At 42.0% G+C, this 144179-nt stretch overlaps 3 protein-coding genes across 4 annotated transcripts; all 3 read right to left on the bottom strand.

Annotated features, from left to right (window-relative positions):
• Positions 1-6659: 6659 nt before the first annotated feature.
• On the bottom strand, positions 6660-36993 carry pcmtd1 (protein-L-isoaspartate (D-aspartate) O-methyltransferase domain containing 1). Its single transcript, XM_083653853.1, has 6 exons — positions 36839-36993; positions 17597-18043; positions 17346-17448; positions 16886-17057; positions 15737-15860; positions 6660-9439 (listed from the first exon to the last, which is right to left on the bottom strand). Exons 2-6 carry the CDS (start codon positions 17901-17903, stop codon positions 9066-9068), a joined length of 1080 nt encoding a protein of 359 aa, XP_083509979.1. The 5' UTR covers positions 17904-18043; positions 36839-36993; the 3' UTR covers positions 6660-9065.
• Positions 36994-41761: 4768 nt separating this feature from the next.
• On the bottom strand, positions 41762-91354 carry st18 (ST18 C2H2C-type zinc finger transcription factor; the record flags this gene model as incomplete). Its single annotated transcript, XM_083653552.1, has 23 exons — positions 91202-91354; positions 90014-90188; positions 68564-68679; positions 65406-65457; positions 64428-64458; positions 62999-63204; positions 56206-56952; positions 54769-54903; positions 53870-53960; positions 53677-53769; positions 52848-53062; positions 51997-52196; positions 48824-49066; positions 47000-47112; positions 46251-46313; positions 45841-45909; positions 45653-45715; positions 45084-45164; positions 43056-43277; positions 42829-42917; positions 42265-42368; positions 42034-42180; positions 41762-41902 (listed from the first exon to the last, which is right to left on the bottom strand). Exons 1-23 carry the CDS (start codon positions 91253-91255, stop codon positions 41762-41764), a joined length of 3450 nt encoding a protein of 1149 aa, XP_083509678.1. The 5' UTR covers positions 91256-91354.
• Positions 91355-97363: 6009 nt separating this feature from the next.
• Positions 97364-118884, bottom strand: rb1cc1 (RB1-inducible coiled-coil 1). Of its 2 annotated transcripts, XM_083653858.1 has the most exons (23): positions 118635-118884; positions 117708-117837; positions 117482-117608; positions 117176-117346; positions 116433-116635; positions 115735-116149; positions 115448-115618; positions 115155-115339; positions 114770-114956; positions 114003-114084; positions 113800-113864; positions 112453-112556; positions 111915-112041; positions 108123-110053; positions 105962-106136; positions 103661-103769; positions 102099-102375; positions 100395-100446; positions 99753-99800; positions 99219-99277; positions 98890-99017; positions 98504-98574; positions 97364-98294 (listed from the first exon to the last, which is right to left on the bottom strand). In XM_083653858.1, exons 2-23 carry the CDS (start codon positions 117776-117778, stop codon positions 98217-98219), a joined length of 4836 nt encoding a protein of 1611 aa, XP_083509984.1. In that variant the 5' UTR covers positions 117779-117837; positions 118635-118884; the 3' UTR covers positions 97364-98216. The 2 variants fall into 2 exon arrangements, with proteins under 2 accessions (XP_083509984.1, XP_083509985.1); XM_083653859.1 differs by lacking the exon at positions 99753-99800.
• Positions 118885-144179: the final 25295 nt, after the last annotated feature.

Here is a 144179-nt window from a genome sequence, read left to right on the forward strand (position 1 = left end):
TTGCCGTCACACTGCGCTAAAACTGTTGCAGAAATGTTGCAGAGTTGTTTTGTCAACCGTTTCACTTTCTTTGAGAGCATTCTTTGGGATTTATGCTCTAAAAGACTCCAGGTCAATTATTGCAATTACTGTAGTCAGGCTCTTACCTTGCATTTCCAAAGTAGAGTGAAAGGGCCGTGATGGGTAGCTAAGTGAACTCAAGAGGATAGAAAATGAAATGGGGTGACTAGTGTCACAGCGAAAGTAACGGTGGTGCGGTCTATGCAAAGAAAGTCTGAGTGGTGCATCTGTGCTTTAAATTATCTTAGTCGCATACCCTTATAACAAGATCTAGAGAGCGAGTTTTATTTTATTTTTTTGCAGAGGATTTATTAACAAATACGCTGTGTAATAATAAATTAATAAATAAGACCTTTTATAACATGGCTTACTTGTGATTAACTTTATTTTGTTTTTATATCTCTCGTTAAAAAAAAACTCTCGTAACGGGACAAGCCCCGTCTTTTATTGTCACACGAACACCACAACACACTCATGCTGACGGTGGCCGGTGAAAAGTGTCCTCTGCATTTAACCCATCCAGGCATGTCCTTTCCTCCGGGTCCAGGCCAGGAGCAGTGGTCACTTTCTCATACAGCGCCCGGGGACCAACTTCGGATGTTGTCGTCATTGGTCGGATGATGATGACGATCTGATCTTCTGCATGTTTTTAGTGGGGGGGTTATATACGGAGGAACCCCCTGGGGGAGCACGGGGAGAACATGCAAACTCCACGCAGAGAGAAAGGCCCTTACGACGAGATACCCCGAGATACGACGAGATGGGGGGGAACACACAACCACAGCGCCCACAGTGTCCCAGGCGAGAATCGAACCCAGGACCTTCTGACTGTGAGGTGACAGCTCTACCACTGAGCCTTTATGAATGTATGGTCTCAAATAGTAGCTTGTAGACTGGCAGGTTTTCATATTTTGCACATTAACGCCTGTTTAAAAAAGAAAGCATGGTCAACAGTTCTTCATTTTTACCTTTTGTAACCATCAAAACATGCACCATACAGACATGATATTCTCATTGCACCTGTAGTCAAAGCCTGAGGTCTTTAGATAGGAGACTAGACACTGGTTTTGATGTGCAGATGAAATAAGAGCCCTTTCTGTATTTCTGTATGGCCTGTTTCTAACTGCCTTGTCATTTTGATCATCATTATGAATAAACACCTGGATTACAGGGGGAAGTGGGAACTTTTGGTAACTGGCAACCAGTAAGTAGATAATATGCAAGTGTAATTTATTGGTTCATTCCTTGCAAACAGCCTGTTACTAATTCTAGTAAATCTTCAACTGGATCAACAGACCACACACTGTCTGGTCCAGGTGACATATCAAAGACTGCAGGATACTCCTGCAGTCTACTAGGCTCACCTGGTAGCACATACGACGGAGGCTCGGGTCCGAATCTGACCCGAGGTTGTTTGCCGCATGTCATCCCCTCTCTCTCTATCCTCACCTTTCCTGTCTGCCTATTGTCCTATCTAAAATCACATACTCATATTCCTCTCTTATCTCCTTCTTGTCAGACCTACTTCAACAGTCACAGATAAAGGTTTAAAGCTACAATATGAAAGCATTGCAAGAGGAAGTGGGCTGTAGCTCACTCAGATAAACGTGGATGTTGTGTGATGTTCAAAGGTTGTTGGTTCAATTCCTGCCTCAGGCAGCACCTGTGATGCCCTCTTTTTTATCATCAGTAGTTTGAACACTGATAGAAATAAGCTGATGTAGGGGTCTAGTCAGTCTCTCACTCTAGCTCAGTCAGATAAACAGCTGCTCACTCGTTCAATTCCAACCTATCTCACTCTTTATGCTCTGTGTTGTTGTCAGTGTAAACACAGTGTGTAGAATTCAGTAGGTGAACTCTTAACAGTTCATAGCTCGCCCGGATCAGTCACTGTGTCTGTGTCGCTACCTGACAGGTGGATTATTGGTTCTGTTCCCGATGGAGGAGACATATTACAGCAGAGATGGGAAAAGTAGACACTTTCTTTACTTAAGTAGTTAATTGTGTAAAAAAGATTCTGGTAAAAGTACTGATTCAACTAAATTACTCAAGTAAAAGTAAAAAAGTACAGGCTCTGAAATGTAAAAAGTAAAAAGTATTTTCTGTGCAAGGTGAATAGAAACTCATATAATTCAAATACTATTAAACTTAAAAGATCCCTTCAAAACATATTTTAAGATGCATAAAGACTATACTTTGATTCATAATTTGTGTATGTTTTCCCCCCACAAAAAAGGTGCACATAATGCGTGAAAGCTGAGTCAATTTTGAAGTCGTGGGTTCAAGCCTCAGTCAGTTTTGAATGTCGACAGCCAGAGCAGATGAAAGAGTGATTTAAATCCCTGAGAAAACCTGCGGGAAACTGGAACCCTAGTCTAAAACAATCTCAATAAGACTGCATGATTCTCAGTTTCTAAATTCAAAGCTACTGCAATCATTTGGACCTTGATTTATCTTACATTGTTTCATGTAGGCTAATGGTAACAGAATCCATGGGCATTTTTCCACGTGTTTGCATACCATCAAGTTCCAATTTGTAAGATTCCTCCACAATAATAACAACAAAGCCACAGACCTTTGGTACAACTGTTGCTAAAAAATTGTTTAAATAATCTGACTGCATCCATCTTTAAGTCAGTGGGCAAGACTTTATAGAATAACACTGTGTTTATCTCTATGGGATTTAGATTGCATAGAGATAAGGGTAACACTTCATAATACTGTAACACAAAAAATGGGTAGTTACTGAGGAACGAGTAAGGAACGAACCATTAGTTCATGAATAGTTAATGATTAGTTAATGAGTAGTTGATAGGTAGTTCCTTAATGGTAGTTACTTAAGAACTGACCATTAGTTACCATGTTAACGAACCAGTAAGTAATGATTACTTCCCTAAAAAAAACTTTTTTTCATTTGTTTTCATTCACTAGTTCATTAATAGTTAATCGGTAGTTCCTTAAAGATCCTTAATGGTAGTTACTTAAGAACTGACCATTAGTTCCCATGGTAGTTACTTAAGAACTGACCATTAGTTACCATGTTAAGGAACCAGTAAGTAATGATTACTTCCTTTTTTTTAAATATATATTTCACTAGTTGTTAAGTAATGGTAAAGTAAGCAGGAAGTAATGGTGTATTCCTTAGTAACTACTCAGTAAGATGTACTGCTTTATTTGAGGGGGCACAAACATGTTAAGTAATGGTAAAGTAAGCAGGAAGTAATGGTGCATTCCTTACTAACAACTCGGTAAGATGTACTGCTTTACTTGAGGGGGCACAAACATGGGAACTAATGGTAAAGTAAGCAGGAAGTAATGATGTATCCCTTAGTAACAACTCAGGAAGACTGCTTTACTTGAGGGGTCACACACATGTTAAGTAATGGTAAAGTAAGCAAGAAGTAATGGTGCATTCCTTACTAACAGCTCGGTATATACTATAGGAATACACCATTACTTCCTGCTTACTTTACCATTACTTAACATGTGTGTGACCCCTCAAGTAAAGCAGTACATCTTCCTGAGTTGTTACTAAGGGATACACCATTACTTCCTGCTTACTTTACCATTAGTTCCCATGTTTGTGCCCCCTCAAGTAAAGCAGTACATCTTACCGAGTTGTTAGTAAGGAATGCACCATTACTTCCTGCTTACTTTACCATTACTTAACAACTAGTGAAATATAAAAAAAAAATTAAGGAAGTAATCATTACTTACTGGTTCGTTAACATGGTAACTACTCGGTCAGTTCTTAAGTAACTACCATGGGAACTAATGGTCAGTTCTTAAGTAACTACCATTAAGGATCTTTAAGGAACTACCGATTAACTATTAATGAACTAGTGAATGAAAACAAATGAAAAAAAGTTTTTTTTAGGGAAGTAACTAATCATTACTTACTGGTTCGTTAACATGGTAACTAATGGTCAGTTCTTAAGTAACTACCATTAAGGAACTACCTATCAACTACTCATTAACTAATCATTAACTATTCATGAACTAATGGTTCGTTCCTTACTCGTTCCTCAGTAACTACCCATTTTTTGTGTTACAGTATTATGAAGTGTTACCGAGATAAGCACTGTGCCTAGCTCTATAGGATTTAGATTGCATAGAGATGAACGGATGGTTATGATGTAACCTAGGTTTCCTGAGGAAGACTTCTCTCCCTCATGAATTCCATTCATGATGAGATTACCTCATCCAGCGCTGCAGCGCAGCTGTTGTGGATTGCCACTTTAAGACACTTAATTAGCACCACCTGGGTGTGATTGTTCAGGTGTGGCTGGTTTGACTGAGGCTAAGGGCTCTTAGACACTTAACAAAAACCTTTTTCTAGTGGCAAATAAATAAGAAGTTACCCTGTTCCGGTAGTCAAACCACCTGGCCTAATGGACAAGGTGTCTGATTTTGGATCAGAAGACTGAGGCTTTGAGTCCCTTTGTGGTAAACCTTCTAGTTCAGCAATTCCAGAAGTTTATTTTAGAGCAGCAGGCATGATAACTGTGATTGCTAGTGGTTGTAAGTTCTAACCAGTTGTAATCTGTCAACATGCATTTGAACAAATTTTACACGGTATCGATAAACAGATGGGAAAAGTACACACATTCTTTTTACTTAAGTAGAAGTACAGTTAGTTACTAGGCTCGAACCCACGACCTCAAAAGGGACCGAGGCCTCGATACTGCAGGGCAGGATGCCACCTGTCTGCGCCACCAGGTCAGACTTCTTAAGGAAGGTTTTCTGAGGGCTTTTCACTCTTTCCTCTGGCTGTCGCCATTCAAAACTGACTGAGGCTCGAAGGACGTCCTGATATCACCGTGATGGTACAGTTCCAGGACCATCATTTTTTACTAGTATAACCCAAACCAAATTGTTGTACTTGCCTAAACCTAATGTCTAACCCTAATGTTTTATAAAAATGTGTTTGGTTTGACCGGGATCGACAGATTGGAAGGCAAGCACCTTAGCTATTAAGCCACAAGACCATTGATACCTTGAAGTGCACTATTTTCACACCTTAACCCTAATCCTAACCAATTTTTTTTACTTGCTGCTCATTTTCAGGAAGAAGCAGTTGCAGCGACCAATCAGGAGTGAGTTCAGGGTGTGGTTTTCCCGGCACATATTAGGAAAAAATTATGGTCCGGGAAGAATAACAACACAGCGATATTAGGACGTGCGAGGCTCAAAAGACTGAGGCCTCAATACTACCAGGCAGCAAGCCACCTCTCTGTGCTACCAGGCCAGACTTTTTAAGACAGGTTTTCTCAGGGCTTTTTCCACCGCTGGCTGTCACTTAAAATAAATGTTCTTCAATAAACTATACTGCAAAGGAGAGCTCCCATGCACAACAGGTTTTGACCCCTGGTCTACCAGAACACAGACGACTGCACTGACCATACAGACAAACTCACAGACCTACCTGTCTGTTGTTGGAGAATTGTTTCTGATTGGCTGTTGAATGAAGTAATCTTACATAAAATTGACAAAGTAGCATCTGTCTGTCTGTCTGTCTGCGATTTTGGTCACGTTTTTGGTCCCACATTGTGAGATTTGTGATGATTTTGGTCAGTAATGATGTCACTGATGATGTCACAATGTCTATGACATCATCAGTGATGTCACTCGAGCAATTGTGATGTCATCAGTGACTGATGTCATCAGTGTTGTGAAGTTGGGCAAATTGTGTGCTGCACATGCCAATAGAGCAGGCGAGGCCACGCAGCAGCTGAGCTGCGGGTGAGGCCGTGCTCGGGGCTGGAACCCTAGTCTAAAACAATCTCAATAAGACTGCATGATTCTCAGTTTCTAAATTCAAAGCTACTGCAATCATTTGGACCTTGATTTATCTTACATTGTTTCATATAGGCGAATGGTAACAGAATCCATGGGCATTTTTCCATGTGTTTGCATACCATCAAGTTCCAATTTGTAAGATTCCTCCACAACACAACACAAACACAACTTCACAAAGTTTTGGTACAACTGTTGCTCAAAGATTGTTTAAATAATCAGACTGCATCCATCTTTAAGTCAGTGGGCCACACCTCCAGGTGAGATTTGAACCCTCTGCCCCAAGATTTTAAGTCTAGTTCCCTACTACCTGAGCTAACCAGCCTGCTAATGGTACAGCTGTTAAAAATCTGCCAAAACACACATCTCACGGCGCCAAAATACATGTTGTGCTTCGGGTACTCACCACACAATGAAATATTAATCCAAAATGCACATAATTAGTCTTTTTGGAAGGAAAAGAGGTAGCCGGCACTACTTTCCAAACATGGCCGCCGACCTCTTTTCCTTCCAAAAAGACCATTAACATTTCATCGTGTGGTGAGTACCCAAAGCACAACATGTATTTTGGCACTGTGAGATGTGTGTTTTGACAGATTTCTACCATTATACCATTTGTACCATTATAGCCTCCATTCTATGGAGATGATTACTAACTTCACGACTGTAGCTCACTGTAAACTGAGCGGACAGTGCCGGTAAGGCATGGTGTATCTTGGTTACGTGGGGGGGATGTGGCAAATGAGCTAAACTTCCAAAAAGGTGGTGTATCCCTTCAAGTTACAATGATTAAAAAGGCAGAATGTGACTGTGACCTTTATTTTTGTGCCAAACATTTACGGAGGAACGACACATTTTCAAAATGAACTGCACACACTGAGAAATCAACATAGGCCTGATAAATAGCAACAGAATAGTTTTGGCTCTTTACAAATTAACTGAATAGAAGACCATAAAATTGGTCGTGAATTGGTCTTTACTGGGTGCCATTTTTGTAATCAATGCTATCCACATTACTGTAGTCATAACAGTCCCGCTAACTTTGGTGCAACTTGGCATGACCTGAGCGTCTAGGTTGAAGGCCCCCTGCTTTCAATTCCTAATGTGCTCTCTAGTTAGCAATTATATTTGCGACAATGGTTACGTGCCAATAATTTGTCTTCTGAATTTTTTATGGATACTGTACATATCAAATGGGACCAAGTTGTTAACTGGTAATTATTAGCAGGGAAATTACTGCCATTATTGCCGACTTGAAAAGCTTTCCACTGAGTGTAAAAACCTACAGAAAATAAATGTTACCTCTTCACACACAAAAACAACCAATAGAATAATCAACCCCATTTTAAAACATATTTTACATTACACCTGAACAAAATGAAGACCTAGAGCGCTAACATGTATATCTATTTAACAGACAGCAGTGGAGATTTGATCTACAGAGTTCCCAGTGTCAAGATACAGTACAGCAAGAGGGCGCTACAAAAGACCAACTGTAAATTAAACCTTTATGCATAACCAACATGATAATCATACATATATATCACTTTTATATTGAATATAATTAATATCAACGACATTCAACTCCGCTTTTGGAATTCTAAATTATGCATTCAAAGTAAGATGAAGAAAATTCCAACTCTGTGACAGTTGTAATAAACAAAAAAGTGACATCTATCAATGGCGTGCTTTTCTTTTTTTACTTGCGGAATGTACTTTAGAAACATACCATTGTTTTGGGAAAATTTACTGTGCCAGAGAAAAGCTCACAGAATTCCTTATGTGATGGGGTATGTTGGCACTTAAAAGCCATCACCAGTATGGAAGTTCTGTAAGCAATTTGTACTTTGATATCATCGCATATCCAGTCCACAATACAAATTAAGCCAACAAATAAAATAAAAAAATGCACTTCTTTTTTCCAATCAAGGACTGCAGACTAAGGTGCTTTGTGGGGACACTTCTACAGTCCAGAATACAAAAGGCTTCAAAATCCTGACTGATTTTGCATTGCTGTGAATAAAAAAATGTACTATAGAATTTGAGAGGGGGTTTACTTTTCTTTTTTTGTCTCAAGGCCCTCAAATTCATTAAAGTCCTTCAAAACATTTGTTCACTTAAGTTTTCCCCCGATCACCTGGGACATCACCTCCAGCGATCAATGATGGGATGTGACCCAAAGTGAGCAACACCTAAGACTTCTATAGTCACAAGTGCAGAATCGTTATTATTGACGTGAAGTCCCTCCCTGAAACAACTCCCGGTTCCCTCTAAAAAAAAAAAGCTGTGAAAGTGTTAAGTCACCATTAAACATCCTAATAACGCAGCCTCATCATGACTCGAACCCTCCGATAGGATTAAACCATTATTACGTGTGTCAGCAAAGGGAAATAAAGGAAACGCAGAGGGAAGGGGTATTTCTTAAGGATGGGCATTCAAGGGCTGAAAAACTACTAATCAAATTAAAACGCCTTATCATATAAAGCCTAATGTCAGCTACTTAACTTATGTTCCCATCCTACAGAAACGCTGCAGTTACACTTAAAGATGCCCTGCAGAGGAAATTATAAAACAATCTCTTCTCTCACTGATCTCTAGTAGGTATAAAAAAAAATACTCTGACTTCAAACAGAACATCAAGAAGACGAAGGACAGAAGTGCTCCATTCATGATTATGCTAAGACGTCTTAGCTTAAGTCTTGAACTCAAATGGCTCCATCTGTCTTTCAGTGGCCATTCAGCATCAGGAAATTGCCAGATATTGATGTTAGTTTAAAGCTTCTAGAAAAGGTGCAGTAAAAGTTTTGATCTTTGCATGATCATATTTTTTTGAACAAATATAGTAAGAACTTTTTTTTTTACGTGTTTTTTTTATACAATTCTTTATCTGCAACACTTGTGCAGAGGTATCGACACCGTCATAAAATCGGACTCTCAAAACGGGCTTCAGAAAGGATTTCCATTTAGTAGACTTCTTACATACAAGGTTTTTGATATACAAATCAAAAATGTCAACACAAACTAATAAAGAAACTTTGCCATGACAATCATAACATTATCCAATATTTTCTATGAAGTCTCTCTCCAGTACAGTTTTGCCATCAAGATTAAATGGAAATAATGCTACATTTGTACTGAAAAGGGTGAAGATACAGAAAAGCATTTCAGCAGGTGCTGCACCCATGGAGAATGGATACCCAGTGGATCAGTCATTTCTCTCTGTAATACAGCAAGTACGCCTTCAGCGACTCAGGCAGAGGCAACGCCATGATTTGGTCTCTCAACACGTTCACTTGCTTAAGGATTTCAACGTCGACAATGTCCCTCTCCTCTTCCTCCTGCACCTCCTTGTGCTCTTCTTCGGGCGGCTCTTCCTCCTCGCTCTCCACAGTTTGGGGTATCAGCTGGTTACCTACAAAAACGTAGGTATTGATGCGTCGCCGGCGGCAGCGCCTGCGTTTGCGCTTCTGGGGGACTCTTTGCACCGGCCCCGTGTCCGGACTGTCCTCGCTGGTCAGGTTTCGGAGCGTGCGGCGGATGTAGACCCGCGACAGATCCTGAAGGCTCCGCACAGCCACAGGAGCTGAGGACAAACAAAGATCACGCAGACCTTCAGGGCATCACATTAAAAAGGAGAGAGATAAGAATAATCCAAACAACTGTATCAGTCCTTCAACTGGGTCAGAATAAACATGTGAGGTTAAAGAATAGTGTGGGGAAACTGGCCCTTGAGCCTATTTCCTGCATTCTGGGAATACATACAGCAGCAACCTTAACTTAGCCCCTCTTCACTGAAGCTGCTTAAGGTGCTTCTTTTTACTGCAAGGAGATGGATTATGGATTGGAACCTATCCCTTTAGAAGATATGTGTGGTGGTCTGGGAGAACCTTTCACATGTCGCTGGCACACATTGTTGACAAATGGGTTTTGCAGTTATTTTTGAGGTTTTGAGTGATTTGGTTACATTTCATCTTCATAGTACATCATGGTGAATAATTATTTTCAGGGGGGGGCAGGAATTATTTAATTTGTATGGTTTTGGTGGAATGCCACAGTAGAAAATAGGATGCTGTGGAATGTCTGTTTAAAGCCATTTTTCTCACATTTTACTTTTAGACACATTTAGACACAACAGATTAAAACAATCATAACTTTTAATCTGAGAGAGCCATCTGAGTAATTCAAAAAGTTAATATGATATTCTAATTTATGGGGGGGGGGGGGGGTCACCATTTGAAGGGTTTTTGCAGGCCATCACACATAAGCTTCAAGGATAAAGCATTTAAGTTTTTCAGGTTTTGGACCCCTTTCTGGACTATATTGGAGAGGACAGGGCCCAGCCCCTTCTGATGGTCTCTAAGGAGTATGGACTAGCCCCTTCTGATGGTCTCTAAGGAGTATGGACTAGCATGGACTTAGCATGGACTGACATCTCTGTAGGTCCTAATATGTGATATGCCATTATCCCCTCATTATGTCTGATGATTACCCTGTTATACTTAATTGTATTAACCTTCTCTCTTGGTGCTTTGTCTCTGTTTTCTGTTATTTTAACAGAAAACAGTGTGTGTGTGTGTGTGTGTGTGTGTGTGTGTGTGTGTGTGTGTGTGTGTGTGTGTGTGTGTGTGTGTGTGTGTGTGTGTGTGTGTTCTATTATGTGTGGAGAATGTGTTTGGAGTAGTGGATAAGTGGGTACGGGTAGTACTACATATTTTTTTATCTTGCTCGCTAGAGTAATTGTCTGTCCCTCTGAAAACAAATAAACATCTACTGTATATATATATATATATATATATATATATATATATATATATATATATATATATATATATATATAAAAGGGGCAAGTGGGCAATCGTCTGTTTTGTTTCAATTTTATCTCCCCCGGAGTCAACCCGCGGTCCACCCACAGGCACAACCCATTTTGAGTCTGGGAATCGAGCGCGCGTAGCGTGAGAGATTGCGATTATATAAAAAGGGAGCAAGTGGGCACTGTTTGTTTCAATTTTTGTCCCACTGGACATCATCAGTGATGACATCATTATTGACCAAAATCATCTTATGACATCACTGATGATGTCATATGCACTGATGATGTCATAGGTTTTCTTTTGGGGGGTCCTCCCTTCAACAACTGGGCCGCTGGTCTTCATCAGCGTATGCGTCCTACATCCATCCAGGGCAAGCTGCTATATTATCAGCCCAAAGATCCCTCCTTCCATGATTGGTAGGAAGCATTAATGCATTTCGTTGGTGGTGGTCTTCTCTCCCAATCCCCGTTCGGCGCCCATGCCTGGGCAATTTGCATATAACCCCATAAGCGTCCTTGTCATTGCTTAACCTCAGTCAGCCCGCGTCCTGACAATTTGCACAACCCATTATCCCTGCATTCTGCAACTATTCCTGGATCTATCGAGAGTGATGACATCATCACCGATGACATCACAATGGGACCTATGACATCATGTGATGTTTCCCGACCGATGTCATATCCATCGACAGCACTATGACATCAGATGTGACATCATCATCAGACGAAACACCAAACAGCAAAATGACATCATCAGAGTTGAGATGTTATGCTACATCAACAACGCATGCATGAGTAATGATTCTATGGACGACGACGAGCTACATACTGTAGCTCTCCTCTGGGCGTCACCCCAAGCCGGTGTCCAGGCCCTCCAACGTGCCATAATTGGCATGCCTCTATGACAATGCAAGCTATAGACAACGCGCCAAGCTCATACCTACAAGAGGAGATGATTGGTTCTTCAACCCCCCCCCCCCCCCTTCCCCGCGAGGTCAGATTATGCTCCGGGCCCAAGGCGCCCGGACGGATCTCCTCAACAAATCTATTATAATTTTGATAATAATTAATTGTTTTATTCATTTCACCAAGTTAAAATACAAAATATTTACTGGTTACAGCTTCACATTTGCTGTGAAAAAAGATGGTGCTCCTGCTGGTCATACTAAATGAATCACTTTATAGTCTTTGGGCTCTGGTAACACGAAGGCCATTTGTCATTATTTTTGACATTTTATAGACAATCAGAATCAGAATCAGAAAGACTTTAATAATCCCCGGGGGGGAATTGGGAGACAATATGATTAATCGATTATTGTTTAAAAAAACAAGATTAATTGTTGGCCCTAGACAGCATGAACATGTGTCTTTCACCTGTTACACAAGCTGACTTCACCTGACAGTGAACAAAGGCACTGCCTGAACTCCCATCTGTACACTGTAGCTATCAGGTGCATGTTTGCAAGAAAGATCAAAACAAGCATAAAACCAGCACACAAATCAAAACTCTCATTTCTTTTGCCCTGATTAATAAGAAGACGTTTGATTTGTGAGTTTGTCCATTTTTTGGGACCTATTGCACACTTTTAATTGACCCAAGGTTTTCTTCATTTTTATTTATTTACTTTTCCCCTCAGTACAAGGTTTATGGGGTGGAGTTTTCCTTGAATTCACTGAGGCTCTAAGGTTGGTGCTGCCAAGTAGGCTAGGCTAGATGCTAATAATAGCAACAGCAACAACACTGTATTGCCTCATTTTGATGATTGTTGCTATAAAGTCCTTTTGAAAGATGCTTTTGTTGATGGGCTGTATACAGTAAATAAATAAGCTTCACTTGATTGGAAACTTGACTTGACATGCAGAGCAGCTCAAGGTTATTTAACTGACATGCAGAGCAGCTCGAGGTTATTTAACTGACATGCAGAGCAGCTCGAGGTTATTTAACTGACATGCAGAGCAGCTCGAGGTTATTTAACTGACATGCAGAGCAGCTCAAGGTTATTTAACTGACATGCAGAGCAGCTCGAGGTTATTTAACTGACATGCAGAGCAGCTCGAGGTTATTTAACTGGGTTATTTTGCTGTGTCTCTGCATGTTGGAAGATGCTAACTTTAAAATCGGTGTGCCACTCTCCGATCAGTTTGCCTGGCTTCATACTGCTTTGTTTTTTCCTTCCTTCTTTTGGGACTCTTACATAAAACTACAAGTTGGCACTGAAACGCAAATCAGTTCAGTTTCACGTGTGGGTTTTGCAGCTGTATAACCATTAACAGTTAACTGCCAGCGGTACGACCCTTTTCAGAGGCCTCAAAGGCACTGAAACCTATTCACTACAATACAGTTAATTGCCTTAACCCAATTAAGAGAGTTGACTGGTAATGTGTTCTAATTAACTGGTTTGCCTGGTAGCCTACAAAATAACCCTGCAGCCGGAGGCAGAATCGCCATCTTCGGCTGCTCGGAGTCCTCTCTGAACTTCCCTACAGCCGTGCAAGCAATCTCTGACGCTGGGGACAACTGTCCAAGAGATTTTGAAGGAATGGAATTCCTCCTCTTCACCTTCTTTTCAGGTGTGGCTGATGGACATGATCTCTATTTTACACATCGAAAGACTGAGGTTCCTGAGAGCCAACTCGCTTAGAAGGTTCTCAACTATCTGGGACCTGTTTTTGGCCACTTTGACGAGGTTAAGAGTGACTAGTGACTGAGGCTAGGGGTGATGGACGGCCTGCCTGGCTGGTTTCCCATGGAGCCCTTGCGTAGGATCCCATGCACAATATCTCGTACAAGCAGCTTATGTGGCTGGCAGCACCACGTTACAATGCTAAATGTCAAAGATTTATGTATTTTTTTTCTCTCTTCTTTTCCTGTGTCTGAGCCTGTTTGTTTCTCTTGTTTGTGTATTGTTCTATGAATATATATAAATATTGGGGGGGAAATGGTTTGCCTGGTCATTTACATGGGTCATAGACAACTGAACTGAATTGTTTTGCAACCTGTTCTACTTGCAAAGTGTGTGAATGTTAAGCAGTTGGTCAAAGGTTAAACATGTGTTTTGTTCAGATGAAGGACTTCTCTTCAGTTCTACAGTGCATGTGTCTTATGTTGTTACAGACGTCTGTAATATTGTTGCTGCCTGGCATAAATAAGCCTGCTGAACACACTTGATGTTTACCAGTGTTATCAACATGTGTTTAGAGCCTTTCAGTTATAGGTTCCTTGAGTTATGATGGGCTGAACTCAAAAGAATAAGCGTATGTGACATTTTCTGGAAAATTCAGTTATGTTTTCCACACAGTACCAAGACTAATGTCAACAAATTCTCTACTTCTCCCAAATGCATTTTTAAACTTGTTTATCTGTCACATCCGGTTGACCTTTTTAACAGCACTGCCTATTTTATTTTTTATTTTATTTTTTTGGGGGGGGGGGCAATTGTGCGCTTGCGCATGCCAATAGAGCAGGCGAGGCCACGCAGCATGGCCGAGCTGTGTATGCGAGCTGCAGGGCCAGCTCGGCGAGCTGCAGGGCGGACGAGGCCGCGCTACCGAGCCTAGGAATCGAGCATACGAGATGCCTAGTACTTAAAAAAGGCTGGAGTGTGTAACTTTTGTAGTGCAGAATCTTTAGCCCAATTCCAATTTGCCCCCTTACTGACTCACCCCCTTAGAGGCGCGTTCACGTGAAGGGAGTGAGGGCTTAGGGATGTCCCACGGTGAAATCGCAAAGTGAATGAGGGCTCGAAGTGAGCCCTTTCTGCCCGCTTACCGTAAGGGAGCAGCTGTGGCCACTTACGGAAAGGGAATTGCCCACAATGCATAGCGTTGTGACGTATAAAACGGGGTTACCGGGGAATTCCGCAAATATCTGTTAAAAAAAGAAAAGAACACACGCGCGAAATGAACGAGGAGACCGAGGAGCCGCGTGTACGGGGTGCGCTGGAATGCGTAAATTGACAATGAAACATTACATTAATAGGCATTTCAGATTAGACAAAAATATTATATCAGAGGAATGCAAGTAGTTATATTACACAATCCTAGTATAATCATCGACCATTTCTATTACAATTGCAATCCACAACTTTTTTGATGAATGAGAAATAGTTTTACCGAATCTGTATTGCACAGTATTGACATTGTGTATAATGTTGGGTGACATGTCATTATTAAGCTTATTTTAATTATAATTACAGAGTTATCAATTGCAGATTTTGCAGTAGGCTACATTTATTATTTTTAAATGACCTGTTGTCCACTCTGTAGAGCCAGAGCCTGGATGAGAACAGACTCATCAGTCTATCCCTCAAACACCTTAGGCGTCTTGACAATAAACAATATATAGCGAGCCCCAAACCTGCCAGAGTCAACATCATCTTGTCAAGTGCAAAGGGCTCTGCTGTCCCAATCCTCCTACTTATCCAATGTGGATCCCTTCCACACTTGATGACTCAACCACTTTCAGATGGCGGCCATTAGAGGGAGTGAGGGAACAGGGCTTGAGTCTTTAGGAGGCGGATTGGAATTGGGCTTGGGAATAGTTTCCCCCATTACCATTTAAAAGAATAGACTGAGGAAGAACAACTTCCTGGAAATGGGACAATCCGAGCAGCACTTGAAGGCAGCATTCACTGTAGCCTACTCCGTCGGGGCTGTAAAAGTGGATGGTTTTGAACGTCACACAGCCCTGCCAAATGACTCGTTTCACTTCAGAAATGGACACATTCGGTCCAATAACATGTGGAAAGTCTAAAAGAGCCGCACGGCTGAATTATTTTTATCCCCATTCAAGTTAGCCGAAGGGAAATTAGCCGGCTAGGCCGGCCAGAAGTCTATCTCAGTGATAGGCTTAATCAGCATTGTCGGAACTCGTTTGGCAATGTCTTGAACGTAACGGACGTTCATTTCTATGTAAAAGTTACGCAATCGAGCTTTAAAAAAGGAAAAATTGCATCTTACTATTTCAAGGAGAGGAAATAATTGGAATTGTGAAGCTGCAGGGCTGGCAAGTGGCAGATGTGGCTTTAGAATGGGCGTCTCACATCCCTGTGAATATTGTGTGGGACTTACGCAGCTGGACGGCATCGGGCTTGTCTCCATCCGCTCTGCTCTGCTGGACCAGGGGGGCGAAGGACACGGCCAAGATGTTTTTACTGTCCCAGGAGCACTGGCCGGTCCTGGTTATCTGGGTCAGCTGACAGCACACACACACGGACAAACAGCTTCACATCAACTGAACCAGACACCCAGTCATGATGAAGAATTAAATCCTGCCACAATAAGCTGTCAATGTGTTTGGCGCCTGTGCCACCTCAGAGAGCGTAATGCCACGCTGGCAGACAGACAGATGAGATGGGCGACAACATCTGACCAGAGTTTTGCTTCAGTTTTCAGCTGCCTTGAGTTGCCCAAAATCCTCGACCCTGAATCCGTCACAATCTTTACCCTCCTTTCAGGATGTTTCCTGCTCTTGCAAAGTATTTTCTTTACCAACGTACCCACATTTTCCACACGCCGTCATACATGGCCCACAGTATCTCCATTAGGGATGCAAATTTTAATCCATTTCCTTATCGACCGATTATGTTAATTAAATAAAAACAGCTTTTGCCATAGAAATTAGAAAACACAAATGGGGGTTTTACACCCGTCGTTAGGCCTACTCATCAAGTTCGTCATCCAAGCAAACTTGTGCTGTATTTCAACATTGTATTACAATGCTTACAATGAATGAATAATGTCTTTTTGAGACATTTCTCCCACAGTGGACTTTTTGCCTGCTTGCTTGGCTTTATTTGTCCTCTGCAAAAGCGGTGAAAGTTAAATTGCGCCCCCTTGTGGTGGTAAATCATTTCATAAAAGAAAAAAATTGCACATAGCCTGTATTGTCGATTAATCTGTTATATTTGATCGATTAAATTCTTAATCAATTAATCAATTGCCGTTTAAGTTTCTATAAAATGTATTTTTCATACAGCATAATGTCCTTCGACTGTGGCTCAATAATACATGTGAATGTTGCCTAACAAGTCTTGCAGCTCATTATGAATATCAATCATGGTGTGTACTGTGTGTCATTCTGATGCTTTAAGCTTTATAAAAAGCCTGGTCTTCTGCCTGCACTATTTTTAAAGCAGCTTGAGATAACTCTTGTTGTGATTTGGCGCTATATAAATAGAACTTTGATTGGTTGATTGATTGATTGATTGAGCCACTCACCTGATCCTCTATAGGCATCACCAGAATGCCTCCGACTTTGAGCAGTACTTTCATGTAATTTTCATGATCCTTCTGCACTCCTGCACCGCAGTAAATGCGATCATATTGGTGACTGTCTGTTGAGATTTCAAGGCAATTCCCCACCACGAAGACAGGTTCACAGAACTCAAACCTGCGGAGCCAAACAAAACACATCAAACAACCACGGGAAATATCTTCCCCTCGCGGGCTCATCGCCGCATGAAGTGAACTGTGAGCAAATTATGCAAAACAAAATCAACAAAATTAAATGCAGTCAGATGTATTTAATTTGCAAGACAATGTCTCGAGGCAAACGGGAGTAAAATATTTGAAAATTGGCAGGCGAAATTGTGACTAGCACTTGTAGATCTGAATGATTTGAATGCATGTACTCCACTGTCAACTGAAATATGTATGTCATGAAGCATGTACTACTCACTTATCAAAGCTGTCACTATTCTTTATGAAATCCTCCAGTTTCTCTCTTGCATATTCTACCACATCCTTATGGAGCTCAACTCCATGGTTCACACCGAATGGCCCTTGAAAGAGAAACAAAACAAAAACATTCTTGTTTAAAATCAACCATACATTACACGTGACATGTCCTAACACCGCCTATCAGTTTCCACTTCATTTCCACTTTCCACACACGGAAAACCCCCAAAAAAGCGGACGTCTCTGGCTCACCTACGATGAGGCCAACCATGGTGCTCAGGTAGCCGGTGCCGCTGCCCAGGTTGAGAAAGGAGAGTCCCGGCTGCAGCTTGAGGGCCTCCATCACCTCAGAGTATATGCAGGGGGCGGACAGGTGGATGTTACCGTGCTTCCACGCCAGGTCTTTGTAGGCATTGTCCCGGTAGTCGTCCAGGTAGTAGTCGCCCCGGTCTATGGCCCGGAAAGCCTGCTCCACTTTGTCTGTCCGGATGTACTGCGCCTCCTTCAGGTTGTCGATCAGGTCGTCGTTGTCCTCGCCTGCGCTCACAGCTCCCCCCATGGCCAAGAAGAAAAGGGCAACGCGAGGGCAGAACTCTTAACTCGGGGACGAGCGGTGTCTTTCTCAGAGAGGCATGGAGATGAACGGTCCTGCCGCTGCGGCTCAGTTCAGACCATGGCCACGTCCAGGCACCCAGGGAGCTGACAAAGACAACATATGAACACGTTATGGCCATAAGCCTGGGAGAGAGATACACTATCTGGTTAGATAGATCGACAAGTAGAGTGCTGCTGACATCATCACTTTTCTTCCACAACTGAGGATAGTATTTTTTTCGATTTTTCACAAATGTCAGAAAAACAGATGGGTGTTTTGTTCCATGTTGTTTTTAGTCAGGATTCAAATGTCAGCCCGCCGTGACGTCCAGTTTTGCAACTCCCTCGTGTGAAGCTGAAGGAAATGCCTACAAACAATATCTAATTACAGTCGATACAATATATTGAGCAATCCTTTAGGAAAACATGTACTTTATTTTGGCTTAACTTCAGCACTCCACCCAAAACATACTTATAGTTCTGTATTCCATGTACTGTCCATACAGTATGATAGGGTATATCTACCAAAATGTCGGTATACGTATTTCACGGTATAACCCCCCATCCCCCCTTTTTATTTAATTAAATATACTATGGCCCATCGAAAAAATATATATTTAGCTTTGAGAAAAATTGTGCTTTATGGAACTGAACACATATCCACCTTATTTTTGAATGCCCCGCTGTAAAACAATTATGGGTGCAAGCAAGGTCCAGTCTAGAACGTGACTGTTTGTTGCAGCTGGCGCATTTCCTCAAAACTCAGACGCTGGAAAATAAAGTTGCTTGTCACAACACTCGTTTGATGACTTATTTGAGGGAATGTAATAATGTTATCTATCATTCACATCCACTATTTCTGTTGCTCTTTGAACTACTCTGGATATTTAACGGCGAGATTTTTGGCCAAGCTGGATGTGATTTGCTCCGTTCGCGGTTCGCCTGCAGCTTTGAAACATCATTTACAGACGGGCTATATTGTGTCCGTGTCAACAACGTAATGGTGAGGGGGGCTGGGAGGATTACACCAGAAGAAGCACCCATATTTCACAGAAGGCATCATGGCAGCTAGAAATAAGGTGGATAGGCATACATATATATATATATATATATATAAGCTGTGAACCTCTCTGACAGATTCAACTCACTTGTGTGTAATAAGCAACTGTGAAACACCTCACTATAAAATCCATATCAAAGTAAAAAAAAATTGGAGGAATGGCCTTAACCTGCTGCTTTTTAAACATTTGACAGATGGTTTGATCAAAAGTCTCCAGCACGACCACAGGGTTAGATGAACAGGACAGAGTCAGATGAACAGGACAGAGTCAGATGAACGGGACAGAGTCAGATGAACGGGACAGAGTCAGATGAATGGTACGGCTGGAGATGCAGCTGAGGGAGACGAGCGTTGAGTCCCCTCTCTGCCTTGTGCCTCCTCAGCATCTCCACATCTGACTCAGCTAATAAAGATTCAATTCAGAGGTGACTTTGTAGTGGTGGTGGGGCCCCGCTGAGCTGATTTTCCATTGGCTCTTTCTCGCAGGCAAAACAACCATTGATTCGCTCACCAGCAGTGATAGTAGAGCGCTGTTTGTTTGTTTTTGTCCTATTTTTTCCCCTCCTCTGACCTCCCTGTAATACATAGTCCTTTGAGTTTCCTGCAGCGGAAGGAAATAGAAGCCAGGGAAATGCACTGCAGTACACTTACACCAATTCACTCATTCATCCAAAACAACTAGCTTATAGAGGGCCAAAGTCACGCCCTCTTACGGATTCGGCGGCATACGCACCAAGGGATTTCCATAGACATCTCAAATGCTTATAAAAATGGTTTCACTTGGTCACACCAAGCGGGGTTTTTCCAAGTCTGAGGCCAACCGACCAACCAACCAACTGACAGAGCGACGCACCAGTCGCTGCTGGTCACAGCTAAAAATAAAATGGACTAAAACCCTAAAAAATTGCAATAACACTCCAACATAAACCGGAACCACAAGCCAGCACTGGAAGACAAACTGCACAGTAAGGAAAACCAGGGCCCTTGTTCCTAGCACCGCCCCTTTCCTGACCACGTCCCTCCCACCACTGCTGTCCACAGAGTCTGTAGAGCAGTGGTTCTCAACGTGGGGTCCGGGGACCACCAGGGCTACAGAATGTAGAAGAAGAATGACTGTTTTGATCATAGTTTATGTTATCTCTCTACCTACTGTACAAACACAGTCATACAATTCTGGACAAAATCATATCTAACTAGAAGTGCACTCTGAGAGTGCAGACCTCCGCCAAGGCCAATACTGTCCCTAACCCTGACCCACCCCCGGCCACTCCCCCTACCCACCCCTCAAACCCTGATTCTTTACAACCTTCCTATCCCGAGCTATGACCTCTTTTCCATAGCCCCGCCCCCTTTCCTGATGACACCCCATCGCACCACTCAGATACACTTAACCACTCCCCCAGGTACCCACCCCTCAAACCCCGACTCTCTACGACCTTCCTATCCCTAGCTACCCCCCTTTTTCCTTGGTGGAGGTATTAAAATACTAGCAGAATACCCGTCCCTGGGTGACTGGCAATTTAGTCAGGTGTCGGTCAAAGAGGTGGCATGCAGCCTCTCCTCTGTCTCCCCAGAGGGTTTTCATAGTCCACTTCCGTGGCTGATTTCAACTCCGCTCAGCTGTGCTCCTCCACTCGGGTGTCTTCCATCGCTAGTGAAGGAATGGAGCTCTCCATGGTGCTGAACCTGTGTTCACTCATTTTGGCCACTAAATTATGGAATTATAATAGAATCTATATTCAAGAGGGTGTTCAAGAAATTTGAGAGCATTATTTATCAATTTCACGTTCATATTTTCGACCCTTGGACTCAAAAAGCCCCTGCGTGTGCTCAGATTTACTCTGCTTGTCCTCAAACTATACGCTCGCGCTCAAAACTTTACACTCGCGCTCAAAACTTTACGCTCGCGCTCAAAACTTTTCTTTATGGACAGATTTCATGCACTCACATTCAAATATCATGTCCTCGGACTTCGATTTTGTCTGCTTGTGCTCTCAGTCTATGCTCCCATTCAAATTGAGTGTGCTCTCTCTTGGAATTTCTCCTCTTGGATTTTCTCTTTGCTCTTGGATTTAGAGCGAAACATCAGTATCAAAAAGATAAACCAATAGAAAGCCAGTATAATGTTGACCAATCAAATATCCCTGGGTGGTTTCTGGGTGCATTTGTTTTAGTTTTAGGCTGTCCCGTGTGGGCGGTTTTCTAAACTCCAGTAGGTGGCGGTAATGCACATACATATGTTTGCCAACCGCCATCAAACTCCAAAAAAGAAGAAGAAGAAGGTTTTTTCTACCAACACGCAAACAGTTCATGTTAGCAGGTATCGTTACATTTGTTTATAGTCACGTTATTAGTGTTTAGACATTTGGTAGATGTGGTTTTTAATCGCTATAGTATGACTAGCTCTATAGCCTGGTTGAAACAGGACACCCGGTTTAACGCTATCAGGTTATCAATGTGTTTTACTGTCAATGGTATTTACTGTCGATACTGGCTAACGCAAGACCAGCGATTAATGTTAGTTAGTCGGTATTTTGAGTGTTTATTTTATGTTTCATCGTGGCATTCCTGTTCACTAACGTTACAATTGCTAGCTTTAACGTTAGCTATTGTTAGCTAACTAGTCGTAAACATTAGCTTGCTACCTCCGATTGGAACTGTCTTTCGGCTAGCTATGCTAACCTAGAAAGAGATCTTTCTCTTTCTAGGTTAGCATAGCTATTAGTTGGCATGCTTTATCAAGCTGAATGCGCTGGGCAATGTTACCATCCATGGCATAATGTGTTGATAAATTATACTGTCGATCGATGGTTCAACCAGCAAATGCATGAGGCCAGACATTAATGTTCGTTTATTACAGTCGGGCCGCCGGTGGCATTTTGTTAGCTAGCGGTATACTCTCATGAGGCATTCCTGTTGTTAGCTACAAGCTCACGTTCTTTTCATTAGTTTTGTTAAACTAACAAGAGCAATGCCGATTGCCGAATCACTTATGTGGCAAACACATGCATTTAAATCCCTTATGTAACTTTCCTAACGACGTTAAATGAGCCACTAGCCAGCTCGGTTCAGGGCTTTATGTATCACGTTAACGTTAAGCCTAGCTTAGCCTGATCGTTACGCGATACACTTATCGTAATGCTATGACATATTATCAGAGCCATTCATAAATCCATCTGGTTATTTGGCTACTGTAACGGACTGTTCAGTGTTGTGATCTATTTGCGTTTGTATGTGAGGCTCTGTTTAGTGTTCACTCAAGGGTTGTTGTGGTCCTGCTGTGGTATTCGGATAATAAAGTCAAGCCTTTTATAACGTTACAGCCTGACTACCGTTTATTTTCTTAACAAAGTGTGAATAGGCGGACCCGAATACACGGCTACATTGGTATCAGCGGTGGGATTATTCACAGTTTTGTTTATTTGTGACGTTAAAGTGCGGAGGAGCCGTGTTAGTGCATTTAGCTTAGCTGCAACAGTATAGCCAGACTGTTCAACACTGAACAGTCTGTTACAATACTAATTTGATTGTTGATTGTGTGTGTGTGTGTGTGTGTGTGTGTGTGTGTGTGTGAGAGAGAGAGCAGATCTAGGTTTTTCTGTCATCTGTCTGTCTGACTGAGGAGCCCAGATCAGAAACGCCATCGAGCAACGACCTCTGAATAATGTAAGTTATGCTATCCTTCAAATGTAAATATAGGGGACTGGTAACTGTAGTAGTTTTTATTAAGTTTACACAAATACACATTCCATCCTAAAAGTATAAATTCCATCGCTACATGTAGGTGTGTTTGCATAGCACATTTTTTAAATCAGATTTCCACAGAGAGGAACATATTAATCTACTAGGAATCTCGCGATTCCAAGGCTCGCCCGCTGCGCGGCCTCGCCCACGCTGCTGGCTGCCGAGCTGGCCTGCAGCTCGCATGCGCAGCTCAGCCACTGCGCGGCCTCGCCCACCGTATGGGCTCACCTGCTCTTATGACATCACTGATGATGTCACAACTTCATCGCTGATGGCATCACAATTGCTCTTATGGCATCACTGATGATGTCACAACTTCACATCTGATGACATCACTGATGACATCAACAGTCTTATGACATCATCGGTGATGGGGGTAATTGAAACAGGGAAACAACTAGTCTCTGCTCCCAGAGGTTTGGTGAGCTGCGCCACCAAACGTCTGGGAATTTCACTGCCAGAAACTGTCTGTCCGAGCCCGGCGAGAACGGCCGGCAGCAGACACGCCTACATTTATTATTATAATTTTATTTGGTAGCGGCAATGCCATTTATCATAGTCCTAACACAGAGCATGAAGCTGATATGCTCCAAACAAAATTTATAGCTGTTGTTTATTTTACAATAATGTTTCCTACCCGGAAGTGGTCCGCTTGCTACTGTGAGTCATCAGCAGGCTCTGTAACGTTAGCCTCGGGAGTCTGTCTTATCGCTGGGGAAAAGACCTCTAGCCGCCGGGGCCGGATGAAACACGTCCTATTAACAGGTTATGTTTGTTTCTAAGTGATTAATATGTTTCTCCGCAAACGCTGCAATGTTTTGCGAGACACTGGTTCTGCATGAGCGTCACTGCGCCCAGAAAGCAGGCCCGCCCACAACACTCATGATTGGTTCTCCGATGCAAGGTTTCCAACAGCGCCACCTAACGTTATGCAAAGATTTAAATAGTAATATTCTCAGTCTTACAGGAGTGAAACGGATTAAGACTGAGGGCTGAGTCTAGGAAACAACAAACATTGCCCACATGTTCCCTTTTATAGATAATAAGATAGATAGATAGATAGATAGATAGATAGATAGATAGATAGATAGACTGATGGATCATCACTGACAGTCCTGGAAAATGATCTCTAGAAAAGAACCCTGAAGTAGAGAGTCACTAACTCCACCCTCCTCTCTCCTCCCAGTTCGAGTACGGCCGGACTCCCAGCCTGAGGACGTCTACATGAACAGCTGATCTTCCTCATGTCCACTGAAGCGTCCCAAAACGTCACTGCAAGAACAGCGTCATTCACCAACGCCACTTCCACAGGACGCATTGACGCCGCCTCCTCCTCCACTCCGGACCCCTCTGGAGCCCGACCCTCCTGGCGAGACCGGGACAGCGCGCGCGCATGCATGCATGCATGCATGCAGTCAGCTGAACGCAGCCAGGACGCTGTGGGCTCCCAGCCTTCTCCTCGAGGCCTGATGGCCGTCTGCACAAGCCACACAACAGCTCTGGGGCTGGTAAGCAGTGCTGGAAGCATTGTAATAGACTAACTGTCCATTAATCTCCTTATCAGGCACCCAGAAGTAACGGGACTAATTTTAGTGTTTTCTTCCAATTTGGGCCAGTAGGCTAGTGTCGGCCATATTGGAATTTTTTGTATTTTCATTCCTTTCATGTTTTTTGTCCTGTCTAGGGTGTCTCCTGTTTCCTGCAATCAGCATAATTATATTTTATATATATATATTTATATTTTATTACCCATAGGTTCCCCAAGGTATTAACTAACTAAACTAATCTTTTACGGCCTAGTGGTGTGCTGTGCTTCGACCCCTGAACAGATGGGTGAAATGATTTGGCTTGACGTGCTTTAGCCTATCTCTTAGACGGTCTTGAATTGTGTGGTGTGGTTTGGTTTTACCCATGTTGTTAAATTATGAGCTTGATCTTATGCATGTGTGCCCAAATGTTTGCTGAATTGCAGTGTCCTCTGGAATGGAGTGTAATATGAAACTGGCCTAACAAGTATTGGTTGTGGCAGTTTGATCTAGTGGGACAAGCTACTGGGAAGAGGGGAGCTGATTTAATCTGCAGAAAACAGTATTTTGTATGTTAATGATTTATTCCTAAACTAAATGTTAATAAATGGAAATGTATAAAGTTTACTCCGTCTCTGTGTGTGTGTCTTGGGGATTGAAATAGGTGGTGTCAATTCAAGTGGGCCAGTTGCCCCAGAAATTGTTCAAGTGTGACAAATACATTTCAAATGTGCAATACTTATTGCACTTTTATTTTATTTCATTCTGTTCAGTTGCGCTTAAATTTTGTTTTAGTCTTCAGTGATACAGTTGCACTTTGAATCCTTTTGGGCAAATACGGTTATAATAATACATTTGAATGAAATTTGTGAATGACAGTTTTGAGTCAATTTGTCCACTGTTATTTTCTTCTTCTGGCGTTTGTTCTTAGACTTTCAGCTCCGTTGAGGCGAGCCAGACCACTGTGTCATCGTCCAGGGCAATTAAGCCATGATCACCGTTTGGTGGCCGGTGTTTTGGGCAGCTATTCATTATGTGCTCCACAGTCTGTGATGGGTCCCCACATTCACACTGGGCGCTGTCCGCGAGGCCCCACCTCAGCATGTCTGCCCCGAAACGCCCCACGCCTGTCCTCAGGCGGTTGAGAGTCGACATATTGGTTTCGGGGCAGGTGCTGGCCAGGAACGTCCGTGGGGTCCTTGATGTAGCGGTGGACCCTAGATGGTTCGGCTGACGTCCACTGGTCCCTCCATCTTGCCTTGACCCATGAGGGCTTAGGGATGTCGGCTGGTGTTATCAATATAATGTGATGTACACTACAAGGGTGGCACACAGCAAGTTGTACTTTCAGCTCTGTTAAAATGTTTAGTACATTATGTATACTAGAGTATTGCAATATATCGCATTCTGCATTTTTTTATTGAGTGCTTCAGAATGTTATTGCTGTTTGATGTCAGAATATTTTTTGTAAAGCCTGTGTGTATCTGAGCAGTTCCCAAATGATGGGAGAGTACATGAGTTGCCTACAGTATATGGCAAGAGGAAAGATTCAGAGGGACAAATGCTGTTGTGCTAGCAAGTGCTATTGAACACTAACCAGTAGTTTTATGGAGATATCTGGCACAGTTCTATTGCAAATGAGATTCCTTTAGACATAGGCCTACCTATTCTCTGAACAGTCAAATTAGGTCATTCCTAATGGGGGTTAAGTGGCATAATAGCCTATAAGTTAAGTAGTGCTTTACGGAAAAAAGGAAAATGGACTGATGTGCACAAACTTGGATGGACTGAGTTTCATAAATGCATCAACAAAATCAACTTAAAAAAATCCATTAAATCTGGATTAAGCATCGACAGGTACAACTTTACAACAGCCAGAAATAAAGTGACACTGGAGCTGCGAAAGGCCAAAGCAAACTTTTGGATTCAAATTATTGTGAACGGGGAATAGTAAGAAAATATGGCAGAACATAAACAAATTAACAGGGAGACAATACAAGAAGGATATCAAAGGCCTGGAATTAAAAATTTACAACCAGCTTGTGCCGAGACCCTGTTATCCTGGCACAGGAATTACATTTTTTTTTTATAAAATCCATCGAAGACATTTCTAAACAGTTCACCTCATCCCTGCATCCTGACAGACCAGTAAATAGAACAGCAGACAACCCACCACTACAATTCTGCATCCAAGACATTTCTGAGACAGAAGTCATCAATATCATCAGTGCTCTCTAAACAATTCAAAAGCCAAGGATGTCTACGGTCTCGACACCAGCTTTCTGAAAACACACAAGGAGGCGCTGGCGTCCCCAATCATGCACCTTGTTAACCTGTCCATTAGGCACTCGGTGGTTCCTGGGGCGTGGAAACTGGCCTCAATCACCCCCACTTTTAAAGCAGGAGACGCTCCAACCTGAATAATTATAGACCGATCAACATCTTGCCCATCATCTCTAAAATGATGAAAAATGGATTGCCAAACAAATAATGGAATTTCTTGGTAATAGTCAAACCCCCCTGCAGCCCATGCAGTTCAGTTTCCGACCAGACCACTCTACAGAGTCTGCCTTGGTCACACTCATTGAAAAATGTAAAAGCCTATTAGATAGAAAGGGCTGTGTAGGCACTGTATTTTTAGATTTAAAAAGGGCGTTCGACACTGTCAACCATGTTGACATTGACCCATGTGTAGGCCTGGCTCACCAGGTCCTGTCTCCTACTGAACGCAAAAAAAACTGTTTGTATGTTTTTCTTGAAGCAAGCTACAACTCTTACACATTCCAACGTATTCTTAGGAACTGAGGAAATCAATGTTGTTAAGGAGTTCAAATATTTAGGTGTTATGCTAGATTCCACTCTCCTTCAGGAGCCATGTTAAAATGGTGTCGAAAACAATAAAATCCCATCTACATAACTTTAGGCAAATACGGTGTTCCTTATCGGATAGTGCTGCCATGATGTTCCTGCATTCTATGATACTGTCACATTTGAGCTACTGTTTGACCAGCTGGTCTATGACAGGCCCAACAATCCTTAAGCCAATTGAGATACTCTATAAAAAAGCATTGAAAATTCTGGATAAAAAAACCTTTCACTTACCACCACTGCAATATTCTAACCAAGTACAACATGCTAAGTTTTGACGATTTCAGAAAAATTCACCTCCGCTTGTCTAATTTACAAAATCCTTCATGGCCTTGCGCCACCTCCTCTTAACACCTTCATTAAATACAGAGCAATGTCCAACTCGACTCGATCCACCAGAGCCGTCACGAACGGAGACTGTGAGGTTCCACTAAGAAGAACCTTGTTTGGTCAGAATGTGCTGTCCTTTAGAGGATGCACGGTATGGAACAGCCTACCCCCTTCCATAAGGGAAAGCTCCAGTCTGGTCACCTTCAAGGGCCATCTAAAAGCGTGGCTGAGACTGAACCAGTCCTGCGACCATGTGTGACCTTGCAGGATGCTCACACTTGTATTACCTTTCACCATTAATAATTGAATTTTCCTCTTCTCTCTCTTTACTAATTGTACTGTATTGCTAGGATTGTATATTTCCCATGTATTTTATGAGTTTTCTCTGTCACTGTGCTTGTTTTCTGGGTTGCATCAACCGGCCAAGGGACTGCAGACGGAAACTAGCCTTCAGGCTATAATCTGGCATATTTACATGTACTGTTTGTACTGTTCATTAATATGCACTGTCCCTCCCCCCCCCCCCCCCCCCCAAAAAAAAAAAAACAGTCTCTGCAAATCTGCCACCAACAGAGGATGCATTTGAACAACATGTCCAAAGAGCAATGTATCAGACAGCGATATGGTGTGTCACAGTCACATGCCCAAACCCTTGTTATGGTAAGTGGTAAATGGCCTGCATTTATATAGTGCTTTTATCCAAAGCGCTTTACAATCAGTAGGTACATTGACAGAGACATTCCTATCGGCAAGGGATGGGAAACAAGTGTCCATATACCAGATCAAATGAGCAGCCACTTTTTATTCGTCTGTTTTGTTTTTGCTTGGTTAATTTGTTTTCTAGTCCGTTTCTGTTTATGAAATGAAATGAAGCACTGAGATTTGGGGCTACCATAAAACAAATGTATTATTATTACTATTATAATTGTATTATTTTGTCATGTCAAGACAGGAGATACTACTGATTTATATAGTTTGGATTAATGTTCCAGTTTCAATAAAACTTGCAAAATGTACATTAACTTTATTTTATTGTGTTACCCACATTCTGACTATTTGGTGATGTAGTTCAGCCACCTGGTATTTCCCTTTCCAAATATGATGACCATCAGAGTGAGCATTCTTAACTTATAGGCTATTATGCCACTTATCCCCCATTTGGAATTACATAATTTCACTGTTTCAGAGAAGAGGTAGTAGGCCTATGTCTAAAGAAATCTAATGTGCAATAAAACTACCAGATATCTCCATCCTGGTTAGATGGACCAGGATAGACTTTCAGCTCCGTTGAGGCGAGCCAGACCACTGTGTCATCGTCCAGGGCAATTAAGCCATGATCACCGTTTGGTGGCCAGTGTTTTGGGCAGCTATTCATTATGTGCTCCACAGTCTGTGATGGGTCCATCCTGGTTAGTGTTCAATAGCACCCTAGACAATGAAGTAATGGTCTATTTTTTAGGGATTTCTGTTTTTCTGATGAGAGAAAAGTGATGGAGTCCTATGTTCCTATCACCACAAAGTACAATTTCCGCCTAAACTAAAGCTATGTTTACAGGACTATAATTCAATTTTTGTTTTAGGTAAATCATTTGACTATTTGGTGAAGTAGGATTGGGGTAGTTCTAAAGAACAACACCAACAAAAAGTCCCCCCGTGACAATCAATTTAATTAATGGGAGACCCTAAATATAAGAAAATCATTGTTGGGTTTTGTTCTACCTCGGGTAGGGGTGTATCTCAAAATCTGAGGGCCCTTTCTGCTAGACTGGTATAGTGGTGTTTATATTGAATAGCACAAAGGTAAATTGTACATTCAAAAGACATGCAGACCAGTCACCAATCCTGTAGTCTTCCTCTATCCAAGTAGTTCTCAGTGGGCTCTGGGGATCCCCAGGGATCCTTGAGGGGTTTGCAGGGGGTCCCCAGCAAAACGGGGGATAATTTATTTTCACTATAACAATTTCCATAAGTAACAGTGACATAATTTGATGACTTGAATGACTTTTGGTCAAGGGCTTCCGTTTCTGTACTAAACCATTTAAAAGCAAAAATCCTATCAGATGGGGGACCCTGGGCCAAAATCTTATCAAATGGGGGATCCATGGTCTAATTTGTGTCCGTTTAGGCGTCCTTGACGTGAAAAGGTTTGAGAACCACTGTATCCAAAGAAACTGTTAAGCAACAGAATTACAGTGAAAAGTTCTATAACCTACCCAACACTTATATTTGACAGTTAAAATCCAGGTGCATAAAAGCATAAAACTACTGGTTAGTGTTCAATAGCACTTGCTAGCACAACAGCATTTGTCCCTCTGAATCTTTCCTCTTGCCATATACTGTGTAGGCAACTCATGTACTCTCCCATCATTTGGGAACTGCTCAGATACACACAGGCTTTACAAAAAATATTCTGACATCAAACAGCAATAACATTCTGAAGCACTCAATAAAAAAATGCAGAATGCGATATATTGCAATACTCTAGTATACATAATGTACTAAACATTTTAACAGAGCTGAAAGTACAACTTGCTGTGTGCCACCCTTGTAGTGTAATAATATGTACATCACATTATATTGATAACACCAGCCGACATCCCTAAGCCCTCATGGGTCAAGGCAAGATGGAGGGACCAGTGGACGTCAGCCGAACCATCTAGGCTCCACCGCTACATCAAGGACCCCACGGACGTTCCTGGCCAGCACCTGCCCCGAAACCAATGGTCGACTCTCAACCGCCTGAGGACAGGCGTGGGGCGTTTCGGGGCAGACATGCTGAGGTGGGGCCTCGCGGACAGCGCCCAGTGTGAATGTGGGGACCCATCACTGACTGTGGAGCACATAATGAATAGCTGCCCAAAACACCGGCCACCAAACGGTGATCATGGCTTAATTGCCCTGGACGATGACACAGTGGTCTGGCTCGCCTCAACGGAGCTGAAAGTCTAAGAACAAACGCCAGAAGAAGAAAATAACAGTGGACAAATTGACTCAAAACTGTCATTCACAAATTTCATTCAAATGTATTATTATAACCGTATTTGCCCAAAAGGATTCAAAGTGCAACTGTATCACTGAAGACTAAAACAAAATTTAAGCGCAACTGAACAGAATGAAATAAAATAAAAGTGCAATAAGTATTGCACATTTGAAATGTATTTGTCACACTTGAACAATTTCTGGGGCAACTGGCCCACTTGAATTGACACCACCTATTTCAATCCCCAAGACACACACACAGAGACGGAGTAAACTTTATACATTTCCATTTATTAACATTTAGTTTAGGAATAAATCATTAACATACAAAATACTTTGTTTTCTGCAGATTAAATCAGCTCCCCTCTTCCCAGTAGCTTGTCCCACTAGATCAAACTGCCACAACCAATACTTGTTAGGCCAGTTTCATATTACACTCCATTCCAGAGGACACTGCAATTCAGCAAACATTTGGGCACACATGCATAAGATCAAGCTCATAATTTAACATGGGTAAAACCAAACCACACAATTCAAGACCGTCTAAGACAGCGTTTCTCAACTGGTGGGTCACGACGCCGTTTTGATTGGGTCGTGGACATTGGCCAATTTTTTTTTTTTTTTTTAAGTCTGCCTTTTCATTTCATATTTAATTTTAGTTCAATTCAGATGATTGAAACTGGATTAGCATGGCCCCAGTTTAATTAAAAGTTATGACCAGTTTAACTAAAAAGCATATAGCCTGCCTGTGATTCCTTTTTATTTCATATTAGTTAAATTCAGACTATTGAAACTGGATTAGCATGACCAGGTTAACTTGTTTTATTATTATTATTATTATTATTATTATTAACTTGTTTAAAAACATATAGGCATGTAATTCAAGATAAGTCTGCCTTTTATTTCATATTTCATACAGTTCAAATAAGACTTTCTGAGCATGACCAGTTTGACTTGTTTAAATTTAAAAACATATAGGCCTGTAATTCAAGTCTGCCTTATTTCAATTGGTTTTTAGCCCTAGTTGCACTTCTGTTGCACTTTTTTGTTCATTTGAGGTTTATAACAGTGCATGAAGGCATTGTGTATTAAATTAATGCGCTATTTTTTGTGCAATAAATTTGAGTGGTTTAAAAAAAAATCTGAAACTTGGGTCGCGACTTCATGACAAGGAAAATAGTGGGTCCTGAGGCTACACCAGTTGAGAACCACTGGTCTAAGAGATAGGCTAAAGCACGTCAAGCCAAATCATTTCACCCATCTGTTCAGGGGTCGAAGCACAGCACACCACTAGGCCGTAAAAGATTAGTTTGGGCAAGTTAATACCTTGGGGAACCTATGGGTAATAAAATATAAATATATATATATAAAATATAATTATGCTGATTGCAGGAAACAGGAGACACACTAGACAGGACAAAAAACATGAAAGGAATGAAAGGAATGAAAATACAAAAAATTCCAATTTGGCCGACACTAGCCTACTGGCCCAAATTGGAAGAAAACACTAAAATTAGTCCTGTTACTTCTGGGTGCCTGATAAGGAGATTAATGGACAGTTAGTCTATTACAATGCTTCCAGCACTGCTTACCAGCCCCAGAGCTGTTGTGTGGCTTGTGCAGACGGCCATCAGGCCTCGAGGAGAAGGCTGGGAGCCCACAGCGTCCTGGCTGCGTTCAGCTGACTGCATGCATGCATGCAGTCAGCTGCAGTCTCGCCAGGAGGGTCGGGCTCCAGAGGGGTCCGGAGTGGAGGAGGAGGCGGTGTCAATGCGTCCTGGTGAAGTGGCGTTGGTGAATGACGCTGTTCTTGCAGTGACGTTTTGGGACGCTTCAGTGGACATGAGGAAGATCAGCTGTTCATGTTGACGTCCTCAGGCTGGGAGTCCGGCCGTACTCGAACTGGGAGGAGAGAGGAGGGTGGAGTTAGTGACTCTCTACTTCAGGGTTCTTTTCTAGATCATTTTCCAGGACTGTCAGTGATGATCCATCAGTCTATCTATCTATCTATCTATCTATCTATCTATCTATCTATCTATCTATCTTATTATCTATAAAAGGGAACATGTGGGCAATGTTTGTTGTTTCCCTGTTTCAATTCCCCCATCACCGATGATGTCATAAGACTGTTGATGTCATCAGATGTGAAGTTGTGACATCATCAGTGATGCCATAAGAGCAATTGTGATGCCATCAGCGATGAAGTTGTGACATCATCAGTGATGTCATAAGAGCAGGTGAGCCCATACAGTGGTCGAGCTGCAGGGTGGGCGAGGCCACGCAGTGGCTGAGCTGCGCATGCGAGCTGCAGGCCAGCTCGGCAGCCAGCAGCGTGGGCGAAGCTGCGCAGCGGGCGAGCCTTGGAATCGCGAGATTCCTAGTAGATTAATATGTTCCTCTCTGTGGAAATCTGATTTAAAAAATGTGCTATGCAAACACACCTACATGTAGCGATGGAATTTATACTTTTAGGATGGAATGTGTATTTGTGTAAACTTAATAAAAACTACTACAGTTACCAGTCCCCTATATTTACATTTGAAGGATAGCATAACTTACATTATTCAGAGGTCGTTGCTCGATGGCGTTTCTGATCTGGGCTCCTCAGTCAGACAGACAGATGACAGAAAAACCTAGATCTGCTCTCTCTCTCTCTCTCTCTCACACACACACACACACACACACACACACACAATCAACAATCAAATTAGTATTGTAACAGACTGTTCAGTGTTGAACAGTCTGGCTATACTGTTGCAGCTAAGCTAAATGCACTAACACGGCTCCTCCGCACTTTAACGTCACAAATAAACAAAACTGTGAATAATCCCACCGCTGATACCAATGTAGCCGTGTATTCGGGTCCGCCTATTCACACTTTGTTAAGAAAATAAACGGTAGTCAGGCTGTAACGTTATAAAAGGCTTGACTTTATTATCCGAATACCACAGCAGGACCACAACAACCCTTGAGTGAACACTAAACAGAGCCTCACATACAAACGCAAATAGATCACAACACTGAACAGTCCGTTACAGTAGTGATGCCAAATAACCAGATGGATTTATGAATGGCTCTGATAATATGTCATAGCATTACGATAAGTGTATCGCGTAACGATCAGGCTAAGCTAGGCTTAACGTTAACGTGATACATAAAGCCCTGAACCGAGCTGGCTAGTGGCTCATTTAACGTCGTTAGGAAAGTTACATAAGGGATTTAAATGCATGTGTTTGCCACATAAGTGATTCGGCAATCGGCATTGCTCTTGTTAGTTTAACAAAACTAATGAAAAGAACGTGAGCTTGTAGCTAACAACAGGAATGCCTCATGAGAGTATACCGCTAGCTAACAAAATGCCACCGGCGCCCGACTGTAATAAACGAACATTAATGTCTGGCCTCATGCATTTGCTGGTTGAACCATCGATCGACAGTATAATTTATCAACACATTATGCCATGGATGGTAACATTGCCCAGCGCATTCACCTTGATAAAGCATGCCAACTAATAGCTATGCTAACCTAGAAAGAGAAAGACCTCTTTCTAGGTTAGCATAGCTAGCCGAAAGACAGTTCCAATCGGAGGTAGCAAGCTAATGTTTACGACTAGTTAGCTAACAATAGCTAACGTTAAAGCTAGCAATTGTAACGTTAGTGAACAGGAATGCCACGATGAAACATAAAATAAACACTCAAAATACCGACTAACTAACATTAATCGCTGGTCTTGCGTTAGCCAGTATCGACAGTAAATACCATTGACAGTAAAACACATTGATAACCTGATAGCGTTAAACCGGGTGTCCTGTTTCAACCAGGCTATAGAGCTAGTCATACTATAGCGATTAAAAACCACATCTACCAAATGTCTAAACACTAATAACGTGACTATAAACAAATGTAACGATACCTGCTAACATGAACTGTTTGCGTGTTGGTAGAAAAAACCTTCTTCTTCTTCTTTTTTGGAGTTTGATGGCGGTTGGCAAACATATGTATGTGCATTACCGCCACCTACTGGAGTTTAGAAAACCGCCCACACGGGACAGCCTAAAACTAAAACAAATGCACCCAGAAACCACCCAGGGATATTTGATTGGTCAACATTATACTGGCTTTCTATTGGTTTATCTTTTTGATACTGATGTTTCGCTCTAAATCCAAGAGCAAAGAGAAAATCCAAGAGGAGAAATTCCAAGAGAGAGCACACTCAATTTGAATGGGAGCATAGACTGAGAGCACAAGCAGACAAAATCGAAGTCCGAGGACATGATATTTGAATGTGAGTGCATGAAATCTGTCCATAAAGAAAAGTTTTGAGCGCGAGCGTAAAGTTTTGAGCGCGAGTGTAAAGTTTTGAGCGCGAGCGTATAGTTTGAGGACAAGCAGAGTAAATCTGAGCACACGCAGGGGCTTTTTGAGTCCAAGGGTCGAAAATATGAACGTGAAATTGATAAATAATGCTCTCAAATTTCTTGAACACCCTCTTGAATATAGATTCTATTATAATTCCATACTAAATAGCCTTTTTTTTTGCCCATTTAGTCTGCCCTAGTAATTACAGTACCTCATTCAAAGATCCGGCTCTGTTAGGTCACCCACAGCCCTGTGGATCTTTCACTTCCTGAAAGATTCAGCGTGATCGCCCATAAAATAGCTGTGGCTGAAGCACACAATTTCTGCTCACTCACACACTCACAGAGGCTTCACATTCTTATTAGGATTATCAGATTTGGGTCAGGGAGGCCAAATCTCATCAAATGGGATCTTTGGATCTAATGTATAGTAAATGAGGGCTCCTCGATATGAAAACGACTGCTGTAGAGAGCTGTGACACAAGGTGAAGCCAGGCTAGTAGGCTACTGTGTCACAGGGCAAAATGCAGCTTCCTAAACATGAGGCTATATTTACAATCCGTGGGGTGGCCTGGGTTGACCCCACATATGGAATGAGTAGCCATGTGCCATCTCAGGACATGACCGACTGGCTGTGGCTATGAACTGGATAGGGACACCTCACTGAACCTGCTGCATGACGGAACACGTAACAGATCCTCAGGCAACACAAGACCCAAGTACACACTGCTGAAATTCAATAACAAGGGCCTGATCTCTTGATACGACTCCAAGAAGCACACTGCTATGCATCAATGGGCAGTTTGAGGCAAACTGATGATCAAGAAGGTTATGATGATTTGCATTAACCCAGTTAAATTAATAGTTTATTAGGGCTTCTTTCCAGTATTTTCAGGAAAGGATCTGGTGCTGAATTCAAACACAGCAGAGCATTGCTCTGTGCGGATTTTCTCTCTCTCTCTCTCTCTCTCTCTCTCTCTCAGAGTAACTAACAAGGAAGTGCACACAGTGTTCTTCATTGTATGTAATGGGCTGGCTTTCACAGATGTTACTTCGTTCTTCATTCCCACAACTGACAGTTCATGAAGCCAATGAGCTTATCAGCTGATCATGTGCTGCAGTTGCCACACAGACAGGAGGCTCTCAGCCAATCGGCTTGCTGCACACTTTCTTCGCTGCGTGCGACGACAGAAACAAAACAAAAACATGTTTTTTTTCTTATGAAATGTTGTTATGAAACGTTATAGGCTCATGGCTGTTTCTTAATCGGCACTGACCGTATCATGTATTAGAAACACATGGCAATTCACGGTATCTTTAGTTTGACAAAATGACAAACAATGAGAATGTGTGTGCCTTTTAAACCAGCTTTTGTTCTCAGTCACCACGTTAACGTTTAGTCAACCAAAACAGTTGCTGGTCAGCTCTCGCTGCAGCGCGATTAACCTCAATCTTTAGCAGTAACGTTAGCCAGCTAGATAAACCACAGGGTGGAATGTCAGCACGGCATGGTTTCGCCAAGTATCTTCGGTTTCACTAACGTTAATTCTGCTAGCCAGAGCCACAAAACAGCACAAAAACAACACTGTCCCCCCCCGCGTGTAACGTGAAACTCCCCCGAGGCTAAACAACATCACACACATCAAAGGAGAAGACGCACATAAAATATGGAAATTGTGCAAAAACGATGTTAAGTGACATAATGTATGTAACGTCACGTTAAACCCCGAGCCAACTAACGTTAAGGTTAGATAAGTGACTGGTTACTGCTCGCAGTGTCTTGAACAAGTTAGCGTTAGCTTGTGCGGGCCCGAGTGCGCCATCATCAAAACAGAGACAAAGCAGGTTAGGCAAGCTGGATGTATCATGTTAACTAACGCTAGCCAGCCCGCAAGCCATATGTTAACTAGCGTTACTACAATACGACACGCTAACGTTAGCTAGCTAACACAAATTGTCAATATGCCCTTGCGAAAATAAATTGCCTAACGCTAAACAGAACGTCACTTAACAAAAAGACAAATAAAATGCTCACAACGCCGTGTCGCATCAACTCAGTCCCGACTGGATGCACTTCGGTTCGGATGCAACGATGGTCAGTGACAGCGGGTGGCAAACAGCCTTGTGATCTGGTTAAGTGCTAACTATAATTATTTGGGGTGAAAAGACAAACTAATGACGAGCTGCTGTCTTGACGCTGCTGAAGTGGAAGAAGAAAGAACAGCTGAGAGAGGATGTAAACACAGGTCACGTGGGTGGTGTGCAAAATGTTGATGGGAGGAAGCGCTGTTGCACACATAGGCTACTGCAAGCTGTCTGTCTATCTATCTATCTATCTATCTATCTACAGTATCTATCTATCTATCTATCTATCTAACTATCTAACTATCTATCTATCTATCTATCTATCTATCTATCTATCTATCTATCTATCTATCTATCTATCTATCTATCTATCTATCTATCTATCTATCTATCTATCTATCTATCCCTTCATTGGCAGCTCAATTGATAAACCTGATGCTTGACAAATCACCAGAGGCAATAAATGGCATCCTCTTTCTGTGTAATAATCTGACAGGCCCACTGTGAAAAGTCTGCTCATTATCAGCCTTAACTTTGCCTTAACCCGCTAATTAAATTATAAGGCTCCTGGAGAACTCCTTAACCTTGCACATTCTTCCCTATAGGCAAATCCTCAATTTGGCCTGCAGAGTTTCCAGGAAAGTTTAGGAAGGAAAGCATCACAAGTTTTTACCGGGAAGCAGCCAGCAGATATAAGCAGGTCAAGGCTATAGTTTCTGTCAACAAGGTTGTATTTTTGGAGTACCGGTAGGCTACATGTATTTGCAAGTTTCATCAGTGGCTATATAGTTACCTTTCAGTGAGCTCGCTTCACCTCATGTTACAGGAAAATACCACTTGCTTCACCTCATCTTAAGATAGACAGTCACCTACTTTTAGTGAAAAGGGTTGTACAAAATACACAATTCAAGCTAATTATGTATTTTCATCCTGGAATCAATCAAGGCAACGATTGAACAATTAACAGTTGAATTAACAATTGAACAATTCAATCTGTGCCCCAGAAATGCAATTATACGCTCCAAATTGAACACATGCTTTTGCACATTCATAGCTAGGGCAGTAATATTTTCATCCACAGCACTTTTGTGGATGTTGGATTCCAAAATTCAAGAGTTACCTTTACCTTTCCACCAGTCAAATTGCTTTTTAGAATAGACAAGAGCCAGAGTGGTTAGCTGCCAAAGTGGATGAGTCAACACACTTACCAAACTTACAAACAAAATTCATCCAGTGACTTGTTGATGTCACACTCTTCTAGGTAGCAAATATGTAAGCACTTTTTGCAGTGTAAGCCTGAGGCTTGCTTCTTGACTTTATCAAGATTCTTTTTTACCTTGTTCCTCACTAATGGGTAGGATAGATTAATCACGTCAACATTGAGGTAGTGTATTGAGACCCCAAGTCTAATGTTGTTCAAAAGGTCTTTGATTATGCAACCGATCAAGAACTCAATTATACTGTATGGAGACTCATCTGAGTTCATTCAAGTTAAGAGTAGGCCTAGGGATAGGCTACCTGCTAATGAAAGATGTTACTCGGTCATGACCATAAACAACTTGATATCAACAAGACCAGCACTTACTCCTATCCAATTAACGGTTGCTGCAGCATCAAAAATCAATACTAGGCTATGTAGGCTAATATAATATGTGACATTAGTATTTCAGCTACTCTGCACTTCACATAAAAACAGGATCCTTGATTTGGCCGCTGTTGGTTCTGATAGTTAAACCACTAGCTGGAGAGAGATCGCATGGGTTCTTGCCTCAGCTAACCCTGCTATCTCTCTCCAGCTATAGTGGTCTGATACTAACACACCACTAGATGGAGGTTAGCTGAGTCCAGAACCCAAGACTGTGTATGAGGCTGTCAAGCAACTTTATATATCTGTATATCTGCAACCCCCCCCCCCCCCCCCCCCACACACACACACACACACACACACACCGACCACACTCACCCACGCACAGCATCCATTGAATGTGGATACCCTGTGTGACATGACAGGAAGCAGAGAGTGCAGATTGTGTGTCAGCCAACAGTCTCACATTTTGACAATGAAAGTAAGTGATTTGCTGTGTCTGTTCCCCTCCACAAACTGAGCCTCGGTTTAACTGATAAACTACCTTTGTTTCACTTCATGGCTAGTGCCACCTTGAACTCATTTTCACTTAAATGCTGTTCAACGTCATGTGGAAAAGTTCAAACCACATCCAGAACATGTGCAAAAACATGTCTTTCAGTGGAGGCTGAACCTAACCTAAACCACCTAAATAGCTTGCTTAGCCTACTTTAGACTGACTGAATCTGAACCGCATGAATTACATCATTGTTAATAGTATCAAACTGGTGGAAGTTACATTAAGATAAGGTCTTTCAAGGACAAATATAACCAGTAGTTTTTTACAGAACATATCTATGTTTGTTTATTCTTGGGCCTACAGTCAGTATCACTGACTGGGCTGGAGATCACAACCTTTTTATTTGCATCTGCATTCACTAGTGTTGTAACATTAGCCTACATAAATAGAATATTTTAAAATAGTCTATGTCTAAGAGACACATACTGTATTTCTAAATATAATACTGTATTTTGATTCCTGTCCTCAAACAGCTCTTGGGTCTGTACTGTAGCTGTCTGGTTTCTTTGATGTAATACCTAACCTTCACCACCAGGTGGTAGTAACGCCTAAGGAAAGCTTATGCGTGTACATTCCTTGTTGACTATAATGAGGTTTGGTGAGAAAGAAACCACACAGCAACCATTTGAAAAGTTTATTTCTACCATACACAAACTGTACAACACAGCGCATATCTGCTTATTATGAAATAGTAAAAGTAATAGGAAGTTTCAATTTACAAACTACTTGAACTGAAAAAGCATTACATTTTAATGTAAAAGAAAATACAATACAATTTCATCATATCATACTAATATCGTCCCACACAAAAGAAGAAAGAAAAGAAAACACATTACAAAACATCAAATACTAACAGGGAAAAAATAAATATTATTCACAAACTTCCTGAGCAAACAATGTGTGGTATAAGAATTAAATATAAGAAATTATTATAAGGATTATTAGGCTTAAAGAATGTTTGATTCAATTTTTAAAAGATTAAAATTCTTTAAAACATATTGACTATTTGGATAAAACACAGGGTCTTACATTTTCTGTAATTTGGCTCTTTTGCTGTTACATTTTTTCTTCTTAATGGTAGGCTACATGTCTTTGATTTCCTTTGCAGAATGAGATTGAAATATATTGCTAAAATGAATTACCATATATTTTTCTTCTTCTTGGAGTTAACCTCGTGTGAAACTGAGACATGTAAAGTACAGTGATATGAATACAATGTCCCATTTCCTTGTTTTTTGTTGTTGTTGAAGTCTAGGGCAATGTGGTGAACTAAAATACAAAATAATTTAAATACAAAAGTGCAATCGATGCAAACAAATAACTGATTAGCCAACAAATATCACTTGTCTTTTAATTATTATTATTTTCATTAAATGATTGAAACTGATTTGCAAGTTGTAGTGGCAGTCAGCTCAGGTTTTCAAATAGCTACTTTTTAAATCTGCCTACGTTTTACAGTAATTATCACACTGTAAGACTTATTGAAATGTAAAGGCTTAATGAGCAATTTAAGATAAACAGGAGCAAAATATTAAAACATAGGAATAGATGTTTTTGTATGGTGGGGTGAGTTTTCTTATAATTCACTCCTTGCTTTTTTTCCTCCATGCGAACAAAAGTTTAAATAAACACCACTTTTCAATCTCAACTGTGATATTTCAAAACCTGACTTTGAGATTACAGCTACTGAGACAATGGAATTCAAACAGTCATCAGGAACATTTCCTCCTATGAAAATAATTGTACTGTATAATAAATTAGACACCATCCACATAATACTGTCCTACCACAAAACATAGTACTCGTATATTTTTATGGATTCATATACATTTAGGCACATACTATTATGCACACTCTCAGGTGTGTGCACAGAAGGCAGTTTAATATCTATATATTTCAAGAAAAAGAAAGACATCTTGACAAAGTGAATTTTGATTTTCTTCGTTCTAGCGACACGTTATGGAAATCAGAATCTGGCATTCAGTTCACTGAAAGAAATTGTCACTGAATGACGTTGCATTCTGCTCAGTGTCACACTTCCTGGTTGCATTCAGCCTTTAACATTACTGGTGAAGAAAAATGTACAGTACAGGTGCTTTGCATTTTTTGATCTCCGTGTTCACTTTGTCTTACCATACATTCAGTTTCCAATAAAGAATAGAAAGCAAAAGCAATGCTTAAAAAATATTTATGCTTGGTAGTTTTGGTAGGTTTTTACTTTGAAGGGAGATCCTACTCATCGTCTGATATCGGTTTTTCAACACTAGATGGCGAGAGTATGCCATGAAATTGGAATGTGCTTCTATGTCATTTACAATGTGCAGAACGTCAACAGATTTATCAATATTAAGCATTTACAATCATAGAAAAAAATAAAAAAATCAAGGAATAAATACACTGATGAACAAATATAATAAATAGCGATAATATCATAATGACATGAACACATACAGATTCAAATCAAGCAAACCAATACAAAATAATTAAGTGCAAGAGAGGGGTAAAAATCTCACCGGGATAAACATATCAAGTGAATGCAGAAACGGTAAAAGCATTACAAATCTGGCTGGTAATTTTCTCAGTGCAGTGTATTTACGGAGGGGGGGGGGGGAGAGACACATTTCCAAAGCCTTGTCTTACACATGCAGCCAAGCCAGCACTCTTCAGGAAAATAGAGCTATCTAGTCCCATTATCTCAAGTCAAAGAAACCTCTTGGTAGCTCTACAGCTTAGACATGGATGCCCTTAATAGCCTGTTTGATATTATCCAAGAGGGCCTTGCACTCTGGAGAGTATTCATGCTCCGAGTTGTTGTACATATCAGTTAACGTGTTCACATAGGCTTCAAAATTATGCTCACTGATGGGTCCCTGCAACAAAAACACGTTTGGCTATTAGTAAACAAGCACAGCAAAATGGCAATTGATAGAACATGTTGATTTCGTTCAGGAAAGCTGAGAAATGAATGGAAAGTGGGGACCGTGGTCAAGGCTTACTGTACCATTTGAGGCAGCTGAATGTCTGTTAGACTGTTCATGAGAGCTTGGCTAAGGCGGGCCAGCTCCTTCAGAAGGCTGTCGTTGTGCTGTTCGATCATCTTGTTCTCCTCTTCAATGGTCTTCAGGTTACATTCCATAGATGAGATCTGCTTTCGGATAGGAAAGGAACTCGTCACATCTCAATCAAAGCCGCCCGCGGTGTTTCAAACAAACGTCTCAGTCTAGATCCTTACCTGGGTTTGGAGCTGCATCATGTCTGCTTCTATTTTCAGGTTGGACTCGTTCAGTTCGTTTATTTCGTGATCCAAGTGTTGGACGTCATCTTTGTTTTCAACACCTTTGGAGGGTTAAAAGGGAGAGATCGGTTTTAAAAAGTTTATAACGTTTAAAACCGGAAAACAAATCTGTGGACTCATTACTGAGAATCAACAGCTGAATTCCACTTTGGGATGCCAAGATAAACGTTTCCGGTGAAATGAATTACCATACGCTGTACAGTAAAACACTCAACTCACACCATACATCAGTGATTCTCAACCTTTTTCATATCAAGGACCCCTGATTTAGTCCACCTTGGAGCCACGGACCCCCATTTGATGAAACATTTTTGTATTGTCAGATATGATGTCCAGAATTAGATAACTGTTTTATTTTTTTGAATAACAATAATAATAATAAAAAATCGAATCAAACAATCAATTTGCTGGGAACCTCTTGGAACCCCCTCGAGGACCCCCAGGTGGTCTCCGGACCCCACGTTGAGAACCACTGCCATACACTATGTCAGAGTAGCTTACCACTACTGGCTTTCAGTTTGATAGTCATCATCTCCTCTCCTGAGTGCTTCTTCTTGATGCTCTGTGCGTTCAGCGGGCAACCAGACAAGCTAGTTGAAAAGTCAATAGATGGCAATCTTAGTGGGGGAGAATATGACAACAAACTTGAGGATCAAGAGAGCTGGTGAACGGGAATAAAATGCGGTATTGTTTAGACTGGAGATAGAATGGAAAACAAGTGGTCTCACCTTCTGTGAGTGACAAACACATTGTTGGCATGTCCCAGGCCGTTGCAGCCAGGCAAGGGGCAGTGGGGCAGTTCCTGCTTATTGGCCTTCCAGGCAAAGGGCAGCCCGTTGATGGACGACTCCTTCTGTCTCTTGGCAGCGAGTGGACAACTGCCCGCGCTGCGATGGGACGTGTATTTCCCCGATATATGCCCCTGCCCGTCACATCCAATTACTGGACACCTGCCACAGAGACAGACAAACACATTTGGTATGTTTTGTTGTATATTATGCAGGCTAAGTGTGTTTGGGTTGATTCACACTAGGATGATGTCAAGTGACTTGTCACTTTGCTCAGTGGTTCTCAAACTTGTCCGCATCAAGGACCCCTCAACTGACACAAATGAGATTAAACGGACCCCCAGTTGATGATATGTAGTCCCAGGGTCCCCATCTGATACCATCTTTGCTTTTAGATGTTTTACAGATAGTGTATGAAACCCATGGCCAAAACAGTCATACATTCTGTCATTGTGTTACTTATGGATGTATTATAGAGAAAATAAATTATCCCCGGACCCCACTTTGAGAACCACCCTCTTAGACTACATACAGGGAAAATGTTTGTGTCACTAACTGGCATCGCAAAGTATCCTGCGTCTAAATAACACTGAAAAAACGCACTGTTCCCATGCCACAGACTGAGCAAAGAAATTTAACTGCACATAAAAATGACAATTATTTAAGTTTTAAACAACAAAGAAAGTAAAGGAAAAAATGCTGAAGCCAAATCATTCTGTGAGAACACCTCTCAGTAACTAGACCGGAAGATTTGTTTAACCATTACGTTGATTAATCCAGCCAAATGTTGATTAAAAATGAAGTCACCAAAACTAGAAATGGGCTCAAATATAATAAGTTACTAATCCAGTCAAACTTCAGGTAGAATTGCAGTAGAATGAATGTTGTGTTGAATGTATACATTTGGAGCTTAGCCTACAGATGTTTGTGCTTGAAAACATAAGCACAACTCTTGCTGAATGTCATTAAGAGTTTGTCAGTCGCATCCCCAGGCCTGTTTTCTGCAGGTCAGTAATGGAGTGACATGAATTACAGATAATTGTCATGTTTCCTCTCATGTGAAAGAATGTAATTTTGAGGTTGCTGACCCCTTCCCTTATTGATAAAGGTGAAAGGTCACCTGAGATGATACAAATGGCACACACACACACACACACACACACACACACACACACACACACACACTGTGGAGTGCTGCTGCAAAAAGCCTGTTTCAGCATTTTGCTTGTCCACAGAACAGCAGCACTTAGAGGACAAAACAGCCCCATTACTTACATGTAGCCCAGGTAGGGAGCTTGATGCAAGGCACCAGGACAATGGAGGCATGATGCCATATGGCTCAATATTTACAATAATCTAGGGACATTTACCCCCCCCCCCCCCCCCACTCTCCGCACCCCCCCCCCCCCCCCCTTCTCTCTTAATGTGTATGAGATCTATTCCAGTCTAATTCCTAAGCTCATGCCCTTGCATTAGTAATTAAAAAGAAAAAAATAATCAGTGTCCAGATGTATAAGTAAACAAGGGCTCATATATCGGACTTCGGATTTAAGCAGCAAATCAATCACATTATTTCCCCCCCAATAACACTTTGAGAGAGTCTAGAATGATTACGCTTCAACTGAGCGCAATGGCATAGACATAGAGCAACGGAACATTTTCTTCATATAGTGTAATTACCAAGAAAGCACTCAGTGACGAGTGATAAGCCAGATATTTCCATTCAGACAATAGCGAAAAATTACAAAAGCCGGAAATATCCCCCGTAAACATGTTGCTAATCCTTGGAAAAAATAATTCACTAATGTTGCGACGAGAGAAATGTTATTTTCTTTGTTTAACTTAATGGCTTCCAGATATAATGCCCTTCTGCACAAACCCATGATGACACAGTTTCATGATACTCTCTCCACTTGATTTTTGAATTCCACAAAACGTTGACAGCATGGGCTGAGAAGACTAGCTTACTTAATGTCTTGCTCATCTTTTTCATCCTTGTTTGGTGTGAGCTTCAGGCCTCCCTTTCTGGCACGTGGACATCCTGACAAACTAGACGAAATAAAAATAAAAGATTGGGAGAAAATATGGATGAACATTATTCAATACTATTCAGGGCTGACGCTAAAATATATCTCGGTGTCAGGTGTGGAGGTTATAGAGTTTCTACAGCAACCTAAAAAAAAACAGTGTTAATCCTCGTAACCGTTACCTACCATACCCGAATTAGCAAATAGCAACCCATCCGTTTGGCTGTAATGCGGTATTAAATAGCTGTATTGATATAATAATGTGTAAAAAAAAAACAATGTGTATGTGCATTCAGTGGTTGGAAAGTGAGCATCATTTAGATTGAAAAACAACAAATAAATGAATAACCAAACAATTAAATACATAGATAGATCAATCAATTAAAAAACAGACAGACAGACAGACATACAGACAGACACACAGACAGACAGATAGATACAAACAGACAGGCAGTATAACAAAATGTGACAAATGTAATCCCAGCTCAGTTGCGATGTGTGTGTTTCTACCTTCTGTGTGAAGCGTAGTTTCCAGTCACATGTCCAGATCCATCACAACCAGGTGTTGGGCACCTGCAGGGTGACAGACACAGAGAGCAGGTGCTTTTTACAGCAAAGACCGGGGGCCAATGGCTTCACGGCTAATACCCAGGAAAGTAACACTAAATATTTCACACGTGCATGTTCAAAACACATACTTTAGTTCCTGAGAGTTGGCTGCCATCAGAGATTTGAGTGTCTTGTCAGCCAGGGGACATCCAGACACACTAGAGAGGATAAAGAGCTAACAGTCATCTCAATGCACTCTTTGATCACGGCTGCATTCAAAACTGAGGGTGATCTTAGTACAATGCAACAATGTCACAATACATATTTATACAGATTAGTCTCAAGCGCAACTTCCACACTTCCACTCACTCTTCATAAATCCTCCCCATGTCAACAATAAAATAAAATAAAAAAATGACAGAGCCTATAATATCTAATCTTACAGGCTACTCCACACGTTTTAAATTGTAACGATCATCACAATTAAACAATCAACATTGTTTCCCCTCGCCCATATATCTCCTAGCTGGCGCTAATGGGAGTGTAATTAATGAGGTACCTTCGATGTGAGGCATAATTTCCTGTCACATGGCCGCTGCCGTCACAGCCTGGCGTCGGACAGCTGCAGAGAGCAGAAAGCGTTTAATACGCAGATTACCTCGCGCACACTTGCTAAGCTTGCACTGAGACCTTGTCACGGAAAATGAGTTAGTACAGCGGGAAATTTAGTAGATAATTGTTATATCGGAGATTCAATTTAACGATATCTCCGAATGTCGTTTTTGAAGAAATCGTAGGTGTGCTGTGGGAACTAGATAATCCTACGTTCTCATGTGGGGGTGGGGGGCGGCGTGAGGGTTTTAAGAGGAACCCCAGCAGTGCATGCACTCTAACTACAAGAGTCAAGAGTCAAGAGTCAAGAGTCAAGAGTTGTACGCTTGTACAGGACATACACATAAAAAAAAAACTCACTTTCATATAGATACATTTCTTCTCCACATGTACCTGCAGGCATACCAGTCACAGCGATATGTGATAGATCACGGATAATAGGGATAGCTAATGATGATGGGACAGAACATGGACAGTGAGTTTCAGTGCGATTGGACTCACTTGTATATTATACTGTCCTATTTAAGCAAAGGTCTGTTCTGGTAATGACACTTTTGTGATTAGTCCTGGCCATCTGTCCACTGACCCTTTTAAAAGGAAACTCACATTGTGCACAGATGACCGAGCAAAGATGCCTTCAAGATGTGCACTCCTCCCCCGTTTGAAACGACCCCGGCGTTTTTTAACGCAATGTACCTCATCAGCTCCTTCTTGGAGTCCCGTAATAGCAGCTTGGTTTTGGGGCTCATCATGCCGGCGTCCCCTTGATAGTGTTGGTCCTCCAGGGAGACCTCGTCCAAATCCTCCTGCTGAGGGACAACAAGGGGGAGACATGTCCTTAACGGTCACACACACACACACACCCTGCTCAAAATGTCAGAGCGGACCACCATCTGCAATGACCTGAACGTGAATAATCAATCAAAAGCCCCACACGTAATACTCTTAAAACACACAAGCCCCGGGGTTAGAGAGCAAGGCCAAGCGATTATGCTTAAGGATACTTTACTATAGGAAAACCATACATCCATTTAAAGTCATACTTAATCCGCACAGTGTTTATGATGTATACTTTTCCCCCCAAAGACAAGTAACCACCAGATGTTGCGTATGACTGAGAAGCAGGTCAAATGTGAGGCCTCTTCATATCAACTACAAAAGAATACCACCTGTGAAAGAAAGGAAAACCCTCCCCCCCCAACCCCCCAGCCCAGATTAAGATTCCCGTGGCCCTCTGGGCGAGCGCGTTCTGTGGAGACCAGATTAGCCCTTATTCCCGATGTAAATGTATTTAACAGATTTGATAGGTTTACAAGATCTGAGAGCAGACGCCGCTGCCTTCCCTCACCGCGTTGTTTTCATGTAGAATTTTGTTACATAAGTGTCAGATACTGTAAGTGTATGTAGTTGCTGTACCAATGAAAATATGTAGTTGATGAATGCCATTTCTTGGGTGATGAAATGTTCATACTTCATACCAAGGAAACTATTTATATAAAGTGCAGTAACATTGTGCTCTGAGAACTTATTTGGGTAAGTTTTAGCTTCCCTAACGGGGGAAAGGCAGATGGGCCCGAAATATTTATTTAGTTATTTAGTTATTTATTTATCAATCAATCAATCAATCAATCAATCAATCAATCAATCAATCAATCAATCAATCAATCAATCAATCAAGTTTTCCCTGAATTTTCTCCCCAATCGTACTTGGCCATTTCCCCCTGCTGTCCCGGTCCACTCCCTGTTCTGATCTGGGAAGAGTTGTAGACTATCACACGCTTCCTCCGATAGATGTGCAGCCGCCAGCCACTTCTTTTCACCTGACAGCGAGGCGTTTCACCGGCAGGACGTAGCGCACGGGAGGATCACGCTATTCGCCCCAGTTCCTTCCCTCCCCCCCCCCCGAACAGGCGCCCCGACCGACCAGAGGAGGGACTAGTGCAGCGACCAGGACACATACCCTTAATCTGGCTTCCCACCCGCAGACACAGCCAATTGTGTCTGTATGGAAGCCCGACCTAGCCGGAGGCAACACAGGAGCTCGAAAAAACACTTTCTTCTTAAATATTACATTTCATTATGACGGTTTACGCCTGATAACCCCAGTTTATGTGATATTCAAGTTGTTCTGAATACTTCCATTACTGTCCTTTGAGACAATTATGTTTTGATATTGCCAGTTTCCATTTGATTATGTGAACAAGTGCACTGTATGTTTAAATTTATGTATCACATGATGTGTCAGGTGACCCCTGCGAGGGTACTTAAGGGGTGTGTCCCTACACTTCATTTATGTCTGAGGAAGGGCCTTGCCCGAAACGTCACTTTTTTGTGGTCAAATAAATATTTGGGAGCAGCTGCCAGTGTGCGGACTCTATTTTTATTACTTAACACGGGAGCTCGAACCTGTGACCCTCATGTTGGTAGGAAGGGAATCTACCGCTGCACTACCCGGACACCCAATTCTGCATTCTTCTCAACGTGCTGGTTGTTCATGAAGTGGCGTGGTTTAAAGTTTACCTCGTCCAGTAGAACGGATGCTTTGCTGAAGTTGATGGGGATGGGCGTGTCCCAGCTGTCCCTGTCACACAGCGGCTGGTAAAAGGCGGGGTTAATGAGCACACTCCCGCCTTGGGCCATAGCCGACTCAGGAGGAGACAGCGGCTCTTCTGAAGGCACCTTCGACTGGGCTTTGACGTTCTCCTTGCACTTCTTCATACTCAAGTCCAGGGTGCCGTTTTCATCCACCTCTATGAGCATGTCCTGAAGGTGAAGAGGCAGAATCCTGGCATCAGTGCAGGTTACAACATAACATAGACGTGATTCCAGTCAGTGCTACTGTATGAACCCTAAATTATTTGACACGTTTGAATATGACAATATGATGTATTCTTATTTTAATGTAAATAAAACAATGCACACATCTCATTAAAATGGCCCCATTGCTACGATAAAACACAACTTTCTCTATTAACATGAAAAATGAATTGAAATACACAATAAAGAATCAGTGTATATATAAATAATACATACAGTGATTATTATCCAACACAGTACCAAGTGCTAAACTAAGCCAGTGTTAATTCTGATGCACGCACGCACACACCCACACACACAAACAAAAAGAAATCACTGGTGTGTAGTTTTTCAGTGACAGCTGTGTCATCTGTTTTCTAGGACACACACAACCAAGATGGCAGCTGGGGGCTTCTGGTTTTAGGTCATCATTATTATAACAAAAATTAAAAGGCTTAATGTGGCATAAGTTCCCTCACTGACAGATGTGTTACTGGTTTTGTGCTGAAATGCAATAGCATGACGACTTATGGCTGCTTTATGGTATTAAAAGTTCTACCTCGTTAAATGTTGAAATCCTTTCTAGAAACGAAACCAATTATTCGACACATATGTCTCATTAAACGCTATACATCAGTATTTTTTGTAACAAAGGGGAGCCTTTCAAATTAATTAAAGGGGATGATTTTCATGAACATCGCGTGTGTCTGTCTACTTTAATTATGCAGCCATTTGATGATGTGTGTGTACCTAATCAAAATAACACCACTGTAAAACTACAGGCCGTGCCAGACTCATTCTCTCTCTCATTTTGTGATTTGTTAACTACTTAACGTCCAAAGCTGCAACCCAAAACCTTTGTTACGCATTACAACTTACGACTTATGGGGGTTTTGCTATTACCGATTAATTAATGATCTCATTTAGGCCTCTTCCACTGTCGATACTGTAAAGTAGAGTACTCTTGTATTCAAGTTCAGCAAAGCTGTGTTTTTGTGTGTTTAGTGGTTTTCGGTGTGTGTTTGTGTGTCATATTTCCAAGTGTAACATACAGAGACGTTAAATCATTCAACTACAGATAACACTCTACTGTAAATGTGTGGTGGCCTGCAAAAACCCTTCACATGGTGGGAATTTGACATTTTAATGTTTTGACATTTCCATAAATTAGAAACTCTTCTCTATATATAACCTTTTGAATGACTGAGATAGCTCTGTCACATCAAAAGTTATGAGTATTTTAATCTGTTATGTGTCTAAAAGCAAAACGTGAGAAAAATGGCTTTAAACATTCCACAACATTGTATTTTCTACAGTGGCATTCCACCAAAACCATAAAAATAAATACTTTCCCCTTTGTTTTATGAAAATATTTACCCGCCATGATGTACTACAGATATGAAAGTAACCAAATCACGCAAAAATATCAAAATAGCTGCTAAAGTCATTTTCAACCTTCTTTGGCTCATTACCAACAATGTGTAGCAGCAACATGTGAAGGGTCTCTGCAGGCCACCACACAAATATGGCCTTTTTTTTGCAGACTTGAAAGCTGTTCTTTATTTTGTCCATTTTTCCAAGACAACTAAGCTGTCCATTTTTTGGTCCATTTTTCCAAGACAACTAAGCTATAAATGAGAACAGATGAGAAATTGCTAACACTGTTTTATTCATTCAGTGGGCTGGTACCTGGTACAGGGCCACGTTCTCAGCTCCACAAGCTGGGAGACACAAATCTGTGCTGTGTAGGTGTGGAAACCTGGAATCATCTACAGTACAGTGTGCACCTATACATCACCCACAGAATGTCATCAATATTATGGATTGATGAATAAATGCGAATAAATAAGAATAACCTATGACATAGTTGAGAAAAACTTTGATACAATACCAATGTTTGCAGAAAAGATTTAGGATCTTTAAGGTTTTAAAGCAATACAGACATCTCAGACGAAGAAGAGATTTTTTTTAATCAAATATTTTCAGACCCCCCTTCCCACTCCAAAAATGTACTTGGCTAATTCCCCCTGCTGTCCCGGTCGTTGCTCCACCCCCTCTGCCGATCTGGGAAGAGTTGTAGACTAGCACATGCTTCCTCCGATACATGTGCAGTCGCCAGCCACTTCTTGTCACCTGTCAGCGAGGCGTTTCACTGGCAGGGCATAGCGCATGGGAGAATCACGCTATTTCCCCCAGTTCCCCTCCTCCCCAAACAGGCACCCCACCTGACCAGAGGAGGTGCTGGTGCAGCGACCAGGGCACATACCCTCCCACCTGCAGACACGGCCAATTGTGCCTGTATGGACGAGCGACCGAGCCGGAGGTAAGACGGGGCCTCGAACCTGTGACCCTCGTGTTGGTTGGTAGGCAGGGAATCTACCGCTGCACTACCCGGATGCTCCGAACAGTTTGCATTTTGAGTGAATGAAATATTTCAGATAATAACTCCTTTAGCTGATTGGTTTAATCCATGAAAAGGCCTTTACAGACTATCTGGTGTCGACACAGGCTATGCTGGATCATATAACTCGACAAAATATCCTCTACCATCTGCAGCACGCAAGATGCAGTTTCACACAACAGTTCAGAGCTTTAGTACGTGCCAGCCAATGTCGAAACAAAATACAATACCACATGTTTGACAAAATAAAAGATGAGTAGTTGTAATTGGGAAAGAAGGCTGATTGTATTCCTTCTTTTGATGTGATTACACAAATGTTCTTTTGTGTACATTAAAGTGTTATATGGAGCAGAACCCTCCTTGTTTTTCTGCCACCAGAGAGACAAGCTCCCTTTGCCAAATACTGTCTTTTGATGTTTTTCCTTTTTATCCACAAACCAGAGTTCCTTTAGAATGACCACATTAAATACCTTTCCAAGTGGCCTAATTTGATTACCTTTGTGGAGGTTGCCAAGGGCCGGCCGGTAACAGCCTCCATGTTCTTGTGGTAGCGGGTGGAGAGGTTAAGGATGGCGGCGGTCGCTGCGGTGGCTTGGAGACTCTCTCCTTTTCTGAATTGACTCGCTGGGCTGTGCTGACCAGAGGTGGGCAGCCGGCCACCTGCAGCACCAAGGAAGCCAGGATACTGCTGAGCTGCTAAAAGACAAATAATCACCAAATAATTTGCTTACTGAGAAACGAGATGATTTCATGATACACAGGGAGCAAGTTGCAAGGTGATATTTATCTGTGACCACTGATAGATCGACACTGATTTACGGTATTTATTTTACCTTTATTTTACCAGGCGAGACAATTAAGAACAAAATTCTTATTTACAATGTCGGCCTGCTAAAACTGATAAAACTAATAAGGGCGTGTCTAGGGGGGTGGCCCCTGAAATCTGATTGGCCACCCCAGGTGTCACCCCCAAATCCTGAGTTAGGAATGGTTGATGGCCATGTTAGAGGCGGGACCATCGAGCCAGTTCATTTCTTTTTCTAAAACTAGGCTCCTTGAAAAATTTATTTAAATTCTGAGATTAATCTCAGAATTCTGAGAATAAAGTCAGAATTGGGAGTTTAAAGTCAGAATTCTGACCTGGGACCGGTCTACATCCTTCCTAAATGGCGCACTCAGTGCCACCCTTGCTTGAGTCTGTGCCCCACCTGCCACTGTGTGGCTGAAAATGTACATAAACATCAACTACAATGCTCCATACTCCACACATATCTCTACCTTCCACAACACATTGTTATGGAACAAATGACTTATTCCTTTGAGCCTTGTAAAATGTCTCAAACTCACAATCAGGGAAAGGTGAAGAGATGTCCTGGTCCTGGTCGGCTCCCATCAGAGGCTGTTTGCCGAAGACCTGTGCGTCAAAGCTGGCGTAATCAAAGCGGAGTTTGCTGTACTTGTCCATGTCCTTGGTGAGGTTCGTTTGCAAGGAGGCCGCTACTGGATGGGACAGTCTATAGTTTAACTGGTTCATCTCAAACTTCTTTATCAGGCCGATGGCTCTAGGAGACAACAAATCAGGAAAGAAAGAAGATTTTGTTTTATAGCATGCAAGAATAGCACAAAAATGAAGTGTCAAACAAGTCAATAGAAGGGGCTAGAAAAGTAATAGACATTGTTTGAGAATCATTCGGGGGGATGCCAATGTCTTTGTCTCCATTGAGTCTGGGATGTGATGTGTGTGTTGGAGATCCACAGACCAGGTTGCCAGACTAATTAATATAGTAGGAGTGGGCATGCTGCCCGTGATATATCCACAGGGAACAAGGAGTTCTGCTCTTTTATCATCTCTAATAGAAAGGCACTCACAGGACCAACAACAACCGTCGCTTTGAGTCAGAACGGAGAAGTCTTGCTTGAAAAGCTTGAAATAGAATGTGCGTTCTGTCGGGATCAGTGAATAAAAATACCCCATATTCCCTTTGACAATAATAGCATTTGCTTTTCTTACATAACCTTAATTATGCCTTTTAGAACTTGAGCTTACCGGCGGAGTCACGTATGGCTTCTGTTCTGCTATAGTCTTTTTGTAATTATGTTTCTGCACGTGTCACCGTATTGATAGCGGGGCTGACTTTCCAGGAAAGCCTCTAACTGTTATCTGGCGTCATCATACCTCGGCGAGCGCTCGGGTGTCTGTCTGCATTTGGGGCTCTCGTCCTGAGGTTTGGAGACTTTGACTGCAGCGGCGATGGGGCAGCCCGAGAGACTAGTTGGGCGGGAGGAAATCAAACACATTAGAGCCTAATACTGTAACTCATCTATGAACAGCGTGCAGGTTTCTAATGGCTTCGCTCCTGTGGATGTACCTCCGGTGGGTGCTACGGTTGCTGTTGACATGGCCTCTCCCTGTGCACCCGGGTGTGGGGCACTTGAGGACGTTCTCATGCATGGCCAGGACTGTGGACACAAAGACAGACAGAGAGGAGATACGCTAAGACAGTAGCCTTGTACTGTATGACTGAATGATTCAACATGTGTATGACAGGTCCAACATAATCAAGTTGAAACACTCTATGGTCAAACTAAACCAAGAGGTGAATATTTATGATTTTGGAAAAAATGCACACCACCTACCCATCCATTTAATGATGATTTATGTAAGTATTGTACATGACAGAGCTATAGAAAAATGCTGCATTGGTAGCCTGAAATGTAAATAGCTTAGTGCAAAGAGGAATATAACAAGACAGCTGATTATATTCTTCAAAACATCCACGCTGGTAAAGCTCTGTATCCTTAGAAACTTCTCTTCTGTGCGTATTCGCCAATTAGTTTGTTGGAGTTGTCTATTTATTTTTTGAATACTGCGTTAGCTAGCCCTTTGATTTGCAAAATACTGCCTGCAGTCTAAGAGCACGCGGGTTTTTGAACAAGTTAATTACTTTTCCTGTTCCTTTTATAACATTACTGTTTAATGTTGAATGTTTGTTGAGTTATATTGAAATGACTTAACAATCGCCAATTTGAGAGAAGCAAAGCATTCAATATTCACACATTACAACACATTACGAAGTGGGGGAAATTTGAAAGTTGATTTGTGAAGTTTCCTACACATCACTGAATTGAACTGAGAGTAGAGTATAAGCAAGTTTTTTTTTTTGGTATTTGTGACGGTGCTAAGAGGATTTCAATAAGTTTGTAAATGTTATAATGTTATATGTTATAAAACACTATATTATCCACCATAATACATATCCAGACTTACTCTCTGGGGGAACTCGGACTTTATGCGGACACCCAGACAGACTCCTGTGGTGAGGGTACAGGCCAGTCACGTGTCCAGTGCCATCACAGCCCGGAGTTGGACACCTTATATCCTTCTTATCTGTCCGAGGGGAATCTGTGGACACGATAAAAAGAATATCCCATTGCATTTAATGAGCGCTTGATACAAATAATAACGAGATCGGACTGTACTTCTGCTTGAACCTAGGTTCAATTTGTATGCACTCTGTCAAGAAATGTAGTTAGGGAAAATATTTCAATGCACTTGTATTGTCATTGTGCTCTATTCGTTGCAGTATGGAACACATTGTACATACTGTAAGTCCATACAGATTGCAATATCATGCAAAGCCAGACACTTTTTTTTTTTAATGAAATGCATCTAGTAATCTGTCATTTTAGTTAAGGCTGCAGTTAAACACAGAACATTCACTTCTTAATGCCCATCCATGGAAAGATTACATCTAGGATTACACATTTAGCTGCAGTCAGTTGAAGAATCAGAGGAAAACATGAGAGGTACTTTAGGAGGATTTAAGACTTATGGTCATGGTTAAATATCCAGTTGATTCCTACCAAAATCCAATATTCTGAGTAATAGCAATTCCATCAGAAAATTTTGTTCTTTTTTATTTCATTTTAGTCTGGTTATTTTATTACTTCACTTGTTGCCAAAATGTTTTTTTTTATTACTTAAGAGGATTTCCTGTATCTGATTTACCCATGAGTATGGTTCTTTTATTCCTTTAATGTTGTTGAGCACCCAATGTCTTGTCTGATTTATACTGGATAAACACACACAGGGTTCATGCCTGAATTGAAACAATGATAACTGTTCATTCTTATGACTGTCTCTTTGAATTCAGATCAACTTCACATAACAGTCATGGTCCAAAAGATAACAGAATACCTCAATACATCAACATCACTACTGAAATTCTAGCAATCTAGCTTCTTTTTTTTCCGGATCTCCCCCCTCCCTTTCTCCCCAATTGTACTTGGCCAATTCCCTGTTAGGTTTTCCCGGTCGTTGCTGCACCCCCTCTGCCGATCTGGGGGGAGTTGTAGAATAACACATGCTTCCTCCAATACACGTGCAGTCGCCAGCCGTTTCTTTACACCTGACAGCGAGGGATTTCACAGGCAGGACATGGCGCGTGCGAGAATCATGCTATGCCCCCAGTTCCCCTCCCCGCGTACAAGCACCCCGATCGACCAGAGGAGGCACTAGTGCAGCGACCGGGACACATACCCTTAATCCGACTTCCCACCACGGCCAATTGTGCATATATGGACGCCCGACCAAGCCGGAGGTAACACGGGGGCTCGAACCTGCAACCCTCGTGTTGGTAGGGAAGGAATCTACTGCTGCACTACCCAGACACCCAACTTCTAGCAATCTATGAAGTATGAGCACCTTTTCCTCCATGATAGGCCAGTCTGCTGTCCATCTCCATCATTCTGTGGTGCCTTCTCTCCTGGCTCATCTGCTCCATGAGGAAACGGTCCATCTCCCTGTAGGCGTGGTGCAGCACCTGTCTCTGCTCTGACTGCAGGGCGATGGCCTGCTCTAACAGGCTGAGGTCCACTCTCCCCCGGCCCATCTCCAGGCCTCTCTCCTGGAGACCCAGCGCCCAGCCCTCCAGCCGCTGTGGCCTCTCCGCCTCCGCTTCCACCCCGCTGTCCTCTGCGGGGAGCGGCCTGAACCGCAGCGCCTCGGCCTGAAAAACGCCGGTTCCCATCATCGGACCGCATAATTCTGAGTCCAGGTCTTCTCTCATGTGGCCGTTCCTGACCGTAAGGTCTTCTCTCATGTGGCCGTTCCTGCCCGAAAGGTCTTCCGAGGCTCGAGAAGGACTGCAGTTGGACCCGTTGACCTTGATGGACAGAGACAGAGGCTCCCACTCCGCTTCTCCGCTGTCTCCGTACGGACTTTGCGGAGGTAACGTACACGCAACACTCATCCTGTCCTGACTTTGGTCTTCCTCTTCATCGATGAGATCTTCCTCATCTTCATCCATCAGAGGTTCAGATGGTTCTGCCTCATGCAGCGGGGAGGCATCCGATGTGACTTCCGACCATCCATGGGAATCATAGGACTTCGCTGCTGCATCGTGGCACCCATTTCTGTAGGCCACTCCATTGATTGTGTTCAAGTTTCCATCTAAAAAAGAAGAAGAAAACACTTGTTATTATTCTATGTGCTTTCAAGCCTCAACACTTGGCAGACATGCTATTTTGTGACCCCTCAGTCACATGCAGGATAAGAATTGTATGTCCTTGGTAATCTTCTCCAAATCCATTGAAGGTTTTAGATTTTGTGTCACTTTTTCATGAATAATATCTTGAGAAAAACACTTTTTTTTTTTTTTTTTTTTTTACCATCGAGAGGATTTGTAAGAACAGATGCTGCAGTGGAAATGGTAATCATAAAAGCAGCAGTTTTCAAATAAATTCCTCAAGTATAGTTGAGATAATACTGTATGACCCTCGTTTTTTGCTAATTGAACATGAGACCTGGGGATGAGGAACGCAATTGTTTTCTTTTTGCTAAATGTCTCCAATCAGAGCAACGAGCAAATATAAATTTAGGACAAGATTATGGACGCATCTACACTGCTGTGGACAGTGAACATCAGTTTTTAATTGGTTATGTTAAGTGTAAGCCAAGCAGTAACATGAAGTCACTAGAACAAAAAACTTGTTTGTAAACACATATTTGTTTCTAGGGATAAGAGCGAGGAAAGTGGAGAGGATTCCTCAAGACACAGATGGAGAAAGCAACGCAAATAAGGATAGAACAAGAAAACAATCTCTGTCAGCTGCTGCTGTGGCTCTGCTAGTCTAGTCTGATTCTGCTAGTCTAGTCTGATTCTGCTAGTCTAGTCTGATTCTGCTAGTAACTAGTCTGATTCTGCTAGTCTAGTCTGATTCTGCTAGTCTACGGTAGTCTGATTCTGCTAGTCTAGTCTGATTCTGCTAGTCTAGCCTGATTCTGCTAGTCTAGTCTGATTCTGCTAGTCTAGCCTGATTCTGCTAGTCTAGCCTGATTCTGCTAGTCTAGTCTGATTCTGCTAGTCTAGCCTGATTCTGCTAGTCTAGCCTGATTCTGCTAGTCTAGTCTGATTCTGCTAGAAATGAATCTGATTCTGCTAGTCTAGTCTGATTCTGCTAGTCTAGCCTGATTCTGCTAGTCTAGTCTGATTCTGCTAGTATAGCCTGATTCTGCTAGTCTAGCCTGATTCTGCTAGTCTAGCCTGATTCTGCTAGTCTAGTCTGATTCTGCTAGTCTAGTCTGATTCTGCTAGTAACTAGTCTGATTCTGCTAGTCTAGCCTGATTCTGCTAGTCTAGCCTGATTCTGCTTGTCTAGCCTGATTCTGCTAGTCTAGCCTGATTCTGCTAGTCTAGCCTGATTCTGCTAGTCTAGCCTGATTCTGCTAGTCTAGCCTGATTCTGCTAGTCTAGCCTGATTCTGCTAGTAACTAGTCTGATTCTGCTAGTCTAGCCTGATTCTGCTAGTCTAGTCTGATTCTGCTAGTCTAGTCTGATTCTGCTAGTCTAGTCTGATTCTGCTAGTCTAGCCTGATTCTGCTAGTCTAGTCTGATTCTGCTAGAAATGAGTCTGATTCTGCTAGTCTAGCCTGATTCTGCTAGTAACTAGTCTGATTCTGCTAGTAACTAGTCTGATTCTGCTAGTCTAGCCTGATTCTGCTAGTCTAGTCTGATTCTGCTAGTCTAGTCTGATTCTGCTAGTCTAGTCTGATTCTGCTAGTCTAGTCTGATTCTGCTAGTCTAGCCTGATTCTGCTAGTCTAGTCTGATTCTGCTAGTCTAGCCTGATTCTGCTAGTCTAGCCTGATTCTGCTAGTCTAGTCTGATTCTGCTAGAAATTAGTCTGATTCTGCTAGTCTAGCCTGATTCTGCTAGTCTAGCCTGATTCTGCTAGTCTAGTCTGATTCTGCTAGAAACGAGTCTGATTCTCCTAGTCTAGCCTGATTCTGCTAGTCTAGCCTGATTCTGCTAGTAACTAGTCTGATTCGATGAACATTTTACCCCTGTGGCAGAACTTTGGTTTAAGAGAAGCCAATCATGCACTTCAGTCATCAAATATGAAGATAATGTTGTTAGAAAAATGTGTTGGGAGCATAAAAGCCAATAGTTTCCTCCAAATAATTGCCGTTCTTAGCAAAAACAAGCTACAAAGGCTGAAAGATACAACACAAGTAATCGGCTTAATTTAAAATTGTCATTCTTTAATTAAGTTGTCCTTTTTTAGTGAGTATCTGGGGGGGGGGGAAGAATGGTTATCACAATATTTACTGCATTGGTTGTCAAACTAAATTGAAAACCAAAGTACCAAACTTTGCTGCTCAGTATGTGGTGGATAAGATTCAGAACTGATTCAAGTAAGCATCAAAATGTTTGCTAGGGCAGTGATTCTCAAACTTTTTCACATCAAGGACCCCAACACAGACACAAATTAGACCACGGAAAAAATAAAAAGTGTGACGACCCTCCCACTCTCCTGGCCCTGGCTTGCAGGAGCCTGGTGTTGGGGTCGTTAGGCTGATTGGGTACACCTGGGCCCGGTGTACTCCTTGGGCTTAAGAAGACCTTCAAACCATTCAGTCTCTCTCCCTCCACACCGATGCACCTTTTGTTCTGTTCATTTAATGTAGTTTGTGTTGTCTCGTTATGTCCCCTTAGTTTGAGTTAATAATTATTTTGACTTTTACTTTGGTGTATGACTCCCCTCATATGCTACAACCTGGCTCAAGGAAGTAAGAAATGAGGAGTCATACACCAAAGTAAAAGTTAAAACAATAATATATATTTTTTATATTTTTTATTTTCTAAAACTCTGGGAAAATAACTAGACAACACAAACTACATTAAACAAACGAACAACAAAAGGTGCTATATAGGTGAGGACTAAGGAGGGCGAGAGAGTGAATGGTCTCAAGGTCTTCACCGGGCCCAGGTGTATCCAATCAGCCTAACGACCCCAACACCAGGCTCGGGACAGGAGAGTGGGAGGGTCGTCACACTTTTTATTACAGAAAGTGTACGAAACCCATGGCCAAAATAGTCATTCTGTCATTGTGTTACTTATGGTTGGAATTATAGTGAAAATGAATCATTACCCTTTTTGCTGGAGACCCCTGGAACTCCCTCAAGGACCCCTAACCACTGTTCTAGGGTATCAAATCAGGTTTTACTATCACTAACTGTGTTCTAATGTGTACTACATGATTGGCTACTAAAAATGTCAAGTTCACTATAGTATCTGCAGAGTAAGAGTTTGTGGGTTTTACTCATCCAGCTTCAATAGACATTCTATTATTTCAGGGTAAAGGAAAAAAACTGAATAATTCTTAAAAACCCAATATGGACCATTTAAATTGCAAGATGCTGCAGGAGAGGCTTGGCAGACAAAGTTAGGACTTAAAAGCTCTGCAATAATTTTCCAATCATTCTTTTTAAATATCTTTCTTTTTTTAACAAAGACTATTTTGCATATTTGAACTTTTTATCTTGCAGATGTATGACTTGATGATGAAACTACAATATACAGCTCATTACTTGTGCTGTTCTTTTTAAGCCTTTTGACCCAGCTCTAGTGAGATAGAGGCTATGAACTATACTATACTTATTCCAAATTGCAAAAAAAAAAAAATAATAATAATTTGGTATAATCTCTTTGCTCTGATTTACTTTGCTGAGTGCTCTCAATAATCTAATTTGCATTGACCTTTGACCTTATATTGTTTAGTGGAAATCTAGAAGTCCTACAAGCCACAAGACTGTGGTGAAGCATCATGCAGGAAAGGCTGATCACTGTCTGGAAGAGACAAAGGGGGAGTTTTATCCCTCCAAATGCATCTGAAACTACACTTTATTAACACTGATTATTACGTTATGGTCAATAATTAATGGAAAGCTATCATCTGGATTGATTCAACAAAATCTCTCTTGATCCTCCAAAACCATTCAAACATATGTTTTATTAAGGCTCTTATGGACTGAGGATTTTTAGTTTTAGTAGGCCTAGGCTATAGGTCTATCTATCCTCTTAAGTGGCTGCACGTCACAGACAAAACCAAAAGTGGAATTCAATAGGTTGAGAAGACAGACTAAGATAGATTTTGAGAATCAGATCACACACTGTTGATACAGATACAGGCACAAGCAGACAGCTACTACTGTAGTTATTAATGGGCACAGCACCATTCTTTTTATCTGCACCAAAAGACTGAAAATCTATGGCATAAATTGTGTGCCACTGATAAAATAGCATGCTGTCTTTGGAAATATGGCTCTGTTGCCTATTGTGCACAATGGAATTTGACATCTACTTTATTTAGCCTTGTTAAGCCATTTGATTTGACAACACTACTACGTTCAACAGCAATGTATTCTGAACAAGGTCAAATGTGTTAGTATCAATTCCATGCTGGGTATTTTTTTTTTTTTTTGAATAGAGGAGATAAACCCTGCTCAATGAGAAATTGAAGTCAGTTACACTTAGTTACATTCGCTTAGTTACATTCACTTAGTTACATTTACCAGACAGGCACTTGTTTTTCATCCAGATGGATTCCCAGGCCTGACAGCCACAGACAGTCACGCGCACACACGCACACACACACACACACGCGCGTACACACGCACAGTGCCGCACACACGCACGCACACACGCACGTGCACACACACACACACACACACACACACACACACACACACGCACAGACGTGAGGTGGAAAAAAGGGAAAAGACAGAGGGGGGAAAACTTGGCTGTGAGGCTGGCTTGTGTGTTGGAACAGGTGAACAGTTTGTACTCCAGAATAGCCATTACCGGCACTCTGCAGCAGGGCTGGAGTTGGCTGCAGCTGAACGCAGTGTGGCTCGACCAAACCAGAGGCTTATTTCTCTCTCTCTCTTTTTGTTCAAATGCAGATATGACGAGCAGCCTCCCACTGCTCAATTCTTACCGCTTCCAATCCCATCATCCTGTTTCTGCAGAAAATAACCCCCCAAAAATCTGACGACAAAATATGTTCTGACAACGTTTTATCAATATCCATGTGTCCATTTGACACGCTTCAGGCATTACAACTTGACATTATACTGTCAATACATGCCATTTTTCATTTTGTTTTAAGGCGAGTTAATAAATAAATATGTAGTCAATCAATGTTGGTTGATAAAAGAAAAAGAAAAGGTATATATAAAAAAAATAACAACAAAGGAAAAACTGATGGGGGCACAGTGAATTACTAGGATAATTGTAATGTAATATGAACCCAGGAAACAAATAAATTATATTTCCAATGAATCCACACAATTCAGTGAGCTACTCTCCTGGTCCATTTAACTACACACATGTGTACTATAATGAGCTGTAGACATTATGCCTAATTATGTATTAGACTGTGTTAGAGGGCCTAACAAAAGCTTTTGAAAGGGACAATTACGTTTGTTGCTTAGTTACATCGTTAAAAATATACCAAATCACTGCAGATTATAGTGGGTGAGAATGCACATGTAAACCACGGGTATTGTTGCCAAAATGCACAAAATTCAATTCATTAGACCCAAAAAAAAAAGAAAAAAGAAAGAAAGAAAAAACACACGCTTGCCCGTGAAAAAGCCAGTAGTTTAAGCGAAAATAAACAATTTTCAACTGTTGTTCATGAAATGGTTCTGTGTCTGAGTAAAACACTACTAGTAGGAAAATAGTGGAACATCAGGCAAAGGAAATGTCCTCCTCACCCGCAACCCATTTGCTTCACACAATGTGCAACTTCAATCAAAATCTATTGAAGAAAATGGAACTTTAATTGAAATCAAAGTGAGCCGGTGCACTCACCCATTCAGTTGAGTCATTCTATGGATTCAATGGATTTGGAATGGCTATTCAGAAAACAAATGAGAGGTCTGAAATCTGGCCTCATCAAACGGGGGGGCGAGACCATGCCAAAAAACATCATGGCAGATCAGCTGTCAAAAACTTCAATTTGCGGACGTGAGGAGACACAGCTAATGTGGACCCAGCAGTGCTATAGTCTTTCACTTCCAGCGCACAAAGAGTGCGGCTGCTGGCGGCCAGCAGAGGGAGGGGAGAGAGATATGAATGCAACAGATGGGATTTTAAAATTCAGCGTCAATTGTTCATCAAAACAGAGAAAACAACAGGACATCTGTTTACCTGCTGGAGTGTGAGTGTTCCTCGGCGCGTCTTTGTGCCGCGGCGGTGCCAGGTCCTCGCTCTCCTCACAGGCCGGGCTGTTGGGGCTGTTGGGGCTGTTGGGGCTGTAGTGGCGCGGCTTCATCAGCAGGGACTTCCTCTTGTTGACGGGGGCGCCCTGCACCCCGTCCTGGGCGCTCCTCTTGCGAGCCGTGGACCCGTACGGGCTGCAGGGAGGAGGGGGGGTGGGGAGGAGGGAGGAGGGGGACGGACAAAAAAGGCACAGTCGGGGTCAACAGAGGCCTCCGCGGGTCGTCTGGCTCACACTCGGCTCGTTTGAAAGTTCCAGCCATCAAAAAGTGAGGGCTTTGATAAAACTACAGTGCTGCTTACTAAACTGAAAACCATAGTGATGTATTTAAAAACAGAGGATATATGAACAGATCAATCCATTCACTTACATTATGAGCAGTGTTGGGCAGTAAAGTTTATTACAGTAGTAATATTACTGGCAGTAATATTACTACTGTAATACACTCTAACAAGTAGCATAAGGGATTACAACTTCCAAAGCAGTAATAATAATACAGTTACTAATCCAAGTAACTTCAAGTTACTGCATTACTTTCTGCAGCACTGGCACAGCGCTAAAGCAAAGTGTGGAGAGAAGTCTGGCTATGTGAGATTACTGCATTGCCAGAACACCATTAGTCTTTTGTCCTAACTAGGCAAATAAATAGAAAGTATGCAGTTTGGCTGTTTGTTGACTCCTCCTCTAAGGTTAATTATCGTTACAATAAAGTGGATTGAGTTCTAGTTCTAGTTCTCTTGTGATGTCATCAGTGATGTCACTCGAGCAACTCTGATGTCATCAGTGTTAGAATTGGCCAGAGCCATGTAGATAGAAGAGTCCCGACATCTCCATTCACTCCAATGGACCAGTTATTTACTCTCAAGAGTTCCAGGAAGTAAGGTCCTGGATTAAGCAGCACTGTCGAGTTGCAGCAAAATAGACAGTTTGTGTTGTACTCTGAAAGGGTTTCCCCCCCCTTGAATCAAATTGTACATTATCAGCTTTATTTTAGTATGCAAAAGTAGCGCGAGACCCATTCCTGGCTGTTCATTGGCTAATGAGTCTCGCATTTTGGTCCTGCGCTGACGCCACTCTCTCTCTAGAGGACACTAGAATTGGCTAAGTGGGCTCTGTGGTGGTGGTGGTGTCTGTCTGTCTGTGGCGCTGTCAGTCTCCAGAGTCTCCACACTAGTGAGGATACAAACCAAGATCTTACTGGATCATATCCGTGGTCAGGGAACGTCTTACTAATAATAATGCATTATAGACATCATGACCTTCATAGAAAGTGTTAGCCTATTTTCTTTTCATTCTTGTAAGTATTTTCTGTTGAAATTCGAAGTGTTCATTTTTACAAAGACGTCATCAACTTTTTACCTGGGAGTCTCGGTGATGCAGTCAGCCAGCACTGTAAATAAAGAGCAAGAAAAGACAGGTAAATAGTCATGTTTGCATTTCCACTACTGTGGCTGCCTCAGGCCCTTCATCTGTCAACACAGACACACTCCTGAGCAAAGGTCCAGGCTATTAATTTTGGACAATCGCTCACAAAATTATACAATGTACATGTTTATTTTATGAATAATATTGAACAAAATATTTTTTAGGGGTTGATTTTACCGCCTTGGCTAAAATTGTTTTATCCACCTTTAGCATAAAGCTTGTATTCTCTTTTACAAAGCCATCAGATGTAATCAGTGTAAGGATGGGGAAGTGCTTTCTCCATTGATCTGCAAAGCTTGAAATTCAATCTGCTTATTCTCTGGGAGACCGACAGTAGCTCATCCTTTGACAGTGTTGACAACATGATCTAAAAGGCTAAATCAATTTTCCCAGAGACCCATGCAAATCTCATTCACAAGTTCCCCCCTATACTCCATGAAGCACGACCAATAATAACACTTCCATGGATTTCCCAGGCATAGTAATCGCTCCACGCAGGCCCTGAACACCCGCATAATGACATATCCAGTCTAGAGGTTTTCAATCACACAATATCTACACACTCCTTAACTAATTTGAGCCAATGTTCCCATTTAATGAAGTTATCCCCCTCTGAATAATGAAATGGTAGTGCAGTGCTCTTCAAACTGGTAAGATAATATATATAACTGACAGGCACAAAGTTGGATTGTTGAACTGATACCCTTAAACCATAGTGATAAGTGGATGGTGTGTGTGTGTGTGTGTGTGTGTGTGTGTGTGTGTGTGTGTGTGTGTGTGTGTGTGTGTGTGTGTGTGTGTGTGTGTGTGTGTGTGTGTGTGTGTGTGTGTGTGTGTGTGTGTGTGTGTGCATGTGTGTGTGTGTGTGTGTGGTTAAAAAGCAAGCAAAAAAGTGATAGCTGCTGTACTCACCGGGGCTACTGTTGCATGTTTGCAGAGTTTGCTCCTCGCCCTCGGAGTCCATCTGTAGATAAAGCATGCAGAGCACACACGTCACCCAATAATTGATTTCTGGATTCTTTTCTTTTCTTTTAATTACAGTACTTAGATTTGGACACGGCCTTATTATTATTAGTGATTACGTCAAAAATGCCAGAGTCACCCAGAGGGCGTTATATCAATGCGTTTGCATGAGAACAGTACAAACGATGGCTGGGCGATAATTCTATATTATCGTTTATCGTCTTTCAGAGGAATCATATTGTGATGATATGGCAATTTTGGGATATCGTGACACACAATTCTGCCGTCTAAATTGATGATAAGAAGCAAATTTTACTCAAAACACTTATTTTCTTTTACACAAAATGAAGGATGGAACATTTTTAAAGGAATATTATTTGAATATTTCTATTTTGTTTGACATCACACCTGACTAACATTACCATTCAGTTCAACCGGACTTAATGAGAATTTGCATACGCGAGCCATCGTGCATACGCGAGTCATCGTGACTATCGTGATATCGATTTCAACCATATCACCCAGCCCTATTACAAAAAGTGCTACCCAAATCCAACAATGTGCAAACATATGTGATGTTAGAACAACAAAACAAAACAAAAAAAACAAAAACAAACTTCCAAAGGTGAGAAAAAACCCCCCATAATGATAGAAAATAATGACATTAAAGTGGCGACAGCACCTCGCGGTGTGTGTTTAGACACAAATAGTTGCTAAAATCCATCCACTCTCGCTGGCCGTTGCTTGTGGATCCCAAATAAAACCTATTAAACATAATTATTCCAGGCTGATGGTGGCGTATAGTGGTCACAGGCCAGTGAAATGTGTGAGTCATAGGATATGCTGTTACTTTTCCCTGGTAATGGGAAACATGACTCCTCTCTCTGGTTTGCTGTTGTGATTGAAGGCACTGACCTGTCATACATTTATAATAGGGGAGCAGGTGTGGCAGTGATGGACCTTAATCTCCTTTAATAAACCTTTTATGTGGCACACTCTTAATGCCACGCCGGGCCCTCGGAGGTCCTGCTCATAATAGGTTCATTACTTTTGATTACTAGAGCCTATTGAGACAAACAACTCCCAAACACTATAGATTACATTCTGTAAAAACTAATGTACCTCATTAGCTCGCAACACTTTTGCACACACAGACATGCTTCAATATTTTTTTTTTTGCATGGGTTGGTATAAATGTGCTGTTCTCGAGAAAAGGAGAGTGAAAAAAAGTAAAATATTGCACTTACGTGCGTGGAAATTAATCAGAATTCAAATTATGTTGCCGGCGTGCTTATCTAAATATCGCCACTGACTCACTGTACATTACCCATGGGGTATCCAAGCACTTCTCATTATGGAAATCCACTTGTTTTAAAAACACTGTCAAGTATTTTCTCGTAAAAGTTTTTTTTTTTTCACTTACTACACGGGACTAATCGTTTTTTTATTTTTTTATTGTGTGTGTTTTTTTACATTTACTGTGATATATTGTAGTTAATATGTTTTTAATGACAACAGAACTGCTGAAATTCATTTAAAAAGATAACCCCTGATGCTACACGAATCAATATAGCCTTTAAAATGTGAAAAGGTTGCAAATTGAGTCTGATGAAACAGATATCAAAACTCTTGATTTTTTTTTAATGGTTTTGAAGGTGATTAGGGTGCATGTTTAACTAATGTTCACTGATATTTTTGACACATCCTGCGAGCCTGAGTCTGACAAGCAAAATGAAACCTTTCTTATGTAAACGCCGCGTCTCTGCTCCTAAGGGGGCGTAGGCAGCACACAGGCACTTTTGACATTGTGACGACCACAGCTATTGAAGGCTCTTGACAAATCAAAGGCTACGTCTCCTTTCTAAAACAAGGCATCACAAGTAACGGGACAATAAGGAAAGGCCCGAATAGACGCTTGTGGTGTGATAAGAGGTGCTCTTGACATGGCAACATGGACAGATTGTATGACGCAGAGTGTTTACAAAAGCAGAACAAATACAGTGGAGATGCATTCAGGGTCGAATGGGAGCTTCTATTCCATATTCGCTTCACAATCTGGCCGAGAACTTACACATGGATCAATATAATACATTTCTCGTACCTATAGGTCGTATAAAGTGGTGGGAATAGAAAATGGGCAACTCTTTACTTTACAATGGCTATATTCCAGTGAATGAACCTATTAACCTATTGAAAAGTAAGTACACAACGATAGTCTGTTAGTAGAAAATATCCCTCCTACACAATCTATTTCCAAGGCTGTACCAACAAAATATAAAGTATTCAAACATAATATAATAAAATACGAAATTTGAAGTGTTGTTGAGTGATGTTACAAGGTCCCCCCCCCCCTCTTGTTTTCTTTACTGAAATCATGCGATGTCAGTATGTTGTGTCTCACTGAGTGCGAAGGCAATATGTTTTTCCCACAGTATTCCGTTTCCTGAGCTATCTTGGCGTGTTTTCTCTGTGTTTCAAATTGTGTGTAGCTGCCAGTTCGTTGCCTAAAACTATTTAGTAAGGAAACAATGGGGGGATGGATGTTGGAACATCACTTTGCCACAGATTAATTAGGAAACAGTAATACCCTGGACTGGAAAAAGGCCACTGTAAAGTATCACTGTTACAGAGAAAAAAATCCTTGCTATTCCAGCTAAAGGCGTTGTAATCAGTAGATGCAGGGAGAATTATGGTAATCTAAACTTTTGTATTAGAGGGTGAGAAGGTCTCAGAATCAGAGACTACCTTCTGCGCGTTAGAAAGTCGACCCAGAGAAGACTACCTGACAACTAAAGGCCATCATCACTTTAGAAACAGCAGACTCAGCAGTATGACTCCCAGAGTGTATTATATCCAGCAGCCACCCACAGCTCTGCATAAGTAAAAAGCAATCTCAGTTTGTGATCACCATGGTCAAAGGAGCATCGACACTCCACCACTAAACATTATCCAAAACACTGTTACACAATAATTGATCTCGTAGACTTTCTTTTTTTTAATAGCAACAATGTTATTTTGGTACCGCGTAATGGGAAGATATCACCACTTAATATTTAGAAAGCCAACCACCCTCTTTGCATCTCACCTTTTTGTTTGAGGATATTTACCTTTGAGTGTAGTTTTCCGAGCGCTCTGTAGGAAAAGCTGCCAGACCCACTCTGTCCACCTTGGTCGATGCGTTCACGATTCTTTGCTCTCAGGGGGCGATCATGTAAATCATTCTCTGTAATAAAATCACATCAGAGACGCAATAAATATATCCATATAAATGACTATACTGTATCTCACCAAAGCTTTCCTTTCAAAAGTTCAAAAGGCGTTTCTTTTCCTTTCATCATAAGAGACGTGTATGTGTGAACATGCAGTCAGGAAAAGTTGGAGAGAACATTTTACCCACCTCACAAGGAATAGGAAAACATGATGCAAATTGATTGCTCGTCAGAGATCACAAATTGCTCGCGTCTAATTAATAGAAAACATCCAAGAGGGAAAACAAGGATGAACACAATGAGTACATTAAGCCTCTTCACTTCACAGATCTTATTATGGAATTATTTATTTCTGTTAGCTTTGGAGAGGGGGGGGGGGGGGGGATCTTAATTATAGCTCACAGAGCATTTCCACCAGAAAACAAAACTAGGGGAGTTGGTGGAGGTGGGGCTCCGGCTCATTAGCATAAGAAAAAAAGACTCTACTATTTGAGCTGGTTCGTCATCTGCTGAATCATATTGATGCACCCCCGCCCTACCCAAGCCCAGCCCCAACACAAATAACCCATCTCAGAGGACTGCTTTCCTGTGTATAGGGCCCATTTCTCAGGGGGAATGGAGGCAGCCTGATGCTAAGGGTCCATGTGATTTTCTATGTGTTAATCTGGCTGCTAGCTGTCCTTGAGCCCAGCCCATTCCCCCTAACCCCATCTGCTAGCGTTCCCACCACAGAGGAGAGAATGGGCTGTGACTGGGGGAGAGAGACAGAGAGACCTTCCCAGTCCAGCAATCATGAATAACCATCACCTCACTCACGCCATTATCACAAGGCTGCATCCAAGTTGAGATGGTGGAGAGGGTATTGAAACGTTTTGCGAAATACCCCCCTATTACTATTACCACACAACTGCTCGCACATTTTCTTGCAGTTGATGCTGTTGTTATTATTATTATTATTACTTTTTTTTTAACAGTGCCTTATTAATACCGTGCAGCTGCTGTGGATATTCATCACTGACCTTGAGCCTTTGTGCGCCCTTGTTCCCAGCTTATCCACGCACTTGGGACACTCTGGTGTAATTAACACAGACATTATTGTGATGGAGTAAAAACTCCACGGCGCTATACTGATACTTCATCTGGAAACCAATAAAGCAGGTGCCAACGTGCAGCAAAGTATAGATTCTGGAGAGCATAACATTTACGACATTATTTACATTTCCTTTAGATAGGGGGCAAAATGAGATTAGGCAAAATAAGATTTCAAAAATGTCAGTAGCGCAACCACTCGCCAAACCAACCTGTTATGATTAGATTACTCTTTTTAATATAATTACTGTCTAAGGCTGTGTGCGTGTGTGTGTGTGTGTGTGTGTGTGGAAACAATGCATACATAAAAACAGGCGCTGTGTCTTAACTGATCCCCCATCCTTTTCTCATTGAGCCCTTTTCTCTTAACCTTTCTTCAGCAGTATCATTTTGAAATTATGGGTAACGGATGGGTGCTCTGTACAAGGTCACTGTCTGCTGTATATTCACACCCCCCTGCTTGTTTTTGTTTCCTCTTGCAGAGGCACACTGAGCGAAGGGTTAAAACGGGAATGGATTTAATTATGGAATGAATGGAATTATAATGCGCCTGCAGCAAGTTTTCCTCCTTATTTATTAAAGCAGCTGATGGGCCAGGTTTGATGAGCCACTTCTGGCATAATTGAGTCATCACACAAAGAGGGTTCCTCGCATTCAGAGTGGTTTTATCAGCAGCAAACAGACCTGATTACTGGCAATTACACTCTGATCCAGGGGAAGGAGAAAAAAAGGGTAAATGTGCGGGGTAACTTCTGTGTTTATACTTTACCCCGGGAATAATTTTCACATTAATTTTACACGCTAAGTGTTTTCTGTTCATGCATAATAAAGAGCAAGCGGCAAGAGATAGCACAATTTACTTTCATATTTCCTTGTAATGAATGTCTGAGGATATGGTGAACTGATCACGATGTACAGTATAATGTAACATAGGAGAGGTGTGACGTTGGGTAGCACTACTGTAGCATCCACTGTGCGCATGGAATCAACAAAAAAATATAAAATGATGTGCAGCCAAAACAAAAGGTGAGTTAGCTGTTAGCTAACTTGATGGGAAAGTGCTTAAAACTAGTCTGTGGAAGCAAGTGAAATTCTTTACAGGGAAAACGGCACAAAATTGCTTTTGACAGTTTTCATTGAGATGCAAATAGATTCATGGTGAGTAAATTAAACTGCTCCGAGATTAAAATCAACTTCTGCTCACAAAGTATTTTAGATAAACAACTTTTTCATTTTTGTTTTCTATTTTGCGAGGTGAGGAGGGAGCCAACAGACGCCCTCTGCCTAAAAAGCTAGCAGCTGGACATTAGAATAACCGCTAAGATAGGTTTTAGGAGGGGGAAGGGAAGGGACAGAGAAGGGCTCTATGATTTCCAATTCATATCAAAGCCTGGCCTAAAATGTTGTCATTATTATTTGATTTGATTTTAGGATGATTGTTGATTGATTATTGGTGAACCTATATAAGAAGATTGCATATTTTCAATCGTATTAACAGTCCTAGATAGATCTACTACCATTGAATGCTTTAAATATTAGCCTGGGTTTATTTAATATTATTATAGAAAAGACCACCGAAAAACACTGAGATCACATTAGCTACAATTAACCTTTATTATTATGTTATATGTGTCCTTTATATATAAGGTGGAAAAAATAAATCAGAAAGAAAATTAATTTTCCAGCAGTTTGCAAGCATTCCCCCTTCTTATGAAGCTTCTGGATTCATAGAGAGACAGTGGAAATCATCTTGAAGTCAACTGTGATTTCAGATATACCAGCCTCACAGCCACCCTGACGGCCAAGCAAAGTGTTTTGTGCCTTTTGCCAAAGAGTACTTTATAGAGGAGGGTATTGGCATCTTATCACTTCTCCAAGACAGAGATGCTGCAATAAGAGAACACAGCTCACCAAATCCTTAACAGACAATTAGCAGCCTGGCTAGCCGCTCTCGCTTCAATGATTTGTTATGATGGCATAACTACAGGGGAAACTTGTTATTGGACGCAGTTAGCAAGGATCCCATAAAAGAGTCAGATGGTGACACCTTTGCCGAGGTGATTTATGAATCTTGTAATCGCTTTCCAAAGTCATCCCAAAGCCTTCCCTCTAAATTGAGTTCGCCTGGAGCCGGACCACACAGACGCACCAAGTCCAGATTGTTTCTTCATGACATCAAAGATCCAATTTCTGTTTTTGACCAAATTTCTGGTGCTTCTGGTGCTAGATGATATGCTAGTTTGTTGGTGTATTTCAATCCAATTAAAGGACACCAAAATATTGAAGCAAATAAAATGAGTATCTTCTTGCACTTCTCTATGCATCAATAGCATAATAATTGAAACAGCAGACAATTCGCTTCCATTGGCTCGTCTCCAGTTTGCCAAACCACGCTCAGGTTAGTTTGCATCTTTGAATTTGGTCATGAACATGCTTTTTCAAACCGGCCTAATTTGGGGACAGGTGTTTGGGGAGAAAGAACTTCCAGCCCTGCGTGTCTGTCATCTCTACACAGTAATCCTGCCCCATTGTTCCTGCCCAAGGAGGCCCTTTCATGGAGAAGGTTGCATGAATGCTACCAGGTGGTCGGCAATTTGGAGAAACGTAGTAACCGTTCAAGCTAATCCCCCGTCACAAAAGGCAGGTCTCCGGTGCTGCGGTCCTTCCCTGGGGCCGCGGGAGAAGTTTACCTCGAACACACAGTGCCTGAAAGGAGTCAGGGACATCTCGCAGTGATTCCTAATCAGATTGCGCTGAAGTGAACAGCTCGCATGGCAGCTGTAGTTTTCCCAGGGTTAATTACCTTTCACTGCTCTCTCTAAATGAGTCAGCTGTTCCCATCATTAAACAACTCCACTCTATCTCTGCTCCTCTGTCCTCCACACACACACGATGTGCACGCACGCGCACACACACGCACGCACACACACACGCACGCGCATGCACACACACCTTTGCTTGTCTCTCTCCATATTTAAAAAAGCATCAAGTATGGTCACAAAAACTAAAGACCAGCAGAACAGAAATAATTAGGATAGCATAGCCACTTTGATGATTTTGCTAATGATGAAGAGCAGTCAATGGCTGTTGAGATAGAGGTCATTGTCCTTTTCCTCATGCTACAAAACATTGATTCATGTTTATGCAGATGGGAGGAAGTATTCCCAGACCTACTCTCCTACCCTGTTAAGGGAAAATAATACTACCAATCTGTCACGCTCTTATTTGGAGTGAGCCCCTTTCTTACTAATTGAGTATATATAGGAGGGACATGATCCAAATAAACTCAAACTGTACACGCGCATGCACGCACACACACGCACGCACGCACGCACACACACGCACACGCACGCACGCACGCACGCACACACACACACACACACAACAAACGCACACATGTATACATATACACATGCATATTCACACATGTATGTGCACATACACATACACACAAGGGCTGGGAGATATGGACCAAAAATCATACCATATTTTTAGGCCAAATGGCGGTACTCAATATATATCTGTGTAGTTTCTACAAAGTGGGCTAAATGTTCAGTTGTAACTTGGTGTTTTCACAAAAATATTGACACAATGAGATTTTTGATCAATAATCATCAGTAATGTGGATATAATGACTAAGTGGGTAAAGGCAAATAATAGAACAGCTAGAACAGTCTGGCATCACTTTACTGTAATGCAGCCTTTCAAACCAGGAAAAGACAACACTTATGCCATATCACCATATTCACAATCTAAGATGATATCTAGTGTCATATCATGATATCAATATAATATCGATACACTTTCCATCACTCTCACACACACACACACACACACACACACACACACACACACACACACACACACACACACACATAGTTGTGCTGTCATCAATTGTGAGAAATCTGTCTGCTTAGTGAGCTCAGGCTGAGGATGTTGGGGGAGTTTGAAGTGATTTTTGCCACTGTGTGGTAAAATCCCTTGGCCACCTGGATTACAAACTCTAGTCCTTTAACTCATGCCAGTATAAATCCGTGTTAACTGGGATTTACCTCTGGCATATGAATTCTCAATCTGCGTAAGCTTTGTTTGGACTGAGTTGAACATAAGCATTTCATGCTGTAAAGATGCCCAATGGTGAATTCCCTATTTTGCTGAAATAGACACTGGGAAAATACTTAAGAAGTGTTATAAATCAGTTATCAGCATAACTGGAGCAGCCGTAAGCGGTGTCCGATTACACACTAACCCCCGTTCACAACCACCACCAGGTGGAAGTGTGCAATATGGTGGAAGTGTGCAATATTGCGCTGCCTGTGAAATCCATGTAACCATGGCGATGGATATAAACGCTGTACGCTGTGGTCAAGAGTGTAATCAGATTCCTTATAGTAAAGATTTTGCTGTGCGTTTTGTCAGACAAACATTATTTGCTCAGTTGTTCAAACAAAAGCCCTTCGTCTGATACCAAAGCGATCATGATAAAATAAAATATGGCACGAGCAGCCTGGAGGATCTAAATTAAGCATTATCCAATATCCATACAATCTCTCTCGCACACACACACACACACACACACACACACACACACACACACACACACACACACACACACACACACATACACAGGCACATGCACATGCACACGCACATGCACACACACGCACATGCGTACATGACACACACTGGGATAGCAGAGTTAAGCCAGACTATTTTGTACTTAAAAGGTTAGCAGGGCTGTTTGGTGAGTTTGATCCATGCTTGCCAAGTCAGCAGATGGTCCATGAATATGATTATATGCATCAATAAAAGGAGTAATCTTTAACAAAATGTAAATTTGACTTAAGTCCAGGGTTTAATATACACCATGGACTTTAACCCACTTTCCAGTCTGAGAGTAGTAGAGTATGATAAGCTAATGCACTTACAATTATGTATTACAGCGATCATTACTCTATGTTCAGTTGCACTAGCATAGATCTGTTCACAAAGAGGCAGAGTCAGAGGAAAGCTACAGATATCTGTGCTCAAAATGTGCATGTGTGTGTATAGCAACAGAGTCTATTCACACGTGAGTGACTATCTCAATAGTAAAGTAATAGATACAAGTTCCAGCCACCATACATGCTGTAGTGTCTTAACTGGGTATTCAGCGAGGATCTCTCTTGTCTCATCTTTATTATAATTTTCAAACACTTTTCAGATACGTCCTTGAACAGCACAGAGTCAAGTTTGAGCAAAGGATCAACAATGAACTACTTTTCAGAAAAATGCAATATCAACAAATCCACAAACAGAAAACCTTAAATTGACTGTAGAAGCAAGAGGCAACAAACTAACACAAAGTTCAAGTACAAGCCAAGAAAGTGGCGGAGAGAAAGAAATGGAGGAAGGAGTGCAGAAGTTAGTTAGTTTCTAGTAAAAATAAAAAATAAAAAAGCCCTATAAGGTCTTAATCTCTGTCACGTTAGACGGCATCTCAGCTAGTGACCGCCTCGCAACCCCTTCAATGAATCTACTTGTCAAAAAGAGCAGTTTACATTGAGTCTCACACAGCACAGCACATCCTGAAGCAGACACACACTCACTTGTTCACAGTCTCTCCTACATCTAAATGCAGCCGCGTCAACGTCTCCAAACAGGGCAGGATTCTCAGCTTGACTTACCATGCCCCTTTTAGCCTTTGTCGTGCATCTCATGGTGACATCAGGGAGGAGACGGAGGAGACGGAGACCGAGGTGGGCTCGAGGGGTAGTCCAGAGTCTCGCTGCTGCTGTGAGTGTGTGAGTGCAGGGACACACGAGTGATATTCACCCCAACCGCTAAGCTTTTTCTCTAGCCTTTGTGTCATTCACTTAACAGCCAATCTCATTAGCTGCTGGGCTACAATGGGCTGAATTATTTCCTGTGTAAATACAGCACATGGTGACCCTCAAGGTAAGACCTCTGAAGGTCTTTTTAATCACATCAAAGATGGATTCTCCCCCAGAAAAAAAAATCAATGATTAAAGGAAAGGACAGATTGCCCCTAAAAATAATTTAATTAAATAAAACTGTATTTTAGACTATTTTCAGTTGAGAAGTGAGCTTGATATTTCTTACAGTAGGGTGTGAAGAAAGTAGGGCTGGGCGATAATTCAATATTATCGTCAATCGTCTTTCACTGGAATCATATCGTGATATGAAGGTATTTTAATATCGCGACACACATTTCTGCTGTCTAAATTGATCATACGAAAATTTGACTTAAAAACTCATCAAATGAGGTACGGTAGAAGTATTATTTGAATATTTCTGTTTTGTTTGACAGCACACCTAGCATTACCATTACCAATGAGATGAACATTCATTTGATTACTGTATGTAACATGTCTTTGCATACGTGAAAACATATCGTGATATATATCTATATCGAGAAGAATCCTTATGATTATTGTGATATTGATTTCAACCCTATCGCCCAGCCCTAGAAGAAAGTGTTTTGTTGTAATTATTAATAACATGGTCATATACAGAATGTGTGTGTAGCCTTGACTTGCAGTGATGATACCATGCTTGTATACAATCATGCATGTCAAAGAATGATATATCAATTGGTAATATGACAATGGATGGATGGATGGATACTCAGTTCAGAACTGCTCACACTCAGCCATTTCTTTTCAATTCTAAGGGAATCCGGAGATCAATTCTGTGACAATAGCCAATCAACACACATAAAAGACTACATTTCCATTTTTCAATTCTCAGTTTTCGCACCATTTCCCTGATGCTGTGTTTCTGTAGAGCAGAACTATGATTCCATGTAAAATGAATTATTGTAAGTACTTGAAGTGGCGACAGCTGTCTATGAGCATGGGGGGGGGGGACATGTCTATTGGCCGACTTGACCCTTGTTAGAAAACAAAACCAATAGAAAAAGAGAATACCGCAGCCTGGGACCGGCGAGCCGGGTCACTGGAGATTTTCCAGACAAACGCGGCACAGGGGGGGGGGGGGGAGGAGAGGGGAGGGGAGGGCTGGGGAGCAAGAATAAAAAGCACAGGCTCAGAATCTCTCTTTAACAGACCGCACACAATCTGGGCTCCCACAGAACTATCTCTGCCTGACCGCCTCCTATTTATCCCTTATCAGTGTTTACCAACCGCTAGTTTTCTTTCATTCACACTGTGAGGCAGTTCTCTTACTATCAGTCAACAGCTGACACCGTGGAACAGCCTCAAAGGCGAGAGGAAGGGATCAAAACTAAACCAAAGCTGTTTAAACAATACAACAGAGGAAATAAATTCATAAATCCTAATTCTTCCCAACCCACAAGGGTACGAGCAGATCCTTTATAGTTAGGCCAACAAACCAAACCGCAGCCAATGAGGTACATTACAATCAAGGTAAATTCAGAAATATATTTAGAAAAAAAAAGGGGGCGGAAAAAAATCCTGTGTAATATTAATTGGGAACATTTTGTAATCCTGCCCTGTCAAGCAAATAGAACTACTCGCTAAAATGGATTTTCGGTTCTAATTTATGAGCTTTTTAGAGAAATCCCACTTGATTCATCCTAGTTCACATCTGAGATGATTTGGCTGCACAGTGTTAAGTTAAATATTTTGTCTGACACAAGACACAACCCTGCTATTTTTATGATCATTCTGTATTTATCACTAAGCACCCAGTTCATCTCTATTGATATGGGTCAAATTGTCAAAGAGTCTGGTCTGGATGAGACAACCAACCACAGAAATTCATAAAAATTTGTATGTACTGTACGCCTAGATAGTTGACATTGTAAGGGTTATCATTGTATAAAATTCTATATACATTTTGTTTTATATTATTACATTATATTTATTATATTATGGGTTTCAAATTCATATGTTATTTTTATGGTGAATGATATATTGATTGTAACTGAAACTGTATATGGATTATACAAAGTAACTAATTTTCAACAATATCATGCAGATAGTTGTTTTGTTTTCTTTTGGAGGGGGGCGGTCCACATTATAATATTGAAACCTAACATAAATCCATATATATTTTTTTTAAGTTTAAAGGTAATTGTTGTTCACACTGTTGCTGTACATTTACAGTAGCACAACTCATTCCCATCCACACACAAAACAGCACTATTTTTCTGCAATACTGCTCAAAAGTTAAGTAATTAATTACATTTATCCTTTCACCAGCTGCTCAACAGCAGATGGATCATTTCTGAAACCTTGTTGAATTAAATCCACATAATTCATTTCCCTGGATTAACTAAGTGAAGTTTGAGTAGTGGGGGGGTGGGGGGGGTGGGGGGGAACAGGTAACACAATGTGTATTGGATAGACATGTATGTTGAGTTGTTGTTGTTTCCAATGTGTGCACCCGACGGCAACTTTCACTTGACTTGTAATTCAACCGAGCTACTGCAAAGCAAAACGCTATCGGAACCTCGAATAACTGAGTTTGTGTGTCTTTGCGAGATCAATGGAAAATAGAGGGGAAATAAAAACAATAAAACAAATCCCGTCCAGCAAGTTTGCTGTGTGCTCAAACTACAGGCGAGTAAAGTGTGTGATAGCAGCTCTGTTCGTGACAACATGTTGTTAGTGGGCAGCAGCAGGTACCATGGACAGTTCCTGTTGGCAGCCTGGCGTAAGTGCAGGCAAACAGAGGCAGCATTAGTGTGTTGTGTAGCAACTAACATCCCTTTGCTTGGAAAAGCAAGAGGGGGGGATGGATCTAAGTGGGTAGAGAAGAATAATGCCTCTTACTTATCGCTGCCTCACCATACACCCCTGTCAAAGCCACTGCTGCTTTCCTATTGAAAACACAACAAGTCTGATGGTACAGTTTCAGACCTTATGCCCTCTGCTCTTCTCTAAATCTCTAAATAACTGATCAGACTTTTCAAAGGATAACCGTCGTCGAGTGATACCGTTTCGCGATGCTGTGTTTTCATGATTGTGCATTTTATTTGCTCTTTCAGAAATGCCTCGTTTGTTGGGAGATGAGAGCCGGCTGAAATAAGCTGATGGAGTTATGATTAAATGGAGGCTAAAAAGCAGCGTCAACTGACTTTCTTCAAAACACTGAAAATTGGTCATGTCTGAAAAATCTCCAAATCTCTGAAAATGTTTTAACTCCCATGATCACAGAGTATAATGTTTCTGAAAGGCATGGGCGACAGATATGAGTGCCAAATATAACAGTTCATGTTAGTTTACAAAAATATTTTAGGGCTATAGGCTATATTGTTTAGTTACACTTGGTCAACGAACCCAAAATGAAAAACAAACTGAACAAATCTCAAAAGACATTCAAGTTGGGCTTCTTTTAACAACACTATCATTGAATTGTGCCTTAAAGTGAGCTCATCGCCTAACTAACCTATAGGCCTAAACACCTGAACGCATTCACCAACTGTTCTCATTTGAAATCAAAGCAATCCTCCTTTAGCTTCATAGCAAATCCCCTTAAAGTTGATTCGTAGCCACAAGTGTGTGCTGCAAGTTTCTGGTAAATGATGAACTGTTCTAACCAGCATCTTTCCAACTAAATCAATAGTTGCTCTGGAGACCGCTGAGTGCTTCGGCTGCTCAGCGTTTGTTCAAAGGTAAGATTTGTCCATGTGGAACAGAAAATCTCACTTCTGGACTACTTTACTATCATACTACATTTTGCATTTGCATATAGTTTTCAAACTTTACCAATGCAAATTACAGAAAGCCAGAAAAGGATGTAATGAAACACCAGGGACTATTGAAATATGTTGTTGGAATACGCTGTATTCCATTTGAATAGTATTCAATGTGGAGTCAAAGTTTAAGTGCTTTAGGCTCAGTGGTCCTGTATGTACAGCTGTCAAAGCCACCCACAACCTGCCAATGCTTTGTCTCCATACACACAATACAAGCATGTGTTCTTCTAAGACAAGCTTAGACACAAACGCTGTGAATTTAATCTAGGTAGACAGTATCTCATGCTAGCTGGATGATAAAAAATAGGTTATGACTCTAGAAAAAGCAGTTTGAGAGCCATGTCATCTCCTCTCAAACTGTCTGAAACCTGGACAGAATCGGTATTTGTCTTCCAGCAATGTTTTTTTTTTAAATAGAAGACTGACGTACTGTATATCAGACAAACAATGACCATCTGTAAAATATTTTCTAGATACTCACATAGCCTACATTCTGGTGAAAAATAATTGCCAACGTAAATTAATTTCATATACTCGTGTAAAAATCCATTTACCGTATGTTAAACTCAGTATAGCTGAGTAAATCAAAGTAGTGAACATGCACATTAACTTTGCAACACTTGTACATCTCAGCTCTGCTTTTGGATTTTCATATGACAGCATATCAGACAGCATATGAGCTAAAAGGCTTGTCTCTCACACATCCGATCCTAGTATCAGTCACAATAAACACTAAGCAAATTGACAGTATATGAAATTTAAAAAAAAAGAACTTTGACACAAACCTAGCTCTGTGATCCAAAAAGTTTGATTTCCCCCAGTCTCTTGATAGCTGAGCTGGTGCTGTGGCTTTGAAAGGTAGTCCCCAGGAATATGACATACTGTGCCTTTGACAGCCTGGAGATAAGCACCTGCGTTCGGGTCCCTTTTTACGTCACACCTCCCCATTCACAGCCCTTCAACGTGATGCACATTTGCACATCAACAGCCAGCCAACCCCCCCCCCCCTCCTCTCTCCTCTCCTAGTTCTACTCCCACATCCGCCAAAAACACACAAACAGGCACACAAGAAGGCAGATGCACGCACTAGCTCCTACTCGCGCGCGCGCGTCCCCTCGCACGGACACACGCACAGACGGACACAGACACCACGGATTTGTGTGCACTCACGCTCAATCACACACAGCAGAGGCACGGATATACACACACACACACACACACACACACACACACACACACAGGCAATGTCACATCACACACAAAACACACTTGCACTGTTACACACACACACACACACACACACACACACACACACACACACACACACACACACACACACACACACACACACACACACACACACAGGTGATTGATTTCTTTTTTTCTTTATCGAGCCATATTCCTCTATTGGTCCTTATGTTAAAAAGAAAACTTTCTCTTGCTTTGTCATAAGACACGGCACGGGCATATGCCCTCCCAAGCTCCTCATACATCACTCAACATGCAAATGAGAGGGAATGTCACTCCTCAGCAGCAGATGGCCAGGGATGATAACAATGGCTCAACAGACCAGTTTCAATGTCTGTGACTTTATCGCTACGGCAACAACAACAAAAATAGATGATATGAAATCCTTGTCTGTTAATTTGATTCACCCCCCCCCCCCCCTCCCCTCCTCCTTTTGAACATTAGTACCTGTCAGCCTGTTTCATTTCTCCTGGACCATTTGGAATGGTAAAAGCTTTTGTCCTGTCACAAGGAGTCCACGGCTATCAGTAAAAGGCAGAGACCTGGAAGTGATTTTTGGTGACTAAGGAAGGGCTGCTGCCTAGCAGTTAGTCAAGTAATTAGGTGTAATTCCTCCCTGTAGGCCATGTTAGCCTCCTGAGTTAGCTCATGCGTTCGACAGGCCTGGATAGAGAGAGAGAAGAAGAAGAAGAAGAAAGGAAGAAGGGGGCCCCCCCAGACATCACAAATGCAGCGTTCAAAAGCCCCAGCCAAAGTGATGTCACCCTGCGTCCTGCTGACTCCTGTTCATACAAGCCCCCATAGCAGAGAGTAAACAGTGGAAGCGTTTAGCAAACAGGGCCAGATTATAATGACAAAGGCTGCCACACTTCTGGGTGGAGCCTGGGGCGGGGGGGAAGGGGGTGGCTCGGGATTTAAAATAAGTGATACCCATAAGGCCCCCCCCCCCTCAAGATCCACAGCGTAGCCCTCCCCCAGCTGATGGTACGGGCCACCCAAACATGCTTATCTCTCTGTTATGCCCCCCCCCCCTCCAGTCTCCAGGGACTGACGTGTGGACACAATGTGTGATAATGTATTTTCACTGCTTTTCCTTTGCGTGATTTGTGCATTTGGTTATGCAAGGCTGCATGGGGACTTGAGGATGGAGAATATCATTACTTAAGGTTTGGCAGTTGATCATCACCTTGTTTAATGCCTCATTTGAAAGTCTAATTTGTAACTGTCTTCAAGAGCTAATTCACGGTACACTGTGAGGAGAGACGTATAGAGACTAGAGCGGCCTCCATGTTCACCTCTTTTCAGCATTTGTGCTTGATAATGGTCTGGAAATAGGAAAGTAAAGAACAATCTATCTGGGCATCTTTTCAAATAAGGAAAAGGTGTTCTTTCTTGGCTGATGCAGACGAGCTCAGTGTAAAGAGACAATGACAGGGCTTGTTCCGGCTGATTATTTCATGTCCTGAACTAGACGGCCGTGTCGCAGGAGGAGGCCACTGCAGAAAACACACACAAAAAGGATCAGTCCCATGTAAAGCAATCTTGACAAATTGTGAGAGAGGAACATATTCAACACAGAGAGGAACACAGACTCTCGTCTCCCTTACGATATTTTCTTTCGGCCCTAACATCTGTGGAAATCTCCCTCTCTAAAAAAAAAGGTCTCATTCACAGCCAACATAAACTCGTGTTTTGTCAAGCTATTTCATCAACAGAAAATGTGGGCATAACTGGAGAGAGCTGATGGAGAAATGAAAGAGTGGGTTGGATAAAATTACATGTCAAACAAGGGTTCACATTTAAAAAGTCCTGCTCATATTTGTAGAAAGTGTTTGATTGCATTTAGAAAGGCATTACAATGGGTCACATCTGTGTGTCTAAAAGCTTTTTGCATTCTGCTGCAAATTATGTAAGCAAAGTGAAATGTCACAGCAGCCCTTTGTTCTGAGCACTATACCTTCCTCCTGTGAAACCTACACAAATATGTTTATATGGACTCTTCTAATGCACTGGAAGATCACAATGTCACCAGTATAACTTCAACAAATCACTCATTCACACCCCACAATTTCAACAAGGCAACACAACTCATTTCACGTGGCAGCCCACTGCAGCCAAACAATAATACATTATTCACATTATACCACTGAATATGACAAAAAGAAGAAGGAACCGTTTCTATGATGGTCATGTCAATAAAGCATTATGAGCACATTCACAAGGCATTATAATGCATTTCTAAGGCTTTATAAAATTCTTCATAAATGTTTATAATGCATGGCAACTTACAACAAGGTTTATCAAGAATTATAACTAGTGGGCATAATCTATATAAAATTGAGTATGTGGGTGATGTCTGTTTCAAGTTCTGTGTTCGGCCACACTTTTAAGTGCGATCGGGCTGAAACCTTCAGGGTGTGTAAAGGGTGACCTGACGGAGCTGGATTTTTAAATTATGCTAATTAGCGAATGATGAGATGTCATCAGTGATGTCATCGGTGATGATGTCAAAAGTGATGTCATAAGGGTGCGCGCACGCACGCACACACACACACACACACACACACACACAAGGAGGCATTGTGACAAGACTGATCAGTGATGTCACACACACAAGGCGGCATTGTGACAAGACTGATCAGTGATGTCATAGGGGGGCACACACACACACACATACTGAGATGTCATCAGTGATATCATAATGGCACACACACACACACACACACACACACACACACACGAGGCATTGTGACATCACTGATGTAATAGTGAGCAACGCACACACGCGCGCGCCAATAGGGCAGGCGAGGCCGAGCTACGGTACGATAAAGCTTAAATGCTTTAAGAATGGTCTAAAATGACACAAATGCCTCTTCTTGATGGTAGTGCAACCCTATCCCCATGCCATTGTGCAACCACTTGATGCCTTGTTCATCACAGAAAGTCACATAAAAGGCCCGAATTAAATTTTTAAAATCAATTTGCATATGCAAATAGGAGTAACCAAACATAAGTACATGTTGTTGATATGGCTCCAGGATGTAGAACTATCTTTATGCTGATGTCAACAGACAGGGACTATTCCTTTGAAAATACAGTACATTTTTCATGGGGGATCATTATCTACACTGCGTGTGACTGTGTCTCAGTTGAAAGAAATGATTAGATTACTTCTCTACAATCCATCTTGGTGTGATTTGTGTGTGTGACCGTGGGCAACCTTACAATATGTTTATTCAGTGTCCTTTGAAGACACTTCAATAATATGTCACTGCTTTATAGACAAATATAGGATGTTCTCTATCGCTGCCTTGAATTAAATCTTTGGATCTACGGTCCTGGTTTCACTCGCAATGGCCAAAGTCACTATATCCTCCCGTTATGGGTTATGAAACATTTGGACGTTATCCATAAAGTGATAAAACAAGTACTGTAACAAGCCAAATGACTGACCCATTAATTATGATAGGTTGATTGACTTTAAAAGGGACAGTTCACCCCAAAATCAAAAATACATATTTGTCATCTTATACCTGTGATGCTATTTAGAAATTTTGATTGTTTTGGTGTGAGTTTTAGAGATATCGGCAGAAGAGATGTCTGCCTCCTCTGGAATACAATGAAACTGGATGGTAGTCGGCTTGTGGTGCTCAAAGTGCCAAAACCAAACTACACCCGCTAGTTACTAGCTAACAGCTAGCGGGTATTAGTTTGGTCAAAAGAAAATAGTTCCTACATGAAACTGCTCACACAAGGTGTGTGGATTATCTTGAGTAACCGGGTCATGATTTCTGGAATGAGACATTGCTGTGGAGCTTTTCGAATGCGTGTGTGCGCGCATTTGTTTGTTTGTTTCTTTGAGCACCACAATGGAACTCATTGCATTGGAGAGAAGGCAGAAATCTCTACGGCAGATATTGCCAAAACTCAACCACTCACACTAAACCAATCTAGATGGATAAACAGCAATACGGGTAAGAGGTAAAATATGCGATTTTTTTTTATTTGGGGGTGAACTGTCCCTTTAATCTTTGGTGGTGGAAAAATCATAATCAAGGTTGTATGCTGTGGTCATGAAAGACGAAAGATTAGTGATTTGGATTAATATGGCTGAATTTGTTACTGCATTGTTGTTAAATAAACATTTTCTGTCTAAAAATAAACAAGCAAGTTAGTCATATGAAGAAATACCTCCTAATCAGCTTTATCAGGAGAATGTAAATACAGTCATTAGTGACCACTACTGGTTTTCTGCCCTCTAATGTGAGCATCTAATGCATTACACTTTAGAAATCAATGCTTGGCTGGTCAGTCAAGCTCTGTCTTTTGTACTTCACAGACCTTCAACTCATTGTGTTGTGCCATTGAGAGGTTAGGTCTAGATCTGGGGTCTCTGGGGTCTCTGGGGTCTCTACCGTCTTTTCTACTCAGCCAGGCAGACAATGAAACAGACACGCCTACATATGGCTAGATAGGAGCTTGGATGGGTAGCCAAAAAAAACGAACACCTAAACAATGGTAACAGGTGTGTATAATGGCTTTGATAATGACCTTGGCGATTATAGTAGGTGATTGTAGTATGTCTAGACACAAGTAACAGGAGGCATTTGTCTGGACTCAGAACTCTGACTTGGTCTTCAGCAGCAGCTTTCGCCTGGTTATAACTAAAAAGAGATTGATGCATTATGCACAGGAAACTGCCAAAATGTTTTACTGTGACAGTAAAACTTTTACTGTGTTTTTAGTTGAAGCAACAGGAAAGTTAGGTATGTCTGTCATCAGGGGTGTTCTTTCCTCTAAGTATTTCTAGCCTAGGGCAGTTTGCATGACAAGCCAAAATCATCATGAGCATTCAGATATGCACTTGAGGGAGAAAAAAAAAGCATTAATGTGGCAAGCTGGCAATTGCTTTTGATTGCGCCAGATACAGGAAGCTTGCTGACATGAAACAAAATGCAAATGCCTTTTGAGCCAAACAAAGAAAATTGATTATGAAGTAAGTTTCTTCAGCACAAGTAGCTCGCTTTGAGTGATTAATGGGGGTGGGCCATTGATTTCCTTTTGTTTAGATCTTGGTTAACTTTCTGGAGACACAATTATAATTTGTTTCCCAACAATAAATCCAATCTAGCTTGAGCAAATTAAAAATTCCCTATGGCCTCTTCTGAGTAACTCTGCATTTGAAATGGGTTGTTATCAAAAGACATTGCATGTAAAATGTCGTCTGTTTTCGGTTTATATTTATTAAATTTCTGATTAGGTATTATTTTTCTCAAAATACTGGAAGGTGAGCACCTCATGAGATTGGAAAGGGCTGTTTACAGTGATGTGCAGGACTTGTCAGCCATGGTGCCAAGGGTTAATCTTCAGCTGCTCACTTCAAAAGCTGCTCGTCACACACAAGAACATGATTTTGATTAGCAACCTCTCCATATGAAACATACTTTTTTTTTTTTTATCAAGCCTGCCCCCTTTTCTCCTCAATTGTACTTGGCCAATCCCCTCTGTTGTCCCGGTCATTGCTCCACCCCCTTTGCCGATCTGGGGAGAGTTGTAGACTAGCATTATGCTTCCGTCCTACATGTACATGTGCAGTCGCCAGCTACATCTTTTCACCTGGCAGCGAGGAGTTTCACCGGCAGGATGTAGTGCGTCGGAGGTTCACACTATTCCCACCACCAGGTGCCCCGACCGACCAGAGGAGGCACTACTGCAGCATCAGAACACATACCCTTAATCCACCTTCACACCTGCAGTCACGGCCAATTGTGCCTGTATGGACGACCAAGCTGCAGGTAACATGGGGGCTTGAACCTGTGACCCTCGTGTTGGTAGGCAGGGAATCTACCAGTGCACTATCCGGACGTCCCGATATGAAACATACTACTGTCTACAGGCCATATACTTTATTTATCTGAGAGCAAACGGAAAAATATTGGGTATTTGTTGAATGAGAATATAATATTGTCTATTTTTCTGAACCTGACTAAACATTGTTGAAATGTTTTTGAGATATACTTTATATTTCTATAAATATTTGCAAGTCAAAGTGCAATGTTCTTTATTGAAAGGCTTTTGTCATTTTCTTCAGCTTCATTAAGTTTGAAAACTTCCACAGATGCAGACATTTATACTTCCAGATTTCTCGCCTCATCTCTCCAAGATAGTGATAATACGATTTCTGTGTTTTTCGCTGTTGAGAAACAAACTGGATTATGAGCAGATCACTACATAAACAGCTTTCTAAAAGGAGGCAGCTATTTTAAAAGAGGCTGAAGAAATGCAAAGAGGGATTTAAATTTTAATTTGAATTTATTCCAGCAAGTGAAAGGTTCTTTTGAGAGGGGATTTCAGCAAAGATGATGGTATTTAAAAGTGATAAACAAGCATCTAAACCTCCAGTGGAAAAACACAGTCCTTTTGCTTCTTTCTAGTGTAGGGGAGAAATTGGGCTCGCTGTGGCCACATCCAAAAAATAAGAATAAGTAATAGTAGTAATTAAAATGTAAATAAGTATGATGATCCATGGAGATATTTCAACTGATTTCTCTCATATATTGTGTAATTAACAGTTTGTCTTGACACATCTTGTGACGCTGGATGTATAGCTGTATGTCCTCAGGTGTAAATTCATGTTCTCTGTGTACTTGGCATAACTCAAAAATCTCTCACACCTATCACATGTCATTTGAATCTCATGTATCAACATTGAAGAGGAAGGTCAGGCAAAGTTCCAAATTAAATGTCTAACAAATTAAACATTGTAATAATCAGATGCGGCTTGGGTTAGTATCTGTATATTCTAGTGATGCTGGGGAATCATTAGATGAGTGCTTCACTCTGGACTTTGACAAAGATTATTAACAAGGCTGATATGCTGTCTAGGGGTGTCCCCCAAAAAATCGATTCATGTAACTGTGCATTCACACCGGGGAGATTTTCGCAAATTCCCACGATGAGATTACAGACATAGTCAATGCAAATACACGAGTAGATGTGATTTTCGATGTGAATCACGCAAGTGACGCGTTTATATTATTATAAATGTTACCTTTTGTGTTAGGTTTGCCTTTGTGTGTACTGTGTTTACATTATTGCAATCAGTTGATAAAACCTTTTCAAATATAAAAACTACATAATCTTATACAGTTTATTCTGCTATCATGCCCTCATTTGCTACATCACCTTTCTTAGCACACAGTGGACTGGGGTAGATCCTGAAATCCCCCTACGTACTGAATCGAGAATCGATTTTGAATCGGTGACCCCAGGAATTGGAATCGGAATCGAATGGAATCGTGAGATACCCAAAGATTCACCTGGTAGTACAGTATAGTAATAATAATATGGATTATCATGATCTGTCTTTTGTCTCTAATGTTTCTGTTCCTTTCTGGATGACCACTAAACTTCAGCAGAGAAACCTATGCCGCACAAGAATGACAGAGTTACATCATTTTGCTGAAGAGTTAATCCTGTCTTGGGCAGTGTTTGTGCATTTGCTATCTTCGAAAAATGCCAGCAAAGGCGCTGCGCAAACCTATTTTACAAGACTCCCTCACAAGGATACAGTGCCAGTATCGGGATACAATTTCGCACAGTGGCACGGCTCAGTCATATAACCTAAAAAGCTTTAGGAAATTGGAACACAGCAAAGTATTGCTCTTTCTTCCTGCATGTCGGTTACAGCATAGACAATGCTTGGACGAGCGATTTGAGTGTCAGCCTAACAGGGAAAGTGAACTGATAGCTGAATAGCATGTGGACACTGTTGTTAATGCTGTGAGTTGTCTAAAATGGTAGACTATGGACGTGTGTGCACCTGGCGTTCTGCAGGCCAGCCTGGCAACACTCCTCCCTTATAATTATAATGAACACACAGTAATTCAGGGTTGAGGCTGAAATACGAATGATGTCCTCTGAGACCGCTTGTTTTAATGGTTATGCAGAAGAGATCCTAGAAGTGCAGATGGCAGATGCAATGCCTTTGATGCTATTTACAGATTTTACACTACAAGGTATGGGAAGAGCCACGGTGTGAGGCAATCTTGCACTTCTGTGGAACTGGATTTGACATTAGACTTGCACATGAACTTATGATGAAAGCTGAAGGTATATTTTCAAGTATATTACTGTAATGTTGGTCATCGCTCCTGTAAAGTAGCAAGATACCATAGTAGAGAGCCAATAGGGCAATACCAGTAAGTACTGCACAGCCCGTGTTTCATCCAAATACCCCACTGTTCTTACTTTGTCCACACAGGGGTGCATTTGTTCTGAACTTGGGCCCTAATGTGTCTCTTCATTTCGTAATGCTGGAAACCAGATTCACTATGTTACAAAGACAAACATCTGTAACTGTAAAATTGTCCACATTACGCATGTGTATAGAAGAATATAGAAGGCTGTACAATTAAGAAGGACCTTATCCATATACTGTATCCATTTAGAGGAACATTTCACTCTGGACTGTGCGTATTTTCATATGTTCATGAACAGTCAAGCAGAAAAACTGTCTCCCCCAGGTACCTATAGTGATATTATTAATTTGCTTTTATTTTGAAAGCCAGATCTCATACGCATGACTACAACAATGTCGACTATTTTTTGTGTCCATGGTTGCAAATATTAACATGTATTGATAGTCTGTCAGAAATGTAGTGTTACTCAACTCAAAATGAACTAAGCAGTAGAAATAGTCTACCAGAGTAAAACAAAATCACTTTTTAGTACAATATACTGAATATCTATCCCTGGCTGGCACAGTCCCTAACCTACATAAAAGAGCGCGGAGCCTTTGAACCAGCGCAACATTTTGATACAAGAGCAGGTATTGAAACAACAAAAATGTTAACTCCAAGAAAAAGTTTTGCTGCATTAATGTCACATAGGAGCCACATTAGCATGTGAAAAGAATAAACAGGATCATTCTCAGTTACACACTCCACCTGGCTGCTAACCAATGTCCTTGTCAGAAGTCCACCCACCGCACTGGCTTACACTGAAAGACCTCCTGGGGACCGCAGTGACCATTCACTCGCTTCTCTCTTTTTCCCATGCACCTGTGACTGTTTTTGTGTTTGCTATTTTTTGCTTTGTCTTTTTCCTGGCAACGGCGTATCATCGGAGACACACTTTGCCTCAAAAGGAATTCTCCTGCCCAACAATGTGGTTTGTTTGTTCACCGGATATGGCAGGCCACAGAGTCAAATCGAAAAACAAGTCACCACCAGAGTCAACGATTAAAATTGCCACAAGAAAAAAATAAGCAGAGAGAGACACAGGACTATGCACGGACTTGGAATACGAAAACGAGGTACTTTTACCGATTGGTTTCTTGCCTAGTTGTGCGGCTTCACAGGTGCAGTTGGAAAGGCTCTCCTCCTTACTCTCCTCGGACGGCTCATCCGGCTTCTCCATGGTCCTGGACCTGAGAGAGCTGCTTTTCCATTTTCCAAAGGACTTTGCCACAATCGCTTTGTCCGCTCCTTTCATTGTTTTCTGTAAAACACATTTACAGCATGACTTCCCAGGTTTATCCCTCTTGTGAGCCATCTGCCCCCTTTTTTGGCTCCCAATAAACCTGGGCTCATCTTTCCCAAACCCAAAGTAAGAGAGAATTAGGCCATTGTGTGCATATGCATTCTCTTAAGCATTCCAGAAAATGTCCTGATTGCCCTGGCATCTTTTTTTAGAAAGCATTTGGACATTGTTTTTCTCCTGACATTTTGCAATGCTGTGCGGAGAGAATGGTCACTGATTTGAAAACCGTATAAAACAATATTTTGCAAAGTACCCACACAGCAAAAAGTAGATGGAAACTAAAAAAAAAAAAAAAAAACATTTAATCCAACTTAAAGGAAATAAAAATAGCACATTATGCACTAATTGAGTGCTGTAGAGTCCGCAAATACTATTACAAGGCCGATCAGGATTAGCAGTGGAACATACCTAGTTATCTATCTCTGAGTGCCAAGACGGCTAGCAGTGGGCAACTACATTTCAAAAGCTGGCAAATCCAGTTGTCTCCTAAATACAGGAAGTACTTAAATCCAGAGCGAACAGAAGAAAAAGAGGGATAAAGGGTGCTCTGCATATCACCGAAAAGCTTGTGCACTTTTCACAATCACTGGCTAGGTTAAACAAATATGCTAAGTAGAGATCAAAACAATCCTTTGATCTGCAGCCTAGTTTCCAGAGGAATGGCTTGGCTGTTGTTGTAAATAACTTGTATAAATCTATACCGTTTGCCTTCAGGTAATATCAAAAGTGCCAGGGATTCACAGGCAAATACCTTGAGGTTAGGAAATAGATCAGATAAAAAGCATATAAATATTTTAGCAACACTGCACTGTGTCATTGTTTGTATTATAGCTAGTTTTTACCCCATATGATAATTCCTTGACTTGTGTAGTTCTACAGTAGATACATTCGCACACTAATATAGCCGGAGAAATAGCGTTAAATTACATTCTACCTCTTTCTATTTCTGTAGTTGGGAAAAATGGTCCTACCTCCAGCATCCCATTCAGGTCAGACACAGTGTAAAACATTGTGTCAAACTTCATACAAAAGAGGCTTGAAGAATTAGAATGCAGAAGCTATGCAAGTTGCTGACTAACTTTGCCCTCTGTTTTGATCGGGCACACAAAGAGAAACGCTGTCCATTCAAAACAGACAGCATAACTCTTTTCAGAGAGGGGGGAGCGTGAACAAACAGGCCCATGTCCTGCGCGGCCATCAGGCTGCACGGCGCACGGTGAGGCCCGGGCCACAGGGATGGGACCGGCTGACACCACACTCTCAGCCCAACAGAACTACTTTTGTGCACACTATCCTCCTCTGGGCCGTTTTTTCTTCTTTTTTTCTTTCGACCCAACTTGGACAAGTGCGTTTTGGTTTGCAGTTTGCTTTGGCGGCTACCTCAGCTGCTTTTGGTGATATTCCATAATAAACATATTTGTAGTCTTTCATGGCAATGACAAACTTCTTGTTGTAGACATAACAGATAATAATAACTTTTGTTGCAAACTAAATTGATAGTCAGCTCCTAAAATGTAACTACCTTCTTATGACAATTAGATTATCATCAGAAAGCAAATACACGGCATCCAAAGGATTTCAAATAAATTGCATCTTGTCTTGATTTTAAAGGTCATTCCCAACACACTGTTTGAGACTAAACAACACAACATTCAACCATATCCCACACTAAGACATAGACAGATACTGGCTTACTTGCTGAAACTTAGCTAGCTCTCTCGCGGCCCAAGCTTGTCAACAAAGGAGTTTGCTACAAGCAGACTATACAGAATTGTTTAATTGTTTAATTAACACTTCATCAACATAAAAAAAGGTTAATGTAGCAAGTTTTCAAACATAGGTATCATAGATAGAACTGCCTGCTAGCCTAGGATCCACAATGACTTATCAGGCTATACTAGCTAGCTGAGTAGTTAAATGGGATAGAGATCAAGCAGTGACATCATAAATCCTAAACATTATATTGCCTATTTCTCAATGAATAAATAAAGTGCAAGTGTTATCAACTGGCAAGAGTGCATGTTCTTTCACATTTGTGCCCATTAAAAACTTTTTTAATAATACTTTTTGAGAATGTTAATTGAAAAATACATCACACCAGGATTTTGCTTTAATAGCGGTATATTCACTTGACTGTGGCATTGGCTTGGCTGCAAAAGAGTCCTACGAGTACCAACAGTCACAGTAAGATTAATGAGAAGAGATCAGGTATTAAGATTAAGGAAGGACAAATTGCATAATTCGGTTCAGACAAGTTATTTTTATGCCTGAGGGGAGAATTATAAATCCTTAAAACTCATCATGATTGGAAGATACCATAGTAGCTTTTATCGAGCTTCTTTGGAGTCCTGGTAAAAGTGATTTTGAGAGAGAACAGAATGTACCATATTCTTGACCCGTCTGCCTCAGATGCTTGCTGGATATGGAACTGAATACTGGACGTGAATTGTATCGTTCTGTGTGTCAACTTGTTAGATGGCAGTTGCTGTAGTGGAGTGGTGAGAGCGACACATGCATTATAGGAGAGGATTGTGAGATGACAGATCGCGGGTGTGATACTGAGGCAATGACTAACTAATAGGAGGGCTGCTCCAGGCTGTTAGCTTTGAAAATCAGTTTGCACATGACTTTATCTTGTCAATCAGATTCCTGGAATGGGAGAGGTGACTGATAACTTGAATTAATTATTTTCTTATTGCATGCATGTGTTAATTCATGTTAATTTATGTCCCTTAAAGGCCCAAGCCAGTATATCCAGAGTAGGCTAAAGCGCCACCTCTGGCACCAAGATCACCACACTACTTTCTAATGAAATAATCTTTTTAATCCTATTGAACTAGTAGCCAAATACACATGTTTAAATTTATTTTGAAGCTGTATGGTTTATGTTTGTATTTGTCAACAATATAGATTCAACGTGAACCAGTATGTACAGCTATGATGGGATTTGAAGTTTAAGATTAAAAAAATATATACAGTATATACAGTATGAGCAAGTTGTACGCTGGTAAAATGTGTACATCCATACATAAAAATAACACAATTCCCAAACTAAATAATGCATCACAAGGTCAGTACTCTTATCACCTAAAAGGCATTTGCTATATGGTCTACTGTATCTCATTTATTGCAGCCATAATAAAGTAAAATGGATAATAGACATCTAGTTGACCATTCAAGGCCAGGGTTACATGCATACATTTAGCTTTTGCACTGCTCTCGATCACAGAGAAATTAATTCACCAGAATGCACAGAGCACAGTCTCATAATTGCCTTTCAATAACGGACCTTAAACATTTTGACAAATCCAACTTCCCCCTGAACGCAGACGATGAGAGGAAAAACATTTCTCTGACGAGAACAGAAACAGCAAGAAGTTCTAACAAGGAAAAGCCTGCCAGGTGGCGAACTGGCTGCACCAACAGAACGCACAATCTGTCTGCTTCTCCTTCCAAACCATTGACAGCTGCCATCACCAGCCTTGCACACTCGCACTCGGTGGCTCCTCAGCTCCCTGCCCATCCCTCTTTAGTGTTTCCTGCTAACCTCAGAGACAGGGTCACCTGGCCCCCTAGTTGCCCGTCTGTGGGGCCCTGCTGGGCCCCTGGAGATCTGCCTGCACGGGGGTGCATGGCTAACAGAGGTCTAGCAAATCCACTTTAATATGCAAACCAAGGGGCTTTGCCTTTGACCTGAAACCATAGCGTTTCTAACAGTGACAGCCAAAAAATGTTCAAGGGCTATACCATTTCGGAGTTTTTACATTGCTGATCTGTTGGTTACTGATGAAGTATAATCACAGACACATTTGTACAATAGCCATGTATTTGTTCAACCAAGGAGGCCATTTTCAGTTCACTAAAGTAATACTTGGCATGATTGGATACGATTGTGTGATTTTCACAACATTTGGAAAAATAATAATCTATATTTTCACCATTTTTGCTAAGCATATTCCCCCACTGAGCAAACCTAAGCACAGAGAGGCACAGAGGCTAAACTGAAGAGTGTTCCACAAAGCTAGCATTGCAACCGGGCTAAAAATAAAACCTGGCAAAGTTCTTCCGATCCCTTATTGGTCCCATAGTTTGATTTCACATTTAGCATTTGCATTCCCCTCCGCGTAAACATTTCATTCTTCCCTTCCCGCAGTACAATGAGACTTGAGTGACTTTGGCAGCAGATTTTGGATCGCTGCTCCTGAATCCACCAGTGTATGTTATCAGCAGGTAAACAAGCTTTCCAACAAAACCATAATGGAACTGCAAGCAGCATAAAGAGGCTCATCTCAAAAGCTATACAACCCATCAAAGCTGGTGTCATTTCCTCAACACTGCACCGCCGCCGCAAAATGCATGGCTGTTAGTTACAGTCTAAAATCGCCCGTCTATTTCCAGACACTTCACAACTATTTGTATTGATTATTTACTTGTCAGTAAGCAGCCCAGATTACCAAAATAACACAACAGATTTGAATGTTTACTGGATTCTTTGCTGTTTTGTTCTCGGTTCGGAAATCAAAAAATGGTGCCATGCACTGAATCAATGGGATTTGCAATATAGGGTATTTGAATAATTATTTTCTACTGAAAATGAAATAGTTCTATCTCTATTTGGAAGGATTACCGATGGCTCTGAAGTTTTAATGTGAAGATAATGTGGCCTTTAAATACATAGTGAAGCTATATCCTACACTTTCTGCTCACCGGGATGCAATCTTGTTAAGCACCACGCTTGGATGCTCGTCACCAAACTTTCCACACATTTGCCTTTTGGGTGCAGCTCAGCCACACAACGAAACCTACGCACTCTCCTCCCAGTGAGTGGAGGAGCCTCAGAGCTTCTCTTTCATATGCTGCTTTATCTCTGTGGCGGTAATTAGCCATAAAACTATACCATCAGATGGCGATGATTTCCAATATGAACCCAATACATGTGTTTAAAATTCAAATGATCATGTTTATGCGGATGTGTTACTAATAGTGATTATGTTCGTCGTGTGGGTAGAAAATCAAGTATCCTTAGATTGCGTATGCGCACATATTTCTCAGACATTTCATCACACGTTTAATCTGCCCCCTGTCTAAGGTTTTCTACTGAACCTGTAGTCAAGGCAGAGAGGGGACAATAACAGATGGGATTATGAAGCATGTCTGTTAAAGCATGTCTGTTTGATCATCGTTGTGTTTAGGTGAAGTTCTCTCTACTTGGGTCTGTTCAGTCCCTGACAGCAGATATATAACCTAATCTCCTCTTCTATACCTTTTCTCAGACATGAATAGGGTGGAAATGTGATGGCATTAAGTCGATTTCCTCCTTGGTTTGCAGTTCCAGCCTGAACGCCTCTTGGCTCTTCTTCAATGCACTCATTCCATTTCGATTTTGAAAATATAAATGTTATGGTAAGGCTTTTCCTATTTATTTTCATTGATTCATCATTTGAAGTTCATGCATATATTTATACTCTATAAATAACGCTTGTTTATTTGTGGCCCCATCTACTATAGTGTCAAAGCTGTTGGAAAATCAAATACAACTTGTGTATTATCTTGGAATACAGAAGATATCAGTGACAAAGGGCAAGATCTGAGACATACGACATTCTTTGTGAGATGTCTCTTTGACATCATTTTTGATATTTCACATTTGCTCGTCTAAACCTTAATTTAGTGCCTGTAGCATAGGTTGACGTGCAAAGAAAAGCCAGTATAATGCCTCTTTGAAATTCAACTGATACCGTTTGAAGGCTTCAGTCATATCCCTGTCCTTTCACAGTCAAGAGTATGTTTGATGATGAATTTAGTCTGTCATACTCAAGTATAAAAACAAGTTCAACTTAACCACTGAACTTGTTGCATCATAATGATGATAAAATAGACTAATGTTCAGCTTCTGTGTACTGATTTGTACTTATACGAATATATACTTTATAGTTTATACTTATTTAAGGAAGTACAGTCCAATCAGTTGCCCATGTTGTACAGCCCTCAAAATCTGACAATTACAAGGTGCAATCAATCTTGCATAAGAAAAACTGAAATAAAATGCACACCACTGTAGCAAATTAATTTACTGCATATTATATGAACTGTTTTTGTACTACTGTCGACAGCAAAATTGTAGTGATACAGTGCTGAAGATGAGTCATTGAGGTTTGACAGCAAGTCAAAGGCAGTGTTGGTGGTGGAAGTAGCTAGAGACTACACATGGCAATGACAAATAGCATTCAGCCTGATGAGAGTGACTCCCAGCAGCACCGAGCTCAGTGGGGGGTTGTAAACATTTACACTAAGAGTCTGTCCAGTGCTCATGGTTGGCGCTTGCCAGCCACCTCGGTATCGAATGTCGTGTCGCATATTTTGTCATTCAGGCCTGTCCCGAAATTGTAGGAATCACACCATCAATTTATGAAGGAGCCATCCAAATGTGACAACAGGCTTATGCTAAATGGAGAAAATAGAGCTAAACATTGTTAAAACACCCCTAAGACCCACATGGTAGAGAGTGCTGCTGAGCAGAGAGCTGCTATGCTCCCCGCTGTGAACTGGGAAAGATGCTGGTGGGCTTCCTTCTCGATGAGGGCCGCACCGCTCTTGGGCCCTGATTTGAAGCCTTTTTGAAGTCTGTTTCCAGCAACCGTGTGCCAACATTAACCAATGTTTCCACAAAAGCACACACAAAAAAAAAATCCAAATCAAATGAATGTACGTTTTCTAATTTGTGCTAGTCCATGCTCATTTCTGAATCCCCATAAAAAAAACGTTATTAAAAAACTATTTATTTAGAACTTGTCTTATGTTCATCAGTTCAATGCCATAAGAAAACAAGCTTTTATGAGTAAATATGGAAATCTTCAAGAATGCCAGCTAGTCTTTGATCAAATTTAACAGTTGGTCACCAGAGTTTTTGTCTTGAGTGTTTTTTCTCTCTCCATTAGGTCCATCCATCCATCCAAAAATGGTGTCATTTACATTTCTGAGTATTAACCACAGAAATAGGATTGATTTTTATAGGATTTAATGGATCCCATTTAATTTATGTGGTATATCTAGTATAATCCTTAGATGTGGCTGGAGCAACAAATCAATTAAATGGCCATCAAGATATAATACAGCAGAATATGTTTGGGATCAATCCTTTATTGTTTCAAAACTCTAATATCTTTTACAATACAGTCATTTATTGTTACATGTGTGATTTGATGGGTAATGTACAATGTCGCCCAATAATGAAACACAGTCACAAAGTATTCCTTTCTACATATCAATATTCTATGATAGTGAGAAGTTTGTGCTGTTATCTTTTTTACTTGGTTTTGACAGCTCAATTACTTCCCTTTTCAAATCAACAAAAGCATCGTTTTTGAAAGTGCATTTCAAGGATTGCAATGACGACTGTTGCCATCAGTCAGCCATAATGTACATTTCAGTATTGACAGAGCGCCATACTGCTTTGTGAGTAACAAACAGCATTAACTACATTTCCAACTACAACATTTATCTGGATAAGTAAATCAAAGAAAATATATCAATATGCATGCCGTGAACATTCCTCCAGAAACATTTATAATAAATGTATATTTTCATTTGCATGATGTTGATAATGACAGTATTCTCCACAAAAGGACAAATGCTGATAATGAGAACTAATATTTAACATCCAAATACTTTTTGTTCAATTTACACACAGGTCAAATGGCTTTATGCCACAGTGTATAGGGCAATGCCCTAATAAGGTAATAGCATTTGGTCCACAAATCTGGGTTTCAAAGAAAAAGAAAGAAAAAGGAAAACAAAATGTGGTAGCAGGTGGGATCTTGAACTGAAAGCCAAAATAGCATCATGACGATGTTCATTCTTGATGACGATGTTCATTCTTTCAATTTTTCAGGTTATTCAATTTTCAAGTTACGATTTATGATGTGAAGATTCAGTTCAAAAAGTTGTAAGCAATATAAATATACATTTTAGCTCATTACTTGGCTATTATACTTTTCTGTTCCATGGAACAGCTTTCACTCTGTAGAACTTAGTTCCCAATGGAACTTTGAACCTGTTCTGTGCCTGGAAAAGAGACAAGAAAAGAGCTTTATGAGACAAAAAGAATGATGTCAATACACAAACAAGACTGTCATTGACATGGATTACATAAACCCCTGACTAGGTCTATAGGTCTGTCTAGGTCTACACTTAGCCCATGTCAGTATATTGCCTCTCTTAGATCAACTACAGACCTAAGTTAGAAGCTCATTAGAACATGAGGTTGTACAAACCTTTTTTGCCTGGCAATATTCCTTCTCCATCACCTTCCCAAGAACCCATGGCCGTCTTGAGGTCCCTGATGCTGAAGAACAAAAACACAGAACTCATTAATCCCAAACTGAATGAACACTATGAAAAAGGTTAGATAATGACTGTGTAGTCAACATAAGGCGTATAAAGAAAATTATAGCCATAATAAAACATAAATCACCCGCAGGACAATTTTGTTTAATACATGTACATACAGTATCCACGTTATATAAACTCCATTTATACTCCACATGCGAAATCCATTTTAGCAACGAACAATGATACCTATTTATTAGTCATTCACTAAGCAACTGACAAGAATGCTCGTCATGACGACAAAAGGTTTGGGTGAGAAAGTGAAACTGACCTGGTTTGAGGTCCAGTGCAGTGAGAGACTCGGAGTGCAGGAAGTAGAGTGTGGGGCCGACTGTGAACAGCACATAGTTGTCATGCCTTTCATCGAGGATGATGAGGACCAAATCGCCTACCTGGAAACTGAAACGTAGGAAACAGAAGAAGACGATGAAATTGGTGTCTGCAAACTGATGACAGTAAGAAAAAAACACATTAAGGCAATTATATAATGATGTGCATAATTGTACCATATTTAATGATAGTCAGAGTGCTAACTAAAAACAAACAAAAACAAAAACAGCAAACAAATCTCAAGGTACTGTGATATTTTGATGTACTTACTCTCTGATGGCGATTTTCTCTGAATGGCGCGATGACACAGACGACATGCTTTGAGACATCTGCAAAGAAAAGGATTAGGGAAATGTTACAGATGTTACAGTGAAGGGTTGACAATATTGGTTATGAATAACTGTCTGAGATGACATCTGCTGGAAATACATTTCTATTAATTTGTAGTAGTTTTCCCCTGTTATTAGCATTAGACTTGAATCTATTTCACTTCATTGCATCCTTCTGTGTGCAACATGCTATTATGACATGATTACTTTTGGGAGGAAAAAAGCTTTTCAAATTAGAAGAAAAAATATTATTTTCTGTAAAACCTCTCTAGCATGTACTTTTGTGCTTCAAGTCTGCAATTTCACAAAAATGCATGAATTAGCTCACTCTAATGATACTCTTCTTAAAAATCTATTTATTTTCAGTGAGCTCTTCAGCCTCATGGGTCAGGATTTTACTCTTTGATGCTACTGCCACCTAGTGGAGCTGGAGTTACATAGCCCCTTTAAAAAAGCAGTGATGATAACAACTGACCAGTCTTTGACTGAGGCGCTTGTTTTCTTCTTCCTTCATGTGTAAAGTCTGCATGAAAGTATAGATAGATTAGAGAGATTGACAGATATAACAAAGAAACAAAAAAGAGGTGTAGTGCACAGGGCCATCAGTTTGTTACTCGTGCAGTAGTCTCGCTGGCCAGCCTCCCCTCCCTACCGTGCGAAGAGTCTGGCGGCGCAGGTCTCCATTGTGGGATTGCGATGGGGGGCGCTTGGCGGCAGTGCCCTTGGAAAATAGTTTCCAACAATCCAACTTGCCATTTTCAGCGTGTAGCAACGAGCTAGCATGTAGGTTTCTGCCGTTAGCTTGCTAGCTAGTTAGCGTTGTTGTTTTCACTGAGGCGGCAGGGCACTGTTTACAGCGACACGGACACACAGGGAGGAGGGAGCGGAAGACGCTCTGATTGACATGGTCAGAGCCAATGACAGAGTTTGTAATAAGCCAGGAGCGGACATCCGGCCGCGACTGAAACAGTCGCTCCAATGGGGAGCAGCTGCAGGGCAAGGGAGGGCTTATCCCAGTAGCCTGTTTCCGTGCAGCCAGACCACTCTCACGGAAGGGAGAGGAGGCTGGCCAGCGAGACTACTCGTGCAGTGAGACAGATGCAGTGTGTCTATTTACCCTCTCAAGTAAGAGTATCCGCTGTTTCTCCTCTGACATCAAGATGTTATCACTAGAACAAGGAAATAGATTTGATTACTCAGAAATGTCATCAAAATTGTATTAACTTAAAATTATGATAATCATCATGGTTTATTATGAAGGTGAACATTGATTCAAATATGACAACAAAACTGTGAGGAAGCATAGTTATTTTTTTGTAACTACTTGTGAAATGCTAGTTAGGCTACAAATCTTAAATTCTTAAATGAATAGTAACAAACAAAACTTACACTGTCCAATCCTAGCCTGCCTTCCACTGTCAAATGTCCTCTCTTTGTCCATCCATGTTTGTGTGGCATGCGTTGTGTTGACAGTACTGGCAGCGACCCATGTTAAGGGCTTGCCCAGGGGTGGAGGCGGGATTTGATCCACCGATCTCACGCTTGCAAAGCTCACGCGTTAAGCGCAACCCCAAGAAGAGAGCTAGCCCTCTTGGCGGAGCTGGTTAACAGACTTTTATACTGGGGGAGTGAGTTTAACCAACTTACTCGCTACCACTCGGGACTCACGAGGACTCTGATTCACTCAGTTACCCTTTACACTATTTCTTTTTAAATCATTCTTCAATTGCATCTTTCTGTGCTATACTGGCAACCAATTTCACATTTATATGAACATTGATGGTTAAGGCTACATACTGCATATAAATGCAGCCCCCTTCAAGTCTGACATAACTTTGTTTGGGCATGGCTACATATGTTGTAAAACATGACATACGTTGAGAATAAAAACAAAAATGGAGAACTGGTGTATCACTAAACTGTAAACACTCATGGTGCATCACTAAACTGTAAATATTGGTTAATCTAACAATTTCCTATGGCTAACCAGACCAATGGCCATTTATGAACTGGGACAACTCTCTTGAAATGGGAAAAAATCAAACCATAAAAACAGATAACCTCATCTCTATGAGAAACTCAAAGATGACATGCCAATGACATGTTTGAATCAACATTGAACACTTGCACCTTAGATGTGCTCCACCCTTGTTATCAGCACCAACAGTTTTAAGCAGAAAATGCATCCTCAAGCCCACAGTCACTTTCTTCATGAAGCTGTACATCAGTGCACCATTACAGATATATTTAGGGAATGGGATATAGCCTTCTCTTGTGCATGTCTTTAGGTAAAAAAAAATCTACATTGCACAGAGTAGACTAAATGCTATTGTGTATTGTGGCAGTTGGGGAAAGTAGCAACTTATTTAAAAATGAGTACCTAGCCAATTTGATTATAGTCTAAATATTTTAAAGGGGAACTTCACCAAAAAACAATGCTGATATATTTGCACGTGATCTCATACATATCCGAAAACTGTAAGTTTAGCAGTCATTTATTTAGTTTTACAGTTATTCCGTTTATTTGAGTGAAGTTGATATATCAGGTGATGTATCATTGTATTAATTACAAGTCTTCTGATGACATCGCTGGCATCAACTTACCTCAAATCGACTCTCAATAATTGTACAACTAAATGAATGCCTGGAAAACGGTTTACAGTTTTCGGATATGTGTGAGATCATGTGCAAAATGAATCAGCATTGTTTTTCCGGTAAAGTGCTCCTTTAAGGAAGATTACAATCACTAAAATATCACTACAATTATCAAGAGCACACATGTCTTATTGAACAGTCATTTGTATTTTGGGTAGATGCTTACTGGACTGTCACCATGCTAGCCTCCACCGCTGAGTCGACATGTTCATCATCACGAATGGCTGCCACAGAGGCCAGTCTGTGGGTTTCAGAGTAGGCCCCTGCTAGGACAGGCAGGGCCCGGGCAGAGGCTCCCTCTGATGCCTCCTGAGCTGTGTAGGTGGGATTGAAGAAGGCGGAGGAGACCAGGGCCGTGCAGCGCAGGCGGTTCAGCTCCTCCTCCAACTGCTTCTTCTCCTGCATGACGCTAGCTCGGTCCTCGGACAGAGTCTCTATCAGAGCTGCAACCGGACAACAACAAATGAAGATTGAGACTGCAATTCAAGTTCAAATGTAAACAAAAATAAATAAAAATAAATGCATACTATAGACCAGTGATTCCCAAAGTGTGGGCCACGGCCCACTAGTGGGCTATGGAGGTACTGCAGGTGGGCCACGAGTGGTCTGCCAACACTCCTGATTTTCGCAGGCAATCCAATGGCTGTAGCAGGGTCATTTTTAAAGCTACAGTGGAGATCCTGTTATCAGAAGAAACGCAAGAGTAGGGGTGTAACCCCGGTGCCTGGCTAAATTCCCAGACAGGCCTTCCTTCAATCATGGCCCCCCTAATCATCCCTCGTTACTCTTAATTGGCACATTGATTCCTCGACTCTCCACCCTGAGAAACTAGAAGACCTAAGGCATCCATTAGTACCAAGCATAACATTGTATCTTGTCAGGAAGTGTAACCAACTCTAGGTTAAATTTGGGCAAGGGAAAACTATTTCAAAGGGGTCCCTTGACCTCTCGACTCAATTTATCCGAATGAAAATTGGTTCGGTTGGTACCCACGAGTCTCCTCTTTACAGATAAGGTAGCATTTTTTACAGCCTAAATAGCATTAATAGCTTGTGGATTGATTTATTCTGCCAATCTGTTTATTCTGTTCTGCTCATCACATTTTGTCTCAACAAATGTGTTATACAAGCAATACTTCTGATAAGTAATAGGGGAGAAAATGTTGGAAATCTGGCTTTGGGTATTTTGCCTCAATTTTTGTATGTGGATGGATTATTGATTTTCTTTATGCCCAAGTTCACATGCTCTGTTAATGAAATAAAAAAACATATAGGGAAATAGATCATCTTAGTCTCGTGTGTTGATCAGAGTTGTGATTAAAAGGGTTGGGTGGGCCCGGAAGATTTTCAGATATCAAAGTGGGCCGCGGCCTCCTTAAGTTTGGGAACGCCTGCATAGACAGTTTCAAGATGCCAACATAAACATTCTAAATTGGGCCCAGCTTACTTCCTGATGCAGTGTTTGCTGATACAATAACTGACAGGAAATAAACTAGAGTCCAAACTGTTCCCGAGCAACAGAATTCCAGTGAAACTCTCTTTTGAAATATAGCAGTAAGAAGTAGGGACATTCAGAACAAGTGGCCATTTATACAGTATAACACTCATGAAAACACATTTATAAATGTGAACATATAGATTTTTTATTAAAAAATACACAATGGCTTCTTCTATTAGACATTAAAACATCAATACCCTCCATTCAAAGCACTCCATGCATGGTACTCACCTTTGTCCTTCTCCTGTTGCTGGGTAACTTTCCTCAAATTCTCTGTGAGCTCATTGATAATCTGCTCCTTCTTCAGCTTCTCCCGGGTTAGAACAGTGTTGAAATTAGTCTATGGGGACAAAACAATGATTTGTTCAGGAGGTGTGACACAACCTGAAAGACCATTCTTGGTCAAAACAGAGAATCAAGCATAAAAAAGGAAAGGAAAAAGGAGTTGGAACGATGAGCTGCAACAGCTAAGTTCTAAAAATGCAAACTTTGTCTTGATCAACTACTGTAGCCAGCACCTATGTGAATGAAAATAGTTTTCTTTGCCATTCTGTAACAGATTTCCCCCATTTAAACAGCAGTAAAAGCTGCATTATGCAACATTTCAGCCTAAATTATGAAGTGGGCTGTAACAGAGAAGATGGCTCCATTGCCCCAAACTGAGATGCCCATAAATTCACGCCATTTCCCAAAGGAAATTCTGGCATTGGAAATGGCCACTGGCAGGACATCAAAACGTACGAGCAAAACACAAAACTTGTGCCGAACCAGCAGCAAGTGAGCATTCTGTCACTTTGCGTTCCGTCTCACATCGTTTTATGATCTTTCGATATAAAGTCAGCGAGCTCAAATGTTCTTGATTCAGATTCAGCTTCCTGACACACATCACCGAGCATAAGGGACTTTTGTTCCCTACTAAGTGTCGACTGGAAGGCAGCCGCCTCCTCCGAGGCTGCCAACAGTGGGTTAACACTCTTCACTTAGCAAAGCACAAGCAATGTGGCACTGTGCCTCTCATCTCCTCAGCCAATGATCGGGCCTTATTAACCCAACTTGGTAAAAGATTTGCAAATGGTGTCCGAGCTAAAAGTACTGGGCTGCACAGAAGGTTTAGTACATCCGTGTGCTACCTTGCAGACAAATAGTATTGGATAAAAGCTGTGCATTGCAGCCTGGCAGACCTATAGTTGTTTACAGTACATGTATTGTCATATAATGGATATTTAAAGGTGGGGGTAGAATATCTTTATCTACTCAAGTATGTTTATATTACAGTGAGGTATAGAGCATAGAAATTCTTTGGAAGAAATCTTAGGAAGGATTACTTTTTGTTATTAATTAATTAGCTGACCAGCAAACTAGTTAGCCATTAGCCACCAGCTAGCAGTTCATTAGATCAGTTTTAGATTGACTTATCAAGTAGAGATAAGATGTTCACCAACATAAAACTTTGCAACTCTTCTGCTTGTGGTCGGCTAAGTGAAGAGTGGGCAGTGCCAATGATGCCAGCCTTGGAGGAGAATGCCTTTTCAGTTAGCACTTTTGTTTTTTTAATGAGGCTCACCTCACCCCCCATAATTATAGAAAATGGTTGATTCCCACTGAATATTATGCTGCTTTATATATAGTTCACTTTTACTTGGCTGTTGGGAGATGATCGAATATTGCTGCTAAGCAGGGTGAATATCTGTGTATCTGTGCAAGACTGACAGAACCAAATTACACAAGTCTCCTTCATTTAACCTGAGTGGGAGAATAGCTCTTCTCCAACTCCAATTCCTGTTGGCAGCACTCTTCAGTATGTTGCTCCCCCTTGCCTTCATATTTAATATTTTTCTTAGCCGTACCAAAAACGTTGCACATCAACATTCAAAACTTTTCGCTCAATTTGCGTTAAGTTTAATATATTTAATTTAATATGATGAAAAATAACTGATCACTGATGATTATTCATAAACCCTAAGTTGTGACATGAATATGGCTCTGCAATATGAGTTTGTAGATAGTGGAGTGTTTTCAATAAGACCCCAGAGAAGAGAGGATGTCTACCAACAATGTCTCTCCCTCGAGCAGGGTCACATACACTAGTGTCATATTGCTGCTCCCAGTACTTTCCTATTTGTGCAAGGTCATCACAACATTGTGCGCTATAATTATGACAAACACACACGCACAGACACACAAACATACAGCCCTACTTTCTAGAATGACGATGGCTGCATCTAATGAACATTGGCCATTGGGCAATGAGAGGGGGGAGCTGTGTTGATAAAGTTTGGCATTGCTAGCAACACTACATTATTAATTGTGAGGACAACCACGAGCAACCAACTAATGAGAGAAAAAGACGAGGTGCAAATCCACTTCAACAGAAATCCTACAGTTGTAGCCCTCATGAGGCATATTCTTTGTTTCCTTTATTTAACCCGGTCAACTCATTGATTAAAAGGAAATATCTTTTGTCATTTTATGAAATGTCTTTCTGATTCTGATTCTGACCAAGAGGTTTTCCAGGCCCTTTAAAACACAAACCTGCTGCTCGGCTATGAGTGATGTCTTGAGGTTCTGCATCTCCTCATTTTTCCTTTTCTCCAGGAGCTCCATCTTGGTCTGCAGGGAGGCCCTCTCCTGCTGCAGGGCTGAGTCCAGAGAGAGAGGTGCTCCCGCTTCTGCATGGCCCTCAGCATGTAGGGACAACCCTTCCTCCCTGAAAGGCATTAAGGTAGAACACTGACAAAGCCTGCATGGAAAGTCCCGTCATGTTAGTCTATGCTGCACGTCTGGAGAGTATGCTTGCATGTGTGTCTCTGCGAGGAAGCGATTTGTTTAGTTTGAACTACTCTTTGCCGGTAATAGTATTTGCCAGCATTTTGTCTCTAGATTTGTGGTGGGATAGTTTGCTACTCTGCCCTGCATGCTGTGCTGCAATCAGATGGATGGATTACCATCACTACTGTCACTCACCCTTTCGGAGCCAATTCTGGATCTGGACTAAGCATCCCTGCTGTCACTCACCCGATGCCGCTCTGCTTGGGATTGGATGAGTATCCACACACTGTCCTGTAAGGCTGTCTCCTGTGTCTGGGTCATGGTTTTGAACTGCCTTGCTTCAGATTGCCTTGCTTACTCTGCCATCCGAGTTGTGTTGATGCCATTGAGCTAGCTTTGCTGCCGGCTAACAGTGCCATGTATTCGCCAAACGGTCGTCACTCACCAGGCATTTATCTGTTCCCTGTGTTTGGATCTTGGTTCAGGACTAGCTGTCTGCTTGCTTGCCCCAGCTGGCTACATCCCTTCTCTCTACTTATCAGCACCGTTACAACAGTGTAGGAAATTAGGCAGGGGCAAAAATGCCCCAAGAAATCTCAGAATGCCCCTAAAAACCACGATAGAGGGGCAAAAACTGCCCCCCAAGGTTTTCATAATTCGTTCAGTTCATTTAAGGTCCATTTCCATCTCTAATGCACACACTCAGCACCTGCAAGCTGGTTGCCAGAAGACGATGAAGAACACACTCACACAAACAGTGCCGTTGTTCACACTATGCATTAGCAACTTTATGCACTAATAATTACGCTTTTTTAATTGCCCCTAAAATATTGTAAATGCCATTTTATTAATTGCCAATTGTTTTCATTTCCACTTGTATGTTAATGACACACAGCTCTACCTCCAAACTAATCCCTCTGACTACCTCCCCGCTCCCTGCTTCCGTGAAATCAGAGAACGGATGAACTCCAATGTTCTCAAATTCAATGGGTTCAATAGGTTGCAGGCAGCACCCTATAAACTCCTTCAAAATACATCAAGCAAGTTTCCAACACTGGAAAAAAACCCTGGCAGGTTAACGCACTTACACATATGACGCTTATGACGGGCAGGCACGCATAACGCACCCCCCCTCTGGAGCTCACGGAGCTCCAGGCTGCCTCCAGGGCTCGACTCTGCTGCATCCCCAGGTTGGATGCAGGGTGTCGGGCAGGCAGCAGTGCATCGCGCACCCCCCCCTCTGGAGCTCACGGAGCTCCAGGCTGCCTCAGGGGCTCGACTCTGCTGCATCCCCAGGTTGGATGCAGGGTGTCGGGCAGGCAGCAGTCCATCGCGCACCCCCCCCTATGCTCACTCATACCCTGGCATCACATCACATCCCTCCCACCCTGCAACAACTTCATACAGGCTCACTTTCAAATAAATCATCTTCAAGATCTTCCTCCTCACATTCCCCATAACAGGTGACGCCCACTTGAGACCAAGCCTTTGGAACGCTCTTCCCGCTGCCATCCGTCGCTCTACCACCATAGACAGACACCTTTAAATGTAGAGAAGAGATCCATCTCTACAGTCTTGGTTTCCCTCAGCACGCAGCTGGTCCTGCGAGTATCACTGGCCCTGGTATTAATGCAGCTGACTTGATTTTTGAACTGGATTTTTCTGATTTTTGAACTAGATAACTAGATAATCAGGATATGCAAGCATACTCAAACAGATCAAAAGTGGCAATAATGATAGTAATTCTCAATCAACAGTGTATTAGCATAAACCAGATCTTCTCTCATGGTGTAATTAAGATTCTGTAACCAAGCAACCAAGACAATCAATTGAAGAGGTATTACACACACAAAAACACAGTAATGCAACGGCACGTTTAGCTTTAGTATGTGATGCATATCTGCTATTTGAATCAAACTGTTACCTTTTTGAGGATTGTCTCCCGTGAAGCTCATTTTCAAGTTCTGAAATTTTGTCCAAAAGTCTCTTCTCCATCTCCTCCTTTTGTTGCTGTAACTCTTTAAAGGCATCTAATGCAATCTTCAAGGCCTCATCTTTCTCTAAACCTTTCTGGACTACTTTTCTGGACTGCTCTAATCTGTTAGAGATCAGGTCATATTCTGTCTGCACATTGCAGATAACAGTCCTCAACTCTTGCTCCCGCTCCTGGAAACCCCTCAACTGCTCTTCTTTTTCTTGGTGTAGAGCAGCCGCTTGCTGGTCTAAGCCCCATTGGAGTTGCTGCTGCTGCTCAGTATGTTTCCTCTCAACATCATGGCCGTGCTGCTGCAGAGAAGAGAGCTCAGTGCGCAACAAGATGATCTCCTCCTCATGTCTGTCCACCAGTTCTGAGATGCAGTGGTCCTTCTCAATCCGCATTAGAGTCCTCAGCTCTGCTAGGTCCACTTCATACTCCTCATTCTTCATCTGAAGCTGTCTTCCGAGATCGACCAGCTCTTGGCTAAGGGCTTTTGTCTCAGCCTCTAGCTGGACTTTCACAGCCTCCGCCTGCTGCACCTTGGCCTCCTCAAATAACAGCCTCACCTCTTCAGTCTCTGACTCTTTGAGGGCAAGCTCCACCTCCAACTTGCAGTGTAGGTTTGCCAGCTCAGCAGTACGAGCTTCCAAGTCCTTGATTTGACTGTCCTTCTCTCTCAAGGCCGTAGAGTGACGATCAGCTGCCTCACTTGACTTGGCCCTATTCTCTGTAGCTAGGTGCTCCAGACTCTCCTGGTTTTCTCTGGCGAGGGTCTCCAGCTGGGCCTTGTGTTGCTTCCTCATTCTGTCCTCTTGCTCCTTCAAGTGGGACTGCTCAATGCCTTCCAACTCCTGCCGGATCTTTTGCTCGCCACGTTCAATCTCAAAGTGCAAATTCTCAAGCTGGCTGGTCAGGGAGTCTCTGCAGGTTGAGATAGTCTTGATTTCTTCAGCTTGATCATCGATCTTCAGGTCCAGGTTTTTAATCGTCTCTGTCTGGCTAGTCTCTGCCTCAACCCATCGCTCCCTCTCACTCTCCAGCTGAGTGAGTTCCTTCTGTTTGTGCTCCAGAAGCCCTTCCAGCTCCAGCATAGCATGTTGCACATCTTTGACAATATTCTGGTTGACCTGGTTTTCCTCTGTCAGGGTTTGGACCTGTTCCTCCAGGCCTCGCCGAAGGGAAAGGAGCTCACTTTGGTGCTGCTCCCTCATCTCCAGTGCATGGGTCTGGTGGATGTTGTCCACAATGGTGCATACCTCAATGGTCATGGTCTTGAGGGCAAAGCCAAAGTCACGCTGTTCCTTCAGTACCAGACCTCTAAAGTGGTAGAGGTCGTCCTTGACACTTCTTAAGTTGGACTGGGACTCCTCTGCGGCACATCGGTACTTCTCGATAATCTGTTTCAGAACGGCCATCTTTGAGTTCTCCCTCTCTAGTGTTGTGGTATCCTGCATGCGCTTGTTGTCAATGGCGTTGATGACAGAGGAATACAGTGACTCCACCATCATCTCAGGACTAGTAGGGTCACTGATGGGGTTGGGGGATGTCAAGTTCTCTTCGATCACAAACTCATTAACGGCAGACATGAATTCAGGGCTCTCTGCCAAAGAATCGAGGTCGAGGGAGCCCTGCTGAAGGACTGGGTCCATGTTTGGGTGGCCGATGGTTTCAAAGTCAAAGGTTTGTGCGTCGATGCTGTCTGGGGACAAGTCCTCTAATGGGGCAGGGATGGGAACATGTAGGGGCTGACAGGTGGGGCCATGCAGGTTGAGAGAGGAGGGGGTTTTGGAGGAGACAGGGGTTGTTGTGGTCACAGGTATGCCTTCAGACGGTGGGGTAAACGCGGTTGATCTCGGAGCACTCTGGCTATAGAATGCCTGGAAGGAGAGCAGATGTAAAAGTGAGTGAGAGGACATATACGAAGGTCACTCAAGAGTAGCCTAAAGATTTGAATTTGAGCTTTGAATTTAAAGGGTCTCTGTGTGATTTCTGCCTCAATGCTGACCTCTATCATTCAATGATTGAATAACAACAACAAATGAAAATAAGAGACATGGCCTGGGCCCTCCTCAAGCTCTCTCCCACCCTGCAAGCTAGACCAGCAAATTCAAATATAAAGGTAGCGGATAGCCATAACCCAAAACAAGCAGCACTGTAAACAAGCTAACAATGTCAAGTTTAAACAAGATAACATAGGAGGTAGGGATGGGCATTTTAAGCAATTTAAATACTTGAGTACTCTCCTTCTATTATGAACGAGTGCTTGAGTACTCGTGTGTGGGGGGGGGGGGGGGGGGGGGGTCTGTGTGATTACTATGGTAATGACTGAGCAGGGGTAATCTGCTGTGTATGGGGCTGCTCACACATGTTTGCATTTTTGCATGGAAAAAGCGCTACCTGGAGCATTTTTTGTCAGGAGAGGGACTGACTGTGATATTAGGTGACGCTAAGCTAACATCTAAAGCCTACCTCAGACAGTATCTCCGATGGTTGGATGGATGGCATTAGCGCTTTGGAGCAGACAAGTTGTGAAACAAGCGAAGGCATTTCCAATACATGTCCATTGTCCAGCAATGTCAGGTTATTGTCCAGTATCATCCATTTTACTTTATGATCACTGTTACAATAACGTAAATCCACGGATTACAAGGTCCGGTGTTCTGCCAAAAAGTGAAAACTGACCAGTGTGATTAACGTTACAGCTGCAGCTGAATAGTGATCACCATGAAGCGATTGTCTCCCAAAAAGTGATTCTTTCTCCACATTTCGTGTGACTAACGTTATGGGAAACGACAGTGTAGTCCGTAAACTTGTGCACAGTTTTGAATGGGTTTTATCGGGCGTGCGCTATGAAGAAGTGTGCGTCTCATTCGGGAGAATATCTCCAGCCACCATTTTCGGGATGAGCTGGAAAACCTCCGGTTAAAACTTTCAAAAATAATGTTACTTAAACAAAAGTAAATGGCTTATTGATGCACGTTGGATGAGAAAAGGTATTTCAACGAATGAAGCAGCAAACGTTGTATCAAAATACTCGTAATGTTATGGCGTGAAACTGTGGCTGTAACGCATTACTCAAAATAAATAAGGTTACGTTACAATACGCGTTTTATTTTGAAAGCAACAAAGCGGATGACGTACTTGTACATTCTGGCTGACTTGACGCCCGTGCAGTTGCTGCCAGATCCACATGACGATGCGTGCGTAGATCTTCTAGACCATTTTTAAAGGGGTGGGGCGAGTACCCGAACACCAGAAACGTTACTCGAGTACTGATGTTATGAACGACTGCTCGAGTACCCGAGTACTCGCGCCCATCCCTAATAGGGCGGCCTTCAAACAACAACAAAAACACAGCCTTGGCCTACGCCTGTGTTTTAGAATGCAGAAATATCAGTCTGAAGCAGGTGCCCCATGACTTCTTTAGTTTGTTTCACACTCTAAAATTCAGCTACCCCTGCTGATAATTTGCTAGTCAAATTATGCTTCAGGAAAACAGAAATATTACACCAGACTTTCTTTGTATAATGATACAACCATGGATCTGTAAAAATGGCTGCTACAAATAGTGAACAATAGATGTAATCCCTTGCTCTCCTCCATTTTCCCTACTAATATTACTATCCGACCGTGCCTAGTTTTATTGTAAAATGTAAGCAATGTGTGTGATAATAAAGGTGTTGTGTTATTGATGTTGTCATACAAATAAAGGTACTGTGTTATTGAAGTTGTCATTACCCTTTGTTCACTTAGTAGGTCAGTAATGGTTTGAGACATCTCGTCCACACTCTGTGCAGCTTGGACTAGCTGGTGAAGCATCTCTACATGCTGATTTAAGGGCTCAAAGTCGCACAGTGTGGGAACCCTGAGAAACAAATCAGTTACAAAAAAAAAGTCAAAATCCACAGTGTCAGAGATCATTATAATTGAGGACAGAATGCTCATAACTGACGGAGAAACGGTTTAGGGATGGGCACTTTTGGTGATTTGATACCAATATCAATTTGTGCGTCACATTTAATTGAACAACAATACTATTTGATACATTTCTATAAACTGTGACTTGATTATGCAATAGAAAACAAATGTGCTGTGTAATTTTACATCAATTTGCTGGTCTAAATGGAATCCCACCAACTTAATTTGATTTAGAAATGCAAATAAAATAGCACATCTGTTTTTTTGTCAAACTTAAAAGTATAATTTTTCAATGCCCATACTCTCTAGTAGACTGCATATTATGAAACCATTTGAATGACTGAAGACAGTGACTTACATGAGGTAAGGCTGCACCTCCACAGGACAGCAAGACTTCAGGTACTGCAGGTCATCAAGCGAGATGTCTGGAAGCTCATAGTCAAACCTTCTGGGCTTTCGTGTCTATGAACAATAGTGGACAAAGACAGTGAGAGAAAACGAGACCCTTTATGATTCCAAATTGGAGAGACTCAGAACGGTAACATTAAGATTATGGGCCCTATCGTTGTACGGCGATATCGTTTGCGCGCCTCTTATTGCTATCTTCCCAGCATCTAAGCTATCGTCTGCTTCCACCGTCCAGTTTTGCGCTGTGATGACACAGGTGTAGGCGTGGCCCAGGTGTGTCCGTGGCCTCTAGCCTATCATGTGTCTCGCGCAAGTGTCATTTATCGCTGTGGGGAAGATACCGTATGTGCCGAGCGCAAAGAGAGGTTTGGGAGTTGCCTGTTCCAAAATACGTGTTCCAGTGCAATGTGTTAAAAAAATCGCCTTGGGTGCTCTCAATTTTAACGCCAGGAAATAGCTGGTCTTAGCGCAAACGCAGACGTACGCCTGAGCGCAGACAGTCTCCACATCTCCGTGCAGTGCAGGAAATCCTTGCTTTGCGCAAATGGATCCCTCTCCACTCGCGCCTGCGCACACTCTTCTCTCCTCGGAATGCCACGTTGATTTCAACTATAGCCTACATTGCAGAAAAAACACACCTTGATTTAAAAATGAGAATTCGTTTGTCATGGTTTTATTACCAGACAGGTTTGTGGTATGAGGTAACAATAGATTGCTTTTGAGAAAGTTGTGACGGTGTTGTGCCAAGCTGCCTCTCCCCACCCTGGCCGGCCCAAAACACCCAGGGCACCGACCCACACCCACCCCACCACCAAGCCTGCATACCCGTCCAGCTCCCACCTTCTCGGGGGAGACCCCCTCCAGCACCCGGCGCACACAGACTCCCGCCCCGCCAGACCCTAATCCAATTCAAAACGCATAATTTTTTCGCACAACACCTGTGTCCGGCCAGTACAGTAACCTCTTTCCCTGCAATTGCACGCATGTAAGACTGACCAGCGTCTCCACAGCGCGGATGGCAGCTGAAGTCCCTCTCGCCATCAAGCAGACAGTGACGGAAGCATGTGTCTTTATGTGCGCCAAGGGGGAAATTACAGACTAAATTGGTATTCGATGTTTAATTAATAGAAACTAATAGAAAATAGCTGATTAATAAAATGTGTGCTGGTGGAACGAAATTCAACTTCTTCAAATAGAGCAGCATCACTCATTGCGGCTCTCAGTACGCTGCGTAATTACGCATCCTCTAGTCTGGAAAATGCTGACTTGTTCAAAATGGTGTTCCATTCAAACTTACACAAAATGATGTGGGAGGCCATGAATCAAGTCCTCTAAACAAGCGATTTCTGAGGAAAGACTTTCCTGAAAAGAAGAAAGGGAATACATTAGAAAGCTCAGCTCTGGGTTGGAATTGGTGCCATTTCAAAAGGTACGCTGTGTTCTACAGTGACAACTGACAACTCCAACATCATCAACTAGGAGCTCTAAAAAGAGACTTACTAAAGAGTTTCCCAAACGTTTCCCTTTTGAACTTTTCAGCCTCGTAGAGACGTTTCCCATCCTTCACAAGTGCACAGGCCCACTGAGAGAGGGAAAATGAAGGTAAGATTTTACAGCAACATAATGCATTTCTTTTTTCAGTTTCCACTTTCAGCACTGGGTGCCAGTGTGGCTCTCTGAAGGGGCCCTGAATGCTACTGGGCAGGTATAAGGACATTTTCTGAATCTATTATTATGAGTTTAAATGTCAGTCTTGGGGGGAAATATATATCATCCCTGGGAACCTCTTGCTCGTCCCCATAATAAAAAGACATATTATAAAAAAGGCCCAAACAGTTTAAAAATTGAAAAGGGATAAGCGGAAGGAATGAGAAAGCTTTCTGTTGCAGCTTTCTTGCTGTTGCTGAACAAAATCAGTTTGTTCTGAAACGGGAGGAAAAGTATGAGCCAACTCATTGTATGATTTCTTTCTGCCTGAAGCCCCGGCGCACTGGAAGCGTCTGACGCTCACCTGTTGTTTTAAACGGCCGACCTGTAAACTTTACAAGTACCGGTTTACAGTGTAAAGCATACAAATTTGCCCCTGCCTACATACTGTATAAATAGCGACCTTCTCCCAAAATACTGCTGGTTCTGTGCTGTTGGTATTTGGTATCTGATGTCTGCAGTGCTCTATAGGAGCATCAGCTGACAAATGAGGCGTGTCAATGGACGCTCCCAGTGCGTCCGGGGCTTTAGAATGACCACAAACAGCATCTGGCACTGACCTCTCTGTAGTGCCGTATAAACATCTTCCTCCTGACGACTTCAACCACTGCCAGGCAGTACATCTGGGGCACGGTGCTGAGGGCCTCCACCACCCTCACTCTCTCCATTAGCTCTGTCAGTAGCCTGAGTAGAGCCTGAAGCTTCTCCCCATCCTGGTCTGCGTGAAGCATTACGTAGCAGCACCATCTAATGCAAAATCATCACATGACGTGGTAAACCTTGAGAACAAGTTTCTCCAAACTGTATTTGCATTATTTGTTTTTACGAGCTAGACTGCATTCAGTTGGTACAATAGGCTGGATAATTGGCAGTGTTAAGTGAGTTATTGAACACAAAGAACAAGAAATACATGATAGCAGGTAATAAAAACGGCTCATGCTTTACTTGAGTCGGACTTGAAGGTTGTTTGCGAGTTCTTGTTTGGCAGTGGTGCACTTCTTCTTGATGTCCAGCAGCTTCCTGTGGTTGGTCAGCATGATCATGAGCTGGTTAGTGTGACTCAGACACAGGTCAGGCAGAACAGATGTATCCTTCAGGTTTTCAGCCCGCTTCTGATTGGCCAAAAATCCCTGGTAAAACACAAGATACGCATTACGTAAGCATTATGTATCCACCATCCACCAAAAAATGGTAAATAGTAAAAGCATTTTTAAGTGGAGATCTCTTGTTTTGCTTACCTGAGCAAGTTCTTTCTGTTCATTCACCAACTTCTTACAGCTTGCAATCATTTGGTCTAGAGCATACAATCTGTCCTCAAGCCCCTTGATGGCTTTCATGTTTTGATTATCTAGTTTGGCAATTGTGTCTCGACAATCTGCCAGGAAGGGTTGAATGATCCTTGGGTCAAGCTGAAAGACAAAACATCTTAGTATGGATTCTCAATATTTTTAAGCCCCCAAAGTGTAGAACTACATATTCATCTGAACTCTATTTCGATAGGCCTATTCACAAAACAGTGACTCACCCTGTTGATGGAGTCAAAGCATTTCCGCACAACTGATTCCACATCATTGGGCCTGTCTTGTACATTGATCCAGTCTAGTAGTGTGACATTGAAGGAGGGAGGGATGGCCAGCTCTGGAGTGTCGTCTTCCTGGAGGGCAGCCCTCAGCCCACCGCTGTCAGTCATTTCATTTGTTTCCTGTTCTTCAAACGGTTCAGATGTGGCTGCACCCGGAGCAGAGAAAGATGCAGGTAACTTAGTGGTCCTCTGTGCATCAGCAGTGCCGAGCACAGAGTCAGTGGATTTCTCCACCTCTGTCTCATCCGAGTCCTTTCCTGGGGTTGAGCTGGACTTCTCAATGCTATCTCTATAACTATGTCGTGTCAAACATTCCAGCAGGGGTATCTTGGCCATGACAGAGACTGCTGTCCCTAGCCTGCAATCATAAAACAGAATACATGAAGACATAAAGTTCAGTTTCTTTTCGTTTAATTAATTTAAGCATGAGAATTTCTCAGAATATAACTTAATGTTGTTAGAAAAGTAACCTACATTTGCTAGGATTTTGGTTAAAACATTTGAACCAGTAATAATGTCAGCAAATACAGCCATTAACCGCTAACAAGCTTACAGTATTTGGTATTTGAAGTTCAAGACAATCCGGCCTGATTAGATTTAGCACAGTGCAATATATCATGTTCCTTTGGGGCAACACTTACTTTGAGAGTTTGAATTTAATTTCCTCCAAGTCATGTTGAAAATGTGTGTATGAATTGTCAAATTTCCAGAGCAACCTCTGATAAGACAGGGTGCAGTCATCCAGATTAGCCATAATAGCAGCCCAGCCTTGGTGTTGGAGGTGTTCATCATGAACCAAACGTTCACAGAAAGAGCAAAGTTTCTTGGCAACTTCATACATTTCCTAGAGAGGCAAAACATAACAATGTCAAGACAAGTCAGAACCATCCGATAGTTAATGTGTTTGTGTTTCGCCTGCTCTATTGGCATGTGCAGCACACAATCGCCTGCTCTATTGGCATGTGCAGTGCACAATTGCTTGACTTTGCATCACTGATGACATCCCTGTCACCGATGATGTCACAATGCCTATGACATCACTGATGATGTCACAATGCCTGACATCACTGATGATGTCACAATGCCTATGACATCATCAGTGATGTCATAAGATGATTTTGGTCAATAATGATGTCACTGACATCATCAGTGGGACAAAAAAGATAAACAGACAGACAGACAAAGCCCACTTGCTCCCTTTTATATATAAGGATTATACTGTAATTAAATAGATCAGTGTCATTTAAAAACTGACGTGAGCTCTCTATCAAGCCACCAATCTATATCAATTTCAACAAACGCAATCCATAATGTTAGTGAACATTCCAAAGCAATAGCTTATATCTCCTAAGGAAAGACAGATTTTCAAAAAGTAGCTAATTACCACAGCAAGTTGTGTTCGCGAGGCAACGGTGTGAAAGACAGCTGGCATCATAAGAGACTCTTCCACCTTAACCTGAATCTCACTCTCAATGGAGAAGGTGGTTTTGGGGATTGTTGGATCCCGGTCACACAAGATCATCTCTTTGTTGAATAGGAATATGGGGTTGGTGTCCTAGACAACAGCAGCAAAAAGACCTCAGTCATCAGAACATCGTTACAAATGCTACCTCTGTAAAACAAAGAACTTCTATTTCAAAACCGCAGCAGAATTATTAAATAATAAACGGCGAAAGGGTACAAAACTTACAGTGCCAGCACTGTAGCTGCAGACTCGTCTCTCTGCAGCCATACACTCCCCTCCATTGACAACAAGGACTTGATGTTGCGTTGCAATCTTATATTTGACCTGGATGGCATGTTTAAGCTCCAGCACACTGAGGAAAAATTAGATTTATTTAGGACAAATGGCCAAGATATGCTGCTGACCACTATTCTTGACTACTATACAAAATGATACACTGGCAATCTCTTACGTCTGGACAGCAAGCTCAGTGTCAAATGTCAGTGTGCTGCCATTGTTGACCTGGAACACATACAACTTCATGTTGAAGCTCCCAGAGATCTTCACACTGGCCTGTCTTGCTCATTTAGTCATTCAATGCTCTGCGAAAACACAAACACACACAAACACACAATCAAAAAGGAGCATTAGAAGCATGATAATCCCAGATTTGACATTGACAGTCAGGTCTGCCTCAGGCTGTGTTATTTTATTCGGTCAGGCTCAATCATAATGCTAGATGATAGCGACAGGTAGCTGCTTACCTAAAACGTGGGTGGAAGCTGGCATTACAACGTCCTTTCCATTGGATAATTAGCGTTAGCTAATAGCTGAGTCACCATGTTGATGGTTACTAGCTGCTGTCAAGTTTTTTTTTAACCAAAATTGTAGAGCCGCCTATGTAGTTAACGTTATATTGCCAACAGTGTTTCCGTTATCTGGCCGCTAAGAATTGCTAAATGTGACAATAATAAAGTACGCTAGATAACTAGGTGAGTTGCTGTCATATTAACGCTGATAGCCTTTAGAATTCAGATAGAATGCTGGCCCCTGTCAACTTACCCGAGTTCTTCAAACCTTTTTGTTAATCTTAACCTTACCTGATTTATGACTGGCTGGTTAACGTCGGCCTCCGGCTAGTCAGGGTGCCAAGGCAGGAGCCACCAGCAGCTGTTAGCAAGCTAACGTTAGTCAATGACACCCGCTGACTGCGCTCACTGGTTGTAGCTAACATTAGGTATCAAGCTAACGCTATGTAGCGTTATGTACTGGCAACGTCGATTATTTTGACAGATGTAACATTAATTTGACTAGCCAACATCACTCATGTCATACGCATATGGATTATATGAATATCTTCCTGTGTTAGTTTAAAATAAATGGTTCCTTTGGTCAATACCTTTCTTTGCTCGCATCTCCCAGTTGTTGGTCTCCACTCTCCACCTTGCCTTGGCGAGTTAGCTAACGCTAGCTGACAAGCTAGCAACTAGCTAGCTAACCTGCTTCAGCTTGGCATACATAGAGCTAGCTAGCTAACATTAGCTAGATTAGAACTAGCCTAAAATATAGCTAACAGTCGTGGCCACACTGGCCAGCTATTTCTTTACAATCGAATCATATTGATCCAAAATGGTTATGTAACTAATAGATTATGCCAACCAGCTAAACTCTTTTTTCTCGAGATTTTGTAATACACGAGCTTCACCGTTGTTTATCTGAGTAGCAAGCTAACAACGCTAACACCCTTTTCCAGTCTGTTTTGTTGTTGTCGTCTGGTGTTGTGCGATTCGTAAACGATCCGTCCAGTAGAGGTCCAACAGAAAGCCAGCGCTCTCAAAATGGTCAGTTCAGATTTGTCTGCTTAGTTTTTTTAAAGGGACAATCCCCCAATGGCCAGCGTGCACTATTTATATAACCCGGGTTGAAGTAGTAGTTACCCTACCTCCCCTGAGCTCGAAGACAATTTTATTTTTAGTGGGAAAAGGGAGTTTCTGAAAACCTGAAGGATACATCTGTTCTGCCTGACTTGTGTTTGAGTCACACTAACCAGCTCATGCTCATGCTGACCAACCACAGGAAGCTTCTGGACATCAAGAAGAAGTGCACCACTGCCAAACAAGAACTCGGGAATCGAACCCGGCCCGGGTCTCACACCTTCCCTTCATACCGAAGTCGAGCGAGTGAGTGATCTCACAATTGCCCGAGTGTAACCAAAACCCACAATTGCTCAAGTGACATCACTGATGATGTCACAATGCATATGACATCATCATTAGGCACTCTATGACATCATCAATGATGTCATAATGATGTCAATAATTATGTCACTGATTACATCATCAGAACTTTGAACGTCACCAAGAGCCCTCCACATTAACAACGCAGCAACAACAGGCTCGTGAACGCTTTATTGCGCTGGCCAAATAACTCAGACACCAAATTAATTAATTTTATTTTTAATTTGGCTCATCATGGTAGCACCACTTTTTAGCATAAAGCAAAAATATGTATGCTAAATCAGTCACCAGAATTCTGTAATCCTCTATAAATTGTGAGAATGCGCTTTAGCTGAACTCGACACAAAAAGTTTGGAAACATGCTTGGATGATCATATCTCTGCTGTTACTGTATCCTCAGTAGGCTATCTTGTATCTTATCTTATGAAAGCCTGTTTGTTAGAGAATGGAATTTCACCATTCCTCATCCGCATTATAATGATTCAAACAGCTTATATAAACCAAATGAATGAAACCAAGATGTCATGTCATGTTTATTAACATGTCATGTTAACTTATAGCATAATTATGCGTATGCAATTATTAGCTTATTGAATAGGAAATGGCATGGAACTTATATTTTTCTCCAACACTGTTCATTACCCTTCGCAACGCTGTCTCATTTGTAAGGATCATTTGTGAGATGAGCAGCACAGCTGATTATGCCAGACTGCCAGTAGCGCCAACATCAAAAGTGTCAAATTGCCCTGCCTCATTGAACACAGTCAGGAACCTCAGTAGTGGCCGGAACCATACGCTGCCTCAACCATGGCCTCAACAGCCTGGCACCTCCTCCTCATGCTGGCCAGCCTGGTCACACGTTGCTATGGGATGGCATTCCATTCCTCAACAAGGATTTGTCACAGGGGTCACAGGTCAGCCAACGTGGTTGTGTTGGTCACTCTAGCCCGAGCTGATCTCACAAGTGTTCAATAGACCCTTTTCATGGGGGCCATTTTGTGCCGAAAAGGCAGGGTAAACACAGGTGCAAGCAAAACACTAATGAGGGTTTCCAACTCCAATGATTGGAATTTGGAAACCCTCATTAGTGTGTTGATTGCACCTGTGTTTATCCTACATTTTCAGCACAAAATGGCGCCCATGAAATGGGTCTATTGGGTTGAGGTCTGGGCTCTTGGCAGGCCATTCCATTCTCTCTACTCCCACATGCTGGAGGTAGTCTGTGATAGCGCTGGCTCTGTGGAGGCAAGCGTTGTCATCTTCGAGGAGTTAGGTCCCAGATTGTGGAGATATGGGATCACAACTGGCTGCAGAATCTCATCGCAATATCATATCGCGACAAGCCATATCTTACTGCATTGAGATTGCTGTCAATGGTGAGAAGCCTTGCCAGTGATGGAGATACCGCCACACACCATGATACAGTTTTTATTATTATTATTATTATTATTATTATTATTATTATTATTATTATTATTATTATTATTATTATTATTATTATTATTATTTTGAAAATGTATTTTAGAGTTAGAATGTAAATTGTTGATCATAGGATTTTTTTTGGCCCTTCATATATAGGAAAGAATTTGGGCACCTCTGTTTTAGGAGAATGCTGCAACAGTGTTTTGCTGTGAAACTTCACCAATGTTTTATGGACTAAAAAACGTCACCTGTCCTTCCATCGGCACGGGGTGAGTAGATAATGACTGAATAATCTATCAATAAATATTTGATGGAATTGGAATGAGTGTGTGGCTATACCTTCCCCTTTTGGCTTCAGTACTTTTCTTGCCAGCACCTCCCTCACTGGTGTGCGTTTTGGTCTTCTCACCAGATCATTCACCTTGACCTCAATTCTTTGCTGTCCCAATGACACATATTGCCCTTGGGTATCAATAAATTAAATTTTACCTCAGCATATTGTGCCCCTGCTCAGCTTGTTGTGACAGCTCAGTCAAATGAACAAATAGCGAGGTTTACTTTCTATTGAACAGATTCAGAAGAACAGACTCTCACAACAGAGTCAAATCTTCCATCAGAATATGCCTTCGTCACTGTACTTTTTCTATGTGTATTCTGGGAGGGGGGGAACTGTCCAGTGTTTTGCTGCAACATGAGAAGGGGTGTGGTTAATGTAGGCTGCAGTGTGTAGCTGATTCATATTTTGCTGCAGAGTATCGGTAATTTGGTGGTTCTGCTCACCTGGCTCTACATTAAATAATGTTGTCATTAAAACCTGCACCATCCTAATTTCTGAGAATGCTGATTTGCTGGTATTAGATTACCATTGATTATGTTCATTTCAATGGATCAGGACAAGAGTGGTGCACCATGTTCGGATAAAGGCTGGAGAAAAGGACTGCGCTAAACATATGGCATCTCCAAAATAAACAGAACACCGACAAAAGGTTACCTCCGCAAAGGTCCTGGTGCTAAATTGAGATGCACAAATTCTGTATTGGAATAAATGCCCCCCCAAAATATCTGATGCTTGGCCATTTCTAACCCAGAGCAGATTCTCATCTATTTACAGTGGACAAATTGACACATCAGAGGGGTATAGGGACATATAGCCTACTGTACCTGCAAAGTGGGTCTGAGATATCCAACTACAGTACAACAATCAGAACAGTTACATTGTTAAATCACCCTATTTGGGATCATTTTGGCCCCAAAGCTTTTGGGTAATTTTGACCCCAAAGCTTTATAAAACCAGATAAAATATAAACGTTTTACACATTTTCTTTCTCTTTGTTTTCATTGATACTGAGGAACTTCCACATTAATTTCTTACTTTAAAAAAACTTTCCCATGCTTTAGGGTCCTAAGACACACAGTTTTATTAAGTTTACTTTGTATAGTCTCACATGAAGATTTTCTGCCAATCAGGTCCTGGCACAGCTCTTTAAAATGTTGGTGACTATCCCGCCCCCCTCCATTATTGACTAACTGCTATGCATTACTTGCTGATGTTCTTAAGTGTAAATTTGGGTAACACTTTCACTTTCAATTTGGCCCCAAACATAAGACGTCTGTTAATTTTTACACAATAGGAGGGTTAACTGTTCATTTGTACTAACCCCAGTTACTGGATACGAATTGTCCTCACTCATCCCATTTTGCGTCCCCAGTTAAGTCCAACTGAATGCTTTCTAGGAGTAGCCTATATGGCATTTTTTTATTTTTTTATTCACAGGATTGTAAACAAACAACGTGGACTTATAGGGCATACAAGACACAATGTACATTTATATAAAGCGTATAAAACAAGGTTTACACATATTCGTGTTGAATGTTCATTTCCCCCCTTCTCCCTTTCCCCCCCAACTTCCACCCCAAACCCATCAACCCAATTAACAGTGCCCCCCCCCCCCCCCCAACCCGCCCATCTGTACTCTGAGTTGGAAAAACAGAACAGAATAACTAATAACCACAAGAAACGTACAAGATACAGAAACAGATTAAACAAAACAAACAACAACAACAACAAAGGCAGGCCGAGGGATGCATGGGGAAAAGGGGAAGGGAGGGGAGCTCAGCTGTCGTCAGGGTCAGGTACAACCACCATGTTAATTATATATGCTAAAATGGTCTCCATGTCTTGTTAGTATTCAAGGAGCCAAATTTAAGAGAAAATCTAATTTTCTCGAGTTTGATGCAATGAAGCACGTCTTTAATGCATCTGTCATGAGTGGGAGGTGACACATGCTTCCACTTTAATAGAATGAGACGCTGGGCCAGTAAAGTTGTAAAAGCCAGAACCCTTTGAAATGATACTGGAAAGTTTGTTTCGGGTGGAATGCCAAATATTGCTGTAAGTGGGTTAGGAGCAATACTGGTATGTTGCAGGCATCCTACAAGGTTTCCAAAAATGTGCGTCCAGTAATCTCGTAGCCTGGGACAGGACCACAACATGTGCATGAGGTTAGCAGGTGAGTGTTTACACCTGTTACAGGCGTCCAGCTGCTCCTGGACCGTGGCGCCGACCCGACCCTGGTGAGAGAGCAGGCACAGCTGGAGGTGAAGGCAGATCTCGAGGCTCTCAGGGTCTTTCTGGAGGCCAAGAGATGTCCTCGCAGTCTGGCCCACGTGTGTTTGATCCGGATCCACGAAGCGCTGGGCACACATCGCCTGAACCAAGTCCACCCCCTACCACTAACACAAGTGATGAAGGACTTTGTGCTTCACCAAAACTGACTTGAAGGACTGTCCGTTTTATTTTTACTTGCTAGATTTAGTTCTTCAGTGACTGTGCTTCAAACAAATGGTGTCCACCCGCTATGCCGACCACCCGCAATGCCGACCTTAGGTTTAGGCGTGGGGGGTGGAAGAGGTTAGGTTTTGGGTTAGGGTCTGGGGGAGGTTAGGTTTAGGCATGGGGGGAGGTTAGGTTTGGCGTAGGGGCTGGGAGAGCTTATAGCTCCAGCCGGTCCACCGGCTGCACGCCGCCTCGCTCAGCTGGTTCTGCTTGTGGGCTATCGGCATTGCGGCCTGTCGGCATTGCGGCCTGTCGGCACATAGACGCAGCACCCAAACAAATTTAGGACCAGAGATTAAATACCATCAGCATATACCACAGGTAGCCAATCCTAAGACTATGATTGGAGAGCTGTGTGTTCCGTGTGTGCTCGGTTTATTGTCTCCAGAATCCACACGCTACAATTGTGCGTGCAAAAATTCTAGTTATTATCTTAATATGCCATGAGGTTCAATTAGCTTTGCAGAGAAACATCTGTTAGAAAGACTTTTTACTTTTATACTTTTGAATACATTTCAGAGCCTGTACCGTTTAAATTTTACTTGAGAAAACAAGTTGAATCAGTACTTCTAATACTTTTCCCATCTCTGTAGAAATTGGGTATGGCTACAAACCTGAGACTCTTGTGAATCCAAAGAGCCCAATTGCATTCATGTGTGATGAAATATGGCCTCATAAAAACAATTTCAATGTGATGACATCATCTTTTTACTTGACGTTACTGTATAAAATTACCTATTGTGAGCACTAGGATAATCACAGCCTTGTGAAACTCTAGTCTAGACCCAGAATGTAAATAGCCTGGTAAACCATCCGGTCATGTGAACTCACATTTCATTTGGTTCTGCGGGACATGAAATGTGAGTTCACTTAACTGGCTGGTTTACCAGGCTAGAATGTAGACACATAGAAAAAAAAATGATGGGATGTCCAGGGTACATTGAAGATAAGTGGGTTTTTCTGAGCCATTTTCAGAAAACTAGGGTATCGACCCCCTTCGGGGCCGAAACTCTAGGCTCACCCGCTGCGCCGACTCGCCACGCTGCCTCGCCTGCCCAACTGGCATCACTGTCACTGATGATGTCACAATGCCTATACAGTGGTTCTCAAATGTTTTGACATGAGGGACCCCTAAACTGACAAAGATTAGACCACGGACCCCCATTTGATAGGATTTTGTCCCATGGTCCCCCATATGATAATAAGATTGATGCTTTTAGATGTTTTATTACAGAAAGTAATAAAAGTGTACCCATGACCAAAATAGTCATTGTGTTACTATGAATGGAATTATAGTGAAAATAAATGACCCCCCTTTTGGCTGGGGACCCCCTGGAACCCCCTCAAGGACCCTTGGGGGTCCCCGGCCCCCATTTGAGAACCACCGGCCTATGACATCACTGATGATGTCAATAATGATGTCACTGATAACATCACGGATGATGTCATAGACATTGTGACATCATCACTGATGCCATCAGTGACATCATTATTGACCAAAAATCATCTTATGACATCACTGATGATGTCATAGGCACTGATGATGTCATAGACATTGTGACATCATCAGTGGGACAAAAATCGAAACAGACAGAGCCCACTTGCTCACTTTTATATCCTTGCTTGTCATCCAATCATCAACATTGTCAAAATTGCAAAAAATTCAGATTTTCAAAAGCTATTGATACTGGATCACAGCATTAATTTTTTTCCCAAGGTCATGAGGTCTTCAGGTATTGTTTTGTGGAGATTTTAACTGCACTTTATAAAGTAGTAAGTATGTCTTATTCTGATCGAATTGGGCTTTATGGTATATTTACAGTACTGTATATCTATGGACAGTGAATTGAAGCATTGGAACAAACCCTCACTGGTTTTGTACATTTTCCCAATATATCTGCTATGCTATAACTTTTTGGTTTAACAAAAAGTTCAGTTCATCATGATTGAGTCTTTTTGCATTTTTTACTGAGGGTCATCTTTAAAACGGGTATTGAAATCTGTGATTGTTCATTCCGAACCATTATTATTATACATTACAATAGAATCTAGATCACCCAACTCATTAGGTTGCTTAGTAGTAGTAGTAGTAGTAGAAAACGTTAATGTCCTCCAAGGAGGCAATTTGTTGTACAGCACAGTACATGAGGACACAGACACATTAAAATAACATACACAACTCATAAAAATCATAAAATCATCTGTAGTGGTCAAAAATACTACAAAAATACGCAATGATACTGTGTATTAAAGTGCACATGTTAGCAGCCCTGCATATTTAAAGTGCATATCTGATAACAATAAAACAACAAATAAAAACTTCAGATTCCCTGAATCTCACATCTTATTTAGCTGGATGATTGACATGGGGATAAATGAATGTTTCGCTCTGTTGGTTCTGATCTTGGGGTATGTATACTAGCCTGGGTAAACCCATCCCCCAGTGACCTGGTCTCAGACCTGTTCTCAGTCACTAGTCAAGTCAAGTCAAGTCAAGTTTATTTATATAGCCCTAATTCACAAGCATGTCTCAGAGGGCTTCACAGAAAGTATGTCTAGCTGATTCTAGCTGACACAACAGTAACAAGAATATACAGAATAAAGATAACATTTGAACAATTGATAATATAGAAAATATAGAAATGAAGAGAGAGCAGAGGAGAGAGCAGGAGAAGGGGGAAGAGCAGGGGGAATGTGAGAGAGTGATGGGGTGGGGAGGGAATGGGAGATGTTGGAGGGTATAGGAGGTGGGGAAGGAGCAAGAGGAGAGAGCAGGAGAGGGGAAGGGGGGGGGGGGTGTGGGGGAGAAGAGAGCAGGGGGAGGGAGGAGGTGGGGAGAGAATGAGAAATATAGACGCACATCTTGCAAACGGACATATGTCAATTTCTAAGCAACCAAACTATGCCTAATTTAATTGGCTGCAAGCCTTTAGTAGTGAGTCCTTTTGCCAAATAAGCACATGTTCACATATAGAGCTTATGGGTGCCTTGCTTTAGGGAAGAGTGGGTGCCATGCTTTGAATAGTGGCGAAATACTAAGAGCATGGGTGCCATGCTTTAAATAGTGGCGGAATATTGCCATGCTATGCCATGCTTTAAATAGTGGCGGAATATTGGAGGGGATAGAGTGGGTGCCATGCTTTGGAGTAAAATGTGTACTATGCTTTAGAGTAGTGGGGGAAGGGGGGAAGAGGAAGAACACCGGGAAGAGGAGAAAGCAGGAGAGTGGAGGAGGGAGGGAGAGCGGGGGGATGTGAGGGAGGAGAGGGGGGAGGTGGGGAGAAAATAGGAAATGTGGAGGAGGAGAGAACAGAGGAGGAGAGATGAGGGTGCAGGGGAGGGAGAGCCAGGGTAGAGGTAGGGTCTAGGGTTGGGGGAGGGGAGGGAGTAGGATACGGGCCCGGATTAGGGCGAGGGTGGGGAGAAATGGGAAATGTGGAGGAGGAGAGAACAGAGAAGGAGAGGTGGGAGGGTGCAGGGGAGGGAGAGCAGGGGGAATGTGAGAGGGAGGAGAGGACAGAGAGGAGGAGAGAACAGAGAAGGAGAGGTGGGAGGGTGCAGGGGAAGGAGAGCAGGGGGAATGTAAGAGAGGGGAGAGGACAGAGAGGAGGAGAGAACAGAGAAGGAGAGGTGGGAGGGTGCAGGGGAAGGAGAGCAGGGGGAATGTGAGAGAGGGGAGAGGACAGAGAGGAGGAGAGAACAGAGAAGGAGATGTGGGAGGGTGCAGGGGAGGGAGAGCAGGGGGAATGTGAGAGGGAGGAGGTGGGGAGAAAATTAGAAATGTGGAGGAGGAGGGAACAGAGAAGGAGAGGTGGGAGGGTGCAGGGGAAGGAGAGCCAGGGTAGAGGTAGGGTCTAGGGTTGGGGGAGGGAGTAGGATACGGGCCCGGATTAGGGCGAGGGTGGGGAGAAAATGGGAAATGTGGAGGAGGAGAGAACAGAGAAGGAGAGGTGGGAGGGTGCAGGGGAAGGAGAGCAGGGGGAATGTGAGAGAGGGGAGAGGACAGAGAGGAGGAGAGAGGCAGAGAAGGAGAGGTGGGAGGGTGCAGGGGAAGGAGAGCAGGGGGAATGTGAGAGAGGGGAGAGCAGGAAGTGGCAGGGATTCAGGAAAATAGGGGAGAAGAGGAGAAGGAGCAGAGGGGGGGAGAAGGAGGAGAGAGCAGGAGAAGGGAGGGGGGGTGGGATGTGGGGGAGGAAAGAGCATGGAAAGAGAGGAGGTGGGGGGGGGAGTGGGAAATGTGGGAGAGGGGAGAACAGGAAGGGGGAAGAAGGGAAGAAGCGGGGGAAGGGGGAAAGAGAAAGAGAGGGGGGGAGAAGATCAGACAACTGACTACTCTAAGCATTAACCAGAGCTAACTGGGACATAGTATCTAGCTAATCTACAGCCTAATCTGGCCTATCCTACTCTGCTCTAGTCTGATCTTTGCCTGAACACTATAACAGGTCAGCCTTAGGCTGTAGCTAATCTATCGCCTACCTAAGCTGTTCTAAACCAACCGGCAGCCCTCGACCAGTGATGAAGAGCACCGATGCCCCCCGCCCCGGCCCCCGCCCACATAAGGCGTGGGAGGGAAGGCCAGGCCGGGACACAGCGGCGTCCCCTCACCCCCAGTGAACGCAAGAAAACCTTTCCACCATATGGTGGCAATCCACACATGGATCGCCACATGGATTGCCTCAGTGACTTGGCTGAGGAGGAACCTTGTGAGGTCGTTGTGCTATAGGGGCCCATTGCTGCGGCCCGGGCGGACCCTAGTGACCCACTAGTGACTGGGAACTGAGAGAGCAGGTCACGTGGGGGCTGGGTTTACCTAGGCTATATGTATACCTCCGACCAGAAGGGAGTAGCTGAACCTCTGCTGACAGTGGATGGGTTTTGTCTGAGCAGACCTTGTCTGCCTTCACGGTCAGCCTAGTCAAGTACAGGTGGTACAGGTCGGCCTGCCGTTGCCCCATGATTTTTCCACATATCTTAACAATCTTTCCCAATTTATTTTTGTGAGTAACTTTGGAATGTCCGTACCAGCATACAATACAAGAACAAAGAATACTCTCAATAAAAGACTTATAAAAAAGAGTAAGAATTTTGTTATCAACGTTAAAAAAGCTCAATTTCCTAAGGAAATACAAGCGCGTTGGCCCTTCTTAAATATAGCATCCACGCATTGGTCCCAAGATAATTTGTGATGTATAATAAGACCAAGATATTTATATTCTGTCACCACCTCAATCTCCTCTCCTTTGATCATGGATGGGGTGGATAGTGGAGGGTCTTGTCTAAAGTCAAAGAGCACCTCTTTAGTCTTGGCTATGTTCAGAGTCAAATGTGAGGCCTCACACCATTTGACAAAGTCATTTAGAACTGGGCCATGTTCAACTTCATCTTCTGAAGGTGACTGTAAACATCAGTACCTAATTGAATTGAGGTTTGCCAAAGTGAAAGGGGTTGAATACTCTTGCAAACAGCATATTACATTTCTCATTTTCTTAAAAAGGGTGGTGTAAAACACTTTTGCAAGGCACTCAGTATACATGTCATTCTCAGTAGGGCCTCAGTCCCCCTAATGGTCTGGGGCCGGTTGCACAAAACACCTTAAGTTAAGATTTTCCTTAGAGTCCAAGTTAAGGTGTCCATAAAATAAAATTGTTTGCACAAAACACCCTTAAATCTTCTCCTTAAGGTTAAACATTTTAAGGAAAACGTATAGCACAAGATTTAAGGGTGTTTTGTGCAGCCGATTCTATTTTATGGACACCTTAATGCAGACTCTAAGGAAAATATTAACTTTGTGCAACTGGTCCCAGATCCTGGAATCGCCCTCCTTACAACATGGAAGATCATAGGTTTAGGAATCATTTCGCAAATTAAGAGAGAAGATCAGGCACAGGATGTGATTCTATTTCCCTTGAGGAGGACAATGTGTTCGATTCCTATGAGAGATCAAACTTCTGTCAGTGAACTCTCACTTGGAAGTCTGCGACCCAAACAACCAATCTATAATCCAAGTGCAGTTTGAGGCTCCATTAGACCGTCTTCTCTATAAACAATCTAACAATGTTTTATGAGGCCAAATACATTAGAGAGGTCACTATAGGTCACCTGCTGCTAAGTTATTTCAGACAAGGAAATTAAATGGCAACAAACCTATATGTTGCCATGTTCTTCTCTAATTACCGCTTAAGAGTTACATTTCAAATCATGCCCTCTTCTGAGACAATCTTGACCGCAGTGTGCAGTGAGGGAGGGCTGGAGGGGTTGGTGGCCTGGTTGAGCATATGAGAGCGGTGTCGCAGGAGATGGGGTCAGGGCTGCGTTGTCTGTCGAAACGGCAGTAGATTCAAGCAGCTGGCCAGATGAGGGTCATCAATGGAGTGCTTGGCAGGTGGTTTGTAGCCCGTGATGTCTCTTAAGCCTTTCCAAACAGAGGCTGAGTCATTGTCCAAGACCTGCTGATGGAGACGCTGTGAATTCCGACGTTTAGCAGCTCGTATTTCTTTATCAAACCTGGATTGCTCTCTTTAAACTGCTTTTTATCTCCACTTCTGAACGTCTCCTCGTTCTCCAGTCTAAGCTTCTTGAGTTCGGCACTGAACCAGCTCTTCTCCTCACTGAGGACGGAGCATGTTGGAGATACAGCTATCCTCACAGAAACTGATGTAGGAAATACTGAAACAAAGCATGTTGCATGAGCAGAAACACTGTTACATTTATGACTGGCTGAGCATGTCGTCAGCACTAGGAATGAATCGTCTGACTGACACATACAGTATATCATCAGTTCTAGATGGCTTGGCCTGGTTGTCAGGTCACCACTATAGTGATGTCATCATCCGTGATTTATGACCGAGGGAGGGTGAGTCCAAGACGAGACCAAGACCCCCGGAGGCCCCTTCAGTGTTTTGGGAATGTTTGGGGAGATTTCAGCCATGCCTCGTAGGGTACGGACTCCTATTGGTCACTTCTCCCTATCAAGAGATCTGACAAATAACTGTCTGGCTACTTTCTCTGTTGTATGTCTCTTGGTCAACGTCGTTGCAACAAATAATCTTTCTCCTTGCATAATGGTCTTTTACAGGAGTTCCAATTGTGTGATGTCTTAAAACTTGTGACGTAACTGGAATTGTGATCTCTCTTGCTCTCTCTCTCTCTCAAATATAGAAAAACGTTCTGAGGACCTTGGGGTCCTCGGAACCCACATTGAGATCCACTGGGTTAGGCTATTCGGTGTAGCTAAGCATACGAATGCAAGATGTTTGGCTAGCTAGGTTGCACATCTGTGTGACAAAACCAGCACAACGCCCAATGAAACCAGCCCCAAAACCAGAATTTAAAATATACCTTTGCCAAACCATACACTGCTTTTAAAGATTTACACAGACATTTTAGCAACAAGAAGTAGTTAAGAAGGTGTAAGTCAGCTTGAAGTTTTCAATTTGGTCTTCATCTCTGCAAGTTAAAATGGTGATGATCAATAATTCAAACAGGTTTCATAAGTATTGCCCCTCCAGACTGATCCTATATGTGCAAATGAACAGCCACTGTTGATCTATTATTCATGGCACCTTGCAGTATCCTAAGGCGGCTCTCAGAGGCTTCCCACATCATTTGGAACAAGCTCGACCGATCCATTGGGAGAAAAGACTCTGCTAAGGCCGCACCACCTGTGTCAAACAGATTCAAACTTTACTTATACATAAAGTGGAACTAACTTAGTAACTCTTTTATCTATTATTAAACAGAAAATATCTCTCTCACTGCACCCCCCCCCTCTCTCTCTCTCTCTCTCTCATGCAAAAAAGTGGATATATGTACAAAATATCTGACCCTATATTATAATTAAGGGACTATCCGATATTCAACAAAATCTCTGTCAAGAATATCCTAAATACAAAACCGGATTATTAAATGTGAAATTCTGAGATTGATGATCATAATGAGACAACAAGCTGTGTGTTGTATATTTCATTAAACCAGCGTGGTCAGCCATTTGCCAAAAAGGAAAGCCCTGCAGACAACTCATATGTCATATATCTTATGAAACAAAGAGCCTGGATGAAATGATGGTCCTGACAGCAGTGCCAACACTGTCATCTGTCAAGTCATAAATGTGCCAGAGAATTAACTGCATGATTCATATGCAAAGACCGTCACACATTGAGGAAGGCCTTCAGGCTGTGCTGCAAATATTCATTATTTCATATTTCATGATTATTTCATCATCCTAAGGAAAAGAAACTCACTAGTATTGGAGTATTAGAAATAATCTTGCAACCCCACAAAACAAAAACAACCCCCCCTCCCCCTCCCAAAAAAACAATAAATTTAACATTTAATACAAATGCTTATTATTTCATAACCAAAGCAGCCAGATTAAACAATACTGCAAAACAAATTACACTATTGAAAATAGAATATAACAGGATTAGTTTGATAATGTGTTTCCAGGGGGAGTTCCAAATTTGGTCAACAGATGGTGGCAGAAGGCTGAGGATAACACATGGCTTGGCTGTGGGAATGTGATGTTTGTTGCACAAGTGGTGTCATCATCATTACATAAAGAAAGGTATGTATGTCTGCTATCATCATTCTATACATGTATGTATGTATGTCTGCTATCTTTATATTCTGATGCTAAACCATATCTGTAAACAGTGAGGCTCACAGAACCTATAATGTTCCAGTCAGCCTCTATAAAATAACCCCCCAAAAATCCATTGGTCATTAATTAACAGCCATATCTCTTAGATATGGTTTCTTCACGCATAGAATTAGAATCAGAATCAGAATCAGAATCAGAATCAGAATCAGAATCACTTGTATTGCCACAGTATGCAAGTTACAAGGAATTTGTCTTAGTGTCTGTATGCAGCATAGCGGTCAATATACAGAGATAAAGAAGTAGGAACGCTAACTAAAGACAATCACAACGTTGCAAGTGCAATCAAATCAAGTATATATATATACAATATGTACATGAGTGGAGGAGTGTTCCGTGGATATTAAACATTAATTTACGTTGAATTTACATGAGATTTACAGTCTGAGTTAAATAGGCTTTAAATAGGCAGTGAATTTACATGAATTTACAGTCAGAGTTAAATATGAGTTTACATTGAATTCACATGAAATTTACAGTCTGAGTTAAATAGGCATTCAATAAGCAGTGAATTTACATGAATTTACAGTCCCAGTTAAACAGGCATTGAATTAGATATGAGTTACAGTTTGATGGGGGGGGGGGGGGTGTTCAGCTGAGTTCAGGAGGAGGTAGTGGGTTTGTGGGGGGTGTTGGTGAGGTCCTTGGTGGAAGGGGTTTCCAGGCCTTGTTGGTGAGGCTGATGGCGGTTGGGAAGAAGCTGTTCCTGTGGCGAGTGGTTCTGGTCTTGGCAGACCTCAATCTCTTGCCGTGGGGGAGTGCCTTGAAGAGTTTGTGGCCAGTGTGGGAGGGGTCGGCCATGATTTTGCGAGACCGCTTCAGTGTCCTGGCTGCATGCAGGTCCTGGAGGGATGGCAGGTTGCATCCGATTATCTTGTCAGCACAGCGGATGATGCGCTGAAGTCTGTTCATGTCCTTGAGAGTGGCAGCAGCATACCAGACGGTGATGGAGGAGGTGAGGATGGACTCAACGGTGGAGGTGTAGAAGTGCGTAGGTAGGTCTACCTAATCAGGAGGAAACAAATGTGAGGGGGAAAATGTGAAGCAAGTTGTTCATTTGGCACAAAATCAGTCATAGAATTGTGAAAAACATATAAATCAAGGCAATATTATTGAAGACAGCATTATGAAATGAAGGTTCCTCAGAAACATGGAATAAAAGAAGCAAATGAGGTTGAAATAGAAATTCATCCTAATGCCAATGATGACTGAGAGCATTACACACTATTCTCACATTAGGGAATGTGAAGATTTGGAATGCAACTAGGGTCTATAAGAATGAATAATGTGTAATAACAAAATATTCCACTGACAATGTAAATTAAGCTTTCATTATTAAATAAACATATAAAAGAAAAAAATTGAATTCCAGAAGCATAAAGATAAACTGAAAACAATGAGAGACATTAATGTACTTGGATGATATTGGTAACTTGTTTTGTTTTTATTTTGAATGGAAAATAGAAATGGTTCCAGCAGCACCATTTAGTAGAGTAGTACAAATGTACTGTTTATGAAAGATGTGACAAGTCATTGCTTTGATTGCAAGTACAGATAGTCTCTAATATTTACCATGGGCTTTGAGATTCACTCTTTGGGAAAAGCATTATTAATCTATATAAGTTGTCTCTCCAACAGTGGGGACCAAAGCAACACTGCACCACCTCTAATGTGTGATAAAAGAGTTTCAGACCTCTAGGCTGAAGGCCCAGGAAAAGTTGTAATATGTTTGCTGAATACATTGATTCAAGACAGTTCAGTTTATACTTTCAGTTTGGTTATAGGCCTATTCCTTTATCAAAATGTCTATTGGTTGAGACATTGAGACTGAAACAACTGACCCCCCCCCCCCCCTTCTGACTATAGACTATTTGACTATTATGCTTTTTTATTTGTCATAATCTCCAATTCCAGATATGCTGCACCCACAGTGGAAACTTGTCTGTCCTCCATAACAGCTGCTCAAGCAGCTGATGCAGTGATGTGCATTCAAACCAGTAGATGGCTCTGTCTCATCCCTCTCAGTGATCCACTATTATCTATATCACTTCTCGTGAGATTACTCCTTGTAGTCATGTAGGCTAGTGATAATTTAGGAGGTGATCATGCACGACATGCAGAGAAGGTTGTCATAATGTGACACTCATTATGCAGTGCATGTAAGTGAACCTGTAGATGTGCATCACTGCCCTTTTTGTAGTTTGACTCAAGTAAAATGTTAGTATGTGATGCTTTATCAGAAACTCGGAAGGCTTAGCCTAGCCTAAGATAGAAAATATCTACCTGTTCACCCAGTCATATAACCTGAACTATATAACCTCACCTGTTTTACAATAGTCTATACTTCATTTGACAACTATGGCTTGTAGTAGACTACCCCACACGTTCAAAAAAATTCCCTTAATCAGCCATAAAATACGTTGTTTTCAGTCTGTTGTATAGCCTACTAGATTAATGGGTTCTCAGACAACAATGGTGGAGAAAATGCATTGTTTGGGACAAGAACACACTTGGTTGGAAAAAAGGTGCCTGCCTGTGCAATGTGCATCACTCTCAGTCTGTAGGTCTATGTGTGTGCATGTGAAAGTGCTATGTGGGATAGGGACAGGGTAGCTTTGGCCTTATAATCAAGAAGACAACAGACCACCACCAACAATAACAAAATCATTCTTAATGTAATTGAGGTATCTAGTCTTATTTCTTCCAATAGCCAATTTTCTGGTTACATAACTGCCAGGTATGCTATTATAATGATGTGCACGTTGCGTTTCTCTCCCCCTCCACCCAATCCAATCACACCCTCCCCCATCTCAAGTACAATTACGTATTGGTGACGTTTCAGCATGCGGAGGAGGGCGCTGGGCAGGACCACTTGGACCAAAGAGGACCTAAACGCTATTTCATTTCAGCGCAGAGAGACAACGCATACAAGGCAGCGGACCAGGGCGCCTCGCTGAAGCCTAGCCCATTGTCTCCTTCAAACAGAGCAACCAAGGGAAAACGGGGTTGACCAAACCAGCGGTATAGCCCATAAAGGAGTGTCTAAAGTGGGTAGGCATTGCGGGGTTGTAAGCCACAGAAAAGAAGGGCCCTGGACAAGATCTTAGCCAAATAACGGAAAATGAATCACAGTCAAGTTTTAATAATATGAACACGAGCCGCGTTTTGTTGCAATTGGCGACCAACTATTGATGCTTCTGCGCCGATCGTTTTCCAGACCAGCAATTCGCGCGGACTTTCTTTTGTTCGTTTGAATCCTAAATTCTAGTCTGCAGAATCTGTGCCGCCGTGCTGTAAAGAGTTACTCGCTCCAAGAACCGAGATGAATTTCCAGTCGAGCGTCCCAGTGTCCGTGTCCGGTCTCTCGCAGCAGTCTCAGCAGCCAGCCATGCCCACCCCAGGCACGGTCCCGCAGGCGCCCGTCCCCGTGCCCGTGCCCCAGTCCATCCCGAGCCAATTCGGATCCGGATCTTCTGGTGCGAGCTCGGGCGCCGGGCAGTTCGGTTCGGGGACTGTTTCGGGCCAGGCTGCCCAGCCCGGCGGCCCACAGGGCTCCCAGTTTGTTTTGTCCAACTCAGCGGCCATCAGGGCTGAGATCCATCGGTTCGAGTCCGTCCACCCCAACATCTACGCCATCTACGACCTGATCGAGCGCATCGATGACCTGGCGCTGCAGAACCAGATCCGAGAGCATGTCATCTCTATTGAAGGTGAGCACTAGGCTAGGGGGAAGCATCGGCTTGGGTTTTCTTTTTACTGTTGGTGCCGCTCATTCATTGAGGTTGGTGTGTGTGTGTGTGTGTGTGTGTGTGTGTGTGTGTGTATTTTCAGGGGGTAGGGGGTATCTCCTGTTATGCACAGTGTTAAGATTGTTGTCATGAGTGCACGACAGTGTCAACAATCACACTTTAGAGGGGGTGTGGTGGGTGGGGGCGTACAGGCGATCTGATAGCCTAGTAAGTAAGCCTACCACGCTGTTCATAGTTGCCCTCAGTGCACTGCAGTGTGAGCAATACAATGCTCAGTTGCCATCACAAGAGCTATAGCCCATGCAGTTATAATCAGCTCCCAAAAAATGGGCCTGAATAGGGATTCGCCAAAAGCGATCTAATTCTCTCATCGGATCCATGCAATTGCCTCCAGTGTGCTGCAGAATTTGTAAACTGACATTTGTTTGAAGCCATGTCAGCAAAGCAGTGATAGGAGGCTACTTTATGTGAAATCATGTTTGACATGAAGCTAATGATTGCCCTGAACGCTGACATGACACACTATCATTATTAGGTAGCTGCTGCACAGGGACTGAGAGACTCCCACTCAGCAGGCATATTGTTGGTCACACTATACTGGACAGCCTTGCATGTCCAGTATTTTAATGTACACGTGTGTGTTTTTATTATGCTTCGCTTGTGTGTTTGGGTCAGTGTTGTAGTCAAGTCACTATATCTCGAGTCCAAGTCGAGTCTCGAGTCGCCAGTGGTGTCTGAGTCCGAGTCATCAGTGCTCAAGTCCAAGTCAAATCACAAGTCCTGAAAATGAGCCCAGGACTCGGACTTGAGTCAGAGTCCGAGTCGACGACCACACTGGTGGTTTTGTGTTTCATTTATGGAGGGATGACAGTGAGCGATATGAAGATTGTAAGCCAGTCCTGCCCCCATGTGGGACGCTACAGCAGCTAGTCAAAACCGGTGCAAGTCGAGGATGATGCACTGTCAGATTACTAGCATCTTAAATTCTATTACGATGGGGAATCTGATTATGTTTCTCCCGTGCCACTTCTCCATCCGTTATATCCAGCAGTGCATGCGAGTCGGTGCTTAGCCTAACTGTCCATCACAGTCAGCTGCCATGGTCTGAAGTGGGTTATGGCAGCTTTTCGACATGTTTCCACCAGTGGTTCAGTTCCTGAGCCCCTGTGCCAGCATCTGCCTTTAGAAGCTATTTCCTGGACACAAGTTGAAGGAATCAAGTTGCAGTTGGCCTTGACAGCAGCAGCGCTCATGGTGCTAATCATTAATGTATGAAAGTACGGTAGTGTGTTTCTCGAATTTGGGGAAGAAAATGGTGAAATCAGTGAAACCGACTGGGTGGTTGTTGGCACTTGGCAGAAGGAGTCATTTTACAGCAGAGCATGCCGTGATGAATTTAAGTGAATCTCTTCAGTAGCATCATGTGTAAAAAGGTGTAGATTCATAGATTCATAATTGGTGGGCATGTGGATTCAGATTGAATCGTGCGATACATGCAAATGTATTGCATTATACAGTATTTATTAGTATTGTTTGAATAACGGTGAGCAAGGGGGAAGCAGGGTGCTGTGAGTAGGGAAGACGTCGTGCACCCTGCCTGGAGAGGACCTGAGGTCAAGCCTCCTTGTCGCCAAGCGTTCGCCTTGCTGAAGTGCCCTTGAGCAAGAAGACTGAATCCCGACCCTGACCCTGTGCAGGAGGGCAAGCCGCTAAAGAATTTTCCTTTAGGGATCAACAAAGAATCCTATTGGTTTATTAAGGGAAAGAAGGCACACGTGAAATGCTGTGTCCTTAAAGGAGGACTTCACTGAAAAACAACGCAGATTTATTTTGCATAATGGTCTCACACATATCCTGTAAACTATTTTTGCAGGCATTCATTTAGTTTGACAATTATTGAGAGTTGATTTCAGTTAAGTTGTGGACCAGTGATGTGACGTCATGTCATAGAATTATATGGTTTGGGCTAGGCTTAAATAACAAAACTGTTAAATTTGACTTACGGTTTAAATGTAGACGTTGGAAACCCTGGGGGTGGAACATGGTCCACATCGTAATGTGAAAGCGAGTGTTATCCACCCACTCTGGCCACAACACCCTACTGGCCACCGCGCTATTTCAATATCATACTTATGTCATGTACAGTATAACGTTGATACACACGTATCTAAACGTGATATGCAACGTGTTTTTGGTTCAGAAACGTGATATTCTATGTAACGTATCTGGATTGCATAAACCTTATGATGATGACATTTTATTTCTGGTGCCTAGGCAACAACAGTTTATACACACCACCACAGACAGAGCCCAAACTCTGGAGAAACTACCTTTTCCCCTTAACTCATCAGTGTCCTCTTCTCCCTACGTATTACATCACTGATGAGATCACAATTGCTCGAGTGACATCACTGATGACATCACGGATGACATCACAATTGCTCAAGGGACATCACTGATGACATCACTTTCTTCACAAATCTGACTGACAGACAGACAGAGCCCACTTACCCAATTTTAACTAAGAGAAGATACTGGTATTGCATTTTGATATTACCACATCCCTATTGGATGTGTTACTGTGTTACTTTATCTGTAGAAGTCAACAATGATGATCGTAATTTCGGATCTTCAGTCTCCCCAACCAGGCTGCTGAGCCACAGACAGTTATAGACATATTTTATAGTTATGCTAAGCCTTTCACTGATTCTGGAGATCCTTTCATTCTTGTACTAGTCACTATCAAGCTTAGTTTAAAGGGAGATTTTGCCTATATATATATATATATATATATATATATATATAATAGCATGTAATTCACAGTCATCTTCATTTGAAAATCAATGATCAAATTGTGGGCCTTTGCTGCCTGTGTGTTTTTCTTTCTTTTTTGATGCCTAAGGAATGTTACATAATTCTATCAAGGAACGCTTGTCTTTATGCAATATCTTGATAAGACAACACTGTAGCCTTTTATGTGTTATCTTTAGATGTATCTTTTTAATGGGGAAAACTATCTGGTTGCTTGCTTAATTTGAAAATCACTTTTTGAATCAAATATCTTGTTTGTTCTTCCTAAAAGATGAGCAAAACCTTTTGTCTTTTTACTTTGCGCCTTAAATAAAAGGCATTCTATGGCCCGAGTTGCTCCAGATCTCTTCCTTTTGTGAGATGAGCAAAACCCTCAGAGGAAAAGCCCACCCTGGGATACCATCATTCAGTGATGATCAGCTAATTCTACAAGTTATTTTGGTGTGCCCTAGGGCTGGGTATATCGTTTAAAAAATTACGATATCAACAGTACCAGTACCGTTAAGTGATACCGATACCAAATACATACACATCACGCTCGACTTCACCACCACAGACTGTATGGGTCGTAGCTGCTGTAGTATGTCGCATTAAATTGAAGAATGCTTGCGGTAATTTCCCTCAACCTGCCTCGTCTACTTCTGCTTCAGTTAGTGATTTCCCACTTTTCCCAGAATGCCTTTCAACAAGCCCCAGAGAACAGGCATGGATATTTTGTTGCTTCAATTAAAGATAGGCATATGGTATGGGCAGCTACTGTAGCTAGCCAACTAGTTTCTGAACAATAATTGTTCTACGTCTAATTGTCTATGATTGTGGCTGTTCCACTTTCTTACTCATTAAACAACAACATATGTTGTGACTGCATTGCATCATGGTCTATTGAGGCTATACTGTTGATTGTTGAATGTTGGTCCAACACATAGTGAGAAGAAGCTCTCGCTCTTCGTTGATACTGAAGGGCTGACATCAAAACCTGATGTGGATCTTTTAGCGGGGCTGGAAACATGGCAATGTGTGATGTTTCATCTTCTACGTATGTTCTATGTGGGAATAGCACAGGCTGATGCAAGACTGTAAGAACTGTGATTGGTCCGCTTCGCTTTTTATCAGAGCCCTTTTAATAATTAGAGACACCCCACTCCAGGCTCCGCCAATGGTAAGAAATGGACCTCTTCCGGTCTCCGGCGTGGTTAGTTATCAGAATGTGATTGGCTGTCTGTCAACGGTATGACACTTCATTGGCTGACCACCACTGTGACCAGTCTCCTAAGTGGCGAAACCTCCATGGCACAGATACAGGAAGTGACTGGAAGTTGGGGTGTCTCTCTCTCTATCTATCTATATTAAATGTCTCTGTTTTTATCCATGTTTTGCGAAGTAATACCAAATGTGGACTGACATCTATCTAGCGTTTTGGTGGTCTACATGCAGATCTGCCAAGGCAGAACTATAAAATGCTGAACCACTGTAGACACCACAGGCAAGCTATGGCGTCACTTGATCCTGGACATATCGACATTGAAATCCCAGGTCAGTGTGAGGGGGGGGGGGGGGTGTCTGTTGCCCAGCCCAAAAATACAGCACCAAACAACACAATGGGCCCAGACATGCAAGGTAGATCTACTAGATCACTTATTTCACCAATAGCTGTTTGGGTGGATCTTTCCTTTAAGAGCATGGAATGGAAAGTGAAGGGATGTTTCTGTAACCTGTATATAGCCATGTGTCATAACATAAGTCATAACACCTTTCAGCTTGTCATGAAAACACTGCCTTGGCTTTAAGTATTTTCTGCTATTCCTAACACGGTTGAATGCGATGCAATGCCTATTATTAACTTTAACTTTGAAAGGCTTTGAAGAGCTGCATGCAACAGGAGACATGGGAGGAACTGTATTCACTTGCAGTGTAGAACTGCAGACCTGTTCCTCTTCAATCTTGCATCAATACAAAGTCTGTTGCTAAGGAACCACTGGCTCATGCCTTTAGATGAAAATGCTGGAGAAGGAATGAATAGAGAGATCATAGCTTACAAAATGCATTCCCGTCGATAACTAAGGTCTTTATGATGTACAGGTATTTTGCTAAAAAAGTCCATGTTACACACCATGCTGCCGTGCTGTTGTGCTGTTTTACCGCAAATCTCTTCCTTTGCCGTGTTTTATATTCAGAGAGTTGGTTTCGGCAAACCAATTTATACTGCAATCACAGATAATAACAGGGCCATAAGAAGAGGTGCTGCTCAGTTTGCTGGTTTGTTACCACTCCTGAAGCTATTCCATCTAGAAAAACAACAAGAGCAAATGATTGCAATGGATGACCGAATCGGCCGCGATTACAAATCAAATGATTGAGTAAATAAATGTATCAAATACAAACACGCATAAATGTGTAAGATAATATACAGAGAAATCTGTCAACATGAAAATAAATAAATTAAACTAATCAAATAAATACATTTGTAAAACTATTTGCAATCAAGAAAAATAAAACGATTCCCTTTCTCATTTATTGATTGATTGATTGATTTATTTCCTACTCCATAAAATGCGAATAATATTTTTCAGTTTCCAAAACAACGTCACTTACTGCAGGAAAAACAGGTAATCATCAGGGGTAGCATCATTGTTCTCTGCAGCAGTGGCCACACTCCCTAATTAGTCGAGATAATCTCAACATGAATCATCTCACACAGCACTTGGTCTGTCTGGCCAGTCTTCTTGGCAGTGGCCAATTTGCAACCGACCATAATCGTCAAGTTATGTTGACAATGGCTTGGTAACCTGATGCTGCCCGATAGTTTGTTTTCACATAACCACCTGGGAACGAGTCGCTCGAGAAACCGTTTCAAAAACGAGGCACTTAAAAAAAATACCTGGCAGGTGATTGGATGAAGCATCGGTCTATCACGTCTATCATGGGCTTCTCGCTGGTGTCACATCTAAAGCCCGCCCGTAGTAGCTGCCTCATGGGATGCTGATTGGTGTGTGAACCACTGGTGGTTCAGATTCAAACCAATACATAGAATCCAGCTGCCTCGAGCAATGCACATTGACAATGACCAGCCAATTGTGCGGCAAATACCACCCACATGCATTTGAGTGGCACAGCCCTTTTTTAATGAGGTATTTTGTACTTATTAACATATTTGTTAATTTATTAATGCATAGACATCATCAGTGTTGCAGTCAGGGATGATAATATGTGACGGGCATGACTGGGCCCCTCACGTTGAGAGAGACCGTTCAAGATATCCTTACTTTGACTTTGACCTTTTGATCTGACCAAAGTGAGAACTTATAGTCCTGCTGGCTGCTACATATTTAAAGAGTAAGCTGGGTGAATATCCAGCGTTCTTCTGGCAAGATATTGGATACCATGTCCTTGCTGCATAATTCATTGTTTGGATAGCTGCCTTCATTCATAAGTAAGACCTAATATCAGCTGTAAATATGTTTCCTGACTCAATCAGGAGGACCTAAGAAAGGAGGTTGGTTTTGAAATGACAGTAATATTTACACCGTGGTCCCCCTCACAAGGGTTCGAAAGATTGGATTTGATCAGGGATTTACTTAAGGGGGTGGGGGCAAAGTGTTAGTAGGTTTTGGAAGAAAGAAAGAAAAAAATCCAGATCAATTGAGATCCAGAGACAGCTGCTGAGATTGCATCTGTAATGATTTCAGTTATATTTTTAGCTCGTCATTTCAACGTGCAGGAGTGTTCCATTAACAAGAAGACCACGTCCTGGGAATACTTTTCTTTCATTTCCTACTTTCATTTGAGATGGGAGGTCTGATTGCTACCCTCATTTATATTCTCATCAGGCTTTATATAATATTCCTAGTTTTTCTCTTCTTCTAAGGGCTTTCTGCGAGTAATTGCAGAGATACGGCTTACCAAACCACCTATAGCCTACTATTACTGTAATCAACATGGCTTGTATAGATTTTGTGCATAGCAAAGGGCTAATGGATGGTGTTTTACCTTACCTGCTATTTATTAAAGGAACACTCCGCCCATTTTCAACCAGCTTTGTATCATTAGAACATCAGTAGTATATCAGAAAACTGTAAACTGTTTTGAAGTCTGTCATTTAATTTGACAGTTACTGAGTGTTAAAGTGTGGACCAGTGACATCACTGGTCCACACTAACTCAAACTAATAACTCATTAACTCAAATCAACTCTCAATAACTGTCAAACTAGGATGAATGACTTCAAAACCGTCATCTAGTTTGACAGTTATTGAGAGTTGATTTGAGTTAATGAGTTATTAGTTTGAGTTAGTGTGGACCAGTGATGTCACTGGTCCACACTTTAACACTCAGTAACTGTCAAATTAAATGACAGACTTCAAAACAGTTTACAGTTTTCTGATATACTACTGATGTTCTAATGATACAAAGCTGGTTGAAAATGGGCGGAGTGTTCCTTTAACTGCTAATTAATTAATTACCTGCTATTCATGATACTCACAGCAGCTTATGATAATATCATGCCACCAGGGATTTCTGGACATGCATTTAAAAAGAAATGTTCATGGGTAATTCCTTGGGTTCAGTTGCATTATGTTGACATTGTTGTTACAAAGTGGGGCATTTTAACATGCCGGGGGAGGGGGGCGGGAACTACTGTACTCCCTTCTGAGTCCAGCCTCAAGTGGCCATTCGAGGAACTACAGCTTTCAGGATCACTCCTGCAGCTTCCTCTGTGAAACGCCGGGCTGGCTGGCCCACTGATACAGACCCGACAGTACAATGTCAGAGCAAGGGCAGAGTCTTGCCACCCACCCAAATCCACTGCTGCTGAAGGAGGCTGCTTGGGATTTCAAGCAGGGAGTAATAAGGCCGCACTCACTTCGGGGGTTTGAGTTGAGCACAATGGAACATTGTGTACTCACGATAGCAGTAGAGACGACACAGAGAGATACTGAGCGAACGCACACGGGCTGAAACCGCGGCGCACTCGCTTGGCACACGCGCTCGCTTGGCCGTGTGGCAGCTCCATGGTACTACGCACTTATCTCTCTCTCCTACTCCATTACCTACGTGTACTGTAGGAGAGCACAGAGCTCTTCTGCTCATCAACCATGACAGGGCATCTTTTCCATTGCTGTTAAAAGCTGATTGATTTCCTGACGACCACCCGGATGGAAGTGCTGTCGGAATTGCTTAATTAAACCCGTTTTGATTGACTGCGGTCATATATATTATTAGCGGAGGTCATGTGC

This window comes from Poromitra crassiceps, assembly GCF_964638095.1.
Source record: "Poromitra crassiceps genome assembly, chromosome: 17".
Classification (NCBI taxonomy): domain Eukaryota; kingdom Metazoa; phylum Chordata; class Actinopteri; order Beryciformes; family Melamphaidae; genus Poromitra; species Poromitra crassiceps.

What these genes read in the sequence shown, in the direction of transcription:
- pcmtd1 (XM_083653853.1), bottom strand. Translation starts at nt 17,903, where the DNA reads ATGGGGGGAGCTGTGAGCGCAGGCGAGGACAACGACGACCTGATCGAC. An exon ending in CATGGTTGGCCTCATCGTAG is followed by an intron (nt 17,449 to 17,596) that starts GTGAGCCAGAGA and finishes TTCTCTTTCAAG; the next exon opens with GGCCATTCGGTGTGAACCAT. An exon ending in AATAGTGACAGCTTTGATAA is followed by an intron (nt 17,058 to 17,345) that starts GTGAGTAGTACA and finishes TTGGCTCCGCAG; the next exon opens with GTTTGAGTTCTGTGAACCTG.
- rb1cc1 (XM_083653858.1), bottom strand. Translation starts at nt 117,778, where the DNA reads ATGAAGTTGTATGTGTTCCAGGTCAACAATGGCAGCACACTGACATTT. An exon ending in TTATACGGCACTACAGAGAG is followed by an intron (nt 114,085 to 114,769) that starts GTCAGTGCCAGA and finishes TCCCTCTCTCAG; the next exon opens with TGGGCCTGTGCACTTGTGAA. An exon ending in AGCGCCTCAGTCAAAGACTG is followed by an intron (nt 99,278 to 99,752) that starts GTCAGTTGTTAT and finishes TTTTCTTTGCAG; the next exon opens with ATGTCTCAAAGCATGTCGTC.